The sequence below is a fragment of the Lygodium microphyllum genome, chromosome 22 (assembly GCF_053477565.2).
Source record: "Lygodium microphyllum isolate KBCC chromosome 22, Lygodium_microphyllum_v1.1.10, whole genome shotgun sequence".
Classification (NCBI taxonomy): Eukaryota; Viridiplantae; Streptophyta; class Polypodiopsida; order Schizaeales; family Lygodiaceae; genus Lygodium; species Lygodium microphyllum.
In genome coordinates, this window is record NC_141156.1 from 67,779,152 (window position 1) to 67,923,330 (window position 144,179).

The 144,179-nt window shown below is 40.6% G+C and overlaps 2 protein-coding genes, 1 long non-coding RNA gene and 1 pseudogene across 3 annotated transcripts; all 4 read right to left on the minus strand.

Moving 5' to 3' along the window:
- Window positions 1–2,068: 2,068 nt before the first annotated feature.
- On the minus strand, window positions 2,069–3,359 carry LOC148017253 (uncharacterized; annotated as a pseudogene).
- Window positions 3,360–9,100: 5,741 nt separating this feature from the next.
- Window positions 9,101–107,325, minus strand: LOC148017254 (uncharacterized). The gene is made up of 4 exons (XM_087662730.1): window positions 107,200–107,325; window positions 106,888–107,084; window positions 106,694–106,765; window positions 9,101–9,275 (listed from the first exon to the last, which is right to left on the minus strand). Exons 1-4 carry the CDS (start codon window positions 107,323–107,325, stop codon window positions 9,101–9,103), a joined length of 570 nt encoding a protein of 189 aa, XP_087518856.1.
- A 202-nt stretch (window positions 107,326–107,527) lies between these two features.
- Window positions 107,528–107,998, minus strand: LOC148017255 (uncharacterized). Its single transcript, XR_015687847.1, has 3 exons — window positions 107,895–107,998; window positions 107,748–107,820; window positions 107,528–107,643 (listed from the first exon to the last, which is right to left on the minus strand). It is a non-coding gene; the product is annotated as an uncharacterized LOC148017255 (long non-coding RNA).
- Window positions 107,999–110,172: 2,174 nt separating this feature from the next.
- LOC148017256 (uncharacterized) lies at window positions 110,173–110,670 on the minus strand. Its single transcript, XM_087662731.1, has 3 exons — window positions 110,454–110,670; window positions 110,227–110,334; window positions 110,173–110,186 (listed from the first exon to the last, which is right to left on the minus strand). Exons 1-3 carry the CDS (start codon window positions 110,635–110,637, stop codon window positions 110,173–110,175), a joined length of 306 nt encoding a protein of 101 aa, XP_087518857.1. The 5' UTR covers window positions 110,638–110,670.
- Window positions 110,671–144,179: the final 33,509 nt, after the last annotated feature.

Below are 144,179 nucleotides of genomic sequence, written 5' to 3' on the forward strand. Positions count from 1 at the left end.
CAATAAGCTCTAAATGACATCAAAAGCTAAGAAGCATAAATGTTCTTGCATCTTTAAAGTATTTACAAATATAGCATCATATTGAGGATGGGGGGTAATCTTTTAGAAATAGTTTCTTCTTACTAAAGGAGGTAGATGTGTATTGTATGATCAAAAGAGTGCAACAAGAAACCAATACAAACCATAATCTCATCATGTTCATTGTGATACATTGAGGCTTTGGTTTACAAGCATGGATTTTTGAAGCAATATTTTTACTGTGGCTTTGCAATCCCAAAATTTTGCAAGTGGATGAAACCAAGTTACAAATGCAAATCAAAGTGCTTTAAAACTCATAAAAACTCTAGGAAACCAACAATAAAACCTAAACAATATTTAAGCATGCAAATCCACTCATCAACCCAAGTAAGTATGGTGTCTAATGTGGTCTTCTAAGATTCTTCATGGCTAGGTGAATTGCATGCTCAACAAACGGGTTGCTCACGCAAGTCTAGGTCTCCCATGTAGCTCATTTTAAACTTGACTTAAACTTGACTTATGAGGAATTTTATGTGATGGGCCTTGCCAACCCTACATTGTAGAAGACCTTAAAACCTACCAACTTTGAAAATTTTTCAAACCTAGATGGAATAGTACCATGGGGCTTATTGAAGGACAAATCCATGGGTAGCAACTAGTAACTTCCAAGATCTCCTAGATCATAATAAGGAAGAGGCCTTGAGAAGCTATTCCTAGATATATTCAATTATACAAGCTCATATAGTCTCTTAAGCCCTATATTAGATATTTTCCTAGATACTTTATTATAGGAAAGATCAAGTGATGTCAAGTCCTCAATGCCATAGGAGATGTGTACTTATATGTTCTTTACAAAGTATATGGATAAAAGGTGGCTATATTCATCAAGGTTTCTCTTGTTTTGACATGATATATGAGGACCATTATCTTGTCGAATCTTGGATGAAAATGACATATTGGACAACAACCTTTTATAACATAACAATCCTAACAAAGGTAACATGCAAGGCCAAGAAGGCATAAATGTGTTTGTCCTCAATGAATGCTTAATCAGAGAATTATAATGGCAAGAGATGACCTTTCTCCTAGAAAATATCTTAAAATAGGTCCAAGTTAGTATTGAGTTCTTCCAAGATGATCTTGGGGATCATTTTCAATAATTCCTAAGTTGAGATTTACCAAAATGATCTTGATAATCACATTTAAGGATTTCTCAACTATATCCTAATTTGATTGCAATTTGAATGTATCAATCTCAAAAAATAATTGAACCATAATGATATATCTACATGTATTTGAGTGTCCCTCTTTCCCATTGAGGATTTTTTATAGAAAGAATACTTTCAATTATGTTAGGGAGAAAAGATACTAAGACATCATGAACCAAGCCATAAGCCACTAGTAGTAGGTTGGTGGTGGGATCATGCAGTAAATTTGACAAAAAGGAACCACTTTACTATCAAGAAATGGAACCAAGGTAAGAAGAAGAGGGGCATAATAAAAATAGTAGCTAAAAATAGACTTTACCTATTGAATTGTTTTTTGTTACCATTTGATGGAGGATAACCTTGAGGCAATCATTGTACTCTCCAATAGTAGCTCTAGCTCAGGACTTTGCTTTTGGATATAGAGTGTCTCATGTATAGATAGGCTGAGCTTAGTGTTTGAAATCTAAACTTGTGTGTTTGTTTGGTATGCTTTTTTATCCTAGTTATATCTTTCATTACTATACAATTAGTCTATCCGGCCTCAAGTTTGAGGTGGTTCCCATTACTAGTTTCTTATCTAGAATACACATTTAAGAAATTTGGAATCAATCAAGTCTCATTTTTAAAAAATGAACATGAAATTTTTTTTTTTGTTTGATTTGATCTATCAAATGTTGTGCCATACAAACATTTATCTCTACAAATACAAGCCTTACAGTCATGATCACACACACACACACACTCTCTCTCTCTCTCTTTGGGTAATATCTAGTGCAGTATATTTATGTGCTCACAAATTTACAAGCTGGGGACCCCCGAAAAAGGGGGGCTATCTCAAACTATCAGAAACATAAAAATAAAATCTCTATGCAGGAAGCGTCCATGTCACCCTCATAGCTGGCATCATATAGAGATTGCCGCAGTGAGGCTCGGAAGGATTCATATTGCTAGTGATTTTGGCGACCCAAGTATGCCAAATTATGATCACTCTAGATTGTCCAAAGAGCCCAATATCTCACCCAAAAAAGAAAGAGTGAATATTGAGACAAAGAATACATAAATCTGCCAAAGAGCCAGAAATGTTTCCCAAAGCTATGACTTGGGAAACAAAGCCGAAGCGAATTTGAAATTCTCCTAAGGAGGATCTTGGAACAAGGACAATGCCAAAATAAATGAGGAACCAGTCTTTGAGGGAGCCAAACATCTCAAACATGTGGATGATGCAATGTGATGTTTAGCAAGTGTGACCCCCACTAACAGAGTGCCTGTCAAACATCTCCAAAGAAAAAGCCTTTGTTTTAGTGGCATTTTACACTTCCAAAGCATCCTAAGATTCTTCCGCCACCATGCAAGAGACTTCGTTAAGTGCCACAGAGAATTAGCATGCTTCTGAATCCATGGGGCAGGCTGAAGAAGCTTGTCTACGTTGATGGAAGTTATAGTAGAAAGAGAGAAAAGATGAATGCATGTAGTAGATGGGTGTAATTGCCAATCCATAATCCTGTCTATATCAAGCATAGGTGGAATTGGGAGAAAGGGATGTAGTAAATCAGCAATTTTCTTCCATATAAACCTATGATGCATTCCCAATGCATAAGAGGTCATGGCCTGAGGAAAGGATAAAGTATATCCCCGATCATCCACCACATCCTGTATGTACCTAATTCCTAGTTTCATAATATTGTATGCCCAAACAGGTTCCTATAAAGCAAGAGGAATGTCAAAAATGGCACTCCAATGAATGCTTTCTTTTCGCATGGAGTTTGTCCCCAAATAACTATCAGAAGCCCATTTGACCTTAGATAGAACCTGTTTTCGATCAAGTATCAAAGCAGTAGAGAAAGGATAGCCAGGTATTCTTCCCACAAATCTGCCAATGACAATCTCCCAGAAATCCGTAATCCAATGACCATATGCAGAAGTGCTCATGCTGGCACACATGGATGCTAGCATACAAGTCCACGGCTCTTGCTGACGGAAGAAAGTATGCAACATGGTAGCCTTCCTTGCAAGGACATAATATCTTATATTGACGATATTTAGTCCACCATGCATCCTTAGAGAGCACACCATTTCCATCCTCATGAGTCTCAATGCTTTCACAGCAGCTTTTGTCTTCCATAGCATCTCCATAGCTTGAGACATAAAAGCGAAGATATCCCTGGATGACCAATGCAGCAAAGGCAAATAGAACTGGACATAAGACATCACAATGGATTGTACTATTCTGAGCCTGACATGAAGGGGCCAAGTAGAAATCTTCCAATAATCCAGTTTATGTTGCAATCTTTGGAAAATCCATTTCAGTTGCATTTTCCTGGTGATATGCCATCCTATGGGGTATCCCAGATGCCTAACAATATCTGTGGAAAGCACCACCTGACCAAGCCATAGAATAGAGTTCCAGTCACATTGTTTGAGGGGAAGCACTTTAGATTTGTCAAAATTAACATGTAATCCTGCTGCCAGACCATATAGTGAAAGAGTGGCCATAAGCATGCGAAGGTCTCTTGGAGAATTCTGTGGCATGAAAAAAGAATCATCAGCATACGCTTGTGCCAAAAATGATGTAGCCCCTGGGATTTGAAGACCAATCATCTGCCCTATGTTTGTTAAGTGATCAAGATACCAAAAGAGGATGAGTCACAATTGCATAGAAAAGAGCACTAAGAGGACAGCCCTACCTGACTGATTGACCCAATATCCATGAGTGAGACAAATGCCCCCCCAAAATGCACTGAGCAGTAGAGTCAAAGTAAAGCCAGTAAACAACATTTGCCATCTTGGGACCAAAGCCCAACTTAATCATGATCTGAAAAATAAAATCCCATTGGACATTATCAAAGGCCTTAGTAATATCCACCTGCAATATGAGTACTTCTTGATGCAAGTATTTAGCATATTCAATTGTAGTCAAGGCATTGGATATATTGTCATGGATTTGTCTTCTCGGCACAAACCCATACTGATGAGGATGAAATCTTGCATGCATTATCCCCTGTAGCCTATGCACAATCATTTTGGCAATAAGTTTATAAAGCACAGGCATCAAGGTAATGGGCCTCTAATCTGGTATATGATCACTGAGATGTTTTTTGGGCACAAGCTCACACACACACACACACACACACACACACACACACACACACACACACACACACACACACACACACACACACACACACACACACACACACACACACACACACACACACACACACACACACACACACACACACACACACACACACACACACACACACACACACACACACACACACACACACACACACACACACACACACACACACACACACACACACACACACACACACACACACACACACACACACACACACACACACACACACACAAAAGTAAAACTATGATACCATTGGAGCATGCCCTTCAACTTTAACCTAGCTCTATAAATTAACATTGTTATTTGATATGGAAAAGGAACTTTAGATGTCTAGTTCTCCTTTGTGATATTGGAGATATATCAAAGCCTCCCAAACCTTGAGGGGTTTAAATAAGAAGGTAGGAATTGGGATCTCAAAAGAGCCTGGTATTAAGAAACACCAGGATAACAATTAAAATGAGTATCATTAACAACACCACCTCTTGCCCTATGTAGGTGATTAAGCAAAGTTACTACACATTGTTCTGGCCAAAACAAGTTTATGTCCTTCTTCTCATTACAAATTGGCTGCAAAATGATATAGATGCAAAAATTCTTGATGTTTGCGAAGATCCCATGAAGATTCAAGATGCATGTTTAGCCCTCAATTATGGTTTTCTTCAACCTACAAAAACAAGGATTGCATATTAGAATGGAATTGGATCATATTATTATCCACTTTTTGCTAAAACTAGACATTGTCCTATCCATATGCTCAAATAATCCTTTTGTTGCCAATGGCTAGTTTTGTCAAAGATTATGATATAGTTATATCTAGAATAAAGGCTCATATGAGGTTTTGGGAGAGCAAAGGAAAGGATCATGACATCCCTTTGTACTTCAAGCATGTTATTGACTATTAGAACTATGTTACCAAAGAGATAGAGAGTCCTATTAGTGAAGCAAAGCAAAATTTGGCATCCTATGTAGACTTTTGACTAAGGACATGTCAAATAGATGATTTTAGTATCCTGTCAAAAAATGGAGACTCCAAAAAAGATGAAAAATGGTTAGGATTTGAGCAATGGAATGAACACTATTTTGGGCTACGCACTTTGAAACCAAATGAATATTTCAAGTCATGTTTTGATGTGTAGCATGGAGACTTCCTCCTACTACACCCAATTGATATCAACATCTATCCCATTTGGCTTGCAGTTGCTAAGTCAAATGTTGAGGTAGATAGGACATCACCAAGCTACCAAAAATTTTTCATCTAGTACTAGGCACCATGTGCAAAATGAAAGGGTATGGCTGATGTAGAGATTTGTTATGATTGTTGGAATAAACATTAGATGAAGAATAAGGCAAACCCAAATATATGGGAACATGTTGATTCAATTTTTTTGGCATGGAAACCAAATGGAAAAGTTCAAAATAAAAGAGTGAAGATACAAAAGGTTGCATATTCAGATGGCACAATCAAGCTTATGGACCATGCAGCTCTAGTCCACAAGCACATCAAAGGTGAGTAACAATGTAAAACCAAGGAGATTCTCTAGTATATATTCATATTGGGATATATTTTAACTAAATTTCAATATCACATTTTATTAAATTATATTTTATTAATTAACTTTTAACTACAATGACATTAAAATTTTATTAAATATAGTTTGTTTTTCATTTAAATTTATTGGTTTTTTTTTGCAAGCTCTATTTGATCTTTTGTCTCCTCGGGAAGAATTCGCAATGACATAATCTAGTAATTAGCCCAAAACCAATACTTGAGATTGATTGGAAGGATTTCAATAGTGTTTTAAAACATCACGTATTTTTCTTGAGATTTATTACTTAAAGACAAAGTAACCAAGTCTAACCGGTCCAACACACTTCTCATCATATGTATCGCCCCCCGGAGCCTTATAGAACATGTAAGATACAACGCAAGTTCAAAATAAAGGATATTATATTTAGTAAAATTTATAAGATTAAATTTATAAAATAGATTTTTAAATTACAATTTCAAAATAAACTGTAAGTTTAGTAAAGTAAAAGGGATCGTTTTAAGGCCTTATAGCATGTAAAGAAAGGCTATTTCTTAATATCCTTTGAACTCACGCTATATAGATGGTTTTTTATAGCTAGACTCCCGAAGGCTATCACCAATGACCTTGTCAATATCAATATTTTCCACAAATTAATAATATTAGCCATTAATAGTACTCAAGTAGGCTAACCATATTTAATGCATAGATTTAAGGCCTGGTTGCATGGCCAAGCTCAAAATCAAAGGAGAATAAACATACTAAAAATGTTACTTCTTAACCCTATTATCCCTTCCTAAACTCATGATACTAGACAAACTTATTACAACAAATATTGACCTTGGTAATTTCAATTTTCCAATAATATGGGATTTTCCCATTTTATCTAGAACACTCTTCTATTGCAAATATTTTTGCACTGGTACGAGACCCTCAACAAAGGCTTAAACATAGATTCAAAGTTAGGCTTATTTGGCCATTATCCTTTTTGGGGGTTATGAATGTCGCAATCTTCCTATCCCCAGACCATAAGGAAAGGGTATGATTTATGTGCATGCTTTTCAAGACTATTCACATAAGTCGAAACATTCATATGTAGCATGGTTAACCAAATGCCAACATAAAAGTACTTATAAATTTAATCCAAAAATTCAAAACACCCTGGTCAAACTACAACTTTGGTGTGACCAATGTCAATTTTAGCACAATCTATGCATGGATGTCTTTTGTCTTCTTTGTTGAGTAAAACTCCATTAAGATCGAGAATAAGTGCATGTTTCTTTATGATGATTTCCTAAGGAATATTTTTTTCATATGGTACACAAGGGTGATAATATTTTGATTTTTCTCTTCTTAAAAATTATTAGCAATGAATACAATCGAAAGTAGCACAAGTTATGGGGTTGTAGCCTAGTGGTTTGTGTGTGGGTCTAGCCTAGTCATAGCCTAGGTTCCACTTCGGCAAAGGCACAATCATTAAGCATTTAAAAGCATCATAAGTCTAACTATTTTTCTTTTTTTAAAAATAAAAAAATAAGTATCAATTTTGCAAAGTAGCCTTTAATAAGCTACTTGGAAAGGTTGAAAGGGTTTGTGGCTTTAGGCTGGCTTGTAAATATTCCAAAAATTTCTTGACTACTAATACAAATTTGCATTACCAAAAGTATCACAATATATTTTCATATTCATCTATAATAATTTCTCCTAAATTTAATTTAATATCTCTATTAAGTGGTGATGATTCAAAAACTAGTCTATCTACATCTCTCTCAAAAGAATATAAGCTTCCTAGAGGCCTACTTTTTCATGTGTATGAACGTAACTCTTTAACACATTGCTTTAATATTTGCATGCTTGACCCCTCATTCTCAATAGGAGCTACACGTGCAAACACAAATCTTACTCATAATTTTTACATTTGGCAAACAAAATTGTATAAAAAATGGATGATATTGCAAAAATGGATTATATTGGAAAAATATGTACCTTCATTTTCCTTGGAGCCTTTCACTACTTACTCCCTTCCTTGAGTTATTTTGTCTTCTTTTGTTGTCTCCTACGTAGCTTTTTCTGTCCCTTTTCCAATTACTTCTTGTGTCCTGTTGGTTGCACAAATTTATTGTTGAAGCTCTTCACTACCTTTATCCTTGTTCTCAATACCCTGTGCACCAACCCTCTTCAGAGGCATGTTCTCAATCTCTCTACTTAAATCAATTGAAGGTTTTGGAGATGCTTGTTGAACAAGTTCACCATTGTGTTTCACCTGTCCCACCTCTTCTTCATTAATTATTTCATCACTATCATGGCACTTAGCTTCTCCACTATAGGTGGCACTTATTTTTCTATTTGAAGGGTATCGCATCTCTCCCCTATTTTCTCATATTTTTCTGTGAGACAAAATAAAAGTCTATTAACTATAACTTTGAGTAATTATAAATTACATTGAGATCTCTCTTATGATTGTTCAATTAAAATGTATATTTGCATTATTCTAGATGTTATATCTACTTATTGATGGAGAAATCTAAGGAATATCTAACTTGAACTTTAGTTTCAATGGAGAACTAAAACAATGACTAGGGATTCTGGATCGGAGGATTAAGTTTAAGTTCAAGTCTCACTTGTTAGTGCTAACAATAGAATATAGATGTGAAGCTTGAGCCTCACATGCATGTATTAGGTTTATAGAGGCCTTAATTTTTCATTTCCAGATAGCTAAATTGTGGTGGGTGAAGTTCAAATGAACTAATGTTGGAGTGTTCAAACTCAAGTTTGAGCATTTTGCAAGCATTTGCTTAAGAAGGGTTCTAACTCAATATTGAGTCCCATATTGATTAACTTGGTGTTAGTTGTTAGGATGTATGGAACAAGAAGAATTCAATTAACATAACAAGAACCAAAATGAATGCAAGTAAGCCAACAAATCATAATTCAAAATACTATAGACTTAATTTGGCAATCTAAACTTTGAAGAAGATATATGATGATATTATCTAGCAAGCGTGTTTTGATAAAATCTTCTTCTACATACTAGCATGAGAGGGCACTTTGCAACCTTTCTCACTCTTGAATTTTGATGGGCCATGGGCCTAGAAAGAATCTTTGACCCTTATATCCCCAACAATCTCAACATCCCTAGCAACCTCGACACTCCCAACATCCATAGGTTCTATAGTATCCATAGCATCACCTCTAACAACTCCACCTTACTCAGCATTTGTATGTTCCCCAATAGCTCTAGTGTGGTTCCCACTATCCTCACATTTTTTTGCTACATTCTTATTATCCACATCATCTCTATTATCTTTAGCATCTCCAATTTCTCTCTCATCATGCATGTTACTTTCATTATCATCTACATCATCTGCATCTTCATCCTCTCTGCTTGGCTATTCATCAATCTCAAGATTGTCTAGATCTCCTTTTTTTGCATCATCTAGCTCTACTATGTGCTTTGCAAAAGCTCTACTTGCAGCACACCACTCTTGTAAGGAAGGGTAACTATCTAGAAGAATATAGCATTTTGATTCTAAAGCCATGGCTTCAAAATCATATTTGCAAAGAGCAATACACCATTGTTTCTTTTGTAGGCTTTTTTCCAACATAACTCCACCACAATACATCTCAAGAACATAGTTGTATTGTGGGTCAAAATCCTATAATGTGGCCATCAATGAAGCTTCTATCTAGTAAGTATTGATTTTGACTCCCAAAGCCTAATATAGACACATTTTATGTCACGACCTTATCAATGGCCTCAAACTTTTCAACCTTGTTTGCAAAAAACCCACAATTGCAATCTCAATTTTTCTAGATGTCCATGCATCATGTTTTTGTGTGTGTAGCATACCAAATTCATACTGCACCTTTGTTGATTAGCTAAGAACTCCTTCAACAAACATCCCAATGTTGATAAAATCGATAAAGCATACTAGAACATATTCATTTTGTGAATTGAGTGTGTTGAGGGAAAGTGCCAAGCTAGAGAAAAATTCCATGGAGTTCCTCTTCTGTACCATATACATCAAGCACTACTAATTGGAATGGTACATGTGCTTTAGTGCAAAAATCTTTACATTTTATGATATCACATCCTATCCTTGGATTGTCCAATGAATAAACTCCTGCTCGGATATAATGCCCATAGCTGCTCTATATACGTGATTGAGCAAGGTCAATACACTTTTTGGAAGGGAGGGATTATTTTTTGATTTGTTGAGAGAGTCCCTATCAAAGGACTAGGTATAGCTTATCGTTAGATTGTACTCACAATCCCCTAGCTTATAATTCTCGCACACCTATTCCTAATCTAGATTTTCCCTTGTTAGATAAGAAAAGAATGCAATTATTACATCTTTTTAGTACCCAATCTATCTTCAACTACCAAGCCATCTCCTCCATGTCGATTCTTTGAAGAGCATGTCTTTCCTTCTTAAGAAAGATTTCCTTGTTGAGGAGTGTTGCTTGTAGTTCTAGAACTTTACTCTTCTCAAGGCCTAAAATGCACTGGAACAACATGGACCCTAACGTTACTATTCTTGGTGCTTGTTAAATTTGCCCACCCTTTAGAGTTTGGGTTCTTGAACTTTCATTTGGACTTTCTAGTTGAGTTTCTTCTTTTTTATTTGGAAGTTGGTCTTCTGCATATAGCCTCATGATCTTTACCCAATTCTTCCATATGTCATCCTCACATAAAAGCAAATACAAATCATTTCTAACAAAAAATATTTACAATATGCGCTCTATGATCTCCACAAAGGCTTGCAAAATTGAAAAATACAAAATCACTTCCAAGTATAGATCAAATTAACAGTGATTAGCATTCATCTTTGTAGGGTTTCAAATTGGATATCTCATGTTACTAAATATAAAATGTAATAACATGTGTCTATGGTTTTTGTGATCAATTGTTAGTGCTACAATAAGATATGGAAGTGAGGCTCAAACTTTAGTTTGAGGCTCACTAGCTAATGTTACAACATCATATAGAAATGAGGCTCCTGAGCCTCGCTAGTATTAAACTAGCATATGGAGTTGAGTTTCAACACTTTCTTTACATTTAGGATTAGTTGTAGAGAGCCTTATATTTAAGTTTGCAAATATTACTTTATTGCACACATTAAGAAGAGTAAGGAAACAACATGTATACATGAATTCCTAAGCTTTAGCAAAGAGCCAAAAGAGTACTTTCCAAGATTCAAAGTCTCTCTGGGTTTGGTTCACATAAGGTGGAGGTATAGAAGGACAACCATTTGCATTCCATTGTGCTCATGATTGCATCATCTGATCGACAAAGGGCTCCTTTTGCATTGACTTTGAAATCTCCAAAGATGTAAACATATCTATTCCCTCACAATTTCCCTCACAATTTCTAAGGCTTGCTTGATTTCTAAGGAATTCATTGCCTTGTTATCTTGATTTGAAGTCTCCACTACTAGTAACTCCTCATCAAAAACCTCAACATCTTTTGACCCACTTGTACTCTTGGCTCTTTGTCTCTCTGATAACTTCTCTTTGACCTGATTTTTTGAATCACTTGCACTCTTGGCTTTTTTCCTACTTCATAACTTTTCTTGAACATGTTTAATACTAGAAGAACCCTTTTCCTTTCTCTTATTAATCGTGAGCACTTGCACCTCTTGCTGTAGGGAGCCTGCTTTTCCATCACCTTCAATTTCACTTGCATAAAGGGCTTTAGGCACCTTGTTTTGTTCACCTTCCTTCTCACCATGCTTTGAAGAGAGTGCAGTAGTTGCATTTGCTATGCCTTTCTTCTCCACATCCTTCTTAGCCTGAGTCTTTGTGGTCTTCTTGTTGGGAAGAGCATTCTTTTTTGAAAGATTTGAGGCTCACTTTGCTTGCTTCACTACTTTCACTATGTCTTCCAAACTATTGACCCTTGAATCTTCTTCATCGGAGATGTTACTGATTTTCAATCATAACTTTACTATAGAATATTTATTCCCTTGTCTACTACCACTCATGTCTGTTGGACTGAAAGTGTCCAATGATAAACAAAACTTGTTTTCTCTTGTGGTCTCTCTTACTCATAATACACAACATGTAAAGCATGGGATTGATTTCCCATCCACACCATCCTTGGCAGCAACAACAATCCCCATATCTCCATATATCATATCAGGTTGAGAAAGGTAGAGATGAAGGTCACCTTTGAAGTTTCCAATGACATCATAGCTATCCACAAACCACTTCATTGCTTCTTCTTTAGTCAGTTCATAATTTTTATCCACCTTGATTCTAGAAGTGGTGCTTTTGACTTAACACATTGTTTGAAGATCATCCAATGTAAAGACTTTTCCATAAGGTAGCCATTTTGTTGCTTCTCCGATCCATTATTGTGAAAAGAAATGAGTATTTACAAATAATATTGTCTATGAAAACTCTCTAATTGATTTGGAAATCTAAAAATAGACAACTTCAATGCACGCTACAACTCATGAGGAGCTTAAGCTTAGGCATGTTCTGTATGTGGTAGGTTTATCTAGTATTAAGATTTAGCCTCACTTTCTAGTTCTATCTTTGCACATGAAGATGAGGTTTGAACCTCACTTACTACATCTACACTAGCATGTAGAGGTAAGGCTCAAAATCACATTCGAGCCTCACTTGCAAGCTCTAGTGTAGCACACGGAGCTAAGGCTCAATCAGCCTCACTTCGAGAGGGAGATGAGGCCCAAACTCAAGTTCATGCCTTAGTTCCTAGAGTAACACAAGAACATAAAAAGAATGCTCTATGGAGGCTCACTTTCTAGCTCTACCCTCATGAATGTGAGGCTCAAGCTTAAGCTTGAGCCTCACTTGCTATTGCTACACTAGCATATGGATGTGAGACTTGATCTGAATTTGTTTGAGCCTCACTTGATAGCTTTATGATAGAACATGGAGGTGAGGCTCCATGTTCGAGGCTCACTTGCTAGCTCTATACTAGAATAGGAGGTGAGGCTTGAACTTAAGCTCTGAATATGACTTAATTTCTCTATACTAGTAGAGGGAATGGATGCCCAAACTTAAGTTCGTGCCTTAGTAGCTAGAGCTACACTAGCACATGAAGAAAAAAATATGCCAAGGATCACTTTCTGGCTCTACCCTTGACCATGAATGTGTTTGAGCCTCACTTGGTATGGCTACCCTAGCATATGGAGGTAAGTCTTTGAGCCTCACTTGTTGATTCTACACTTGCATATGAAGTTGAGGTTGGACAAGCCTCATTTACTAGTTTTACACTAACAATTGAAGGTGAGGCTTTAACTTAGGTGGCTCACTTAGTAGGGTTCCACCAGCATATGGAGTGAGGCTTGAACTTTGACTTGCAATTATAAACTAGTTAGATTGGTAGATTCAAAGTTAGGTTTTATATTTGGGCTAGTTTGATCCCTTAATACCTACAATTTGTTGTTGAGGCTCATACATAGACTCAAGCCACACTTGATATTGAGCCTCACTTTCCAATTTATGTTACCTTAATAGAGGACAACACATGAGTTTGAGCTAGTATAGAGATGCTAAAACTCCCGAACCTCACTCAAAAGTGTAAGGATACTGTTGTAATTTGCTAAAAGCTAGTTATATAGTGTGGAAGTGTCACAATATAAGCCCAATTCTATGTTATTATAAATACTGGAGGAGTTGAGGAGATAAAACATTGGAGACGAGCAATCGGCATCAAGCAAAAATAGCACACACTCTGTCCAATCAAGTAAGTTATTAGCTTGTTACTTTTGAATAGTTATTTGTTAAGTTACATAGTTGGTAAAACTCATTTTTATTAATACTATTAAATGAAAACTTAGATTTGAGATTAGTGACTTGTCATGTTCTGGCATGCTACTAGAGCAATAGTAGTAGGTTATTATATTGAACTTGGAAAAGGAGGCTAGAAAGTGACAACAAAGATTAGGGAGAGATGAGAGAGGAGGGAAAGTGATTAGGAATTATTAGTGATAGATTATTAATATATTAAAAAGTGCATAATGTGAATGGTTTAGTGCACAAACAACAAAAAATCAGCATTGTGCATTGTGCAAAACCAATCTTTTCATGATTTCCATACTAACATTTATGTATTAAAACGAGGAGAGACACCGAGCCTTACGCTCATGCTGACTTTTCCTTGATTTTAAAACAACAACCTATAGGCATGATGCAACACATAAATTAGGTTTAAGATTGTACTTTGACGCTTAACCTCCCCCCTCACCCTACCGTTTAATGTTTTGCAATCGTTGATAGGTATAAGAGTCGTTTTATGTGTATTTTTTTGTAGAGAAAGCGATAAACACGGACAAAAACATAGAAACAAGGGTAAACCAAGGCTAAACTCGTGCTCTACATTCATTATACATTACACAAATACTTATGTAATTTTCTTTTTATCATTTCCTAATTTTCTCCCCTTTAAAATCCATTTTCACCATTTTTTGGTATTTTTTTCTATTTTCTTCAATAAAAAATGACTAGAAATTAAGATTGATTGTGGCCTGTGGCCCTCAAGTTTCTTAACAGCAAAATTTCAGGTTTTATTGATATTAAATCTCATATTTCCACTTTATCTTGAAAAAAAATCCCCATTTTACCCCTTAAACGCGTGTTTTCTAATGATTTTCTAATTTTCTGAGCATATCACTTATGATTTTCTAATTTTCTGAGCATAAACTGATCAAACTCATAGCAAACAACAACATAATGTATATTTAGCCCATGGGAACAATATTTCATCAACCAAGTAGCATAAACACTCATTTTTTCTTCATAAAAATTGAATTACCGCTTAGGCTTCATGCCTCAAGATCTCGCTTTTGCTACGGGACTATGTGTCAGTCCTCATTCAATGTCCAAAACCTTCAAGATCAGCAACCTTCATATCTTCATCCATCCGGAAGCAATCTGGTCTCATCCGGACAAGCTTTCCTTCACCATTCTTCATTTTCCTCTTACACACAAGAACAGTCCCTTAAGGGAGAAAGAGGGAGGAGAGAGAAATACTAGATCTGGTTCTCTTTATTCCCACAGCCATTTCATAGGCAAAGACAGGCGATAAGATGAGCAAAGAGGGAGAAGATCGGGGGTATGATTGATTAGGTGGGTTATTTGCAGACTGCAATCATGATCTCCATCTTCACAAAGCGCATTTTTCGGCGTGAAGATGGTGCCTTCTTTCTCCATTCTCTCTCCACGTTTTTTGATGGCCCCCACACTCAAAAATTAAAGGGGGGTTAAAATTCCCCCAAAGGGTACCCCTTTTGGCCCTCTCAAATGTCCACCTTTTCATATCTTGCCCCTTTTGTGGCCATTTCCCCATCATGGCTCCGATTCAAGTGCTGTAAATTTTTGTGCGTTCGACTTTACATCCCGCATTGACTGGTAACTCCTGACAACCCGTACGATAGTCTGAAAAATTATCAAAAATCCACAAGTGTTTCTTGGGCGCCTTTTAAGAGTCGTATTTCACTTAGTGCTTAAAATTGTGCTAGCTGGAGCCGCCGCCTTTGATATTGAATATTTTTCCCCTAAATTTTGGATTTTTTGGCAAATTTTAGGCACATCCCGAGCTCAAAACTCCGCTCTCATTAGCAACCACTGGATAGGGCGACTCAGCCTGTCAAATCCCACAACAGATCTGCACAAAACAACCAAAGGAAGCATCAAGCTGATACAAAATAGATACATACTAAACACAACATAATGCTCACCCTACCCCCTGACAAAACCAAGGCATGACATCCACAAGGAGTAGGCCTAGCATTATCCGATAGAAGGTCCGAAGCTAGTCACTAACCAAACTAAAAAGAACTATCAAAGAGGTTGCCCTAAGTGGTGGTCTGAACTACCTACCTAACTAAGGACAACACAACCAGGAGCTCCTGCTAGGCAAGGACTCCTATAGCCTGATCAATAAGTATTTTCTTTTAGCACATTTCCTCTTCCAGGGTTCGGGCATGTAAAAAGGAGCGAGTTGAGCGTAGTGACCCAGGGAGAACAGGGCATCGGCCTCAGGTCCTGTCTCGGTACCTAAGAACCTACCAAGCCCTCCCAAGGCGACACTTAATCCTTTTCTAACGCTCACTTTTATTTTCGCTCCAACCTTCCTTACTTTCTTATTTTCTAGCAATAAGCCACCCTTAGGAAGACAAGGTATCGGCCCTAGGTTGGCTAACACGTCCCCAGGAACCTACCAGGCGGCGACGATCAACTACTTATAAATTTTCCTTTCTTTTATTTTCTACTTTGACAGGGGTTAGAACCCCTTTTTACACACCTTTGTATATATTTATTTCCTTTTAAGATATTTCAGGGTTTTTTTCCTTCTATCATTAGTATTATTCTTCGGCAGGCTTCTCTAACTGCCTCATAACTAACAAGAACTCCTAGAACGGCTGCCTAGCAGGCTAGCAGAACAGGGCACTAGAACTACCTTCTAAAACAGGCCTTTTGATGTTTGGCAATGTCTTTACAGGAGGCAACGACTACTCAAACCTCCCTTAGCCATACCTAACCTAAACCTAAGACTTCATGCCTTGGACGCCAGTCCCCAACAAGAAAAGAAAATCCCCTACAAGTACAAAGACACAAATAGCATAAAAACCACGGTACTCATAAAGGAGGGATATCAACTGGATAGGGCCACAAGAAGCTTCTACGCAACAAAGGCTCCTTCCAAGCTCTTCTTCGAACCTATCTAGCACAAAACTAAAACAAGAAACCATTAACCGCACCTATACTAAACAGACAACTGGCCCTCTTGGCCTAATGAAATAAATCACTTCACTACAAAAACAGATCGGTCCTCTTGGGCTAACGAAATCTGGACGTAATATCCAAAGCAACTAGCCTTCCTAGCTTAAACCTAGATAGATCATTTTAGTCCACGTAATACTGATGTCCTTGGCATATACATCACACCCTATCAGACTACCCAGGGTACCAAGGATAGCATATCATAGGTCGACTAACCCCATGCTACTCATTCCAGTTAGCTAAAAGCTTGATCTTGTATTTTTTTATCTTAGGTTTTTTTTTTTGTAGAGCTACAAGTCCAAGCCTTTCCACAAATAACTCATCAATAAGGCCGATCCCTTCTTGGTCACTATGAGCTGAATGAATGGCCTTAGTGGGCTCGCATGTCCCACATTTATTGTAATTCGAATAAATCGGTCGTTCAAGCGATTGAGCGGCTCCTTTGGGAGAAAGAATCATAGCTTTGTACTCATTCGAACCTCCCCTATTTGGGTTTTCACATAAATCAGTACTGCGACCCAAACTAGGTAGAGCTTCAAGCCTAGGCACATCACATGGGTGTATCCCAAGGCAGTGTATATTGTCAGATGTATATCCAGTCTTATCCTCTTGGGGGTTCAACAGAATATATCCAGATGGGATCCTTGGCCTTGCATCCGACACTCTTGCCATACTTTTGGAGATTTTGGGTCTCCAAACCCATCTCACATTTCCCTTAATATTCTTGCATTCCCTCAATTTGCTGCACTGGTCTAACGAACTCAATGCAAACTTATCCCTATGGCCAAATGGCCTCACATCCTTATGACCTTTGTGAAGCACAGGTGGACTTTTAGCATTTTGCATCCTCTTTACAAAAGATGTCTTTACTTGTTTACGTCCACATTGTAAATTTGTCCCCATAAGAACCATGCTTTCACTGAAGGGAACAACATCCACCCGGAAGCATGATTCCGACACCAAAGGTCTCTCAAGAGCCTTACTAAAAACAAAATTAGAACCACACACAGAATGCTTATCAACACTCTTAGGCCCATTGGTTCTATCCATGTTGCCATCACAACTACCTCTCGTGGAAGTGTTGCAAGCCCTAATGGGACTTACATGGCTTGGCACCTATTCACTGAGAGGCATGTCATTACTACTCATAGGATGGCTATTTTCTGCTTTGAGATTTTGGCCACCAAGGTTCCCCTCATAGGTTGTCTTTGTATCAACAAGTGAGCTGTCTTCTTGTAGAAATGATTGGAAGCTAGAATGCACTTGTACTAAGCGGGGAAAACTCCAAAATTTTTTCCAACGTCTCTGAATATGACCCTCATAATCAATGGCATACATCTTTGCTTCCCTTAAGGACTTAGGATTCCACAGTCCCACTTGGATTTGCGTATTAATCTCTAAGCCATTCAGAAAGAGCTCACATAGCACATCATCTGGTAGTGCACTGGCTCTTCTTGGACAAAGCCTAAGAGTACTATCAAAGGCTCTAGCATACTCTTTAACAGAAGGATAAGACTCCTATCTAAACTGCATAAGCTGCCCTAAGACCTGAATCATAGGGAGCTTCTTTTCATACTCATCTAGAAATCTATCACAAGACTCCTCAAATGATTTGATCGACCCTCTTGGGAGGCTCTAGTACTATTTCCTTGCGTCTCCCTTTAGGGTACTTGGGAATATGAGCATCTGGTGTATATCGTCGAACCCACTTGCAATGCAAGTTAGGTCATATTCTCTTAAATGAATCATCAGATCCTCATTTGGCAACCCATAAAACACTGGGAGATCCCTATAAAGAGGAGGACATTTAGTCCTCTCCTTTGCGATCAACACCGGGTCATTACAATCTTCATATTCATCATGATCTGGGTCTAGCCTCTTAGGATCTTTAACCTCTTCCATCCCCACCCTTTTCGGTGTAGGGAGGTTAATATCCTCATTGACATCCCTTTCTGCTAACTCACTGAGTGGTCTAGGGAGTCCTATAAGTTTCAACATGTCATTTTGATCCCCTCTTAGAGGGTCTTCCATACCTTTCCCTTTAAAAGGAAAGTCCATAACGGTTTTATATAAGAGCTTTTGGTCCTTATCCAAAGTTGCTTTATCATTACCACTTCTTAAAACTTGGGAACCGTGCCTTTTAAGCAACGGTTTCCCCTTGACAGCTAGGGCTTCTAACATCCTTGTGATGCCTACTATGTCATCATGGTGGCCCATTACACGGGATGTCTTAACCACAAGCATATTCCATCGTATATCAGAACTTTTCCATGGCATTTTGGCTTTAGCATGATGACCTGTTGATGCCATAACTACCCTAGTTTCCAACATGCTTATTTTATGCCCTCTAGGTTGATGGGTGTTTAAACATGATTTCTCTTGCGTAGAGACCACACCAAGGTGAACCTCGGCCCATGCCATCGTACTAGAGGATGGGGTAACCACTGATTGGCTACTCTTTTCATCACATAAATTATCTTCTGCAGAGGACTCATGCTCTACATAACTAACTAAGTCCATTAGTAATTTTTGTATAGGGAAAGCCAAGTTTTTCCATCCTTGAACAAACCCCATTTTATGGATAATTTAGGGTCCCTTGAAACCCTAGATTCAAAAACCGCCACTTATAGGCAGCTCCCGGCAGACGCACCACTGATGGGACCTAAAATAGGCCGGCACTGGCTGTAGCACTAGCCGGACCTCATACTCATGACACACAAACACCCTCACGGCCTCGAGGACCAGGAGCGTCAATCTAATGCTAAAGGACAAACTGCCCTAAAGCTTAATTCCTACGTTTATAGTTTAGATTCCAACGTTTCCCTTAAACTCCTCAAAGGGAGAACCCTTACACATTGGAAATGCCATGATCACACACATATGGAGGCACTCCACCGACTAATAGTCGGAGCCCCACTGCAGCTCTCCTACATCGCAAGGATTTGCCCCTTGATGCGTTGCTAAACATATAACACAAACGAACACCGACTCCTCTCTTTTACATTTCTCGAATCCAGGAGATATACCATGTGTCCTCACTTAGCAGTCCCTTCGAAAACCGACCCTCTATCCTACGACAAGGGATAACCTCACGCTCTCAATCATGGGTCAAAGTCCTAAAGAAAATAACTGCTATGTAGTCCAGAAGATTTTTCCTTTGATACCATGAACCATGCATAATGCATAATGTGAATGGTTTACTGCACAAACAACAGAAAATCAGCATTGTGCATTGAGTGAAACCAATCTTTTCATGATTTCCATACTAACGTTTATGTATTGAAACGAGGAGAGACACCGAGCCTTACGCTCATGCTGCCTTTTCCTTTATTTTAAAACAACGACCTATAGGCATGATGCAACACATAAATTAGGTTTAAGATTGTACTTTGATGCTTAACCTCCCCCCTCACCCTACCGTTCAATGTTTTGCAATCGTTGATAGGTGTAAGAGTCGTTTTATGTGTATTTTTTTGTAGAGAAAGCGATAAACACGGACAAAAACATAGAAACGAGGGTAAACCAAGGGAACCTCATGCTCTATCTTTATTATACATTGCACAAACACTTTATTTTTATCGTTTCCTAAATTTCTCCCCTTTAAAATCCATTTTTCACAATTTTTTGGTATTTTTTCCCTATTTTCTTCAATAAAAAATGACTAGAAATTAAGATTGATTGTGGCTTGTGGCCCTTAGGTTTCTTGACAGCAAAATTTCAGGTTTTATTGATATTAAATCTCATATTTCCCCTTTATCTTGCAAAAAACCCCCATTTTACCCCTTGAACGCGCATTTTACTGGTTTTATACCATTAGTTTCATCCATATCACTTATGATTTTCTAATTTTCTGAGCATAAACTGATCAAACTCATAGCAAAAAATAACATAATGCATATTCAGCCCATGGGAATAATATTTCATCAACCAAATAGCATAAAAACTCATTTTTTCTTCATAAAAATTGAATTACCACTTAGGCTTCATGCCTCAGGATCTCGGTTTTGCTACGGGACTGCGTGTCATCCCTCATTCAATTTCCAGCACCTTCAAGATCAGCAATCTTCATGTCTTCATCCACCTGGAAGCAATCTGGTCTCATCCGGACAAGCTTTCCTTCACCATTCTTCATTTTCCTCTTACACACAAGAACAGTCCCTTAAGGGAGAAAGAGGGAGGAGAGAGAAATACTAGATCTGGTTCTCTTTATTCCCACAACCATTTTATAGGTGAAGACAGGCGATAAGACTGGCAAAGAGGGAGAAGATCGGGGGTATGATTGATTAGGTGGGCTATTTGCAGGCTGCAATCATGATCTCCATCTCCACATGCCGCATTTTTCGGCGTGAAGATGGCGTCTTCTTCCTCCATTCTCTCTCCACGTTTTTTGATGGCCCCCAAACTCAAAAATTGAAGGGGGGTTAAAATTCCCCCAAAGGGCACCCCTTTTGGCCCTCTCAAATGTCCACATTTTCATATCTTGCCCCTTTTGTGGCCATTTCCCTATCATGGCTCCGATTCGAGTGCTGTAAATTTCTGCTCGTTCAGCTTTACATCCCGCATTGACTAGTAACTCTTGACAACCCGCATGGCAGTCTAAAAAATTATAAAAAATCCACAAGTGTTGCTTGGGTGCCTTTTAAGAGTCGTATTTCACTTGGTGCTTAAATCGTGCTAGCTGGAGCCGCTGCCTTCGATGTTGAATATTTTTTCCCTAAATTTTGGATTTTTTGGCAAATTTTAGACACATCGTGAGCTCAAAACTCTACTCTCAGAGTTATAAGAGGCATTGTCTTTTGTTCTGTTTTCGTGTGTGGCTTGTGGTGTATTATCGAATATTTGAATTTTTTAAGTTGTGTTGTGTATTCGACAAAGTCAATTACCCCAACCAGCACTTCTTAACATCTCATTATTGGGTTGTGAGAGAGGCTTGCTCTCGATCACTGCTCGCGTGTAACAGCGTCAATGGCGGCAGTTGAAACCTCTAACCTACGAGCCATGACAAGAGGCAAAAAGGCTAAAGAGGGCGATAAAGTTAATGTAAAACAGGTTTAGGAGAACCCTAAGCAAGGGGATAAGGGGACGCAAGTCCTGAATCCTGGCATGGAAGGGGGACCTCTAAGGCCTGTTGACACAAAAGTCGATCCTAAGAAGGATGAGGAAGTGCTAAGGAAGAAGGAAAGAGTTAAAAAAGAAGCACCAAAGCCGATTCCGAGACCAAAAGAAAGAATGGTTTGGCGAGAAAAGAGAGCTTTGGCTACCTATCATGATTTTGATTTGGCAAGTTCTCTTTGCGAAGTCAAACCAGATGTAAACCTCTTACAGTTGATTAAATTATCTCCAGGAGTACGCAAGGAATTCAAGAAGATCCTGCGTATTGGGTATATTATAGAGCCTTTGGGCATAGCACGAGTAGGGGAAGATTGGTTTGATCATGCTGAAAAGAATTGCCCTAGGGTTCCAACATACGTGGATGGAATATTAGTAGAGCATGCCATCGTAAACATTGGGTCCTCTGTCAATATCATGAGTTTAGATCTGATGGAGAGGTTGGGTCTAGGCATCCAAAAAGATAGCTCTACCCTTCTTCGAATGGCTGATGATAGTCTAAGGCAACCAAAAGGTTGCATTACTAAGGTCCATGTTACAGTTGCAAGTGTAGAATGCTTCTTGGACTTTAGGGTGATAAGATTTGTAGGACATCCTAGCTATCGAGTCTTGCTAGATAGGCCTTGGATCTTACGAGCAGACTGCCAAGTCGATATACCCGCCGGTCAAGTTGTTCTAGGTAGAGGTGCTAATCGAGTAATAGTTGATGCTTACCCTGAGTCTCCTCAGAGTGAGAGAGCTCCTTTATCCTCTACTGAATTAGAAACACTCGGGGGGTTCACTATATATATATTCTCTATATAACGTGCGTTCATGGCCTATTTATAAATATCCTAATTTGTGAATTTTTCTTGAATAAAACACAACCCTTTTCTATTCAATCTATAAGTGACCCCTTTATATGACACCCTTATGTACATACAAAATGTATAAAATTGGTATTTTAAAAACCCCTTATTTTGAACTCACATTATATATACATATATTCATGAGCGACCCCCCCGAGTAGAAACATCAGATGATCCATCTGGTAGTGAGACATCATCCAGTGATGAATCTAAAGAGGGATCCACTACAGAAGATATTTATTAGATAACTCTAAATGAGTCGATAGAGCCGCAAGATATGATAAGAGACGTGGATGTAATTGAGTTGGACCTTGGCACGCCGGAAGATTCACGGCCAATTAAATTAGGTTCCATGCTCAGTTCAGTAGAAAGGGAGGACTATGTGTCCTTGATTCAAGAATTCTGCAACATCTTTGCTTGGAGTTATGACGAGCTGAGAGGCATTCTTCCCAGCCTGGCTGTTCATACTATTCCCGTAAAAGAAGGCAGTCGTCCTCTACGTTAGAAAGTAAGGCGTATGCCTTTTGAATTGAGGGACGGGCTATTTGAGGAGTTACAGAAGTTACAAAAAGCTGGTTTAATCTTCCCTGTACAGCATACAGAATGGTGTTCACCAGTTGTCATCACGAAGAAGAAAAACAACCAGATCCCACTATATGTAGATTTTAGAGAGCTAAATAAGCAGACGGTTAAGGATTACTACTCGTTGCCATTTATTGACCAGATTTTGGTTCAATTAGCAGGTAGGGAAATATATTCGTTCATGGATTGCTTTGTAGGATACAACCAGATGGCAATTGCAGAAGAGGACAAGTTGAAAACGACTTTCATTCTGTCTTTGGTACTTTTGCGTACCATGTGATGGCCTTTGGATTGTGCAATGCACCTGGATCATGGCAAGGAACAACAGACAAGACCTTTGGTGACATCTCCCCAGATGAGTTGAAAGTATTTATCGATGACCTAGGGGCAGCCACTGTAAGAGAAAGGATGTTGATTATTTTAAGAAAGTGCTTTGAGCACTGCAGACAATTTTGTATCGCTCTTAACCCACGGAAGTGTGTCTTTGGAGTGCCTTATGGGCTATTGCTAGGCCATGTGGTCAGTTCAGTACGAATATCAATTGACCCTGAGAAGATCAAGGTTATAGTCGCTATGAGTCCATCATGCACTCCAAAAGAGGTACATAGCTTTCTGTCATCGATAGGGTACTATCAAAGGTTTATAAATGCCTTGGCAGAAAGGACGTTGCCATTAACGAACTTATTATCCTTTAGCTGTCTATTTGTATGGAGTGACCCTTGTAAGGTAGCTTTCAAGGATGTGAAACAGGAGCTAGTAAAAGCACTATTTTTAAAAGCACCTAAAAGAGGCGAGGTATTTTTTACATACTTTCAACAGCCACCATGCATAGTATCAGCTGCTGTTTAGCCCAAATCTGGGAGGAAAAGTAGCATCATCCGATAGCTTTTGCTATAGTCGAAAATTGGGCATATCAGAAATTAACTACACCTACATGGAGAAGTTGTGCCTTGCGATGGTCTTTGCGACTAAAAAATTCAGGCACTACATCCTCTATAAGAAGGTAGTGTTCTATATGAAGGCGGAAGGGCTTAGATTACTTATAAGCAAGCTGCAACCTCCTGATCATTTGGCAAAGTGATTGATCACTTTGCAGGAGTTCGATTATGAGATTAAGAGTAAGCCACCAAGGATGCAAGGGATTGTAGAATGCCTTGTGGATTTCGGGGAGTCGAAAGAGACTTTGGCTGAAGAAAGTGATATTGAAGAAATGTTTAAAATTGATACAGCTTCTATCCCATCTTGGAATGCTGCTATCAAGCATTATCTATCAACAAGAGAGACTAGAGCTCGTTTATCAAAATCAGAAAAGAGGAAAATCAGACAACAGGCTTTGAAGTTTTCTTTGATCGCATGAACACTATATCTGCAGGGTGTTGATGATATCTATTGTCGATGTGTGATACCTGACGAGGTTCCTTTCATTTTGGAAGAGTGCCATGACTCTGCATGTGGAGGGCACTTCGCTGGACGGAGCTTTAAGAGTTGGATATTGGTGGCCGTCCATCTTCCAAGATTCCTTTGAGTACGTTAAGAGATGTGATACCTGTCAAAGACATGACAGCAGAGAAAATAGGAAACGCCCACTTACGCCTGTTATGGTTGTCCTTCCATTTGAGAAGTGGGGCATTGACTTTGTGGGTCCTATCACCCCGTCGTCTATTACCCAAAAGAGATACATTATAGTAGCAACTGATTATTTCACAAAATGGTCAGAAGTGCGGGCGACGAGGCAGGACAATGCAAAAGAGATTGCAAGTTTTCTTTTAGAGCAGATTATCTGCCGTTTCAGTCCACCGAAGGAACTAGTGTCAGACTGTGGAACCCACTTTTTAACAACCCCCTATAATCCGCAAGCCAACGGGCAAGTCGAAAGTACTAATAAGAAGCTTGTGGGTATCTTTTCTAAAAGAGTCTCTGAGAAGAAACGAGACTGGGACAAGAAGTTGTATGTGGCAGTATGGGCATACAATAAAACGTTTAAGTGAGCTACCGGCCATACTCCATTTAAATTAGTGTATGGAAAAGAGTGTATGTTACCCCTCGAAATTGAGTTGCCAACCATATGGTTTGCAATTAACTACTCTTTGGGAGATGAGGATCCACTCTTTGAACGTTTCACCACCATAGCCCACCTGGATGAACTAAAGTCGCAGAGCTTATTACACCAGGAGATAGCTAAATGTCAAATGAAGAAGTTGCATGACCTTAAAGCAAAGAAGTATACCTTTAAAAAAGGGAAATTAGTTTTGTACTACGATGCGCATAGGGAGCTGTTTCCAGGGAAGCTGGAACCTAGATGGGATGGCACCTACAAGATTGTTAGACTAGGAAAAAATAGATCTACGGCTCTACTAGCTGATCTGCAGGGAGTAGAATTTAAAAATAAGGTTAATCTTAATAATATTAAACCTTATTATTTCTAAGTATGCTAACACGGAGAAATGCATTGCAGGTCCATGTTGGGGCTGATTTGAGACCTACAAAAGAGCTTAAAGCTGGTTGATGGGACGGTTAATTCCTTATTTGGAGCACCCATATCTGGAGTAAAGATACCATCAGGGGAAACTTATCTAGTGGAGCAAAGGATACAAAGTGATTGAGCAAGAAGACATAATCTTTGTGTGGGAGATCAACGTCTTCTGCCATCACTGCTTACGAATGTTGACAAGTATCCCTGTTCAGTTCAATGAAGAAGGTGGGATGGAGCCGTTAGTTCATCCTCTAAACATGTTAAATTTTGACTATCATAATTACGAATAGAGGTGTTCGTGATGGTAGGCTGTGTAAACCCATTATGGACGTACACATTATATTTTGACGGAGCATCCAGGGGCCCTAATAAAAAAAGGAGTATTGGAGTAGTAATCCAAGATCCCCGACGTAGAGTTACGATGAAGTTAGCTGCTTATCTCGGGGTAGGATTCACTAACAATATGGCAGAGTATAAAGCCTTGATTATGGGGTTGCATTTTGCCAAACAAGGTGGTATTCAACGGTTGTTAGTAAAAGGGGATTCCCAGTTGATTTTGAATCAGATAGATGGGACATACCAAGCATGGAATCCCATCCTTTGTATGTATCATCGAACTACGATGACCCTGCTTGAGGAGTTTGAGAGAGTGTCTCTTCAGCTGATTCCACATTACTGGAATCAGTTTGCAGATTCAGTGGCAAATCTTTCTTATGAAGAAGAACTTTTCTTGAACTGTGGTCCTAGTTTGGATATTGCTATCAATAATGAGACATGACCCGCTCGCTTGTGGGGGATGTTATCAGAGCATGCAATATATGGCAGGCGATGGTTGATATGGATGATGCAAAGAGTAGCCGAGACCAATCTACCGTTGTTATCCTGGACCCATAGGTTGATTAGACAACATGTTATGCATACGACTCTTGCTATATATGCAAGAGGGATGGGTCATAATCTTATGCATTTAGTTTAGGGCTGTGAGCCCTATTTTTCCTCCTTGGATAGGAGCATATTATTGTATATCTGTACTATTTCAAGAAGAGATATGTAAATGTTATTTTGTTTTATTTCGTTAGGCCAAGAGGGCCAGTTTTGTGAGGTTTTAAATGCTTTATTTCATTAGGCCAAGAGGACCGATCTGTTTTTTGTAGTGAAATGTTTTATTTTGTTTGGCCAAGAGGGACGATCAGTTTTTGTAGTGAAATGCTTTATTTCATTAGGCCAAGAGGGCCAGTTGTCTATTTAGTACAGATGTCGTTAATGGTTTCTTATTTTAGTCCTGTGCCAAACAGGTTCAAAGAAGAGCTTGGAAGGAGCCTATGTCGTGCGGAGACTTCTTGTGGCCCTATCCAAGTGATATCTCTCCTTTACGAGTAATGTGTTTTTATGCTATATGTGTCTGTGTACTTGTAAGGGATTTTCTTTTCTTGATTGGGGACAGGAGTCCAAAGCATGAAGTCCCAGGTTTAGGTTAGGTATGTTTGAGGGAGATTTGAGTAGTTGTTGCCTCTTGTAACGACATTACCAAGTATCAAAAGACCTATTTTGGAAGGCCCTTCTAGTGACCCTGTTTTGCTAGCCTACTAGGCAGCCATTCTAGGAGTTCTTGCTTAGTTGTGAGGCAGTTAGAGAAGCCTATCCCAGAAGGAAATATGATAATGATAAAATAACCCTGCCTATTTCAAAGAAAATAAATAGATACAAAGGTGTGTAAAAAGGGGTTCTAACCCCCGATAAAAATAGAAAAGAAACGAAAGGAAAATTTCGAAGTAGTTGATCATCGCCTTGCGAAGGCCTGGTAAGTTCCTAGGGACAAGTCAGACCTGGGGGCGATGCCTTGTCTTCCTAGGGGTGGCATCTTGTTGGAAAAGAGGAAAGTAAGGAAGGTTGGAGCGAAAATAAAAGTGAGCATCTGAAAAGGATTAAGTGTCGCCTTGCGAGGGCTTGGTAGGTTCTTGGGTACCAGGACAGGACCTGAGGCCGATGCCCTGTTTTGCTTGGGTCACTACGCTTAGCTCCCTCCTTTTTACATGCATGAGTATGGGGAAAATAAAAACCTAAAAGAAGAAATATGCTAAAAGAAAATACTTCTTGATCAGGCTAGAGGAGTCCTCGCCTAGTAGGAGCTCTTGGTTATGTTGTCCTTAGTTAGGTAGGTAGTTCAGACCACCACTTAGGGCAACCTCTTTGATAGTTCTTTTTAGTTTGGCCGTGTTGGAGCAGTCGGTTAGTGACTAGTTTTGGACCTTTTATCAGATTAGGCTAGGCCTACTCCTTATGGATGTCATGCCTTGGTTTTGTCAGGCGGTAGGGTGAGCAGTGTGCCGTGTTTTAATATGTATCTATTTTGTATCATCTTGATGCTTCCTTTGGTTGTTTTGTGTAGATCTGTTGTGGGATTCGACAGGCTGAGTCGCCCTATCCCACGGTCGCCAATGAGAGTGGAGTTTTGAGCCCGGGATGTGCCTAAAATTTGCTAAAAATTCCAGAATTTAGGGGAAAAATATTTAACATCGAAGGCGGGGGCTGCAGCTAGGACGATTTTAAGTACCAAGTGAAAGACGGCTTTTAAAAGGTGCTCAAGCGACACTTGTGGATTTTTGATAATTTTTTCGACTGCTGTGCGGCGTGCCAGGAGTTGTCAGTCAATGCAAGATGTCAAGCCAGACACCCAGGATTTTTCAGAGCTTGAATCGGAGTCCGGACGAGGAAGTGGCCACAAAATGGACAAGATTCGAAGAGGTGGACAACTTTGAGGACCAAAGGGGGGGTGCCCTTTGGGACCTTTGACCCCCCCAAAAAATTTCATGCAATTTTTCATGAAGCATGGAGTGATGGCATGAAGAAAACGTGAAGGAACAGGGCGCCGATTTTTTCGCTTCATCCTCCCACATGGAGATTCCTGGGTGTGAGCAACCCATCCAACCGACATTGGGGGCCATCTTCTCCCTCTTGGCTGATGCTATCACCGGTCTTCGCACGAGGAATGGCTGCCCAGATGAAGAGAACAGATTCTTGTCTTTCTCTCTTCTCCCTCTCTCTCTTCTCTATGGGTTGTTCATGTGTACCATCTTGATGAAGGAATCGGGGAAGGAGAATGAAGGAAATGGTGATGAAGATTGATGGAGATGCTGAAGATTGAAGTACAAAATTGGATTGAAAGCAATGGAGGCTCCGTTTGTTGCTGGTTATGAAGTCATTCAAGGCGTCTCGGGTTATGTAAAAACACGGTATGACCATTTTTATGAAGAAAATGAAGGATTTTTTATAGTTTATGATGATAATTATGTTCTTATTAGATAAAAATTTGTTTGTGTACTATTTGCAATATTATTAATTGCTGTGTATCAGAAAATTTTAGTTTTGCAATGATTTACATGCTTCATTTAATTTTCGAAAACCCAAAATGCGGTTTTTAAGTGGTAAAATGGTAGTTTTTCCGTTTCGGGTGGGTAAAAAGTGTTCCCACGGGGAGAATATGGAAGATCAATTGAATGATAGTATGTTGAAGTGATTGGAATAAGAAAAAATCAGAAAATAGCATATTTTATTGCTAAATAAATCAAGAAAATACGAAAAATAAGGAAAAAAATAGAAATATGTCTTGGAAAAATAAGAAAAAATATAATGATTATTTTTGGATGTGTGTTAGTGGCAAAGCACGAGCTTTGGTCTCAGTTTTCCCTATCTTCTTGTCAAAGTTTGTGATGTATTGCTTTTTATACATCAAAACATGACAAAATGAACCTCTACACCTATGCAACAAAAGCAATACCTAAACGTAGGGGGTTGGGAGGTTTGAATGGTATGATTTGCATGTTGATTGTTGCCAATTTTTTGATGCACATCATGACATAGAGTTCATGGTATGTTAATTAAGAGGATAGTAGCACGAGTGTGGTCTCGGTGTGCTATCCTTTACATTGCCGCAACGGGTTAGTAAATGCATTGGAAAGCCTGCTTGTGCACCACATGTTTCTTATTTAAAATTATGTTTGAGCACTTTAGAATCATTCACTTTGCATGTGCATGTCGATCATGGTATCGGAATATAAAAAACCTGGATACATAGCACCTATTTTCAATGACAATGACCCACGTTGAGTGTGAAAAGGCATCCTAAGCTGTAGGATAGACGTTCGTTTCTTGGGGAATTATTTGGAAAGGACACATGGTATATCTCTTGGATTCGAAATGAAAGAGTGGAGTTTGTTTGTTTGCTTATATGTTGAGAAGTGCATCAAGGGCTAATCCCTGCGATGTAGGAGAGCTGTAGTGGGGCCGCGGTGTTTCTACCAAGAGGTTGCCTCCCATGTATGTGATTATCGTGGTATTTATTGCCAATGTGTAAGGGTTCTCCCTCTGAGGAGTTGATAGAAAGGGAAACGTTGGACTACAAAACTATAAAACTATAAATGCATAGATTAGGCTTTAGGGCAGTTGGTCCTTTAGCATTAGATAGACGCTCCTGGTCCGCGAGGCCGTGAGGGTGTGTTTGTCGTTATGAGCATGAGGTCCGTCTAGTGCCATAGCCAGTGCTGGCCCATTTCAGGTCCCATCACCATGTAAACTGAAAATTAAAGGACAATAGGTTGGTCAACAGCAACGTTCTTTCTGCCAAGGCATTGATAAACCTCTGATAATACCCTACTGATGAGACAGAAAGCTATGCACTTCCTTTGGAGTACCTGGCGGACTCATGGCGACTATGACTTTGATATTTTCAGGATTAGTCGCAATCCCTACAGAACTGACCACATGACCTAACAAGAGCCCATAAGGGACTTTGAAGACGCTCTTCCGTGGGTTAAGAGCTATGCAAAATTGTCTGCAACACTCAAAACACTTGCGCAAAATGATCAACTGTCTATCCCTTACGATGGCTGCCCCCAGATTGTCAATGAATACTTTCAGCTCCTCTATGAGATGTCACCAAAGGTCTTGTCGGCTATTCTTTGCAAAAAATGAGGTGCATTACACAACCCAAATGCCATCACATGGTATGCAAAGGTACTAAAGACTGTAATAAATATCGTTTTTAGCTTGTCTTGCTCAGTGATCGCCATTTGGTTATACCCTGCAAAGCAATCCATGAACGAATATATTTCCCCATCCACTAGTTGATTCAAAACTTGGTCAATAAATGGCAACGGGTAGTAATCTTTAACAGTTTGCTTATTCAGCTCTCTAAAGTCTACACAAAGAGGAATTTTCTTGTTCTTCTTCTTCCTAATCATAACTGGTGAATACCATTCAGTATGCTGAATAAGGAAGATCAAACCCGCTTTTCACAACTTCTGTAGTTCCTCGTACACCCTGTCCCTTAATTTAAAAGGCATACGCCTTACTTTCTAATGTATAGGGCGGGTACCTTCCTTTACAGGAATAGTATGCACAGCCAGACTAGGAGGAATACCCCAAAGTTCATCATAGCTCCAAGCAAAGATATTACGAAACTCTCAAATTAAGGACACATAATCCTCTCTTTCTTCCAAACTGAGCATGGACCCTAATTTAATTTGGCCACGAATCATTTAGTGTACCAAGATCTAGCTCAATAACGTCCGCGTCTCTTATTGGATCATGAGGCTCTATCGGCTCATTCAAGGTTATCTGATAAATATCCTCAGTAGTGGACCCTTCCTTAGATCCATCGCTCGATGACGTCTCACTACCAGATGGATCATCTACTGTTTCTAGTTCAATGGAGGATAGTGGAGCTCTCTCACTTTGAGGAGACTCAGGGTAAGCATCCACTATTACACGATGGGCACCTCGACCTAGAATCACTTGACCTGAGAGTCTGTCCGTAGAATCCATGGCCTGCCTAGCAAAACTCGATAGGTAGGACATCCTGCAAACCTTATCACCCTAAAGCCTAGATAGCATTCCACGCTCGCAACTGTAACGTGGACCTTAGTAATGCAACCTTCTGGTTGTCTTAGACTATCATCAGCCATCCTAAGAAGTGTGGAGCCATCTTTTTGGGGTCGCTTGACTAGCCATAGGCATAGTCATGCTAGGAGGAGCTAGTAACATAGACAAATTCAACATAATACTCCCTCTACCACTCGTATTTAACATGGGGTCCCCTTGAATCCCATTGGTCAAAGCCGAATTATTACCATTCCAATTTATCCTTACTGCATAAGCCGCTTGCAAGCGCGACTCTACTCCTTCTTCTTGGGTAATGGCAGTGTCGATGTCGGCCAAAGCAACACTACTCAGCTGCACTTGGATATTAAAATCCAACCCATATAGGAAATATTGCAACTCTGCAGCCCGTTGGAATAGGAATATAAGCGTTAAGTTTGCGAAGAACTTGCTTTAGTTTCTTGGCATATGCATGGACATTCTCATTTGGCTCTTGGCGTGTTACATTCAGAACACACAACCAATATTGTCCACCCTTCTCACAGGCAAACTCCCTACGAAAAGTCGTAAAGAATTGGGCACTGCTAGTTATGGTTTTGGCTTCTAAGCCGTGATACCATACTACCGCTCTTCCTTTTAACGTCATGTTGAAGAATATCATTAGGTGTTCTTCGTCTTGGATTTGATAGTTGAACATGAGCGTTTGAGTTCTCCATCTTTTTTTGCTAACCCATGGAAAATGGGCAACGGTGCTCCTAATGCCGGTAAATCCAGTGTACCTACTAGAATTGTGATAGGTTGTGCCATGTGGCTACAACCGGATTGACAACAAGAGCATATGTAGGCAACACTACACCCCCACTTGTTGTGGGTTGATTAATTGGAAGTAGGGAAGTACCAAGACTTCCACTTGCACTCGAAGAGCTACTCGTAACACCTAGGTTACTAGAACCACTCCCACTTATGCGTAACGAGATGCTCCTTTGAGGAGAATAGCGTCATACAATCTCCAACCGCCGTCTAGCCCTCTCAACACGTTCTGCTTTTTGTATTTCGGCTTGACGGTCCTTGTCAAAGGACATAACTCAACTATTTGGTCCCTAAGAACCCTAGATTTGAGAAACACCACTTGTTGGCAGCTCCCGGTGGATGCACCAATGATGGGACCTAAAATGGGCTAGCATTGGCTATGGCACTAGCCAAACCTCATGCATATGACAAAAAACTCCACCACAAGGCCTCACAGGTCAGGAGTATCTAAAACTCACTTTGCACTATATGCTTATAATGATTTTGCATTTGTATCCAATATGTAGTCCAACGTTCACCTTCCCTTCTCCTCAGAGGGAGATCCCATAACATATAGGCATAATGCCTTGTAATACACACATAGGGAAGCACCTCTCGGCTGATTCCCGTGGCTCCACTGCGACTCTCCTACACCTCGGGGATTAGCCCCAAGATGCGTTGCTAACACATATAACATTCGCACAAACTCCACTCTTTCATAATTCAGCGTTCCAGGAGATTTTGATTTTCCTCACAAAACTTTCCCAAACGGAAACACCCGTCTAACCTACGGCTTGGGTTTCTTGTCCTCTTAGCATTGGTCAAAGTTTATCAAACAAGTGCAATGCATTCTAGGAGATACCACATGGCATGCTTAATGCAAGGTGTATGACAATTGTGCACAACCATTTTATGATTTAAAAAAACCACCCATGTGAGGTGCGGAAAACAGCCCTTTCATGAATTTTAACTAAGTGTTATGTGTTGCACTAGTTTAGGGACTAGCACCAGAACTTTCGTGCTACTAGTCTCTATATTTAATTATAAAACGATCCCTAAATGCTATGCACAAAGAGGGAAATCAAAATTTTTATCTTTCAGCAATTAGATCCTCGCACAAACTTCATCCCCTCCCCCCCCCCCCCCCCCCCCTTACCAATTTAGGTGATGCTGCGGTGCATAGGTCTAAATGGTTTTTTTGTATCATTTCTATATATAAAAGCAATAAACACATACTATAACACAAAAGAAGAGGAAAAAATGAGGCTTGACCTCATGCTTTAATGTCGCCAAACATTCATGCACATATATCTTATTTTTCCACATTTTTTGAGTGCACAAACCCCAATTTTTTTCATTTTTGCTATTTTTTCTATATATTATTCATGAAAAATAGGTATTTTCTAATTTATTTGTATTGGCTTATCCTTTTTATTGAAACTTAACATTTTCTCTGATTGTTTTCTATTTTCATCCCTTTTCTTCAACTCAAAATCGAAAAAAACCACTAATTTCCATTAAAAATGACATTTTATGAGTTTTAACAAATTAATAACAGCTCTAAATCATTACGAGTTCTATATTTCTATAGTTACAGCCCTCAATCATAATGTAAAAAAGGTTCAAACAAAATTTCGTCACATATGAACAACATTTGTACCATGAAACAACAAAAACAATTAAATTTCTTTGTAAAATTGAAGCATATTGCGTGTCTTGCGTGTTGCAGGTTTTTTAATAATTATTTTGGGCAGCCCACGGACTGACAACAACCATTCTTCAGTGCTAAACCTCTTTCCTCAGCCTACTCTCCATCTTGAAGTAATCTGATCACAGCCGGATAAGCATTCTTCAGCCCCTCTCCTTCTTGATTTCTTGCACACAAATTGCTTGTATGCAAGAGAGAGGGAGGAGAGAGAAAGATTGGTTTTTGTTCTCCACAACCAGGCAGCCAATTGAGGAGCATTCTGGAGCAATGGAGAGCAAAGGTTGAATGTAGATCAAGCATTCGGTCAGTTGGGGGTTGTTCACAGCCCCCATCCTCCATCTCTCCCTCAATTTGTGATGATGGCGCTCTCTTTTCTGATCAGTGAAAAAAATGCAAAACCCCCCCCCCCCCCATGTTTATCAAATTTTTGGGCTCCCAAGGGGGCCCCTAAAGGGTCACACCCTTTGGGCTCTCCTAAAGTCCATTTCCACCTTTGGTATTTTGGGCTTGGCCTCCCAGGCACTCCCTTTTCCATGTCTAGTGTCCGATCCTTAGTCTGAAAAATACTGGGTGTCCATCTTGAAGTCCTCCACTATCGGGCATCTCCCATGGTCTTGTCTTGCACGCCAAAAAATTATGAAAATTCTCTGACCGTCGTCAAGTGGCTCTTTTAAGCATTTCTGGGGCATTGCCGCTTAAATCATACTGATTGCCACCACTGCCTTCAACGAAGTCTATTTTTCCCTGAATATTCGTAATTTTTGGTTGTTTTCAAGCACTTCTTAGCATCAAAAATAATCTGTCAACATGCCAACAACAAACTATGTCCATACAAGTATCAATATTTGTACTATATGCAAGTAGCAGTACCAAATACAGCAAGTCCATTGCTATAACCAGTAGTATTTTCTCTATTAAAAGAAGAGTATTTAGACCTCAAAACAGCCCCAAAACATCTCATTTAGTTGCCACTCTATGCATGAGTTCAACCGGTCAAAATATTTTGCATGTATGTCAGTGAAGATGATAGATATCCTTCTTGCAGACAATAACCAGTCATTATCCTAGTATAACTAGCAACAAATTAGTCCAAACTTTGGACTTTCAGCACTCACAATATCCCAAAAAGCATCTACCACTCAAGTGGTATGATCCAAGCATTTGTCACTAGCAAATGAGTATCACAAATACTTCAACCCCGTAGGTATATTGTTTCCAAATTCAGGACAACAACCAGTTCAATATTTCCAACCTACAAATAAGCTCCAAAACCAAGCATTTAACACTCCAATATCATGCTCAAATTCATGATAATAAGGGCATATACATTGTTAGGATGAAAGCCACCAGTGCCCTGGAATCACCTGTTGTTTACTGCAGTAAACAGCTAATTTGCACAAGTATGTGCTGAATATCTCAAAATCTATGAGGAACTTGAAAAACTTTCTTCTGTAAAGTTGTAGACCACACCAAAATGGTCAAGATTAATGGGCCATTTCTCCAAAAACCATTTCTGTAGCAAGATATAGCTTCTGCAAAAAAACAGGTTGGAGGCACAGTCTCCTTTGATGACGTTTTCTTTAAATTTGATGTCTTGATGTCAAATGGCCACTACCAAGCCTTCAGGTTTCAGGCGTTCAGGCTCTGATACCATGTTGGAAGAGAGGGAGAGAGATAGAGTGAAGCAAAAGATGAGCCTTAGCTCATTGTTGTTATTCTTTCATTATTCTTCCATCATACTAGCTGAAAGAGACTTACACACATAGGTATGACTAACCAAGACTAATTGTGGTTAAGTCATTGACTACACTGAATTATTGAATGTCACACACGTGTACAATTGTATCCAACTAATGTTGGTCACACACATAAAGATAGATTGAATAAAGAGTAACGGGAGCTTGATATTCTAACATTGCCCATGATACACCACAGTTTCAGCATGAAAACATGTAGTTAGGACAACCTGAACTATCAGGATAGCATGCTAGAATTTCAGGACAACAACCTATACATGCTGAATTGCAGGCTCATATTTCATGCAACAATCTATACTTGCAAAACTACAGGCCCGTATTTCAAGACAACAACCTGTAAATGTAGATTTGCAGGCCCCAATGCTGAGCCTTCGCTGTGTAGGTTGACCCGACCATCGAGGCCACTTGACAGGTTTGTTCCTACTGTGTAGTATACTATAGATTATGTCATGGTTATTGATTGTGGGTGAGCCATCATGCTTCAAGGAAGCAATGACTAGACCGGGACAATAAGAAGTGGTTCAAGACTATGCTATCGGAAATGGAATCACTTGATAAGAATGGTACTTTGGACTTGGTGCAGCTGCCTAAAGGGTAGAAAACTCTTCCATGCAAGTGGGTTTACAAGATGAAGGTCACTTCTTATTCTTCATCAAAGTACAAAGCATGGTTAGTTGCAAAGGGGTACAAGCAAGAACATGGAATTGACTTTGATGAGATCTTCTCTCTCATAGTCAAGATGACTACTCTAGGAACCATTTTGGGCTTAGTTGCAATTGAAGATATGGAGCTCATACAAATGGATGTAAAGACTGCATTCTTACATGATGATTTTCATGAGAACATATATGTGCAATAGCTAGAAGGTTTTGTTGGTAAGGGGAAAGAGACGATGTTCTATAAATTGAAATGGAGTTTGTATGGGCTGAAATAGGCACAAAGGGAATGGTATCATAATTTTGATACTTTCATGTAGTCTCAGGGCTTTCAAAGAAGTCAAGTTGATCACTACTTGTGCACCAAGATGGCAGCTTGATTATCTTGGTTTTGTATGTTGAGGACATGCTTATTTGATGGTAGGGATACTCATGCCTTGGATTCATTGAATTAAAGTTTTTATGGAAGCTTTGACATGAAGGATCTTGGTGATGCCAATCACATTCTTGGGATGTGGATACTTAGAGATAGATCGAAGGGGTTACTCTATCTATCTCAGCAGGAGTATGTATCCAAGATTTTGCAGCGTTTCAATATGGAGGGGGAAAAGCAATTTCCGGTATGTTCTTCCAATGATCCAAGACATTGTACCGAAAAACTTGTTGGCACAACTCTCTCATAGGAGTCATCAGCCTCCTCTCCTCATCATTCATGATGATGGCTCCTGTCCTATCATCTATAAGGTAGGCATAACCCTCTAAGATATGCCTAAGATGGGTCCTCTCCCACCTGTGACCATGCTCCTGGGCATATCCAGGAGACCCCTGTACATCTGGTGTACCTACAAGGGTAGTATCTCTTGGAGTAGCACCCATAGGGGTGCCACCTGCCGCGGACGACTAAGAAAAAGCTTGAGTGGCTGGTATAGACGTCTCCATATATGTGACAAATCCCGAAGGTGACACAACTCCAATAGAACGACGAGACGGAGACACTACGTCGGTACCTCCACAGTAACCACCTAAGCCAGGCTCTCTCGAACTGCCACGAGAACGAGGAGTAGCACCTATATCCCAAGCCGACTGTGGGCTCACTACATCTAGATCTTCGCAGTATCCCCTTGAACCAATCCCTCCGTGTGGCCTAACTCTGGAGCGTCAACCTCGTCTACTAGAAATTGAAGCATCAGAGTGCATCGAAGTAGATCTAATAGAACAGTCTGATGGTGTCCGAGACAGCTCTTGGTCTGCCATATCTCTAAATCTCGCCATCTGATCTGGAGACATACGCATGAAGATCTCTCGTAGCTCCTCCTCGCTCATCCCTCGACTCATCATGATGATCTAAATATCCACAAAGGTGACTTGCACAAACAAAAATTGATGTTAGCATAATCAATATAAATCATAAAAATCATGGTAATATAAATCTTTTAAAAAAATCTTACTTAAAATGCATATCTTATGTACCCTTATAATCGATTCCTCAATGAATTGAGTAGGTGGATGCTCCAAGCATGAACTACCCTATGATCCCATATCAATCTCCTGATAAACCTCTGCATACACTAGAAAGTCGATAGACATGTCATCACAAAAGGATGAGTCCACTTCATTCTCAAAGAATTCTTGAACTCTTGTATTTCCATCATTGTCGCTCCTCTACATGCTCCAAACTTTCGGTGGCCTCCACCCCTTGCAATATCGACCCCTCTATTTGCATATTGTCCTCATCTATGCTCCAAACATTGCTTTGATCATATACCCTTGCACTTCGGGGAGTTGAAGGTATAACGTACCACCATTGAGGTTTTTAGGGGTTTGGATAGAAAATTACATGTTCACAATCACGTACAAGAGAGATTTAACTATTGTGACATGTACCATGTCGTAATACAATTAAAAAATACATGAGTTCATGCACCTATTCACAATGGGCCGGCAACACAAACGTGTTGCACAAATCCATCCATTTTTTTTCAGAATCTATTTCGAGAAATCCAAATGGACCTCATCAAACTATTGCTCCAGCTCCTTCAAGTACCACTTTGAACCACTGCACATCGAATAGGATCATGGAGAAGCTACGGTAATCCATCATGACAATACTTTGAAAGTTTCCAAAATACTCCATCTCATCTATAACCGTATTTGGATCCATTGCTCATCATCGACTCTCTTGCTCAAACCTTGCCATGATAGCACAATCTGTTGTGGAGCGCATTTTGTCAATACGCTCCACGTGAAAATGCCGCATCTGCGCGACCATAGTGCACTATATATTTTGTAATGTACATTGAAACACTCAATTATTTGTCGCATATAAAATATAGATATGACAAACCCTAAACACGTCATCACCTTTGGACTTTATCCCCTCAAGAATTCCCACTCCTCAGTTGAGACCTCCGCCCCTTTGCGAGATGCTGCAGTCAAAGCTCCATGCAACCATCACGTTGACATAAACTGCAACATCTTCTCCATGCCCTCGGAATATCAAATCATTTGATGGCGTATACTACGTCGAAATTCAAATCGCCCTTCCTCTCGATCTTTCCTAGCTTACTGGTACCTAGCAAGCTACGTCTCCATAGAGGTATGGTGCAACATATAAAAGGGATTCACTTTCTCTCCATTGTAGCATCCATTCCTTTTTCTACCCCATTTCCAACCACCACATCTCTGGTAAGTCTATCATCATCCTTCATCGACCATAGCATATTGTTGTCTGAATCCACCATTGGTAGCCATTGTGAAATATGCACTAACGCCTCATACACCAACCAACCTTTAGTCGTGCTACCTTGTGGCCGAGCTCATTGTCGCACAAAGACTTTCAGGGTTTTCATGAAGCACTCTAAGAAGAACATATGATTGCATATAGGCAAGTCTAGCAATCTCCACTTCATCTACAAGATGCACAAGAAGGTGGATGTGTATCATGAGCATGTTGGTAGGCAGGTATTTCTCAAAGAGACAGACCGTCTCCATTTCTCCCTGCCTTGTAGATTCAATACAAGACATCTTAATCTCCTTCAGTGAGATCCATTGCACTAAAGTTGATAGCCTATAAATCGCTCGGTGTATTTCTAGAGTAAGGCATCCTGCAATCACAATCGGTAGTACAAACTGCCACAAACAAGGAAGCATTATGAACAACGACTACAATCCAAATAGAAAAATGCACATGCCACTTACAATCCATTCGTAGTACAAACCTCACATATCTTATGCCAATCATGGGATTTTAGCCCTGATAATTGGTCATCTTTAGAAAACATGAACCTGAGAGAACGCATCATACCCATCAAGACTTGACTATTTGTTTCACAATGCGCTCTTATTTAGTGGAAAAAACCCAAGGAGCGTGAGGTAGCTGCAAGCGACCATCAGCACTCGAGTGTGGCCAAAGCGCCTCCATCTTGCCTACCTCCTTCAAATCCATGCGTGCCCCTACAGTATCTCTCTTTCATGTGATGTGGTCCCATAACAAGCTGCCCACGTTCTTGAAAATATGCATGGGATCCAACAAGTGGTTGATCTGTAAGTGGGTTCAATATGGCAACTCGTAGAAAACTAAGAACCATTGCATTCCCTTTGGATGTGACTTCGTGTGGACCATTTTCAGCTCATACCAGCTTTGGGCATTCATATGTGCTGGAGGTTGTCCAAGAAAACCTTCCCTGAGTTCATGACCCTCTAGGAAGAAAGCAGTGTGTCCTTGATATACCATCTTCTTCATGGTTCATGACCTTCGGGGGGAGTCTAACTGTGGGCCACACAATGGACATGCATGATAACCTGAGGTAACCAAACATGTCCCAACACCTCTATCGAGTGAATACAAACTTGAACAAGCTATAATAGATATTACCAACGAGAACAGAATCCTAATTGCATGAACACTCTCTGAATCCCGGAAAGTCATGCATGGTCCACATGAGAATGGCTCGAATATTGGCGGATTGTCGACTATCACGCTTGCTCATATCTTGCATGGTGACCCCCTCCTCCCACAAAATCTTAATCTTGTTGACTAATGGACAAAGATACATGTCCATATTTTTTACTTTGTAGTGCTCGGGAACGAGCAAGCTAAGGATGAGATGTCCTTTCTTCGTAGAAAGCCATGGAGGGATATTGTAGTTGACAAGGACTATAGGCCACACATTGTAAGAAGTTGAGCGCAAACCGAATGGGTTCACGCCATCGATAGCAAGACTGAGCCGAATTTTCCTTGGCTCTCGGGTAAAGCCTAGGAAGGTAGAGTCAATGTGGCTCCATGTGTGTGAATCCACTGATATTCATTGAATTCCATATGTGGACCTATTCTGTGCATGCCACATTGTCAAGATCGCCATGCCAGACATAGGAAACATATGGTTTAAGCGGGGGATAAGCAGAAAGTGTCTAAGAAATTTTTGAGGGATGGTTTTCCCTTCCAAGTTTTATCAATACCTGTGAGAACCACACTTTGGACATGTCTCCTTAGTCTTGTGTTCTCCTCGACACAGTATGCAATCGTTGATACATGCATGGATGCTGTTGTAGTCCATGCGAAGCTTTCGTAAAACATGTCGCGCATCATCACAAGACTCAGGCATGGTATTTGCAAGTGGTCATATATGACACTTTAGTAACTAAAAATAAATCATAAAACACCTTGAAAAAACATAAATTTTAAGGAAGTAAACAGCTAGGCCTAATCAACCATCGAGTGCAAGGGAATAATCTCCAGCAAGATGAGGGATTGAAAAAAATATTGCAAAGAGGAAAAGATACCATAGAGGAGTTGCCCAGTGGTAGCGGAGTCAGCCTTATTGAAGTTATACATGTCAATGGCACTAAAGATTCTAATCTATGGGTCATTACAAGAGGAAAAAAGGCTAAAGAAGGTGATAGGGATAATGTAAAACCTCTTGAGATAAATCCTAAGAAAGATGATAAGGGGACGCAAGTCCTTAACTTTGATATGGAGGGCACACCCCTAAAAGCTGTTAAAGCTGACCCCAAGAAGGATAATGAATTTCCAAAGAAGAAGGAAAAGTCAAGAAAGAGGTACGAAAGCCTATTCAAAAACCAAGAGAAAGAATGGTTTGGCAGGAGAAGAGAACCATTGCTAGCTATCATGAATTTGATTTAGCAAGTTCTCTTTGTAAGGTTAAGCCTGATTTGAATCTCTTGCTGTTAATTAAGTTATCTCCAAGAGTGCATAAAGAGTTTAAGAAGATTCTTCACACTGGGTATATCATGGAGCCCTTGGGCGTAATGTGTGTAAGAGATGATTGGTTTGAGCATGCTAAAAAGCATTTTTCAAGGATGGTAGCATATTTTGATGGCATATTAGTGGATCATGCTATTGTAGATACAGGATCCTTTATCAACATCATGAGTTTAGAATTGATGGAAAGACTAAGGTTAGAAATCCAAAAAGATACCTCCACGATTCTCTGAATGGCTGATGATAGTTTAAGACAACTAGAAGGTTGCATCACTAAAGTCCACATGACTATTGCTAATGTGGAATGCATTTTTAACTTTAGGGTTATGAGGTTTGAAGGGCAGCCTAGCTATCAAGTATTGCTAGGTAGGCTATGGATCTTACAAGCAGATTGTGAGGTTGAGATACTTGCTAGTCGATTGATCTTTGGTAGAGGTGCTAGACGTGTAGTAGTAGATGCCTACCTAGAGTGTCCTCAAAGTGAGAGAGTCCCTTTATCCTCTATAGAGTTAGAAATATTAGAGGATCCATCTGCTAGTGAGACGTCATCAAGTGACAAATCCAAAGAGGGGTCCACTACTATAGAGGATATCTGTCAGGTATCTTTGAATGAACTGATAGAGGCTCAAATTAGGATAGAGGCTCAAATTAGGCCCAAGGGACGATGAATGATTCATGACCAATTAAATTAGGGTTCACACTTAGTTTGGAAGAAAGGGAGGACTATGTGTCCTTGATTCACGAATTCTGTGACATCTTTGCTTGGAGTTATGATGATTTGAGAGGTATTCCGCCCAGCCTTGGTTGTTCATACCATTCCCCTAAAGGAAGGTAGCCATCATGTGTGTCAAAAAGTAATGCGCATGCCTTTTGAACTAAGGGATGGGATATTCAAGGAATTGACAAAATTACAAAATGTTGAGTTAGCTGCAATGGAGCTTCTATGTAGAGATGTAGGTTGAGAGAGAGAAGAGATAGAGACACACGATTTGTGGTACTGAAGAGTGTTCCTCAATAATGATTTTAGATAGGTATACGTACTATGTACAACCTGACTCTTACGGGTGTACACGGGCACTACCCTTTATCCCAACAGCCTCCCCCCTAAAGGCAAGGTGCCCAAAGGTTAAGGAAAATAATCAGCCAAGTTTAAGTTTGTACAAAGCTGAAAAAACTATACCTATCCAATACCCATCATTTGTTGGCAATAGGAAAACCTATCTCTGTTGGAAGACCCTTTGTGAGAAGGTCTACAGGGTTATCATTAGTGTGCACCTTGACCAGCTCAATGCTACTGCTTTCAAGTACCTCTCTGATGAAATCATACTTCACATGTATATGTTTTGTCTTTGCATGAAAGACAGGGTTCTGATGAAGGAAATTTGATATGGCAACCTCTATACTATGCCAAACTCCCTTCTGCCACAAAGTGAATGAGGTAAGGGCACCACCTAGTCATGGAAGAGCGGACTAGGACGCTATGCAAGAGGGAGAAGAGATTGTGAGGGAGAAGAGAGGAAAACTAAGAGAGGGAGAGAGAGAGAGAGAACTACAAAAAAATAGATGAATCAATAAACTTAAGAGATGGAGAACCCTCGGGACATAACCAATATACACAATATGGACACCAATATCATGGGCTTATCACATTGTAGAGCATACATAAGCTATAGTAAGGGAAGGAATTGCATAAGATGATGAGGGAGAATGGGGAAGGCTCAATAGGACTGAAGAAGGCCTCTTGGCTCTCTCTCTTCTTGCAAATTACAAAGAAGAAGGCCTCTTTATATAGGCCTTGAGGGTGTTTAGGGAGGAGGTTAAGATATGATAGGAATTATCACCACCAAAGCTACATTAAGGCGGTTCCACCAATGTGGAAGCTCCATCTAGATGTTTTGTTGACTAATTTGTACTTAATCAAGCTCCATCATAGGTGAGTTGTCTCCATTCTTCCCCCCATAGCTTGAGTCCAAAAGCTCTCCTATAAAAAAATATCGAGAATCTTCATAAAATAAGATCATATCTAGCAATAATGGAGAGAGAGTAGTGAGAATTCATACATTACTACTACAATTAAGGATGATTTGAGGGTGATTTAGGAGGATAATTCTAATGGTTTATTAGATTGAGAGATAGGAGAAGAGAGGGGAAAGGGTTGGGAGTCTAATGAATGATGTTTTATGGAAGTGTTAAGTGTGGGGAAGAAAGTGTGGGTGTGTATAAAATTGGGAGGTGGTCTCCATCGCAGTTGGAAAAAGTTGGCATCCACCATTTTGGCCATTCTCTCGACTCGTAGCTCCAAAAAATTATAAAAAAATACTAGCCGAAACTTCAACTCACGCGCTACAACTTTCATGTCGAAAAGTTTTTTTTGGATTGGAGTGGAAGTATTTTTAAAAAATCTTACAAAATCATGTGCCTGATTTTTCTTCCACTAATGCTTCCAAGAAGGGTCCCATTTGGTTGAATTATCATAAGGCTCCAAAGTCATGACATTATGAACCTCACATGCCCTTTGGATGGCTCCAAATCCATTTCATATCTTTTCTTTTCACATTATATATTTTTCTTTCACCTTCCTCCATTGATCTTTACTCTTCACCCCCCCTTGGTAAACCGGTCCATGAAATATTTTCATCTAGTGATTTCTTAGATTTCCCAAGAGGTTATTCTCACCCTCTTCTTTATTTCAAAGCTTCGAATGTACAAAAAATCAACAAAGTGTTAGATACATTTTTTTGTGATTTCCTCAGATCATATAGCCCCCCCAACCTGGCTAGAGGTATTTATGCCTCTAGACACTCTTTGGTATCTTGAGCTGACCCCACCCTGATGTGATAGGGTTTTAAGCGCCATCCATTTACCCTGGTCTTGTGAACTTTTCCCTCAATGTCTTGAAGTTTGTAGGAGCCATTGTTGAATTTTTTTGTGACCCAAAACAGTCCCTCCCACCGGTAGAGAAACTTGCCATCCTTTCTTTTATCAAAGCGATTGTCATATCGAAGCACTAAAGATCCCTCCTTGATGTTTTTATTTATTAACTTCTTGTTGAACTTTTCTCTATGCTTCTCAGCTTCCTGGGAGTAGTGGTTGATGGCTTCTTCACGATCCAATTGTAGCCTCTCTAGGTCCAGTAATCTTTGATGTAACTTCTCCTTTTGAGAGCCTACTGTGCCACCTAATACCCGAAGGCTAGCTAATTTCACCTCAATAGGCAAAAGAGCCTCTTGTCCATAAACTAGATGAAAAGGTGTGAACCCTACATGGTTTTGAAGGAGGTTCTGTAAGCCCATAGAGCTCCACTAAGGTGCTTGTCCCAATCCCGGGGCCTTGAATGTACCTGTTTGTCTGATGATTTTACAAATCATTCCATTTATCTTTTCCACCAATCCATTGCATTGAGGGTAGTAAGGGGTAGAGTGTTGTCGTTGAATATTTAGCTTTTGTATGAGTTCACCCACCACATTAGCTCTAAACCCTGGTCCTCTATCTGATAGTATTTCAAGAGGGATACCAAACCTACAACAAATGTGGCCAAAGATGAATTTACTCACTTCCTTAGCAGTGATTCTTCTAGTTGGCATAGCGTCGGCCCATCTAGTCATGTAATCTACCCCCATGATAATATATTCTTTTCCTAATGGAGTGCGTGGTAGAGGCCCTATGGCATCAATTCCCCACTTCTCAAAGGGTCCATAGACCTTGATTGGGGTTTGGGGTTCTGCTATGAGCCATCGTGGTCCTGATTTCTGACATTCTTCACATGTTTGACACCAATATTTGACATCTCGGTGTAGACTGGGCAAAGTAGAGCTGGCTTGTAGAACCTTTTTACTTGTGATGTCATGTGCAAAGTGGCCTCCACACACATCATCATGGCAAGCTTTTAAGATTTCTTCAATTTCCCACTTTGAAGGCACTTTCCTAAGCACACCATCCTTACCAAGACAATACAAACTATCATTTACCATGCGATATCTTGTAGCCTTCTGAGCTAGCCACTCTCTTTCTCCCTTAGTCAGGTGTTTGGGAGCTTCTCCTTGCTCTAAGAGATGTAGAATATCTTCTAAGTCTTCCTTGCCTTGTCGAAGTGGGGGTTTGATAGCCACTGCTCCCACCATTGACTCATTCAGCTTTGATGATGCTAGATGGTCGGCATCTTTGTTCTAGTCTCTTGGCACATGATGTAATTGTGCCTCCCTAAATCTTCTCATAAGAGATTTGGCCTCTCTCATTTTACTAGAGTCGTTTGTATTTTTGCATGCCCATGTACCTTGCATTTGGCTTACCAATAGCATGGAGTCTCCAAAAGCATTCAATCTCTCAATTGAATTACTAAGACACCAATAAAGACCATGAATTAAAGCTTGATATTCTGCCTCATTGTTAGAGTGGATACCTTCTAAGATGATTCCTTCACCATATATTTTCTCTCCTAAAGGAGAGAAAACAACGATGCCTTTGGCTGCCTTATCCTTAGTTCTCTTATATGCACCATCAAAGTAGAGGCTATAAGCATCTACAAGAGTTTTTATGGATGGGGGTGGTGGAAGGTACTTTCTTTTCACCATGAGATTTTTCTCATAGCACCTATTTGTCAAAATATCAGCCAAGCATGCCCGAGTTGTTTTTTCAACCTGCAATGTATAATCAAACTCTTGAAGTCGGACCACTCACTTTGCTATTTTGTCAGAGATTTCCATATGTTGTAGTGCATAGAGAAAAATATCCTCCACAGTGATGATCACAAACCTCTTTGGAAGTAAATATGGCCGAAATTTGGCTACTGCAAACATGAGGGCCAACATTAGTTGTTCCATGGAGGTGTAAGCCTTCTCTGAGGCTTTCATGAGGCGGCTGGCAAAATACACAGGCCTCATGAAGGATGTTTTTGGATCTTTTTGTAGGAGAGAAGCACCAATGGCCTCTTCTCCCAAACTAGGGTTTATAAAGAATGTTTCTTCCCAACAAGGATAGAGGATTATAGGAAGTGACCCCAACATTTTCTTTATCTCCTTAAAATGTCCTTCACTTTGTTCACTCCATACAAGTGTTTCTTGGCATGTTAGTTGCTGCAGGGAATATATGGCCTAAGAGAGTAAGTGTATAAATCTACCCAAATATCTTAGCTTTTGTAAGAAGGAGACCAATTGTTTGATGGAGGTTGGGGAAGGTAGAGCTAGCAATGTTTCTACCTTATTTGGATCTACCTCAATTCCTTCAATTGACACTACATGCCCTAGTAGTGTAACCTTGCTTTCCCCAATGTGACATTTATCCTTATTTAGTTGTCCACCCAACCTAGCTAAGCAAGTAAATCCTTCATCAATCTTGCATAGATGTATGCTCCTTGAGCTGTAAATACAAAAGTCGTCTATGAAAACCCTTATGGACTTACCAAAATAAGGTTGGAAAACCATATTCATGAATCGTTGAAAGGTTGCTGGGGCATTTGTGAGACCAAAGGGCATGACCCGAAAGACAAAACAGCCCCATGGTGTGATGAAAGTGGTCTTCTTTTGATCCTCCTCCGCAATGCGAATTTGGAAGTAGCCAGAGTAGCCATCACACACCGTATACCGCTCATGTCTCGCTACTTCATTCAAGATTTCATCATGAAATGGGAGAGGGAAGTGGTCCCTCTTTGTTGAAGCATTTAGTGGCTTGTAATCTATGCATACTTGCCACTTACCATTTTTCTTTGGCCTCACTACTACTGGGGAGACCCATTCTGAATCTTCCACTGGGTATATGAATCATGCATTCAAGAGTCTCTTCACCTCCGTCAACAGTGCATCCTGTTGCACAACTCCTAGTCTTCTCAATCTTTGTACTACATGTTTGCTTCCTTCTTTCAGTTGGATGTGATGCTTCACTACAGTGACACATGTAATGTGAGTATAATCAGAAATAAACAATGATGCATGCTTCTTGAGAACATTCACATAACCCTCCCTTTCTTCATCCTTTATATCCTTGGATATCATCTTCTCTAGGCTATCATCCCACACATTTTCTCATTGGATTCTTGGGTTGTCTTCTGATGAGGTAGGTTCCTTTAAGGTGACGCCCATAACTTTGAGAGTGCTATCACTCTCTCCACTTGAACTCTCTTCCTCTTCTACCGATGAGGAACATCCACTTGAGCTCCACTCATCAACAGATGTTTCTAGTTCAAGGTTCTCTTGACGCCCACTCTTCAAGTTGTAAAACAGCTTTTGATTGTGGCCACCCACCTTACGTGGCCTCAACTCCAGATCTCCTATTGCCCAATCTTGCCTAGTTGCGATGCTTTCACTACACCCACACATGTGACCGCATCATTGTTGGCCATCTTTGCCCTAAAGGTTGAGGGTTCCATTACTTCTAAACCTAATTGATGCAAAAGATTTTCTGTCATGACACAAACCTCTGCTCCACTATTGATGTATGTTTTCGAATCCATTGACCTTTGATTTGAGGCTCCACTAAAGGCACTATATCTTTGAGGCCATATGCCTTGATTGCACTAACCATTTTACCTTGCCTCACCATTGTGCTTACCATTTTTTACCATTGTCGTCATAGCTTTGGAGAGGGTTGAAGTAGTTGTGGCCAAGTAATTTTTGGCCCTTGAGAGCTCACGTATGCTACCAAATCATACCCAAAGGGAAGTCGGAGATATCAATTTTAGACCTAGCTCGAGTCTTTCTCTTCTTCCCTTCATCTCTAGGTGGCCGTGATGTACTTGCCTCATTGATTGCTTCCTTGCTTGCCTCAGTTTGGACACGTACCTACTTGATAAGCATGGTCTCTACTACATCTACCTTCATCTTACCTCTCGCTATTTCTTCTTGGAGCCTTCTATCCCTGACCACCTCCTCTATTTTTATGACATTAACATTTGGTTGAACAACAGGGGTTTCAGCTTGAACATAAGGTGGTTGTAAAATTGCAAGTCATGACTGCTCTTGCTCTTGAGTCCTAGCACGAGGAGGGCTTACTTGTTGTCGAGAACCTCTGGCAGGGTGATCATATCTTCTAGGGTGAGGACAATTGTACATGCCATGTCCATTTTCTCCACAGTTGCCACACAACATCTCCCTTGCTTGTCGTCACATTTGTGGTCGATTCCCACCATTCCCCTCGATAAGTCTTCTTGCACCTTACATAAGATTCACTCTCAAACCCTCTAGTTGATTAGTAAGATTGTTTATTTGTTGGATCATGTCTTCTTGACCTCTAACAAGGCCTGGTGCATTAGATACATTTGGGGGAACTTGAGAGGCCTCCATAGTTGTAATGTTATTTCCCAAAACTGCTTGGCTAGCATGGGCTTGGTAGAGAATCTTTTGATTCTTTTTCCTTGTGATTCTCAAAGCATCTTCAAAAGTGTTTTGAAATTTCACCTTTACCTTCTCCCTGAGCAAGGGGTACAAACCTGAAATAAATCAATCCTTTTTGAAGGCACTTTGGAGCTCTCTCTCCAGGGTTCTGTGAGTCTAACCACTGCCCCAAAGCTTCAAAAACCCTTCCTCATAAGTTTCATAACCATAAGGATCACTTTGATGGAGGGCCAAAAGTCGTTGCCATAACTCTTCAGCTGAGTTAGTTTGTTGAAATCTCTGCAAGAAAGCTGCCTTCAATCCCTCCCATTCAGCTCTTTGGGCCGGATTTAGAGTTTCTTTATTTCAAAGCTCCGAATGTACAAAAAATCAACAAAGTGTTAGACAAATATTTTTTTGTGATTTCCTCGGATCAGGTTCCGTGCCAACATGATAGCACTCTGACTATCACAGTGGAGGACAAGAATCTCAGTAATCCCAAGCTCAGCAACCAAATGTGATAGCCATAAGGCCACTTTGCATGCCTCAGTGGTAGCCACATACTTTGCCTCCATAGTAGACAGTGCAACACACTTTTATAGCCTAGATATCCAAGAGAAGATCCCCCTGTGAAGTTAAACACATACCTTGTAGTGAGCTTCTTGGAGTCCACATGTCCAGCATAGTCTGCATCTATAAATCGAATGACATATGTCTTCTGTTTACCAAATCAGATGCACAAATCATTTGTCCCTTGAGGTATCTCATAATACCTTTCATTGCTTCCCAATGCTTCTTGCTAGGGTTTTCCATGTACCTGCTAACCACTCACACTACAAAGGTAATGTCAAGACAAGTAGCAACCATAACATACATTAAACTATGAACATCTAAAGCATATGGAATCTTGGCTATTTCATCCTACTCATCATCAGATGTAGGATTGTCCTGTGCATTGAGTTTCACATATGGAGGCAATGGAACTCCAATTGCTTTTCCCCCTCCATATTGAAACGCTGCAAAATCTTGGATACATACTCCTGCTGAGATAGATAGAGTAACCCCTTCGATCTATCTCTAAGTATCCACATACCAAGAATGTGATTGGCATCACCAAGATCCTTCATGTCAAAGGCTCCATAAAAACTTTAATTCAATGAATCCAAGGCATGAGTATCCCTACCAGCAATTAGCATGTCCTCAACATACAAAACCAAGATAATCAAGCTGCCATCTTGGTGTACAAGTAGTGATCAACTTGACTTCTTTGAAATCCTTGAGACTACATGAAAGTATCAAAATTATGATACCATTCCCTTGGTGCCTATTTCAGCCCATACAAACTCCATTTCAATTTATAGAACATCGTCTCTTTCCCCTTACCAACAAAACCTTTTAGCTATTGCACATATATGTTCTCATGAAAATCATCATGTAAGAATGCATTCTTTACATCCATTTGTATGAGCTCCATATCTTCAATTGCAACTAAGCCCAAAATGGTTCTTAGAGTAGTCACCTTGACCATGAGAGAGAAGATCTCATCAAAGTCAATTCCATGTTCTTGCTTGTACCCCTTTGCAACTAACCATGCTTTGTACTTTGATGAAGAATAAGAAGTGGCCTTCATCTTGTAAACCCACTTGCATGGAAGAGTTTTCTACCCTTTAGGCAGCTGCACCAAGTCCAAAGTACCATTCTTATCAAGTGATTCCATTTCCGATAGCACGGTCTTGAACCACTTCTTATTGTCTCGGTCTAGTCATTGCTTCCTTGAAGCATGATGGCTCACCCACAATCAGTAACCATGACATAATCTATAGTATACTACACACTAGGAACAAAACTGTCAAGTGGCCTCGATGGTCGAGTCGACCTACACAGTGAAGGCTCAGCATTGGGGCCTGCAAATCTACATTTACAGGTTGCTGTCTTGAAATACGGGCCTATAATATTGCAAGTATAGATTGTTGCATGAAATATGAGCCTGCAATTCAGCATGTATAGGTTGCTGTCCTGAAATTCTAGCATGCTATCCTGATAGTTCAGGTTGTCCTAACTACATGTTTTCATGCTAAAACTGTGGTGTATCATGGGCAATGTTAGAATATCAAGCTCCCATTACTCTTTATTCAATCTATCTTTATGCATGTGACCAACATTAGTTGGATACAATTGTACATGTGTGTGACATTCAATAAGTCAGTGTAGTCAATGACTTAACCACAATTAGTCTTGGTTAGTCATACCTATGTGTGTAAGTCTCTTTCAGCTAGTATGATGGAAGAATAATGAAAGAATAACAACAATGAGCTAAGGCTCATCTTTCGCTCCACTCTATCTCTCTCCCTCTCTTCCAACATGGTATCAGAGCCTGAACGCCTGAAACCTGAAGGCTTGGCAATGGCCATTTGACATCAAGACATCAAATTTAAAGAAAACGTCATCAAAGGAGACTGTGCCTCCAAGCTGTTTTTTTGCAGAAGCTATATCTTGCTACAGAAATGGTTTTTGGAGAAATGGCCCATTAATCTTGACCATTTTGGTGTGGCCTACAACTTTACAGAAGAAAGTTTTTTCAAGTTTCTCATAGATTTTGAGATATTCAGCACATACTTGTTCAAACTAGCTGTTTACTACAGTAAACAACAGGTGATTCTAGGGCACTGGTGGCTTTCATCCTAACAATGTATATGCCCTTATTATCATGAATTTGAGCATGATATTGGAGTGTTAAATGCTTGGTTTTGGAGCTTATTTGTAGGCTGGAAATATTGAACTGGTTGTTGTCCTGAATTTGGAAACAATATACCTACGGGGTTGAAGTATCTGTGATACTCATTTGCTAGTGACAAATGCTTGGATCATACCACTTGAGTGGTAGATGCTTTTTGGGATATTGTGAGTGCTGAAAGTCCAAAGTTTGGACTGATTTGTTGCTAGTTATACTAGGATAATGACTGGTTATTGTCTGCAAGAAGGATATCTATCATCTTCACCGACATACATGCAAAATATTTTGACCGGTTGAACTCATGCATAGAGTGGCAACTAAATGAGATGTTTTGGGGCTGTTTTGAGGTCTAAATACTCTTCTTTTAATAGAGAAAATACTACTGGTTATAGCACTGGACTTGCTGCACTTGGTACTGCTACTTGCATATAGTACAAACATTGATACTTGTATGGACATAGTTTGTTACTGGCATGTTGATAAATGATTTTTTATGCTAAGAAGTGCTTAAAAATAGCCAAAAATTACGAATATTTAGGCAAAAATAGACTTCGTCGAAGGCAGTGGTGGCAATCAGTACGATTTTAAGCGGCAATGCCCCAGAAATGCTTAAAAGAGCCACTTGACGATGGTCAGAGAATTTTCATAATTTTTTGGCGTGTAAGACAAGACCATGGGAGATGCCCAATTGTGGAGGACTTCAAGATGGACACCCAATATTTTTCAAACTAAGGATCGGACACTAGACGTGGAAAAGGGAGTGCCTGGGAGGCCAAGCCCAAAATACCAAAGGTGGATATGGACTTTAGGAGAGCCCAAAGGGTGTGACCCTTTAGGGGCCCTGTTGGGAGCCCAAAAATTTGATAAACATGGGAGGGGGGGGGGGGGGGGGGTTTGGCATTTTTTTCACTTATCAAAAAAGAGAGCGCCATCATCAAGAATTGAGGGAGAGATAGAGGATGGGGGCTGTGAACAACCCCCCCAACTGACCGCATGCTTGATCTACATTCAACCTTCGCTCTCCATCGCTCCAGAATGCTCCTCAATTGGCTGCCTGGTTGTGGAGAACAAAAACCAATCTTTCTCTCTCCTCCCTCTCTCTTGCATACAAGCAATTTGTGTGCAAGAAATCAAGAAGGAGAGGGGCTGAAGAATGCTTATCCGGCTGTGATCAGATTACTTCAAGATGGAGAGTAGGCCAAGAAAAGAGGTTCAGCACTGAAGAATGGTTGTTGTTCAGTCCGTGGGCTGCCCAAAATAATTATTAAAAAACCTGCAACACGCAAGACACGCGGTATGCTTCAATTTTACAAAGAAATTTAATTGTTTTTGTTGTTTCATGGTACAAATGTTGTTCATATGTGACAAAATTTTGTTTGAACCTTGTTTACATTATGATTGAGGGCTATAATTACAGAGAAATAGAACTCGTAATGATTTAGAGCTATTATTAATTTGTTAAAACTCGTAAAATGTCATTTTTAATGAAAATTAGTGGTTTTTTTCGATTTTGAGTTGGAGAAAAGGGATGAAAATAGGAAACAATTAGAGAAAATGTTAAGTTTTAATAAAAAGGATAAGCCAATACAAAAAAAATTAGAAAATACCTATTTTCCATGAATAATAAATAGGAAAAATAGCAAAAATGAAGAAAATTGGGGTTTGCGCACTCAAAAAATGTGGAAAAATAAGATATATGTGCATGAATGTTTGGTGACGTTAAAGCATGAGGTCAAGCCTCATTTTTTCCTCTTCCTTTGTGTTATAGTATGTGTTTATTGCTTTTATATATAGAAACGATACAAAAAAACCATTTACACCTATGCACCGTAGCATCACCTAAACGGTAGGGGGGGGGGAGGGGATGAAGTTTGTGCGAGGATCTACTTGCTGAAAGATAAAAATTTTGATTTCCCTCTTTGTGCATAGCATTTAGGGATCGTTTTATAATTAAATATAGGGACTAGTAGCAGGGAAGTTCTGGTGCTAGTCCCTAAACCAGTGCAACACATAACGCTTAGTTGAAATTCATGAAAGGGTTGTTTTCTGCACCTCACATGGGTGGTTTTTTTAAATCATAAAATGGTTGTGCACAATTGTCATACACCTTGCATCAAGCATGCCATGTGGTATCTCCTGGAATGCATTACACTTGTTTGATAAACTTTGACGAATGCTAAGAGGACAAGAAACCCAAGCCCTAGGTTAGACGGGTGTTTCCGTTCGGGAAAGTTTTGTGAGGGAAATCAAAATCTCCTCGAACGCTGAATTATGAAAGAGTGGAGTTTGTGCGAATATTATATGTGTTAGCAACGCATCTTGGGGCTAATCCCCGAGGTATAGGAGAGTCGCAGTGGAGTCGCGGGAATCAGCCGAGAGGTGCTTCCCTATGTGTGTATTACAAGGCATTATGCCTATATGTTATGGGATCTCCCTCTGAGGAGAAGGGAAGGTGAACGTTGGACTATATATTGGATACAAATGCAAAATCATCATAAGGATATAGTGCAAAGTGAGTTTTAGATGCTCTTGACCTGTGAGGCCTTCTGGTGGAGTTTTTTGTCATATGCATGAGGTTTGGCTAGTGTCATAGCCAATGCTAGCCCATTTTAGGTCCCATCATTGGTGCATCCACCGGGAGCTGCCAACAAGTGGTGTTTCTCAAATCTAGGGTTTTTAGGGACCAAATAGTTGATTTATGTCCTCTGACAAGGACTGTCAAGCCGAAATACAAAAAGCAGAACGTGTTGAGAGGGCTAGACGGCGGTTGGAGATTGTATGACGCTATTCTCCTCAAAGGAGCATCTCGTTACGCATAAGTGGCAGTGGTTCTAGTAACCTAGGTGTTACAAGTAGCTCTTCGAGTGCAAGTGGAAGTCTTGGTACTTCCCTACTTCCAGTTAATCAACCCATAACAAGTGGGGGTGTAGTGTTGCCTACATATGCTCTTGTTGTCAATCCGGTTGTAGCCACATGGCACAACCTATTGCAATTCCAGTAGGTACACTAGATTTACCGGCATTAGGAGCACCGTTACCCATTTTCCATGGGTTAGCAAAAAAAGATGGAGAACTCCACATTAAGGAGTTTCAAACGCTCATGTTCAACTATCAAATCCAAGACGAAGAACACCTAATGATGTTCTTCAACATGGCATTAAAAGGAAGAGCGGTAGTGTGGTATCACGGCTTAGAAGCCGAAACCATAACTAGCAGTGCCCAATTCTTTACGACTTTCCATAGGGAGTTTGCCTGTGAGAAGGGTGGACAATATTGGTTGCATGTTCTGAATGTAACACGCCAAGAGCCAAATGATAATGTCCATGCATATGCCAAGAAACTAAAGCAAGTTCTTCGCAAACTTAACGCTTATATTCCTATTCCAGCGGGCTGCAGAGTTGCAATATTTCCTACATGCATTGGATTTTAATATCCAAGTGTAGCTGAGTAGTGTTGCTTTGGCCGACATTGACACGGCCATTACCCAAGAAGAAGGAGTAGAGTCGCGCTTGCAAGCGGCTTATGCAGTAAGGATAAATTGGAATGGTAATAATTCGACCTTGACCAATGGGATTCAAGGGGACCCCATGTTAAATACGAGTGGTAGAGGGAGTATTATGTCGAATTTGTCTATGTTACCAGCTCCTCCTAGCATGACTATGCCTATGGCTAGTCATGCGACCCCAAAAAGATGGCTCCACACTTCTTAGGATGGCTGATGATAGTCTAAGACAACTAGAAGGTTGCATTACTAAGGTCCACATTACAGTTGCGAGCGTGGAATGCTATCTAGGCTTTAGGGTGATAAGGTTTGCAGGATGTCCTAGCCATCGAGTTTTGCTAGGCAGGCCATGGATTCTACGGACAGACTCTCAGGTCAAGTGATTCTAGGTCGAGGTGCCCATCGTGTAATAGTGGATGCTTACCCTGAGTCTCCTCAAAGTGAGAGAGCTCCACTATCCTCCATTGAACTAGAAACAGTAGATGATCCATCTGGTAGTGAGACGTCATCGAGCGATGGATCTAAGGAAGGGTCCACTACTGAGGATATTTATCAGATAACCTTGAATGAGCCGATAGAGCCTCATGATCGAATAAGAGATGCGTACGTTATTGAGCTAGATCTTGGTACACTAAATGATTCGCAGCCAATTAAATTAGGGTCCATGCTCAGTTTGGAAGAAAGAGAGGATTATGTGTCCTTAATTCAAGAGTTTTGCAATATCTTTGCTTGGAGCTATGATGAACTTTGGGGTATTCCTCCTAGTCTGGCTGTGCATACTATTCCTGTAAAGGAAGGTACCCACCCTATACGTTAGAAAGTAAGGCGTATGCCTTTTAAATTAAGGGATGGGGTGTACGAGGAACTACAGAAGTTGTGAAAAGCGGGTTTGATCTTCCCTATTCAGCATACTGAATGGTATTCACCAGTTATGATCAGGAAGAAGAAGAACAAGCAAATTCCTCTTTGGGTAGACTTTAGAGAGCTGAATAAGCAAACTGTTAAAGATTACTACCCGTTGCCATTTATTGACCAAATTTTGAATCAACTAGTGGATAGGGAAATATATTTTTTCATGGATTGCTGCAGGGTATAACCAAATGGCGATCACTGAGCAAAACAAGCTAAAAACGATGTTTATTACAGTCTTTGGTACCTTTATATACCATGTGATGGCATTTGGGTTGTGTAATGCACCTCATTTTTGGCAAAGAACAGCCAACAAGACCTTTGGTGACATCTCCTAGAGGAGCTAAAAGTATTCATTGACGATATGGGGGCAGCCATCGTAAGGGATAGACAGTTGATCATTTTGCGCAAGTGTTTTGAGTGTTGCAGACAATTTTTCATAGCTCTTAACCCACGGAAGTGCGTCTTCGAAGTCCCTTATGGGCTATTGTTAGGTCATGTGGTCAGTTCCATAGGGATTGCGACTAATCCTGAAAAGATCAAAGTCATAGTCGCCATGAGTCCGCCAGGTACTCCAAAGGAAGTGCATAGATTTCTGTCATCAGTAGGGTATTATCAGAGGTTTATCAATGCCTTGGCAGAAAGAACGTTTCCGCTGACCAACCTATTGTCCTTTAATTGTCAGTTTACATGGTGATGGGACCTGAAATGGGCCAGCACTGGCTATGGCACTAGACGGACCTCATGCTCATAACGACAAACACACCCTCACGGCCTCGCGGACTAGGAGAATCTATCTAATGCTAAAGGACCAACTGCCCTAAAGCCTAATCTATGCATTTATAGTTTTATAGTTTTGTAGTCCAATGTTTCCCTTTCTATCAACTCCTCAGAGGGATAACCCTTACACATTGGCAATAAATACCACGATAATCACATACATGGGAGGCAACCTCTCGATAGAAACACCGCGGCCCCACTGCAGCTCTCCTACATCGCAGGGATTAGCCCTTGATGAATTGCTCAACATATAAGCAAACGAACAAACTCCACTCTTTCATTTTGAATCCAAGAGATATACCATGTGTCCTTTCCAAATAATTCCCCAAGAAACGAACGTCTATCCTACGGCTTAGGATGCCTTTCCACACTCAACGTGGGTCATTGTCATTGAAAATAGGTGCTATGTATCTAGGTTTTTTATATTCCGATACCATGATCGACATGCACATGAAAAGTGAATGATTCTAAAGTGCTCAAACATAATTTTAAATAAGAAACATGTGGTGCACAAGCAGGCTTTCCAATGCATTTACTAACCCGTTGCGGCAATGTAAAGGATAGCACACCGAGACCACACTCGTGCTACTATCCTCTTAATTAACATACCATGAACTCTATGTCATGATGTGCATTAGAAAATTGGCAACAATCAGCATGCAAATCACACCATTCAAGCCTCCCAACCCCCTACGTTTAGGTATTGCTTTTGTTGCATAGGTGTAGAGGTTCATTTTGTCATGTTTTGATGTATAAAAAGCAATAAATCACAAACTTTAACAAGAAGATAGGGCAAACTGAGACCAAAGCTCATGCTTTGCCACTAACACACATCCACAAATAATCATTATATTTTTTCTTATTTTTCCAAGACGTATTTCTATTTTTTCCCTTATTTTTCACATTTTCTTGATTTATTTAGCAATAAAATATGCTATTTTCTGATTTCTCTTATTCCAATCACTTCAACATACTATCATTCAATTAATCTTCCATATTCTCCCCATGGGAACACTTTTTACCCACCCGAAACAGAAAAACTACCATTTTACCACTTAAAAACCGCATTTTGGGTTTTCAAAAATTAAATGAAGCATGTAAATCATTGTAGAACTAAAATTTTCTGATACACAGCAATTAATCATATTGCAAACAGTACACAAACAAATTTTTATCTAATAAGAACATAATTATCATCATAAACTATAAAAAATCCTTCATTTTCTTCATAAAAATGGTCATACCGTGTTTTTACATAACCCGAGACGCCTTGAATGACTTCATAAGCAGCAAATGGAGCCTCCATTTCTTTCAATCCAATTTTTTACTTCAATCTTCAGCATCTCCATCAATCTTCATCGCCATTTCCTTCATTCTCCTTCCCCGATTCCTTCATCAAGATGGTACACATGAACAACCCATAGAGAAGAGAGAGAGGGAGAAGAGAGAAAGACAAGAATCTGTTCTCTTCATCCGGGCAGCCATTCCTCGTGCGAAGACCGGTGATAGCATCAGCCAAGAGGGAGAATATGGCCCCCAATGCCGGTTGGATGGGTTGCTCACAGCCAGGAATCTCCATGTGGGAGGATGAAGCGAAAAAATCGGCGCCCTGTTCCTTCACGTTTTCTTCACGCCATCACGCCATGCTTCATGAAAAATTGCATGAAATTTTAGGGGGGGGATCAAAGGTCCCAAAGGGCACCCCCCCTTTGGTCCTCAAAGTTGTCCACCTCTTTGAATCTTGTTCATTTTGTGGCCACTTCCTCGTCTAGACTCTGATTCAAGCTCTGAAAAATCCTGGGCGTTTGGCTTGACATCTTGCATTGACTGGCAACTCCTGGCATGCCGCATAGCAGTCAAAAAAATTATCAAAAATCCACAAGTGCCGCTCGGGCGCCTTTTAAAAGCCGTCTTTCACTTGGTACTTAATATCATCCTAGCTGCAGCCGCTGCCTTCGATGTTGAATATTTTTTCCCTAAATTTTGGATTTTTAAAGAAAATTTTAGGCACATCCCGGGCTCAAAACTCCACTCTCATTGGCGACCACGAGATAGGGCGACTCAGCCTGTCGAATCCCACAACAGATCAGCACAAAACAACCAAAGGAAGAATGAAGATGATACAAAATAGATACATATTAAAACACAGCACACTGCTCACCCTACCGCCTGACAAAACCAAGGCATGACATCCATAAGGAGTAGGCTTAGCCTAATCTGATAAAAGGTCCAAAGCTAGTCACTAACCGACTGCTCCAACATGGCCAAACTAAAAATAACTATCAAAGAGGTTGCCCTAAGTGGTGGTCTGAACTACCTACCTAACTAAGGAAAACATAACCATGAGCTTCTACTAGGCGAGGACTCCTCTAGCCTGATCAAGAAGTATTTTCTTTTAGCACATTTCTTCTTTTAGGTTTTTATTTTCCCCATACTCAGGCGTGTAAAAAGGAGGGAGCTAAGCGTAGTGACCCAAGCAGAATAGGGCATGGGCCTCAGGTCTTGTCCCGGTACCCAAGAACCTACCAAGCCCTCACAAGTCGACACTTAATCCTTTTCAGATGCTCACTTTTATTTTCGCTCCAACCTTCCTTACTTTCCTCTTTTCCAACAAGATGCCACCCCTAGGAAGACAAGGCATCGCCCCTAGGTCTGACTTGTCCCTAGGAACCTACCAGGCCTTCGCAAGGTGATGATCAACTGCTTCGAAATTTCCCTTTCATTTCTTTTCTATTTTTATAGGGGGTTAGAACCCCTTTTTACACACCTTTGTATCTATTTATTTTCTTTGAAATAGGAAGGGTTATTCTATCATTATCATTTTTCCTTCTGGGACAGGCTTCTCTAACTGCCTCACAACTAAGCAAGAACTCCTAGAATGGCTGCCTAGTAGGCTAGCAAAACAGGGTCACTAGAATGGCCTTCCAAAACAGGTCTTTCGATGCCTGGTAATGTCGTTACAAGAGGCAACAACTACTCAAATCTCCCTCAGACATACCTAACCTAAACCTGGGACTTCATGCCTTGGACTCCGGTCCCCAATCAAGAAAAGAAAATCCCTTACAAGTACACAGACACATATAGCATAAAAACACATTACTCGTAAAGGAGAGATATCACCTGGATAGGGCCACAAGAAGTCTCCGCACGACATAGGCTCCTTCCAAGCTCTTCTTTGAACCTGTTTGGCACAGGACTAAAATAAGAAACCATTAACGGCATTTGTACTAAACAGACAACTGGCCCTCTTGGCCTAATGAAATAAAGCATTTCACTACAAAAACTGATCGTCCCTCTTGGCCAAACAAAATAAAACATTTCACTACAAAAAACTGATCGGTCCTCTTGGCCTAATGAAATAAAGCATTTAAAACCTCACAAAACTGGCCCTCTTGGCCTAACGAAATAAAACAAAATAACATCTACATATCTCTTCCTGAAATAGTACAGATATACAATAGTATGCTCCTGTCCAAGGAGGAAAAATAGGGCTCACAGCCCTAAACTAAATGCATAAGATTATGACCCATCCCTCTTGCATATATAGCAAGAGTCATATGCATAACATGTTGTCTAATCAGCCTATGGGTCCAGGATAACAACGGTAGATTGGTCTCGGCTACTCTTTGCATCATCCATATCAACCATTGCCTGCCATATATTGCATGCTCTGATAGCATCCCCCACAAGCGAGCAGGTCCTATCTCATTATTGATAGCAATATCCAAACTAGGATCACAGTTCAAGAAAAGTTCTTCTTCATAAGCAAGATTTGCCACTGAATCTGCAAACTGATTCCAGTAATGTGGAATCAGCTGAAGAGACACTCTCTCAAACTCCTCAAGCAGGGTCATCGCAGTTCGATGATACATACAAAGGATGGGATTCAGCGCTTGGTATGTCCCATCTATCTGATTCAAAATCAATTGGGAATCCCCTTTTACTAACAACCGCTGAATACCACCTTGTTTGGCAATATGCAACCCCATAATCAAGGCTTTATACTCCGCCATATTGTTAGTGAATCCTACCCCGAGATAAGCAGCTAACTTCATCGTAACTCTACGTTGGGGATCTCGGATTACTACTCCAACACTCCCTTTTTTATTAGGGCCCCTGGACGTTCCGTCAAAATATAATGTGTACATCCATAATGGGTTTACATAGCCTGCCATCACGAACACCTCTATTCATCATTATGATAGTCAAAATTTAACATGTTTAGAGGATGAACTGACGGCTCCATCCCACCTTCTTCATTGAACTCAACAGGGATACTTGTCAACATTCGTAAACAGTGACGGCAGAATACGTTGATCTCCCACACAAAGGTTATGTCTTCTTGCTCAATCACTTTGTATCCTTTGCTCCACTAGATAATTTTTCCCTGATGGTATCTCTGCTCCAGATATGGGTGCTCCAAATAAGGAATTAACCGCCCCATCAACTATCTTTAAGCTCTTTTGTAGGTCTCAAATTAGCCCCAACATGGACCTGCAATGTATTTCTCCGTGTTAGCATACTTAGAAATAATGAGGTTTAATCTTATTAAGATTAACCTTATTTTTAAATTCTACTCCCTGCAGATAAGCTAGTAGAGCCGTAGACCTATTTTTTCCTAGTCTAACAATTGTAGGGGCCATCCCATCTAGGTTCCAGCTTCCCTGGAAATAGCTCCCTACGCGCATCGTAGTATAAAACTAATTTCCCTTTTTTAAAGGTATACTTCTTTGCTTTAAGGTTGTGCAACTTCTTCATTTGACGTTTAGCTATCTCCTGGTGTAATAAGCTCTGCAACTTTAGTTCATCCAGGTGGGCTATGGTGGTGAAACGTTCAAAGAGTGGATCCTCATCTCCCAAAGAGTAGTTAATTGCAAACCGTATGGTTGGCAACTCAATTTCGAGGGGTAACACACACTCTTTCCCATACACTAATTTAAATGGAGTATGGTCGGTATCTCGCTTAAACGTTTTATTGTATGCCCATACTGCCACATACAACTTCCTGTCCCAGTCTCGTTTCTTCTTAGAGACTATTTTAGACAAGATACCCACAAGCTGCTTATTAGTACTTTCGACTTGCCTATTGGCTTGTGGATTATAGGGGGTCGTTTAAATGTGCTTGATTTGCCAAGCTTCAGTCAAGCTTTTGATCACTTTATTCAAAAAGTGGGTTCCACGGTCTGACACTAGTTCCTTCGGTGGACCGAAACAGCAGATAATCTACTCTAAAAGAAAACTTGCAGTCTCTTTTGCATTGTCCTGCCTCGTCACCCGCACTTCTAACCATTTTGTGAAATAATCAGTTGCTACTATAATGTATCTCTTTTGGGTAATAGACGACGGGGTGATAGGACCCACAAAGTCAATGCCCCACTTCTCAAATGGAAGGAGAGCCATAACATGCGTAAGTGGGTGTTTCCTATTCTCTCTGCTGTCATGTCTTTGACAGGTATCACATCTCTTAACGTACTCAAAAGAATCTTGGAAGATGGACGGCCACCAATATCCAACTCTTAAAGCTCGGTCCAACGAAGTGCCCTCCACATGCAGAGTCATGGCACTCTTCCAAAATGAAAGGAACCTCGTCAGGTATCACACATCGACAATAGATATCATCAACACCCTGGCGATATAGTGTTCATGCGATCAAGGAAAACTTCAAAGCCTGTTGTCTGATTTTCCTCTTTTCTGATTTTGATAAACTAGCTCTAGTCTCTCTTGTTGATAGATAATGCGTGATAGCAGCATTCCAAGATGGGATAGAAGCTGTATCAATTTTAAACATTTCTTCAATATCACTTTCTTCAGCCAAAGTCTCTTTCGACTCCCCGAAATCCACAAGGCATTCTACAACCCCCTGCATCCTCGGTGGCTTACTCTTAATCTCATAATCAAACTCCTACAAAGTGATCAATCACTTTGCAAAATGATCAGGCGGTTGCAGCTTGTTCATAAGCAATCTAAGCCCTTCCGCCTTCATATAGAACACTACCTTCTCATAAAGAATGTAGTGCCTAAATTTTTTAGTCGCAAAGACCATCGCAAGGCACAACTTCTCCATGTAGGTGTAGTTAATTTCTGATATGCCCAATTTTCGACTAGCAAAAGCTATCAGATGATGCTACTTTTCCTCCCATATTTGGGCTAAACAGCAACTGATACTATGCATGGTGGCTGTTGAAAGTATGTAAAAAATACCTCACCTCTTTTAGGTGCTTTTAAAAATGGTGCTTTTACTAGCTACTGTTTCACATCCTCGAAAGCTACCTTACAAGGGTCACTCCATACAAATAGACAGCTAAAGGATAATAAGTTCGTTAATGGCAACGTCCTTTCTGCCAAGGCATTTATAGATCTCTGATAGTACCCTATCGATGACAGAAAGCTATGTACCTATTTTGGAGTGCGTGGTGGACTCATAGTGACTATAACCTTGATCTTCTCAGGGTCAATTGATATTTGTACTGAACTGACCACATGGCCTAGCAATAGCCCATAAGGCACTCCAAAGACACACTTCCGTGTGTTAAGAGCGATACAAAATTGTCTGCAGTCTCAAAGCACTTTCTTAAAATAATCAACATCCTTTCCCTTATAGTGGCTGCCCCCAGGTCATCGATAAATACTTTCAACTCATCTGGGGAGATGTCACCAAAGGTCTTGTCTGCTGTTCCTTGCCATGATCCAGGTGCATTGCACAATCCAAAGGCCATCACATGATACGCAAAAGTACCAAAGATAGAATGAAAGTCGTTTTCAACTTGTCCTCTTCTGCAATTGCCATCTGGTTGTATCCTGCAAAGCAATCCATGAACTAATATATTTCCCTACCCGCTAATTGATCCAAAATCTGGTCAATAAATGGCAATGGGTAGTAATCCTTAACTGTCTGCTTATTCAGCTCTTTAAAATCTACACATAGTGGGATCTGGTTGTTTTTCTTCTTCCTGATGACAACTGGTGAACACCATTCTGTATGCTGTACAGGGAAGATTAAACCAGCTTTTTGTAACTTTTGTAACTCCTCAAATAGCCCGTCCCTCAATTCAAAAGGCATACGTCTTACTTTCTAACGCAAAGGACGACTGCCTTCTTTTACGGGAATAGTATGAACAGCCAAGCTGGGAGGAATGCCTCTCAGCTCGCAAGCAAAGATGTCGCGGAATTCTTGAATCAAGGACACATAGTCCTCCCTTTTTGCTAAACTGAGCATGGAACCTAATTTAATTGGCCGCGAATCTTCTGGCATGCCAAGGTCCAACTCAATCACATCCGCGTCTCTTATCATATCTTGCGGCTCTATCGACTCATTTAGAGTTATCTGATAAATATCCTCTGTAGTGGATCCCTCTTTAGATTCATCACTGGATGATGTCTCACTACCAGATGGATCATCTGTTGTTTCTACTCGGGGGGGTCACTCATGAATATATGTATATATAATGTGAGTTCAAAATAAGGGGTTTTTAAAATACAAATTTTATACATTTTGTATGTACATAAGGGTGTGATATAAAGGGGTCACTTATAGATTGAATAGAAAAGGGTTGTGTTTTATTCAAGAAAAATTCACAAATTAGGATATTTATAAATAGTCCATGAACGCACATTATATAGAGAATATATATATAGTGAACCCCCCGAGTGTTTCTAATTCAGTAGAGGATAAAGGAGCTCTCTCACTCTAAGGAGACTCAAGGTAAGCATCAACTATTACTCGATTAGCACCTCTACCTAGAACAACTTGACCAACGGGTATATCGACTTGGCAGTCTGCTCGTAAGATCCAAGGCCTATCTAGCAAGACTCGATAGCTAGGATGTCCTACAAATCTTATCACCCTAAAGTCCAAGAAGCATTCTACACTTGCAACTGTAACATGGACCTTAGTAATGCAACCTTTTGGTTGCCTTAGACTATCATCAGCCATTCGAAGAAGGGTAGAGCTATCTTTTTGGATGCCTAGACCCAACCTCTCCATCAAATCTAAACTCATAATATTGACGGAGGACCTTGTGTCTACGATGGCATGCTCTACTAATATTCCATCCACGTATGTTGGAACCCTAGGGCAATTCTTTTCAGCATGATCAAACCAATCTTCTCCTATTCGTGCTATGCCCAAAGATTCTATAATATACCCAATACGCAGGATCTTCTTGAATTCCTTGCGTACTCCTGGAGATAATTTAATCAACTGTAAGAGGTTTACATCTGGTTTGACTTCGCAAAGAGAACTTGCCAAATCAAAATCATGATAGGTAGCCAAAGCTCTCTTTTCTCGCCAAACCATTCTTTCTTTTGGTCTCGGAATCGGCTTTGGTGCTTCTTTTTTAACTCTTGCCTTCTTCCTTAGCACTTCCTCATCCTTCTTAGGATCGACTTTTCTGTCAGGCCTTAGAGGTCCCCCTTCCATGCCAGGATTCAGGACTTGCGTCCCCTTATCCCCTTGCTTAGGGTTCTCCTCAACCTGTTTTACATTAAATTTATCGCCCTCTTTAGCCTTTTTGCCTCTTGTCACGGCTCGTAGGTTAGAGGTTTCAATCGCCATTGACGCTGTTACACGCGAGCGGTGATCGAGAGCAAGCCTCTCTCACAACCCAATAACGAGATGTTAAGAAGTGCCAGTTGGGGTAAATGACTTTGTCGAATACACAACACAACTTAAAAAATTCAAATATTCGACAATACACCACAAGCCACACATGAAAACAGAACAAAAGAAAATGCCTCTTATAACTCTGAGAGTAGATTTTTGAGCTCGTGTTGTGTCTAAAATTTGCCAAAAAATCCAGAATTTAGGGAAAAAATATTCAACATCGAAGGCAGCGGCTCCAGCTAGCACGATTTTAAGCACCAAGTGAAATACGACTCTTAAAAGGCGCCCGAGCAACACTTGTGGATTTTTTATAATTTTTCAAACTATCGTGTAGGTTGTCAGGAGTTACCAATCAATGCGGGATGTAAAGCCGAACGAGCAGAAATTTACAGCACTCGAATCGGAGCCATGATGGGGAAATGGCCACAAAAGGGGCAAGATACGAAAAGGTGGACATTTGAGAGGGCCAAAAGGGGTGCCCTTTGGGGGAATTTTAACCCCCCTTCAATTTTTGAGTTTGGGGGCCATCAAAAAACGTGGAGAGAGAATGGAGGAAGAAGGCGCCATCTTCACGCCAAAAAATGCACCATGTGGAGATGGAGATCATGATTGCAGCTTGCAAATAGCCCACCTAATCAATCATACCCCCGATCTTCTCCCTCTTTGCTAGTCTTATCGCCTGTCTTCACCTGTAAAATGGCTGTGGGAATAAAGAGAACCAGATCTAGTCTTTCTCTCTCCTCCCTCTCTCTCCATTAAGGGACTGTTCTTGTGTGTAAGAGGAAAATGAAGACAGTGAAGGAAAGCTTGTCCGGATGAGACCAGATTGCTTCCAGGTGGATGAAGACATGAAGATTGCTGATCTTGAAGGTGCTGAAAATTGAATGAGGGATGACACGCAGTCCCGTAGCAAAACCGAGATCCTGAGGCATGAAGCCTAAGCGGTAATTCAATTTTTATGAAGAAAAAATGAGTTTTTATGCTACTTGGTTGATGAAATATTGTTCCCATGGGCTGAATATCCATTATGTTATTGTTTGCTATGAGTTTGATCAGTTTATGCTCAGAAAATTAGAAAATCATAAGTGATATGGATGAAACTAATGATATAAAACCCGTAAAACACGCGTTCAAGGGGTAAAATGGGGGTTTTTTGCAAGATAAAGGGGAAATATGAGATTTAATATCAATAAAACCTGAAATTTTGCTATCAAGAAACCTAAGGGCCATAGGCCACAATCAATCTTAATTTCTAGTCATTTTTTATTGAAGAAAATAGGGAAAAAATACCAAAAAATGGTGAAAAATAGATTTTAAAGGGGAGAAATTAATTAGGAAACGATAAAAAGAAAATTCCAAAAAATTACATAAGTGTTTATGCAATGTATAATAAAGGTAGAGGATGAGATTAGCCTCGGTTTACCCTCGTTTCTATATTTTTGTCCATGTTTATCGCTTTCTCTACAAAAAAATACACATAAAACGACTCTTACACCTATCAACGATTGCAAAACATTAAATGGTAGGGTGAGGGGGGATGTTAAGCATCAAAGTACAATCTTAAACCTAATTTATGTGTTGCATCATGCCTATAGGTCGTTGTTTTAAAATAAAGGAAAAGGCAGCATGAGCGTAAGGCTCGGTGTCTCTCCTCGTTTCAATACATAAACGTTAGTATGGAAATCATGAAAAGATTGGTTTCACACAATGCACAATGCTGATTTTCTGTTGTTTGTGCACTAAACCATTCACATTATGCACTATGCATGGTTCATGGTATCAAAGGAAAAATCTCCTGGACTACATAGCAGTTGTTTTCTTTAGGACTTTGACCCATGATTGAGAGTGTGAGGTTATCCCTTGCCGTAGGATAGAGGGTCAGTTTCCGAAGGGACTGCTAAGTGAGGACACATGGTATATCTCCTGGATTCAAGAAATGTAAAAGAGAGAGTTGGTGTTCGTTTGTGTTATATGTTTAGTAGCGCATCAAGGGGCCAATCCTTGCGATGTAGGAGAGCTGCAGTGAGGCTCCGACTATTAGTCAGTGGAGTGCCTCCATATGTGTGTGATCATGGCATTTCCAATGTGTAAGGGTTCTCCCTCTGAGGAGTTTAAGGGAAACGTTGGACTCTAAACTATAAACGTAGGAATTTAGCTTAAGGGCAGTTTGTCCTTTAGCATTAGATTGACGCTCCCGGTCCTCGAGGCCGTGAGGGTGTTTGTGTGTCATGAGCATGAGGTCCGGCTAGTGCTACAGCTAGTGCCGGCCTATTTTAGGTCCCATCAGTGGTGCGTCTGTTCGGAGCTGCCTATAAGTGGCGGTTTTTGAATCTAGGGTTTCAAGGGACCCTAAATTATCCATAAAATGGGGTTTGTTCAAGGATGGAAAAACTTGGCTTTTCCTATACAAAACTTACGAATGGACTTAGTTAGTTATGTAGAGCATGAGTCCTCTGCAGAAGATAATTTATGTGATGAAAAGAGTAGCCAATCAGTGGTTAGCCCATCCTCTAGTACGATGGCATGGGCCGAGGTTCGCCTTGGTGTGGTCTCTACCCAAGAGAAATCATGTTTAAACGTCCATCAACCTAGAGGGCATAAAATAAGCATGTTGGAAACTAGGGTAGTTATGGCATAAACAGGTCATCATGCTAAAGCCATAATGCCATGGGAAAGTTCTGATATACGATGGAATATGCTTGTGGTTAAGACATCCCATGTAATGGGCCACCATGATGACATAGTAGGCATCACAGGGATGTTAGAAGCCCTAGCTGTCAAGGGGAAACCATTGCTTAAAAGGCACGGTTCCCAAGTTTTAAGAAGTGATAATGATAAATCTACTTTGGATAAGGACCAAAAGCTCTTATATAAAACCGTTATGGACTTTCCTTTTAAAGGGAAAGGTATGGAAGACCCTCTAAGAGGGGATCAAAATGACATGTTGAAACTTAGAGGACTCCCTAGACCACTCAGTGAGTTAGCAGAAAAGGATGTCAATGAGGATATCAACCTCCCTACACCGAAAAGGGTGGGGATGGAAGAGGTTAAAGATCCTAAGAGGCTAGACCCAGATCATGATATATGAAGATTGTAATGACCCGGTGTTGATCACAAAGGAGAGGACTAAATGTCCTCCTCTTTATAGGGATCTCCCAGTGTTTTATGGGTTGCCAAATGAGGATCCGATGATTCATTTAAGAGAATATGACCTAACTTGCATTGCAAGTGGGTTTGACGATATACACCAGATGCTCGTATTCCCAAGTACCCTAAAGGGAGAGGCAAGGAAATGGTACTAGAGCCTCCCAAGAGGGTCGATCAAATCATTTGAGGAGTCTTGTGATAGATTTCTAGATGAGTATGAAAAGAAGCTCCCTATGATTCAGGTCTTAGGGCAGCTTATGCAGTTTAGATAGGAGTCTTATCCTTGTGTTAAAGAGTATGCTAGAGCCTTTGATAGTACTCTTAGGCTTTGTCCAAGAAGAGCCAGTGCACTATCAGATGATGTGCTATGTGAGCTCTTTCTGAATGGCTTAGAGATTAATACGCAAATCCAAGTGGGACTGTGGAATCCTAAGTCCTTAAGGGAAGCAAAGATGTATGCCATTGATTATGAGGGTCATATTTAGAGATGTTGGAGAAACTTTTGGAGTTTTCCCCGCTCAGTACAAGTGCATCCTAGCTTCCAATCATTTCTGCAAGAAGACAGCTCACTTATTGATACAAAGACAGCCTATGAGGGGAACCTTGGTGGCCAAAATCTCAAAGTAGAAAATAGCCATCCTATGAGTAGTAATGACATGCCTCTCAGTGAATAGGTGCCAATCCATGTAAGTCCCATTAGGGCTTGCAACACTTCCACGAGAGGTAGTTGTGATGGCAACATGGATAGAACCAATGGGCCTATGAGTGTTGATAAGCATTCTGTGTGTGGTTCTAATTTTGTTTCTAGTAAGGCTCTTGAGAGACCTTTGGTATCGGAATCATGCTTCCGGGTGGATGTTGTTCCCTTCAGTGAAAGCATGGTTCTTATGGGGAAAAATTTACAGTGTGGACGTAAACAAGTAAAGACATCTTTTGTAAAGAGGATGTAAAATGCTAAAAGTCCACTTGTGCTTCACAAAGGTCATAAGGATGTGAGGCCATTTGGCCATAGGGATAAGTTTGCATTGAGTTCGTTAGACCAGTGCAGCAAATTGAGGGAATGCAAGAATATTAAGGGAAATGGGAGATGGGTTTGAAGACCCAAAATCTCCAAAAGTATGGCCAGAGTGTCAGATGCAAGGCCAAGGATCCCATCTGGATATATTCTGTTGAACCCCCCAGAGGATAAGACTGGGTATACATCTGACAATATACACTGCCTTGGGATACACCCATTTGATGTGCCTAGGCTTGAAGCTCTACCTAGTTTGGGTCGCAATACTGATTTATGTGAAAACCCAAATAGGGGAGGTTCGAATGAGTACAAAGCTATGATTGTTTCTCCCAAAGGAGCCACTTAGTCGCTTGAATGACCGATTTATTCGAATTACAATAAATGTGGGACATGCGAGCCCAGTGAGGCCGTTCATTCAGCTCATAGTGCCCAAGAAGGGATCGACCTTATTGATGAGTTATTTGTGGAAAGTCTTGGACTTGTAGCTCTACAAAAAAAAAAACCTAAGATCAAAAAATACAAGATCAAGCTGTTAGCTAACTGGCATGAGTAGCATGGGGTTACTCGACCTATGATATGCTATCCTTGGCACCCTGGGTAGTTTGATAGGGTGTGATGTATATGCCAAGGACATCAGTATTATGTGGACTAAAATGAACTATCTAGGTTTAAGCTAGGAAGGCTAGTTGCTTTGGATATTACGTCCAGATTTCGTTAGCCCAAGAGGGCCGATCTGTTTTTGTAGTGAAGTGATTTATTTCATTAGGCCAAGAGGGTCAGTTGTCTGTTTAGTATAGGTGCGGTTAATGGTTTCTTGTTTTAGTTTTGTGCTAGATAGGTTCAAAGAAGAGCTTGGAAGGAGCCTTTGTTGCGTGGAAGCTTCTTGTGGCCCTATCCAGTTGATATCCCTCCTTTATGAGTACCGTGGTTTTTATGCTATTTGTGTCTGTGTACTTGTAGGGGATTTTGTTTTCTTGTTGGGGACCAGCGTCCAAGGCATGAAGTCTCAGGTTTAGGTTAGGTATGGCTGAGGGAGGTTTGAGTAGTCGTTGCCTCCTGTAAAGACATTGCCAAACATCAAAAAGCCTGTTTTAGAAGGTAGTTCTAGTGCCCTATTCTGCTAGCCTGCTAGGCAGCAGTTCTCAGAGTTCTTGTTAGTTGTGAGGCAGTTAGAGAAGCCTGTCAAAGAATAATACTAATGATAGAAGGAAAAAACCCTGAAATATCTTAAAAGGAAATAAATATATACAAAGGTGTGTAAAAAGGGGTTCTAACCCTAGTCAAAGTAGAAAATAAAAGAAAGGAAAATTTATAATCAGTTGATCATCACCTAGCAAAGGCCTGGTAGGTTCCTGGGGACGAGTTAGCCGACCTGGGGCCGATACCTTGTCTTCCTAAGGGTGGCTTCTTGCTAGAAAAGAAGAAAGTAAGGAAGGTTGGAGCGAAAATAAAAGTGAGCATCAGAAAAGGATTAAGTGTCGCCTTGCGAGAGCTTGGTAGGTTCTTAGGTACCGAGACATGACCTGAGGCCGATGCTCTGTTCTCCCTAGGTCACTACGCTCAACTCCCTCCTTTTTACATGCTCGAGTATGGGAAAATAAAACCCTAGAAGAGGAAATGTGCTAAAAGAAAGTACTTCTGGATCAGGCTATAGGAGTCCTCGCCCAGTAGGAGCTCCTAGTTGTGTTGTCCTTAGTTAGGTAGGTAGTTCAGACCACCACTTAGGGCAACCTCTTTGATAGTTCTTTGTAGTTTGGCCGTGTTGGAACAGTCGCTTAGTGACTAGCTTCGGACCTTCTATCGGATAATGCTAGGCCTACTCCTTGTGGATGTCATGCCTTGGTTTTGTCAGGGGGTAGGGTGAGTATTATGTTGTATTTAGTATGTCTCTATTTTGTATCAGCTTGATGCTTCCTTTGGTTGTTTTGTGTAGAACTGTTGTGGGATTTGACGGGCTGAGTCGCCCTATCCCGTGGTCGCCAATGAGAGCGGAGTTTTGAGCTCAGGATGTGCCTAAAATTTTTCAAAAAATCTAAAATTTAGGGGAAAAATATTGAATATCAAAGGCGACGGCTCCAACTAGCACGATTTTAAGCACCAAGTGAAATACGACTCTTAAAAGGGGCCCAAGCAACACTTGTGGATTTTTCATTATTTTTCAGACTGTCGTACGGGTTGTCAGGAGTTACCAGTCAATGCGAGATGTAAAGTCGAACATGCAGAAATTTACAGCACTTGAATCGGAGCCATGATGGGAAAATGGCCACAAAAGGGGCAAGATATGAAAAGGTGGACATTTGAGAGGGCCAAAAGGGGTGCCCTTTGGGGGAGTTTTAACCCCCCTTTAATTTTTGAGTTTGGGGGCAATAAAAAAACGTGGGGAGAGAATGGAGAAAGAAAGCACCATCTTCACGCCGAAAAATGTGCCATGTGGAGATGGAGATCATTATTGCAGCTTGCAAATAACCCACCTAATCGATCATACCCCCGATCTTCTCCCTCTTTGCTGGTCTTATCGCCTGTCTTTTCTCGTGAAATGGCTGTGGGAATGAAGAGAACCAGATCTGGTCTTTCTCTCTCCTCCCTCTCTCTCCCTTAAGGGGTTGTTCTTGTGTGTAAGAGGAAAATGAAAAATGGTGAAGGAAAGCTTATTCGGATGAGACCAGATTGCTTCTGGATGGATGAAGACATGAAGATTGCTGATCTTGAAGGTTCTGGACATTGAATGAGGGCTGACACGTAGTCCCGTAGCAAAACCGAGATCCTGAGGCATGAAGCCTAAGCGATAATTCAATTTTTATGAAGAAAAAATGAGTGTTTATGCTACTTGGTTGATGAAATATTGTTCCCATGGGCTGAATATGCATTATGTTATTGTTTGCTATGAGTTTGATCAGTTTATGCTCAGAAAATTAGAAAATCATAAGTGATATGGATGAAACTAATGGTATAAAACCCGTAAAACACACGTTTAAGGGGTAAAATGGGGTTTTTTTTTCAAGATAAAGGAGAAATATGAGATTTAATATCAATAAAACCTGAAATTTTGCTGTCAAAAAACTTGAGGGCCACAGGCCACAATCAATCTTAATTTCTAGTCATTTTTTATTGAAGAAAATAGAAAAAAATACAAAAAATGGTGAAAAATGGATTTTAAAGGGGAAAAAATTAGGAAACGATAAAAAGAAAATTACATAAGTATTTGTGTAATGTATAATGAAGGTAGAGCACGAGGTTAGCCTCGGTTTACCCTCGTTTCTATGTTTTTGTCCGTGTTTATCGCTTTCTCTACAAAAAAATACACATAAAATGACTCTTATACCTATCAACGATTGCAAAACATTAAATGGTAGGGTGAGGGGGGAGGTTAAGCGTCAAAGTACAATCTTAAACCTAATTTATGTGTTGCATCATGCCTATAGGTCGTTGTTTTAAAATCAAGGAAAAGTCAGCATGAGCGTAAGGCTCGGTGTCTCTCCTCGTTTCAATACATAAAAGTTAGTATGGAAATCATGAAAAGATTGGTTTCGCACGATGCACAATGCTGATTTTTTGTTGTTTGTGCACTAAACCATTCACATTATGCAATATGCATGGTTCATGGTATCAAAGGAAAAATCTCTTGGACTGCATAGCAATTGTTTTCTTAGGACTTTGACCCACGATTGAGAGTGTGAGGTTATCTCTTGCCGTAGGATAGAGGGTTGGTTTCCTAAGGGTCTGCTAAGTGAGGACACATGGTATATCTCCTTGATTCAAGAAATGTAAAAGAGAGGAGTTGGTGCTCGTTTGTGTTATATGTTTAGCAATGCATCAAGGGGCCAATCCTTGCGATGTAGGAGAGCTGCAGTGAGGCTCCGACTATTAGTCGTTGGAGTGCCTCCATATATGTGTGATCGTGGCATTGCCAATGTGTAAGGGTTCTCCCTCTGAGGAGTTTAAGGGAAACGTTGGACTATAAACTATAAACGTAGGAATTAAGCTTTAGGGCAGTTTGTCCTTTAGCATTAGATTGATGCTCCTGGTCCGCGAGGCCGTGAGGGTGTTTGTGTGTCATGAGCATGAGGTCCGGCTAATGCTACAGGCAGTGCCGGCCCATTTTAGGTCCCATCAAACTCAAAAATCAAAAACCTGTATGTGGGTAGAGCATCACATAACCACTTAACGAAAATACCAAAAATTAAAAAACAAACCAAGTAAGATATATTTTCATACCTTAACAACCTTGAACCGATGCTCAGCGCTTTGACATCCAAAAGCTCCAACTTCCAAATTGGCATGATAAGAGCTCACTCTAACATGCGACCCTCCACTCTCCTCTCTCACAAAATACAATTCTTATCAAGGGGGAAGGCCCTTAACTCTTCAATCTCCTCTCTTTATATAGTTTTCTATCCACACTCATATGCTTTTTGCTTTCAGCTTTTGGTTTTTACTTTTCTACTGCTTTTTACTATTTTTGTTTTTTCTACTTTGTGCATGTTTGCAACTTGTTTGGATCATAACTTCATCATTTGAACTCCGAATATAGTTGTCGGGTACTCAAAATGATTGGAACGCATTTGGTCGACAAGCCATCGTGGGCAAAATTAGGAAAATCTATCAAATATGAGCAAAAATATTGATTTTCGTAAATCGCATTAGTTTTCTCCATATTTTATCTTGGACAACTTATTCCCTTCCTTGGCCTATTGTTGTTGTCATTGTAGACACTTTCACCACACATGTCCTCTTTTCTTTAAGAAATACTCGTTGACGATATAAAATGTACGATCTTTTCCTTTGATCCTCGAGTCTTCAAAATAAGCATTCTCTGGATATGAACCTATTTTTTATGCAATGTGCCCTAGCAAGAATATGCTCTTTTAAATGAACTTCGTGTCCAATCATTCATGATTTGAGAAAACATGCAATTGATCGAGTCCATGACATGCTACAATTCAAACAATGCTCACACAAAAAAATATGGATGCATTGGAAGAATTGTGCCTAGCCTATCTAGATGTGATCGTGCGTCATGCATAATGCATACATAATTCCTTGATTAATTTAAAAATTCCTTATCCTCACCTCTTAACTCTCATAAAAAAGATATGATATATTCCGCTCCACCCATCCAAAATCTCACAATCACTCTAAAAAATGATGATCCTCAAGATGTTGACCAAATATGAACAACCCTTCTTATAATTGATGGCGTTCTTCACGACCCTCTAACCTACCCAACCACCTTACACTCTCAACCAGAAGTTCCTAACTTTGTGATGAACATCCCAAATGGTACGTGCAAGAAATGTGCGTGCTCAATGACATGTGCTCTCTCATGTACACATGCATCTAAAATTTACTGCATATAGTTGCAGCAGACCTCATGCCGTGCTAATGCTCAATGATGGTGCAAGAGTGCATAATCCCAACCCATGGCATGGAAATATTTGATAGGAACAGGAGATGACCCCCGAGTGCAGTGCATTAACAAGTGCAACATGAAGTGCTCGTGAACCTATAATCCCTGTGATGTGCAAAAGTCTTGACAAGAAAGCATACCTAGCTCCTCAATGTTCGATAGCTAATAGCAAAATCCAACTTCAACCTGTCCAAAAAAATACCAAGCTCGACCAAGGCTATCAAGTTTCACACTAACAAATCAAACAAAATGATAGAAACAAATCCTATGCTAGACAAACATAAGAAATCCAATTACAAAATAACAAAACAAAACTGTCACGCAAACAACTAAGCTAGCAGAAATCAAACCTAACTACAGTTTAACTAGGGCTTTTCAGTTTTCAGAAAAACACTTGACAATGCATACAGCCTCAATAAGGCTAACTCCATTGCCTTGTGGCAACTCCTCTATAGTGGTCTTTCCCCTTTGCAATATTTGTCTTAGTCCATCATCTTGCTGGCGTCGACTCCCTATCAGATTCTGCTACTTCTTCAAGAAATTGACGTCAACCGCTATTTGCTGATATTGTTTAGAAATCATGTCAGTGTAGTGCTTCATCATATCCTTAACTTCGCCAAGGACATTAGATGCACTTGACTCATAGCCTTGATCGTCTATCCGTCATTCCATTGGTCTAACAATTTGATTGGCCATTTGTTGTTGACTCAGAGAAACAACATTAGGGTTCAAAACTTGGCCTCCAACATTTGGTGGAGCCAATTGACTAGCCATAGGCATAGTCACACTGGGAGGAGTTGGCAACAAGGGTACATTTTGAACCATGCTTCCTCTCCCATTAGGGTTATTCATAAGCATCCCTTAACTTCCATTTATCAATGGTAAATTGCCTCCAGGTACTAAACCTACATTAAGATTTATTTGAGAGGAGTAGGCCATTTGTAATCGTGACTCTACTCTTTCTGCTTGCGTATTGGCGGTGTCTATATTAGCCAAAGCCACACTGCTCAATTGTACCTGAATATTGAAGTCCAATCCATGCAAAAAGTATTGCAATTGGGCAGCAGGCAGAATAGGAATGTAAGTTTATAACTTACAAAATACTTCCTTAAGCTTATTGGCATAGGCTTTCACATTCTCATGGGGGTCTTGGCGTGTTACATTCAAAACACGCAACCAGTATTGGCCACCTCTTTCAGGGGCATATTCTCCTTGGAAAGCTGCATAAAATTGGTCAATTGTGGTGATGGTTCCCTCTCTATGCTATGATACCATACCATAGCCCTTCCTTTTAATGTCATGCTAAAGAACATCATGAGATGTCCCTAATCTTGGATGCAGTAATTAAACATTAGTCTTTGGAATTCACAAATGTAAAACTCTGCATCTTCTTCCGCTAACCCATTAAAAATGGGCAAAGGCACTCCTAAAGCTGGCAGATTCGGCGTCCCTGCAAGAATTGCAATGGGTTGTGCCATGACGACAATCGAATTTTGGACTGACGGGATCACAACCCCCCTTAAAGTGGGTTGACTTGGTGGAAGAGAGGAAGAACTTGCGCTTCCTCCTGCACCTAAAGGACTATGTGCAGTAGTTGGGTTACTAAGACCACTCCCTTTTATGCGTATCGGGCTACTCCTTTGAGGAGAATAGCGAATTACAATCTCCAACCACCGTCTAGCCCTCTCAGAACATTCTGCTTTTTGTATTTCGACTTGACAGTCCTTGTCAAAGGACATAAACCAACTTTTTGGTCCCTAAAAACCCTAGATTCAAGAACTACCACTTATTGGCAGCTCCCGGCAGACGCACCACTGATGGGACCTGAAATGGGTGGGCACTGGCTATGGCACTACTCGGACCTCATGCTCATAACATACAAACACACCCTCACGGCCTCTTGGACTAGGAGCGTCTATCTAATGCTAAAGGACCAACTGCCCTAAAGCCTAATCTATGCGTTTATAGTTTTATAGTTTTGTAGTCCAATGTTTCCCTTTCTATCAACTCCTCAGAGGGATAACCCTTACACATTGGCAATAAATACCACGATAATCACATACATGGGAGGCAACCTCTCGGTAGAAACACCGCGGCCCCACTGCAGCTCTCCTACATCGCAGGGATTAGCCCTTGATGAATTGCTCAACATATAAGCAAACGAACAAACTCCACTCTTTCATTTTGAATCCAAGAGATATACCATGTGTCCTTTCCAAATAATTCCCCAAGAAACGAACGTCTATCCTACGGCTTAGGATGCCTTTCCACACTCAACGTGGGTCATTGTCATTGAAAATAGGTGCTATGTATCTAGGTTTTTTATATTCCGATACCATGATCGACATGCACATGCAAAGTGAATGATTCTAAAGTGCTCAAACATAATTTTAAATAAGAAACATGTGGTGCACAAGCAGTCTTTCCAATGCATTTACTAACCCGTTGCGGCGATGTAAAGGATAGCACATTGAGACCACACTCGTGCTACTATCCTCTTAATTAACATACCACAAACTCTATGTCATGATGTGTATCAGAAAATCAGCAACAATCAGCATGCAAATCACACCATTCAAACCTCCCAACCCCCTACATTTAGGTATTGCTTTCGTTGCATAGGTGTAGAGGTTTATTTTGTCATGTTCTGATGTATAAAGAGCAATAAATCACAAAATTTGACAAGGAGATAGGGCAAACTGAGGCCAAACCTCACGCTTTGCCACTACCACACATCCACAAACAATCATTATATTGTTCCTTATTTTTACAAGACGTATTTCTATTTTTCCCTTTATTTTTTCCATTTTCTTGATTTATTTAGCAATAAAATATTCTTTTTCCCAATTTTTCTTATTCCAATCACTTCAGCATACTATCATTCAATTAATCTTCCACATTCCCCCCATGGGAACACTTTTTACCCACCTAAAATGGAAAAACTACCATTTTACCACTTAAAAACCGCATTTCGGGTTTTTGGGTATTAAATAAAGCATGTAAATCATTGCAAAACCAGAATTTTTTGATACTTAGCAATTACTCATAATGAAAATAGCACAGAAATAAATTTATATCCAATAAGAACATAATTATCATCATAAACTATAAAAAATCCTTATTTTTTTAAATAAAAATGAACATACCGTGCTTTTACGTAACCCAAGACGCCTTGAATGACTTCATAACTAGCAAATGGAGACTCCATTGCTCTCTATCCAATGTTGTACTTTAATCTTCAGCATCTCCATCAATCTTCATCACCATTTCCTTCATTCTCCTTCCCCGATTCCTTCATCAAGATGGTACACATGAATGACCCATAGAGAAGAGAGAGAGAGAGGAGAGAGAAAGACTAGAATCTATTCTCTTCATCCGGGCAGCCATTCCTCGTGCAAAGACCAGTGATAGCATCAGCCAAGAGGGAGAAGATGGCCCCCAATGTCGGTTGGATGGGTTGCTCACAGCCAGGAATCTCCATGTGGGAGGATGAAGCGAAAAAATCGGCGCCCTGTTCCTTCACGTTTTCTTCACGCCATGCTTCATGAAAAATTGCATGAAATTTTGGGGGGGGGGGGGGGGGGGGGGGTCAAAGGTCCGAAAAGGGCACCCCCCCCTTTGGTCCTCAAAGTTGTCCACCTCTTCGAATCTTGCCCATTTTGTGGCCACTTCCTTGTCCGGACTCCGATTCAAGCTCTGAAAAATCCTGGGCGTCTGGCTTGACATCCCGCATTGACTGGCAACTCCTGGCATCCCGCATGGCAGTCAAAAAATTTATAAAAAATCCACAGGTGTCGCTCGGGCGCCTTTTAAAAGCTGTCTTTTACTTGGGGCTTAAATTCGTCCTAGCTATAGCCGCTGCCTTCGATGTTAATTATTTTTCCCCTAAATTTTGGATTTTTTATCAAATTTTAGACACATCCTGGGCTCAAAACTCCACTCTCACATGGAGTGATTCTTGCAAAGTATCTTTTGACGATGTGAAGCAGGAGCTTGCCAAAGCACCTATTTTAAAAGCATAAAAAAGGGGTATATATTTTCAGCAGCAACCATGTATAGTATCAGCTGCTGTTTGGCCCAAATTTGGGAGGAAAAGTGGTACCATCCGATAGCTTTTGCTAGTCGAAAGTTTGGCATATCAAAAATTAACTACACCTATATGGAGAAGTTATGCCTTGCAATGGTATTTGCGACCAAAAAGTTTAGGCACTACATTCTTTATGAGAGGGTGGTTTTTTATACTAAGACGGAAGGGTTTCGATTGTTGTTGAATAAGTTACAGCTGCCTGACCATTTAGCAAAGTGGTTAATCACTTTGCAGGAATTTGATTATGAGATTAAGAGCAAGCCGCCGAAGCTTCAGGGCATTGTAGAGTGTCTTGTGGACTTCAGAGAACCAAAAAAGGTCTTGGCTAAAGGAAGTGACATGGAAACTTTGTTCAAGATTGATACGATATCTATTCCTTCTTGGTATGCTACTATAACGCATTATCTTTCTATGGGAGAGATTGGAGTTCCTTTATCAAAATCGGAGAAGAGGAAGATTAAACAGCGGGCATTGAAAATTTCCTTGATCGCATGCACATTATATCAACAGGGTATTGATGATATTTATCGCCGATGTGTGATGTCTGACGAGGTTCCATTTATTTTGGAAGAGTGCCATGACTCCGCTTGTGGAGAGCACTTTGTTTGGCGGTTAACGGCACAGAAAGCTTTAAGAGCTGGATATTGGTGGCCGTCCATCTTCCAAGATTTCTTTGATTATGTGAAGAGATGTGATACATGTCAAAGGCATGACAACAAAGAGAATATGAAGCATCCACTTACGCCTATATCCTTCCATTTGAGAAGTGGGGCATTGACTTTGTGGGTCCTATCACCCCATCGTCTACTACGCAGAAGAGGTATATTATAGTAGCAGCTGATTATTTTAAAAAATGGTCAGAAGCACGGGTGACGAGGCATGACAATGCAAAAGAGACAACAGTTTCCTACTTGTCTGCCATTTTGGTCCGCCAAAGGAAATAGTATCGGACCGTGGAACTCACTTTTTAAATAAAGTGATTAAAAGTCTGACCGAATCTTGGCAAATCAAGCATTACAAGATGACTCCCTATAATCCACAAGAAAATGGACAAGTCGAAAGTACCAATAGGCAACTTGTGGCTATCCTATCCAAGATAGTCTCCGAAAAGAAGCAGGACTGGGATACAAAATTATATGTGGCGGTTTGGGCATATACTACGACGTTTAAACGAGCCACTGGCCACACCCCATTCAAATTATTTTACGGGGAGGAGTGTGTCTTGCCTTTAGAAATTGAGTTTCCAACCATTAGATTCGCAATCAATCATTCTTTGGGTGATGAAGATGCCCTATTTGAGCGGTTTATGACTATAGCCCAATTGGACAAGCTCAAATTGCAGAGTTTGTTGCACTAGGAGGTAGCTAAATGTCGGATGAAATGATTGCATGATCTCAAAGCGAAGAAACATACTTTTAAAAAGGGACAATTAGTTCTCTATTATGATGCACATAGGGAGACATTTCCAGGAAAGTTGAAAACTCGATGGGATGGCCCTTATAAGATAGTTTGGATAGGTAAAAGTAAGTCCACATTTCTATTAGCTAATCTACAAGGGATGGAATTTAAGAATAAGGTTAATCTTAATAATATTAAACCTTATTATTTCTAAATATGCTAACATGCTAAATGCATTGCAGGTTTATGTTGGGGTTGATTTGAGACTTGCAAGCGAGCTTAAATTGGTTGATGGGGCAGTTAATCTCTTATTTGGAGCACCCATATCTCGAGCAAAGATAACATGAGGGGAGGCTTATCTGGTGGAGCAAGGGGTATAAGGTGATTAAGCAAGAAGATAGTATCTTTGTGTGGAAAGTTTTGTTTTCTACTATCACTGCCTACAAATCTTGACAAGCATCCCTGTTGAGTTTAATGAAGAAGGTGCGATGGAGCCATCAGTTCATCCTTTAAATATGTTGAACTTTGACTATCATAATTATAAATAGGGGAGTTCTTGATGGCTGGTTGTGTAAACCCATTATGGACGTATATATTATATTTTGATGGAGCATCCAGGGGCCCTAATAGAAAAGGGAGTGTTGGAGTAGTTATCCGAGACCCTTGACGTAGAGTTACAATGAAATTAGCTGCTTATCTCGGGGTAGGATTTACTAACAACATGGCCGAGTATAAAGCTCTAATTATGGGATTGAATATTGCTAAGAAAGGTGGTATTAGGCAGTTGTTAATAAAAGGGGATTCCCGACTGATCTTAAATCAACTCAATGGGACATATACAACCCGGAATCCTCTCCTTCGTATGTATCATCAAACTGCTATAACCCTAATTGATGAATTTGAGAGCATATCTCTTCAGCTGATTTCACGTTATTGGAATCAGTTTGCAGATTCCTTAGCTAATTTTGCTTATGAAGAGGACCTCTTTTCAATTGTGGTCCTAGTCAGGATATTGCTATTGATAATGAGACAGGACCTGGTCGCTTGTGGGGGATGTTATCGGACCACGCATTTTATGGCAGGTGATGGTTGATATGGGTGATGCATGTCAAGATTGTGGGAGAGAAGGAAGGAGTCTCACTTGTAGCTTTTTTGCTTGCACAATGGGGGAATACACACAAGGGTGGAGGCTGAAAACAATTTTCCTCTTCTTAGTTGTGTAAGCCAAAAGAACTCTCATACAAAGAAATAGACCTATATATGGGCCTCAAACCAAACTCAACTAACTAAGGTGGCATACTAACTGAGCCACGAACTAGAGTAGATAAGGATAGCTATCATGTAGCTATTATTCATGGGCGGTGTACCAACCGCGTCTGCAACAACTGACAAGTCGATGACATAAATACACAACGGTCACCCTGGCGTATCACGAGTGGAGCTCGATATCTCAACGCTCCCCCTCGAGCTCAATCCCAATTCTTGCACACCAAGCAGGTCTCTGAACTTGCGCAGCTTCTCTGCGCCCAATGCCTTCGTAAATATGTCAGCTACCTGATCCTCTGTGCTGACATAAACTAGATCAATAAGACCTAGTAAAACCCTCTCCCGCACATAGTGATAATGCACCTCAATGTGTTTTGTTCTAGCATGATAGACTGGGTTATTTGCCAAGTGTATACTACTCATGGTAAAACCCTCACCCACACATAGTGATAATGCACCTCAATGTGCTTTGTTCTAGCATGATAGACTGGGTTATTTGCCAAGTGTATACTACTCATGTTATCACAATAAATGACAATTGGCCCATCTGTAGGCTGATGCATATCATAAAGTAGCTTATGCAACCAAGCTATCTCACATGCAGCCATTGCTGCACCCCTGTACTCAGCCTCTGTGCTGGACAAGGAAACTGTAGGCTGTTTCTTGCTGCTCCAAGTGACTGCAACACTCCCAAAAGAGAACACATATCCACTGGTAGATCGTCTATCAGAAATGCTACCAGCCCAATCAGCATCAGTGTATCCATGCAACTATATCTGAACCCCAGTCTCATAAAATAGTCCATATTGCAATGTGGACTTCACATACCTGAGTATGCGTCTAGCCGCATCCAAATGCGGTTTCCTTGGAGCCTGCATAAACTGACTTACCAATCCAACAGCATAGCTCAAATCTGGCCTGGTAATGGTCATATAAATCAAGCTTCCTACTATGCGTCTGTACATAGTAGGGTCTTCCAGAAGCTCACCTGCATCTACGCTCAGCTTCACATTCTACTCCAAAGGAACTGAAATAGGCTTACAGCCTGTCATCCCATATTTGGACAGCATGTCCAATCCATACTGCCTCTGCAAGAGCTGTATCCCACTTGGTGATCTAATCACCTCAATGCCCAAGAAATAACACAGCTCTCCCAAATCCTTCATCTCAAACTTCTGCTTCAATAGCATTTTCACATGAAGGATATCTTCATCACTGTCACCTGTCATAATCAAATCATCAACATAAATGACAACTAGCATAATACCTTTCTCTGTTTTTCTCACATAAAGTGAGAAATCTGCCTTGAAAATCTGAAAGCCAATAGTGACAAGATACTGTCCTATCTTGTCAGACCATGCTCTAGGTGGTTGCTTCAAGCCATACAAGGCTTTCTTCAACCTGCAAACAAACTCAGGATGAACAGCATGCACATAACCTGGTGGCTGCTCCATATAAACCTCTTCTTGCAAATCACTATGCAAGAAGGCATTCTTTACATCCATCTGATGTAAAGACAATCCCTTTGATGCAGCCATAGCAATGACTGCTCTTACGGTTGCCATCCTTGCAACCGGACTGAATGTTTCTTCATAGTCAATGCCATATGTTTGTGCATACCCCTTGACTACTAATCTTGCCTTGTATCTGTTCACAGAACCATCTGCATTGTGCTTCACCTTATAAACCCACTTACAGCCAATTGCATTCTTACCTTTAGGCAAATGTACTAACTCCCATGTAGCATTTGCTTCCAAGGCATCCATTTCTTCATCCATGGCTTTCTCTCATTTTTCTTTTCCCATGGCTTCCTCAAAAGAAGTGGGTTCTGGTTCCTGTATCACTTTAACCATATATGCATAGTGAATGGCTGTAAATCCATCATATTTCAGCATATCCACAGGATACCTAGCTCTCGTAGACCTGCGCAAAGTAGGTTCACTCCCAGGTGCTCTCAAAACATCCTTGGTCTTCCTTACTCCAGGTGTAACAATAGAAGGAATACCCAACTCATCATCAATGCTCTATTCTGAGCCACTGGATTCACCATCCACATAAGAGTGACCTGCATTCACATCAAACATGGGCTGATCAACCTTCTCTTTTCCTTTTCATGATACCTGCATACCACTATCTGCATTGCTTTGAGAAGATTCTCCTGATCTCAATCTGCCTGTCCATGGCGAAGAATGTGAACCACTGTTAGAGGACGCTCCAGGTCCACTAATATTTTGTGACTGCTGCTGTGAATTCTGTGCAGCATTACCATTTTGTGCATCTACATCATCAATCACATTTACTGGTTTATACCAGCTACTCATCTCATCAAAAACAACATCTCTGCTCACTGTAAACTTACGAGTAGAAGGGTTATAGCATCTATACCCTTTTTGCTGCAGAGAGTAACCAATAAAGATGCACTTCTCAGCTTTTGGATCCAAATTGGATCTCAACTCATCTGGCACATGTACATAGGCAATGCAACAAAAAATTTTCAAATGAGAAATATCTGGTTTCCTACCAGTATACCTCTCCTCTGGAGTCATTCCATGTATTGCTACAGTGGGAGTCCTGTTCATTATGTAGACTGCTGTAGCAACTGCTTCAACCCAATAAAAATCTGGCAAGTCTTTTTCATTGAGCATGGCACGAGATACCTCTCCAATATGCCTATTTTTCCTTTCTGCAATTCCATTTTGTTGTGGGGTATGACTGCATGAATATTGTTGCTTTATGCCATGCTCCTGCAGGAACCTTGCAAACTCATTTGAGAGGTACTCTCCCCCTCCATCTGACCTTAGGCATTTTATCTGCAGGCCTGTTTCTTTTTCAACCATAGCTTTAAGAGTTTTGAAATGCCCAAAAACTTCACTTTTCTTTTTCATTAAATACACCCAAACTTTTCTGCTATAGTCATCAATAAAAGTGACAAAATAATGACAGCCTCCAAGAGATGCAGCTCTAGTAGTCCACACATTAGAGTGGATTAATTCCAATGGTTTCTCACTCTCTTGAACATGTCTAGGAAATGGTTTCCTTGCCTGTTTTCCAAACTGACAAGCTTCACATACCTTATGCATTTCTGCAACCTTGAATTTAGGCAAACTTGCAACAATATTTTGGACCTGCATTGATTTAAGTCGCTGTACATTAACATGACCAATGCGTTTATGCTAGATATCAATATCTGCAACTACACCGGTCCCATGTGCAAACATTGCTGCACTCAATTCAGACATGTCTGCATCCAATGTAAACATTCTGCCCTTCTTCTTTCCTTTTGCTATCAAGCGACCTTTATTTTTCATATCCTCAACAAAGCATCCATGAGGATTAAATCTGACCTGCAAGCCCTGCTCAACCATTTGACCAACAGAAACCAGATTCTTGGTGATATTCGGGACATGAAATACATCAGACAGGTATTTCTTTTTCCCATCCTGCATAGATAAAGGAATTTTTCCAATCTGCACAATAGGATGTGTAGTATCATCGCCAGTCTCCACAAGTCCTGGTTTTTCTATTTTCCTTGCATCCTCCATCCATTCTGCATGACCTGTCATGTGGTTTGACGCACCTGAGTCAACATACCATACATCCTTGCTTTCTTCTGCACTTGTCACAGAATTGTTCATGTGCTGCACCATAAACAAATGCTCATTTCTGTCATCACCCTGTCTACTAGAAGATGCATAATTTCCTTGTCGTAGTTTTCCATTCATGATGTCATTCTGCTTTTTATAGCAGTCCTTAGCCATATGACCCATTTTACCACATTAGTAGCATTCAATATTATTGTTTGCATTTTGGCCTCTTTGCCATCCACCACGACCTCTTTGGCTCCCCCTACCTCTAGAGTTACCACGTCCTCCTCCATAGGATTGGTTTTCTTGAGTTTGTTGCATATTCTGATTTCTACCACGGCCTCCAAATCGGCCTCCTCTACCTCTGCCTCTACCTCTTCCAGCATTTGAGTAGAAGACAGCTTCCTTTGAAGTTCCTCCTGAAGAAGATGCACCACCATTTCTCTGCTCCTCAGAAATTAGAAGAGCAATCAACTCCTCAAAATCAGGAAATCTTTCACAAACTGAAATGGATGTCCGAAACTGTGCATAATCCTTTCCTAGACCATTCAAGGTCACAGAAACTAAATCATCATCTTCCACTGGCGATCCAATGGAAGCAAGTGCATCTGCAATCTTCTTCACCTTCATATGGTAGTCATTGATGCTCATATTTTCTCTTTGCACATTATGCAACTCTTGCTTGAGCTGCATTTTCCTGGCTTGCATATTTGTGCTATACATTTTTGACAAAGTATTCCATGCCTCCTTTGGCATACTTGCATCTTGAATATGCACAATCATAGAGTCTGAAATGCTGATAGATAGCCAGTACATAACTTTCCTGGCTCTCTCATGCCATGCTTTAAATGCCTGCATTTACTGTTGATTGGGAACATCAGGAAGAACTGGTTCTTCTTCATTTCCTACAACAAATTTCCAATATCCTTTTCCCATAAGGAAATTCATCATTCTAAACTTCCATGCTTGGAAGTTGTTCTTGTCAAGCTTTTCGGTGACAATCTGTGAGAGAGAATCAGACGCCATTACAGAACACTGCAAAAAATTATGTCACTGCAAAGAACACAGCTTCAGCCTCACAAAGGCAAATCTGCAAAACTGACGAAAGTGGTATTTGATCACACAGTCACTTCCTAGTGACGATTTTGCATCAACATGCAACAGGGATGATTCTGTAACTCCCAATGTCTCTGTGCACAAGCATACAATGCAATTTCTACAGTAACTTTTCACCGACCTGTAGAACAGTGGTTGCACAGCATAAAACTGGGCCTTTTCATAAGTGCGTGCAGAAAACTTCCGCCTCCAAAACAGGCCCCGAAATGGCCTCAAATCAAAAAAACAAGGTCGCCAAGGGCTAAAGCCCCGTCCCGCAGCATATACTGCCCTCTTGCTTCACCACGAAGAGCGTCTCAACCTGAGACAATGCACTCCTGCACTTTCCGGCTGTGCTACCTGCAAAGATCTGCTCCCAAAACAGAAAATGAAAGCAACACTGCTCCTCTTACCAGAACACCACGAGCTTGGCTTGCTTTCTTGAGCTCCTTACCACGAACAAGGCTCTGATACCATGTCAAGATTGTGGGAGAGAAGGAAGGAGTCTCACTTGTAGCTTTCTTGCTTGCACAATGGGGGAATACATACAAGGGTGGAGGCTGAAAACAGTTTTCCTCTTCTTAGTTGTGTAAGCCAAAAGAACTCTCATACAAAGAAATAGACCTATATATGGGCCTCAAACCAAACTCAACTAACTAAGGTGGCATACTAACTGAGCCACGAACTAGAGTAGATAAGGATAGCTATCATGTAGCTATTATTCATGGGCGGTGTACCAACCGCGTCTGCAACAACTGACAAGTCCGTGACATAAATACACAACGGTCACCCTGGCGTATCACGAGTGGAGCTCGATATCTCAACAATGCAAAGAGTAGACGAGACCCATCTACCACTATTATCTTGGACCCATAGGTTGATTAGACGACATGTTATGTGTACGTCTCTTGCTATATATGCAGGAGGTATGGGCCATAATTTAATGCATTTAGTTTAGGGCTGTGAGCCCTATTTTTCCCCTTGGAATGGAGTGTAGTTGCGCATTTTTGCATTTTTCCAAGGAGGGATTTCTATGAGCTAGTTGTTTATTTCATTAGGCCGAGAGGGCTAGTTACTTTAAGTAGTTAATGTGTGATTTCTTCAGGCCAAGAGGGCCAGTTGTTTTCAGGTTTTAATAATCTATCTCTTTAGGCTAAGAGGGCCCTATCTCTATTTGGTGCAGGTATATTTAATGTTTTGTTGTTTTAGTGATTGCACTATACAGGTTGGCGAAGTCACTAGAGGAAGCCTTTGCTGCAAAGAGGCTTCTTGTGGCCATTCCAAGTGGTTTTGTTCCCTTTTCCAGTTTTTTCCCTTAAGCAATTAATGATATATGTGCAAGTGAGGGTTTTCTTTCTTGTTGGGGACTGGCAATCAAGGCATGAAGTCCCAGGTTTAGGTTTTGTATATTTGGGGGATATACGAGTAGTCATTGCCTCGTGCAAGGCATTGTCAGGCATTGAAAGACATGTTTTAGATGGGAGTTCTAGTGACACTGTTCTACGGACCTACTAGGCGGCCGTTCTAGGAGTTCCTACTAGTTGTGAGATAGTTAGAGAATCCTACTAAAATAATGATGGGCAGAGACCAACAAACCATAAAGATCTAGAAGACAATATATGAATATATGGAGGTGTGTAAAAAGGGGTTTGACCCCTATAAAAATAGAAAAGGAAAGAAAGAAAAATCCTTGAGCCATTGTTTATCGCCTTGCAAGGGCTTGGTAGGTTCTTGGGTACCGAGACAGGACCTGAGGCCGATGCCTTGTTTTCCTTGGGTCACTATGCTCAGCTCCCTCCTTTTTACATGCCCGAGTATGGAAAAATAAAAACCTAAAAGAAGAAATTATGCTAGCAGAAACTATTTTTCTATCAGGCTATAGGAGTCCTTGCCTAGTAGGAGCTCATGGTTGAGTTGTCCTTAGTTAGGTAGGTAGTTCAAGCCGCCACTTAGGATGACCTCTTTTATAGTTCTTTTTAGTTTGGTCATGTTGCAGCAGTCAGTTAGTGACTGGATTCGGGCCTTCTATCAGATTATGCTAGGCCTACTCCTTGTGGATTTCATGCCTTGGTTTTATCAAGGGGTCGGGTATGAACTATGATGTGTTGTGTTGTGTACTTTTTGGATCAACTTGATATTCCTTTTGGTTGTTTATGTGCAGATCTAATCGTGGGGTCCGATGGGCTGAGTCACCCTATCCCGTGGGGTGGTCGCTAATGATAGATGAATTTTGATGCCAAGAAGTACTTAAAAATAGCCAAAAATTACAAATATTTGGGGAAAAACAGACTTCGTCAAAGGCAGCGGTGGCAATCAGTATGATTTTAAGCGGCAATGCCCCAAAAATACTTAAAAGAGCCACTTGACGACGGTCGAAGAATTTTCATGTTTTTTTGGAGTGCGAGAAAAGACCATGGAGATGCCCAGCAAAGGAGGACTTCAAGATGAACGCCCAGGATTTTTCAAACCAAGAATCAGACACCGGACGTGGAAAAGGGAATGCTTGGGAGGCCAATCCCGAAACGCCAAAGGTGGAAATGGACTTTAGGAGAGCCCAAAGGGTGTGACCCTTTGGGTCTCTCCTTGGGAGCCCAAAAATTTGAAAAACGTGGGGGGGGAGGGGGGGTTGCATTTTTTTCACTGATAAAAAAAGAGGGCGCCATCATCATGAATTCAGGGAGAGATGGAGGATGGGGGCTGTGAACAAACCCCCCAACTGGCCAAATGCTTGATCTACATTCAACCATCGCCCTCCATCGCTCCAGACTGCTTCTCAATGGGCTGCCTAGTTGTGGAGAACAAAAACCAGTATTTCTCTCTCCTCCCTCTCTCTCCTGCATAGAGGCAATTCGTGTGCAAGAAATCAAGAAGGAGAGGGGTTGAAGAATTCTTGCCGGCTATGATCGGATTGCTTCAAGATGGAGAGGAGGCTGAGGAAAGAGGTTCAGCATTGAAGAATGGTTGTTGGTCAGCCCGTGGGTTGTCTAAAATAATTATTAAAAAATCTGCAACACGCAAAACACACGGTATGCTTCAATTTTACAAAGAAACTTGATTGTTTTTGTTGTTTCATGGTCCAAATGTTGTTCATATGCGATGAAATTTTGTTTGAACCTTGTTTACATCATGATTGAGGGCTGTGACTATAGAAATATACAACTTGTAATGATTTAGAGCCGTTATTAATTTGTTAAAACCCGCAAAATGTCATTTTTAATGAAAATTAGTGATTTTTTAAATTTGAGTTGGAGAAAAGGGGTGGAAATGGGAAAAAATCAAAGCAAATGTTAAGTTTCAGTCAAAAGGATAAGCTAATACAAATAAATAAAAAAAATACCTATTTTTCATGAATAATAAAGAAAAAATAGCAAAAAATGAAGAAAATATGGAAAAATAAGATTTATGTGTGTGAATGTTTGGCGAGGTTAAAGCATGAGATCAAATCTCATTTTTTCCTCGTCCTTTGTGTTTTAATACGTGTTTATTGCTTTTTACATACAGAAATGATACAAAACAACCATTTATCCCTATGCACAGTAGCAACACCTAAACGATAGGGGGGGATGAAGTTTGTGCGAGGATCTAATTGCTAAAAGATACAAATTCCAATTTTCCTCTTTGTGCATAGCATTTAGGGATCATTCCATAATTAAATATAAGGACTAGTAGCACGAAAGTTTCGGTGCTAGTCCCTAAACCAGTTTAGCACATAATGCTTAGTTAAAATTCATGAAAGGGTTGTTTCCCGCACCTCACATGGCTGGTTTTTTTAAATCATAAAATGGTTGTGCACAATTGTCATACACCTTGCATCAAGCATGCCATGTGGTATCTCTTGGAATGCATTGCACTTGTTTAATAAACCTTGACCAGCGCTGAGAGGACAGGAAACCCAAGCCGCAGGTTAGACAGGTGTTTCCGTCGGGGAAAGTTTTGTGAGGAAAATCAAAATCTCTTGAAACGCTGAATTATGAAAGAGTGGAGTTTGTGCAAATGTTATAGATGTTAGCGACACATCTTGGGGCTAATCCCCGAGGTGTAGGAGAGTCGCAGTGGAGCCACGGCAATCAGCCAAGAGGTGCTTCCCTATGTGTGTATTACGAGGCATTATGCCTATATGTTATGGGATCTCCCTCTTAGGAGAAGGGAAGGTGAACGTTGAACTACATATTGGATACAAACGCAAAATCCTCATAAGCATTTAGTGCAAAGTGAGTTTTAGATGCTCCTGGCCCGGGAGGCTGTGTGGTGGGGTTTTCTGTCATATGCATGAGGTCTGGCTAGTGCCATAGCCAGTGTCGGCCCATTTTAGGTCCCATTAGATTTTTTGCCACTACCATAGAATGTTTTGAACTAATTTGAGCTTGGTTTATGCTCAATTGACTATGTTTTTTCATTAAACACCATATTGGGGAATATGGGAAATTTCCATAAGTTTGGGACACGTGGTCAAAACTTTGGATTTGTCATATCTTAAACACTATAACTCCAAATTGAGCGCTCTATAGCTCAATAGATTCCATTTTTCAAGTGCGTTCCAATGATAGGTCACATCATATGGTTTTGAGAAACTTATGGGCATGTTATCCGAGAGGCACCTTTTTAATATTCAAAAAATGGAAATTGGGAGATTTCCAAACTCACTAATATTGTGTTATTGTTGGAATACAATTTATAGCAAGCAGGTTGTCAGAAAAACTATCATGGATTGCAGGAAACTGTCCCAAATAGCAAGAAGCTGGTTCTGAACTATAAGAAAAGGAGTCAGATACTTACATGTTGTATACATCACTGAATACCTAAGTTGCAACTATGGAAAATGCTCAAGGCACTGACAACATCACTCAAATTGTGGGAGAAAAGCTAGAGAACAACAATTTTTCTTTATGGAAGTTCCGTATGAAGAATTTTTTGGTTGGTAGAGGTTATTGGGACTTATGTAAAGGTGATGAAGCTAAACCTGAAATACATGAAAGGAATCCAATAAATGATCAGAAAAGGGCTCATAAGCTATGGACTAAGAGAGCATGCAAGGTGTTACATTGGTTTTCCTTATGTATATCAAATGTTATGGTTATATAGATTACTAGATGGAGTTTCCCAAAGGATGCATGGGACATACTCATGAAGAATTATGGAAACGTAACACATGCAAGAAAGATTTAGCTAAAGCAACAGTTCAATAACATGTCTAGGAATGGCAAAAGCATTCAGGCCTACACTACAAAGATCAAGAACATAGCGGATCAGCTTGCCACCATTGGATCTTCAGTGTTTGAGGATGATATGATTGTAGTGACATTGAATGGACTTGGCAAAGAGTATAAAGCATTTGATACGTCTATTTCTGTGAGAGCTCAATCCCTTGATTGGGATGAGCTAATTAATTTGCTGCTGCATGAGGAAGTTAAGCTTGGGCTGAATACATATTCTAGTACGTCTCAAAGCAAAGACATTATTCTTTACTCTAGCCAACGTGGTAGAGGCAATAGAGGCCGTGGCTCTTTTTGAGGTCGAGGAGACACTCAAAATGCTTATGGACAACATCGAGACATAATGCTTGGCATGGCACAAATATACAAGGCCAGCGTGGATCTTGTTGCTATGCATCCATAGATCTGATACCATGTTAAGAGAAAGAGAGAGTATGAGAGAGATACACAAGACATGCTCCCAAAGAATGATTCATATTGATGTAGAGTTAGTATATATAGGTGAGACCCAAGTCAAGTGAGAGATGATATATATACCAAATCTTGCTGAAAATATAACCCCAGATCAAGAGAGGGAAGATGTGCCACAAACAAAGAAGATCGAAGGAAAGAAGAAAGGCAAGCACCTAGGCTACAAATTTCAGTCTGACATAGAATCTGCAACCGATCTCAAACGAGTCCTAGAAGAACGAATTCTGGGAAGAAAAATTGAATTTACCTTAGGTGAAATTTTCAAAATTGCCAAACATAAATTTCATGATGTAATTGTTAATGTAATCAAAAGAAAAAGACAATATGTTGTTGATGATGCTGAAGAAATAGTGCATGCTTTTTTGCAAGCTCTTCGAGTCTTTGTGTAGGATCAAGAGAAACTGACTACACAAGGAATTCAACTTGAAGCAATTAAAGAGTTAATTGCAACAATTGAATTTGAAGATAAAGAAAGCATGGATGCAAAAATTAAAGAAGTGAAGGCTGAAAATGTAATGGTCGACTGGCCCAAACCAGTTGGGCAGCCCACCTCTCAAAAAGAAGGTCATCTACAGCACATGCATGATGAGGAAGAAGCCCGATTCATTACAAGCAGTCACTACTCTCGTACACATTGGGAAAGAGCAACAATGGAGACATCGTCAAAATTGGAGAAAAAGAAACACCATGTATTGCACTCTTAGACCATGGTTCTGAGATAAACGTCATGGCAAGGAGTCTCTATGAAAGCGGTGGATGGCCCATATATGTTGATCCAAGTTGGCAAATGAGAGAAGCAAAAAACTCTTCTGGAGAGTTACATGCTGCATGTCCTAATGTGCAAGTAACTATTGGAGACATAAAAGATAAATTTCACTTTTTTGTTCAAGACTCTTGTAGTTACCCTATCATTCTTGGGTAACCTTATATTTCTAAAGCCCGCTTGGAAACAAAAGCTCTTGAGGATGGTTCTTCCTATGATCGAATCCGAAGCAAGGATAATGAACGAGCTTTCCAATTTCTTACTGTGTGTGTTAACCATCATCGAAACTGGTATCGACTGCATCATATAGATTACTACTTACACATTGACTGAAATATATGCAGTTGCTCATACAGAAAATCAATCCGTAGAGGTATGTACATTGGATTTTTATCAAACAATTCAAGAATTTGTTGAGCAGGAAGACATTGGTTTACTCAACAAGGCTGAAGTGCAAGTGGAGACAAAATGCAAGACGGTGGATAAGAAAGTCAAGCATGTCCCACTGCTTCCTCCTGAAAGTGAAGGGCTGGTTGATAGGGCAGCAAATCAGCCAAGTCTTCGTAATCCTTCCAATATTGGTCATAAGTTCACATCTAAAAGTATAAAAGAGCTCAAAATATGTGAAAATTCTTTCCTTTCACCGGCTGAAAAAACACTCTTTTATGCAAATGCTAATGAAACATGGAAAAGCTTTTGCATTTCAACCAAGTGAAATAGGCTGTGTGAATCCAAACATTGTGGCTCCTATGGTCATTTTTACGGTCCCACATGTGCCTTGGAACCTCAAGCCTATTCATGTTCCAAGGGTGCATTTGCCCAAATTACTGGAACTTCTAAATGAAAAGATCAAAATGAAGATTTTAAAACCTTGTTCAACACCTTACTTGAACCGATGGTTTACCATGCCCAAGAAAAATGGATATTTACGATTCATTCAAGATCTATAGCCTTTAATCGTGTCACAATCCGAAATGTGGTTCGGGTCCAATTATTGACCTGTTTGTTGAAGCTTTTGCAGGTAGAGCAATTTATTCTATGGGTGACCTATATTCTGGTTATGACTAATTTCACCTTTCATTAGAGAGCCAAGACATTACCAGAATGAAGACTTCTCTTGGATTGGTCCGCATGTGCACTCTACCAAAAGTACAACAAACTCTGTAGCCCATATGATGAATGCCATGCACAAAGTCTTAAGGGACTTTATTCCACAACTTACTCTTCCATTTCTTGATGATGTACCTATCAAAGGGATGTGAAGTCAATGAAAAGAATGAGGAGCTTGACGAAGGTGGTTGTAGGACATTTCTAATCAACCATATTCATGATTGTGACAGGATTTTGACAAAGCTAGAAAAAGTTCACCTTACTTTTTCTGGAGCTAAATCGATCCTTGGAGTTGAAGAACTCCTAGTGGTCGGACATCTGTGTGGCCTGTATGGACGCAAATCTTCACCAATCAAGATAGATGCCATCAGTAAAATGCAAGAAAAATGCACAAATATTTCAGAGGTGAGAAGATTTCTTAGCACATGTGTATTCTATCTCATATGGATACCACAATTTGCTCATGTAGCCGAAAATCTTTATCAATTATTAAGAAAATGACAAAGATTCTCATGGAATAAAGAGCATACTCTTACTATGCGTAAATTAAAGAAGCTGTTAATTTCAGCCCTCACTCTCAAAAGCACTGATTATTCAAATGTCAACCCATCATCCTGGTTGTGGATACAAGTCCCATTGGGATAGGATGGGTTGTTGGCCAAGAGGATCTTGAAGGTAACATGTATGCAATTCATTTTGTAGCAAAGGTTCTCAATGAACGTCAAAGAAGGTATGCACAAGTAAAAAGGGAATTGTGGGGAGTTGTAACATCATTAAAGTGTGATTGTGAATACTTTATAAGTGATTCCGTAGTGCTAGAAACTGGTTGTCTTCCACTCGGGCATGATTGCCAATTGCTCTACACCTAACATTGCTATGCTAAGATGGATTGCATATATTAACTCTCTCAACCCTGAATTAAAGCATATTGCAGGAAAGGCGAATCTAGTTGCTAACATGCTATCACGTGCAAGATATGACAATGAAGAAGAGCTGATGGAAGAAGATGAAGCTGAAGAATCTATACTTGTTGAATTTCATTCCATGGCTACTAAAAGTACATTTTCAGTTGCTGCATATACAAACCCAAAGCTGAATCTTGCAGGTGAAGCTGATCTTTTTAATGGTATATCATTAAGTACAGTAAGAACAAGAAAAGGTACTGTTGTAAATTAGCATACATAAACAAAGATCAAAGATTTATCTATGGAAGAAGGGTGGTCAACTAGAAGCCAACATGCTCATTGCATTGCTCAAGTTCTAGTTTATTTCCTTGACGAAGATTATGAAGAAGATTAGCTGAAAATTGGCCAATATTTGAGCACAATGAAGAAGGAGGAGTCTTGGACCGATGAAGCGTTCAAGCATATTAAGAAGAAATCTTATGGATTTTTTCTTAAAGAAGGGCATCTATGGAAGCACGCAAAGAAGAAGAAAGGAGCACCTATCCGAGTTTTAGGTAACAAAAGATTGCAACAATAGGTAATGAAGGAATTTCATGAAAGCATGTGGGCTGGCCATAGAGGCATATGAGGAACCTTTAGTAAAGTCAAAGAAAAATATTGGTGGAAAAACATGTATTGGGACATAGCACATTTTGTTGAAACCTGTTATGTGTGTCAGATGTATTCGATGGTCAAGCATCGAGATAGGTTACAACCAACTTATCCTTTTTCTATACATTATATATGGGTTATTGATCTTATAAGTATGCCTACAGGAATATGAAATATGCGATATTTAGTGCTTGCAAGAGAGGATCTAACCAATCAAGTTGAAGGCAAAGCCTTAACAACCAAGAGCACTCAAGCTATTTGTCATTTTTTGCTTGAAGAAGTGTTTTGTAGATATGGTTGTGTGGGTTAAAGCAACTGCATATAGAGGAGAGTTGGATGTTGATGAGGCATGCATCTTCTTTGCTCAATTGGGTATTAAGTTGGCTTTAACATCAGCCTACAACCCTGAAGGCAATGGGAAAAGTGAGAGAGGGCATCAGCCTATTCTCAAAGCTCTAGCAAATTCTTGCAGAGGAAAGATCAAAGAATGGCCTAAAATGCTACCTTTTGCATTATGGGCTGATCGAACTACTCAAAGTACAATGACTGGCTATATGCCAGCTGAACTTATGCATGGACAACAACCAATTATGCCAATTGAATAATCTATTCTCACATGGAGTCTTCTACCTTGGGAGGAAGGCATTAGTAGAGTAGAGTTGCTGACTTTGCACATATGGCAGCTAGAAAGAAGGCCTGAAGATGTTCAAGCAGCTATTAAGAAGGTAAAGACAGCAAGACTAAAGAACAAAATAAGATTTGATAAGTGACATCGACTTCGGCCAAGAGCTATCCAAGAAAATGATTAGGTGCTTATCTATGATAGCAGCCTAGATAATCAATACAGTGCTTCTAGTAGGAAGATAGTCAAGTGTGGCCATAGCTGGAAAAAGAATCAAGCTCTTCAAATGAAGAGAAAGTTCAACATACGAGTTATAAGACTTTGATATAATTCAAGTGCATGAAGACATAGAGGAAGAAGAAGAGGTAGAAGATGAAGACATCGACATGGTAGAAGATACTTCTTTTGACACTGCAAATATGTAAGGCTTTGGCACATGCCAGAGGATGTGCAGGTTAGAAGGGGGTGGATGTCCTACCTCTACGTGCACATCGTGTGAAAAACTCTAGAGTACGGCTTTCTTATTGATTTAGAGAGCCAATCCCATTTTAGACATTAGTGTTAGTGTCCATGATTCAAAATATTAGATTTTTGGATAAGTTTTAGCCAATTTATGATATTTAGATATTATCTCTTTTAAAAGTCCATAAAGTTGTAGATAGCTTCTAGAATAGGATGACATGTAAAAGAAAGCAAGTAGCTTTTAGCTATTTTGGAAGGATTTTATGTAAAAAGAGAGATGGATGAAATTGCACACGTCACGATCGTTGTTTTCAGGCAATGAGCAACACTCCGAAGTGGGAGATGAAGAAGAACTGATCTGGCTAAATTTTGGCCAAGTGTCCTGGTATTTAACCTCCCTTTTGGAGCTAATGGAAGCATCAGATTGGCGATCTGAGCAGCATAGAGGAATGTATTATTCTCTACACGTTTTTGCCTATTAGAGTTTTATCTTCTCATAATGCTGAAATAAACTGACAGGCTTCATATCTGTTAGTATTCTTCTTCATTTTTTATTTCTTTCTGGGAGTATTCTTCTACGTCTTCTATTTCTTCAAACCCCTTCTCTTCCATCTACTCCTCTCCTTGAATCTCCCTTCACCCTACTGTCTCTTACCCCTGTGGTGGACTTTCGACACCAAACACTCTGACCTGCTATCATCATAGGTGGATTCTTGAAGATATTTGGGCTAATTTGGGGCTGAATTTTTCAGCCATATTCAGAGAATTAGCTACACCATTGTTCCTTTAATTCATTTCTTACTCTATAGAAGACATCTTGTCAAAATATGCAAGTATTATGTGCCCTTATGGTAGGGAAATGTTTGTAGATCATTCATAGATGCTTTGATTTGAAAAGAGGAGCGTTTTCTCTTATTTCTTGGCTGTGGTACCTTATCTTTTTAGGAACTCAATTTGAAGCTCTCTTGAAGCAAGTCTCTTTGCCCTACAAGCCTTGTAATTGACTCATAAGCTTTTATCCCTAACAGTCTACATTGAATGTAATCCTACAAAGTTGATTCATGCTATGGCATCATCTATGAATGATGGGATGCAGAGTTTTTTATGATACATGACAGCATATTGTACTTGATTTTATACTTGGTGATTGCTCTTACAATCAATAAAACAAGCTTGATTTGAGTTAGAACTTATGAGATAATACTCTTGTGATCTTTGCTAAGAACATGCAGTTGGAAGCTCTATTAAAGTTCTTCAAGAACGTGGCTTGAAACCCCTTTCATTGACCGTGAAGTACCTCTTGAGCCTTTAAACATTCACTATAATCTACTTATCTATTGAAGACACATCTCCATCTATCTTGTCTAGTTTTCTTGCCAAACCCATGTGGTTACCTTCAACCCTACATGCTGCGACAGTGTGGATGCGGAGAATGGGGGGGCTTTGTAGGTATTAGAGCACTCTACCCTATTTTGGGGCCAAAAAGGGGGGGTAGTCCCCCATCATTCATGCAAATGTGGATGCCATGTAGGCTCCATTTGGAGCATTAGGCATCATTAAAACCCTTTGTCATATTTCAAGGGCAAAAAAAATGGGGGACAGAGACCCCCCATCGTCTACGTGGACATGGATGATGGGGGGGATCTTTCTCCCCTTTTTCGCCCTTGAAATAGATAGAATGTGGCACAGGTGGAGCTTGATCATAGTAATAAACCTCAAATTGAAAGTCAATAGAGTGGGATTGGTGGAACCAAAGAGTATGATAGGGAGAACGAGATTAAATCTGTAGTGATCAATTAGTAGTGCCGATGGCACAATATGTGGAACACAACGATCATTACTGCGGTGGCCTTAAACCAAGCCTTTTTGGTTGATAAATAGTGGATGAGTTCCTCAAAAGCGTTAACAACATGTAGCAGCCATGCAATGCCAAAATTAGAGCATAGATTTGGTTTGTTGAGATGAGCTGGACAATCATGTGAGCAAGATAGATGGTTGAGATTCACTAACCCATTAAACAATCAAGAGAAGGTGACAGAAGCAATAGTTCCCCAAAATATGTAAGAAACTTTAGCTTAAGAATAGGGTTATATTTTGGAAACTGTGGGCTAACTTAGAACACTAGCCAAAAAAATCCCATGGGCTTCACCTTGATGGAAGCCATTGGAGGTACAGGACATTAACCACTATACATAGCGGAATATTTAGCAGGCATGCTACTACAATAGGTATTACTACTCACAATTAGGAATGGGGGTGAAGAGGGTATAAGAGAGAGGGGAAAGGAGTGAAGGGTCAAAGTGGCCATTACTCTAGGAGAAGGTGAAAAGCCTGGTGATGGGGTTGGAGGCCACCATGAGGAATTATATGTAAACCATAGTTTTAAAGAAGCTTGATCTCTTAGGCATCATTCAGGGATTTGTAGTAGTGATGCCACACTCAATGATTGGCTTTCAAAAGATCTATATTCCCACCCTGAAATAGTGCTATGTTTGGGAGATAGGCAAACCCAACATATAAAAAACCTTACTTCTACTAAAGCAATGTGGGATTGACTATAGTCGACTGTAGCCAACTTACAAATTCAGATACATATATATGCAAGTTGCAACCCTAAAAAATCTTATGCAACTGACCCTTCCTAAAAATACTGATGTTTTGGCCTTCATAAATAATTGGCAATTAGAAATTTGTATTTGACAAGTTATCATCGTAATTTCCATTGTCTTCATCTTTTGACATGCGGGAAACAAACAAAGAAAAAGGAAGCATGCATGTGGACTGCCACCCTTCTTCTTGTTCACATGGAACACAAGAAAAGCTTGCCTTATATGCAAGAGCATTACTATCTTTAAAATTGAGCAAAGAAGTAATGCAACTCATGCAAGCCCACGTGACCAAAAACTTGGTAGTTCACGTATACTAGTCTTGAAATATACACGATCCCCAGCATGCGTCATGTACACACACAAAAGCACAAAGTATAAGTGTGCATGAACCAAATGGGGACCATACATTGTTCAACATTTAGGCATGAGTTCTTTGTAGTAGACACTTGAACAAATCATCGTGGAGAATTTAAGCATATACATTTAAGTCCACAAGCCTAGACAGAACCATTGTAAAGGATCCAACAAGGAGAGGCCCTCTCTTATTGCAATAAGAGTATGAGCATATCTTCTTTGGTTGAATGTGAATAGAAGGAAAGTCTAATATACTAGAAAGAAGTGTCAAGTCTTGATGGTGGTCGCACAAACATTAGCAAAGGAGTTTGAGGATGAACATACTCAGCAATTGGAAGCAACCTTCTTGTGGAGAAATAGCCTTTCAACCCCTTTGATAATAAACCTATTATGACTTGATTAGAGACATTCTTATCAACTGGATTGCTATAAACCTTGAACATGAAATGATAAAAATTTTATGATAGTGGAACTACTATAATGAGGAACACTTCTTTTTTAGCTAAATAACATCCATAAAAAAACTCACTACTGGTTTTGTTCTACGATAACCTTGTGATCTTCTTAGAAATGCATGAAAATTATCCATGTTTGCAATTACTAGCATGCCAATTGATGAAAAATGCATCGAAACTTTAATACTTTTATTGATTCAATATGCACCGAGACTAGGTAAATTTTAAGCAATTCAATATGTAGGTTTTAGTATGGTGATCTAGTATGCCCCAAAAAGTATCACGAAAGCCATATGTACATAAGTTCTTGAGGTTTATGAACTAAACCCAACCCAAGGCATGTAGCTATATGGCCCACTTCTATAAATTCAACAAAACCAATACCAAAGTTAAGATGTTGAATGAGCGGTGGATTTTTGCCCCAGGAAAGTGCTCAAAATTTACCAAAAAATCCGAATTTCAAGGGAAATTTGGATTCTATCGAAGGCGGTAGAGGCAATTGGGTTGATTTTTTGGAGTGTCAGGTGGGACTTTTGGAAGTGGTTGGTAGTGGGGGACTTTGAGTCGGTCAGGCAAAAATTTATGGGAGTCAAATTGGAGGTCAGGAAGACGAAGTGCGGGAGGTTGGACATGTCAAAACCAAAAAGGGCAAACATTGGAATTAAATGGGCAAGAGTTTTGAGCATGCCCTTTAGGGGACTTTTAAGGGGCCCTTAATTAAAAAACGATTTTGGGGGGGGGGGGGGGGGCACCGTTTCAAAATGGCGGCCTGCAGTACATGCCGCCCCCCACCTTTTTGGTAACGTATGGTGGAGAAGGGGCTATAGGGCTAAAGAACAATGGGCATGGTAGACCACATCAGTGAATTTTGGGGTTTCTTCACTCTCAATCCCTGCCTCGGGCTTGTGCAATGACTACTTGGTTGCTGAGATTCAAACTCAATCTTTCTCTCTCCTCCCTCTCTCTCTTCCAAATGGCAATTCATGTGGGGAAAATCAAGAAGAAGAGGGGCTGAAGGATGCTTGTTCGGCGGTGATCGGATTGCTCCAAGATCAAGAGGAGGTTGAGGCAAGGTGTTTAGCATTGAAGAACGATCACTGGGTGGTCCATTGGTAGTCTGCATTAATTATCAAAAAACCCGCAACACACGCATAAGCGGCATGCCTCATTTTTACAAAGAAATTTTGCTTCTTTTCGATGCTTGATGGTCTAAATGAAATTTATCTGGAACAAAAGTTTGTTTGGATCTTTTTTGCATCAAATTGAGGCCTGCACATAAAAGAAATGCAAAATCATAATGATAAATAGTCGTAATAATTAAATTCCAACCCAAAAAGCGCATTTTTAGAGTAAAAATGAAGATTTTGTTGGTTTTAGGTGGGAAAAAGAGATGTGCATGGAATAAAATTCTGATAAAAAACATCTTTTAGCTATCATAATCAGTTAGTAATCATAGATTTAAAAAAACCTATTTTTATGAATAAATAAATAGTAAAAATAGCAAAAAATGAGAAAAAATAGGTTTTCGTGCTTTGAAAATTAATAAAAAATATGAGTAATGTCCATGAATGTTTGGCAAGGTTGAGGCATGAGGTATAGCCTTAGCTCACCCTTTTTTTGTATGTTTTAGTGCGTTTTTATTACTTTATACATTGAAAATGATTAAAAAAAAACCCTACACCTTTGCAACGATGCAACACATAAGCAGTAGGGGGAAAGAAGGGTTGTGGAAGTGTTTAAGTGTAGAAAATAAAGTAAAGTATGATCTTTTGTTTGTGCACATCATATACCCTGGCTCGACACATAGTCCATTAGGGGGAGCAAGCTCTAGTTCTTTCCCCCCTCCAATCAGTTCCTCCACTTCGAGTAGACCTCTAGTTCCAGTTATTCAAATCCCTGTAGTAGCACCGAATCTGATTGTTATCATGGCAGCACAACCCATTTCCATACCTGATGGAATGCTAGATTTGCTAGCTCTAGGTCTCCCCCTACCCATCCTCAATGGGTTAGTGGAGGAAGATGTGGAACTGCACATTAATGAGTTCCAAAAGTTGATGTTTAATTGTCGCATCCAAGATGAGGGACATCTAATGATGTTCTTTAATATGACTCTCAAATGAAGAGCTACCATATGGTATAACATCCTAGAGACCGGAACCATAACCACCATTGATCTTTTTTTCGAAGCTTTTCAAAGGGAGTTTACCCCTGAAAGGGGTGGTCAATATTGGCTGCGTGTATTAAACGTGACATGTCAAGAGCCACATGAGGATATTTGAGCATATGCCAATAAGTTAAAAGAGGTCTTTCACAAATTCCAAGCCTCTATCCCTATTCGAGAAACTGCCCAACTGCAATATTTCTTGCATGGTCTAGATTTCAATATTCAGGTGCAGTTGAGTAGTGTCACTTTGCTGGATGTAGACACTGCCATTAGATGAGCACAAGAAGTAGAATCCCGACTACAAGCGGCTTATGCCTCTTGAACCAATCTTAATATGGTTTGGTTCCAGGAAATAATTTGGCATTGGCCAATGGCAATGGAAATCAAGGGATAGCTACGACTAACCTGAATGGGAGAGGAAGCATGGTCCAAAATGTACCTTTATTATTGCTTGCTCCTCCCACTATGACTACGCATGGCTAGTCAGATGGCTCCACCGAATGCTAGAGGCCAAGTATTGAACTCCAATGTTGCTCATATGAGTCAGCAATAGCCAATGCCCAATTAAATTGTTAAGCCAATGGATTGACGGATAGACGATCAAGGCTATCAGTCAAGTGCCTCAAATGTTATTGTGCCACTATGCACACATCATGTGAAAAATCCTAGAGTGCGGCTTTCTTATTGATTTAGAGAGCCAATGCCATTTTAGAAATTAGTCTTAGTGTCCACGGCTCAGAAATATTAAATTTTTGGACAAGTTTTAGCCAATTTATATTATTTTAGATATTATTTCTTGTAAAAATCCATAAAATTGTAGACAACTTCTAGAGTAGGATAATATGTAAAAGAAAGCATGTAGCTTTCAGCTATTTTGAGAGGATTTTATGTAAAAAGAGAGATGGATGAAATCACGTGCATCCCAATCGCTGTTTTCAGGCAATGAATAACACTCCGAAGAGGGAGATGAAGAAGGAGTGATCGGACAGAATTTTGGCAAGGTGTCTTGGTATTTAACCCCCCTTTTCAGAGCCAATGGAAGCATCAGATTGGCGATCTGAGAAGCATAGATGAAGGTATTATTTTATACTTTTTTTAATCTATTAGAGTTTTATCTTCTCATAATGTTGAAATAAACTGACATGCTTCATCTTTGTTAGTAGTCTTCTTCATTTTCTATTCATTTTTGGGAGTATTCTTCTATTTCTTCAAACCCCTTCTCTTCCATCTACTCCTCTCCCTGAATCTCCCTTCAAACTGCTGTCTCTTACCCCCATGGTGGACTTTTGAAACCAAACACTCTGACACCAAGTTAGGGAAGTTTATGCTATCATCAGAGGTGAATTTTGGAAGATATTTGGGCTGATTTGGGGCTAATATCTTCAGCCATATTCATAGAATTAGCTACAACAGTGTTCTTTTAATTAATTTCTTACTCTACAAAAGATATCCTGTAAAACTATGCAAGCATTATGTGCCCCTATGGCAGGGCAATGTTTGTAGATCATTCATAGATGCTTAGAGTTGAGTTAAGAGGAGTTTTTTTTCTCTTATTTCTTGGTTGTGGTAACTTATCCTTTTAGGAGCTCAATTTGAAGCTTTCTTGAAGCAAGTCCCTTTGCCCTACGAGCCTTGTAATTGACTTATTAGCTTTTATCCCTAACAGTCTACATTGAATGTAATCATGCAAAGTTGATTCATGCTATGGTATCATGTATGAATGATGTGATGTAGAGTTGTTTATGATACATGACAGCATATTGTACTTGATTTTATAAATAGTGATTGCTCTTATAGTCAAGAAAACAAGCTTGATTTGAGTTAGATCTTATGAGATAATACTCTTGTGATCTTTGCTAAGAATATGTAGTTGGAAGCTCTATTAATAGCTTCAAGCTTGGCTTGAGACCTTCAACCCTTCTCTTATCTCTACTATCTCTCGAGTCTAAGCTTTTCTCTCAAACCCCTATGATTGACCATGAAATACCTCTTAATACTTTGAGCATTCACTATAATATACTTATCTCTTGAAGACACATCTCCATCTATCTTGTCCATTTTTCTTGTCAAACTCCTGTGGTGACCTTCAACCCTACGTGTTGCTACAACATCCTTAGCGATGTTAAGGACATGATGCAACACTACGCTGATATGATTTCTAAGAAATTTATACAAATAGCCGTTGATGTTAATTTTCTTAAAAAACAACAAAATTTGATAGGGAGTCGACGCCCTAAAGAGGATGGCCCATCAAGATTTAGTTGTAAATGTTGTGGTGGCTAGCATTACCCTCAAAATTTTCCCAACATCAAATGTCATATTTGTGGGAAGTCCGGCCATTTGGAAGCCACCACTACAAGGGAATGGGACAATAGCGACGCCAATTAGCGACGGTGGATATCGGCGTCGCTATTGGCGTCGCTATATGCGTCGCATTTGCGACGCAAATAGCGACGCCAATAGCGACGCCACAGGGAAAAAAAGCGCGGCCGAAACCAGAGCGCCGTTTTCATTTTCTTTTCTTCGCCTTTTGAGAGAGAGAGCGAGGGAGAGAGCGAGGGAGAGAGCCAAGGCTTTGTGAGAGAAGAGGAGGAAGAGACTTGCTGCCACCGCCGCCGCCACCGTCGTTGTTCGCGAAGGAGAGGAGGAGCCCTCGTTGCAAAGAGAAGCCGCCCACGCTCGCCATATCTCATTGGTGAGTCTCCCTCTCTCTTTCTTTTACTTGTTGAAGGTTTAAATCGTTCTCTTTTGTTTGTTTAGGAGAGGAAAAGAAAGAGAAGGAGAGGGAGAGGGAGAGAGAGGGAGAGAAAGAGAAAGAGAGTGAGAGTGCATTCTCTCTCTCTCTCTCCCTTTTGCTTGTTTAATGTTTAAATTACTTTCTTCTTTGCTTGTTTAGGAGAGGAAATGAGAGAGTAAGAGAGAAAGAGAGGGAGAGGGAGAGGGAGAGGGAAAGAAAGAGAAAGAGAAATAGAGGGAGAGGGAGAGGGAGGGGGAGGAAATAGGAGAGGGAGAGAAAGAGAAAGAGAGGGAGAAGGAGGGAGAGTGCATTCTCTCTCCCTCCCTCTCCCTTTTGCTTGTTTAATGTTTGAATCACTTTATTTTTTGCTTGTTTACGAGAGGAAATGAGAGAGAAAGAGAGTGAGAGGGAGAGGAAGGGGAAGGAAATGAAAGAGGGATAGAAAGAGAAAGAGAGGGAGAGTGCATTGTATCTCTCCCTCTCCCTTTTTCTTGGAGGATGTTTAAATCACTTTATTTTTTGCTTGTTTAGGAAATGAGAGAGAAAGAGAGATAGAGAGGGAGAGGGAGAAAAAGAGAAAGAGAGGGAGAGGGAGAGGGAGAGGGAGAGGGAGAGGGAGGGGGAGGGGAAGGAAATGAGAGAGGGAGAGAAAGAGGGAGGGGGAGGGAGAGGGAGCGAGGGAGAGGGAGAGGGAGAGGGAGAGGGAGAGGGAGAGGGAGAAAGAGGGAGGGAGAGGGAGAGGAAGGAGGAGGGAGGAAATGAGAGAGGGAGAGAAAGAGAACGAGAGGGTGAGGGAGAGGGTGAGAGAAAGAGAGGAAGAGAGGGAGAGGGAGAGAAAGAGAGGGAGAGGGAAGGGAAGGAAATTTAAGATAATATACGTATTGATAATGGTATGCAATATGCTTTGCATACAGCCACGTACTTCATCAAAATGAACCCAAAATTATTGTTATAGAAGAAGAAACCCTTAAATTGAGTATAGGATAATTTCTCTCAGGTCTTATGACTATGAGTAGAATTGATTGAAATAAATTTTATTACTATAGTTATAAAATTTCATAGATGGCGCGCATTAATTTTAAAATGGATTACTTATACTCAAAGCCGAGATATAACAAAAAATTATCTACCGGGACAAACAAATCGTTGAGCATGATACAAGGTCGAGATATAACATCGGAAAATCTCTCGACTACTATATACAATGCGGGGATTTTATTTTTGCGGGCGTTCATTTTCGTTCTTTTCTAATCAATCTCTTTTTTTCGAGCTTTTTCGTGCAACATATCCATTCTGCATATAGATAGTCTTACTTAAGGAGTACGACACATTGCATTTACATGAACACACACACATCAAAAAAACAAAACCAACGGAAAACTAGTAAAATATATTCGTGTCAAATAGTTGCAAGGTACACTCTTCCTAAAAACAAATCAAAGATCCCAATGCATGTAATCTCTTAGACAAAATCGGGCATAGTCACATGACGAAGTGTATAATAAACATATATATAAAAGTAGTAACAAAATGAAATGTCTAGAGTCTCTCGAAAAAAAAAACACACTCTCTCTCAGCATGGTACCGGTCCACACACTATGGTGGACAAACACTCCCCATAGAGCACATCATCTATTTCTAGACACATGCAATGTCTCATCTCCTCTGCACTGGCCCACGCCAAACCACCACACCCCGCAAACACATCCAAAACATAGTCGTAGCGTTTCGTAAATGTAGCTAGTAACCACCTAACCATATCACCAATCACATATCACCAATCAAGATACAGAATCTTTGCGGCCATGCAAGTAGAAACAATGAAAATACCATACAAGGTAACCTGAGAGCAAAAACATGCAAGACTACTTACCGAAAGAAAAGATGAGACCTCTCTGCTCCGCCTCTGACAATGACACCATCAACGTCCATGGGAAAGACACAATCATCCATCATGTAGCTACGATACGCTGGAAACAATCTCTCTGAAATCTTCTCCCCAGCCTCTCTGTCGTAGCAAGGCACAACATGACCAGCACGATGCCAAAGACACACAGTAAGATCAAGTACCTATTCACGAGTGGAATTAGAATAAGTGATCCATGTTTTTATTTAAAGCATGTAACATAAACTTTATTTAGAACATACAACCGTACGTTCAACGTATCCAACTTTGTTATCTTACCGCCTCTCTAGTAACGGGATGTCGATAAGCCTTGGAGTCACACATGAGTGTCCAAGTGCGGTGAAGCACAAACCCCACCCTTGCTGCATCCGTAATAAACTCACCTATATGCTCTGCTAAGCACATAGTGACTAAGAATCCCTGGTCGGCCAAATACTCGCGAGCAAGGTCCATACAACCCATAACTAGACCCTTTGAGAACGTGTTCCACTTGGGAATAGTCATGCCCTCTACAAACAACATTGGTATTATGATATATGAGAAGTGAGTTTGATGTAAACCTTGTGTGATAGAAAGCATAACTTACCCAAAGGGATGGGACCTAGAGCATCCACAAGCAAGCTCGTAGGAAAATCCGCAAATATCAATCGAGCCACCTCTTGACATGGAACTCCATCTTTGCTATAAAGATGCATCTTTTGTGTTGCCAAAAACTTGTTGATGCTATACACAAAACAACATAGTCATTAATGCAAAGTAACCGATGATGCAATGCTATATGCAACATGTAAATTGATGTTCTTGCAATATGTAGTTGTCATGTCTACCTATCAAGGGCAAATCTATCAATTTGGGTCACATCCACTAATAGAGCATCGACATATGTTTGATACTGGAACCCTGCAACAATTATCTCAAAGTAATTTATTTTTAATAATCATACACGAATTTCAAGTTAATATAAGACTTCTCACCTACTAAACGGGTCATAGGTCGCCTCTCCCAATTCTCTCGACCAAGAGATGAATCTGCAACAAAGGAGGTGGTGGGTGCCATAGAGGACTCTGGCACATTTTTTCTCCCTGGATTACCTTGAGTACCCTGGGTGGCACCTTTGGTAGCCTTGGTTGCTTGCTTCTCTACAGTGGTGGGTGCGATAAGCGGTTCATGAGTATCAACTCCCTCCTTGAATCCTACATAGTATCATTCACCCTTAGACTCCCATGCATGAGCACAAAAACTATTGCTACAAAAGCGACAAGATGTTTACATAGATTGAAGTACTTACTGTCATGCAGATCTTTCTCTTGCTTAGGGATAACCCCCACAGGGTAATCTAGCCACCAAGGGCAAACACTTGCCTCCCATGCCGTCAATTTTCTATCACGTAATGATGGAGAATACATAGTGTTCTCGTCACGAACATCAATCCACTCTCTTGTGAATTGCGGAGCTACATCTAGCCTCTTCTCTTCTACACATTGTAGTATCCACCTGCAACATTCTTGCCAATTACGCAAGCAAATGCATGCAATCTAATATGAAAATCAGACACACAATCTAATATGAAAATGCATGCTAACCTATAAATCACACGTTTGGCTGAAAACGTAAGCTCCGGCATCTTCTCTGCAACATCTGAAGATTTCACTCCATCCAAGAGGTGTACAAAAGCCTACACAAGTTTCACAAGCGCTTAACATTAGCACATATACATTTTAAGAAAGAACTTAAGAAAGCAATATGTTGGCACTGCATTGAGTCAACCTGCATGACATGATTCTTCATGTTAAGCTTAAAGAACTCCTCAAATGAATCTGGTAGCTGTGGACCTTCTACTTGTATCCTATCAATCTGAAGTAGTGCCTCCGAATGCAAGTGAGCCCAATATGTCTCTTTCTTCATGTAAACCCGAAAGAGCTTATAATCACCAAAATGCGGGTATTGGGGGTCTTTGGCCTTTGTGAGACTCATAAGATGCAACAATATTTTTTTCCTGTGATGCACAACAATATACACAAATAGAAAGCATTGAAGAAAAAAGCATCACATACACACACCTTGCGTTATATATACAAATTACCTTTCCGCAGGGATTTTTGAGCTTGTGAGACAATACAGCTTGTCTCTTGTGATCTTGAGCATGCTTGCATCATCCCACTTCAGCCCAAATAACAACTTAAAGAACTCATCACCATTTTGGGGATTAGCAATGGATAGGTATTTGTAACCCCTATCCTTAAGGCGCTCCTCTTCCACCCTTGTAGCCTTCTCCAAACGTTTCTTCCTCTCTACCTCATCTAGACCAAGAGCCTCAAGCTTAGCAGTTTCTTTTGAGATGAAGACATGAAATTCATCCTATCATTCCAAAAAAAAACTAAATTAGAGATAGAAAAGCACATCTCATACAAGTGAGCCATAGAAAGAAAATCACCTTCCATACAAGCTGAGATATCAAACCGCAAGGAGAGTTATACCATGGAGCAACACCATGATAATACCTTGCCTCTATACTCATCTCAACCTCAGCCCACTTCCTCATGGCCGGACTCAATCTATCTAGAATGGAGTCTTTGTTTACAATACCAAACTTTTGAAACATATACACCTCATGCGCAATATTTGGAGTAACATGAGCTCTGGCAATACTATTGAAAACGAACAAAAGCATAATATGAGAATGTAAGTGTAACATATTACAAAGAGGAGCATAGTTAAAGGAAGAAGACTTACGCGTTGGTGGTGTCTAGTGCAAGTAGTAGCTCTGCTTCCTTTGCCTTGGGCACCTCAATGAATTGGCACCGTACACTAACATGGTAGTGAGCACAGTCGGAGTACTCTGTAATTGAAAACCAACAAACATAAGAATGGGATACGAACATTCAATACTTGCATGTATAGTGGACAACTTACTTTCCTTGATGCGTTTCCACCACGTTTTAAGCCTGTGGTTTCCATCCCAAACCAAGAACTTTTTACCCTTAAGGTCTTGCCACTCTCTTCCAAGAGCCCTCTCAAAATCCTCATTTCTTTGACGCCATATTGGACCCCATTCATCTAGATTGCTAGCTGTCACAGACATGGTCTCCCCTCTCGGACCTTCAACTGACACAAGGAAGTGTCCCATAGTCTCAAGATAACCAGTGGAATCAAAGGAAGGAATCAACCACTGGGCATCATCCGTAGCAAATCTGACTGCCTCATGAGCCACTAATCTGCAAAGAGGCACAAGAGGAGGTAGCGTCCTCTTTTTTATATAAAATTGACTCAGCACATCCTTCATCAGTCCTAGAGAGACTTTCTTGCCTAAGTTCCTTGAGTGCTTCTTTTCTTTTTCATCATCATTCTCCCTTTGATCACTATCACCACTCACCTCTTCTTTGTCATCTAGACTATCATGCTGCACATTAGTCTCTGTAGGAGCAGATATTAATAAGTAAAAATTAACAAAAGTAGCATTAAACCAATCATATTTAATACATAACACTGAACAAAGCGTCATATGTAAATGAAATGGACACATAAGTGACTACCTGTGTGCTCCGCAACCCCGTCAATTGTATTGGAGTCCCCATCCACTTGTGCTTCGTCATCAATGTAGACACATCTTTTTGGACCACGTCCTTTCTTTGTTGAAGGAGTGTCCACTGATCTCAAACGTGATGATGCTTCTTGCTCTAAGATCCGCCCAGGAACACATCCTGAACGTAGCTTCATACAGACTTCACGGCTACTATGAGGTGACACACATTTCTTTCTCTTTCTAAGCACTCTTTTAGGTGCCATAACTTTCTCTACACACTTACAAATAGATACACAATCAACCTCTTTAAGATTAACAACACAATCAATCTATTTAAGGTTAGCAACACAATCAATCTCTTTAAGGTCACGGGACAAAGCCACGGACGAAGCCACATGCTTGTGCATAAGCCCACGGATCGTCCGCGCGGACGCGGACGATTGGGGGGTTCAATCTCTTACCTTATTCTCACGAAGCATATGGGACGAAGCCACACGCTTGTATCCATGGGGGGTTCAATCTCTTACCTTGGAGGCTCGTCAGACGGCATACGGGACAGTTGCCATGGGGCATAAGCCCACCCATTGTCCGCGTGGACGCGGACGATTGGGGGGCTTCAAGGTGTTACCTTGGAGGCCCACACGACGGGACGGCATAACCAAATGATGGGACGACATACGGGACAGTTGCCATGGGGCATGAGCCCACCCATCGTCCGCGTGGACGCGGACGATTGGGGGGCTTCAAGGTGTTACCTTGGAGGCCCACACGACGGGACGGCATAACCAAATGATGGGACGACATACGAGACAGTTGCCATGGGGCATGAGCCCACCCATCGTCCGCGTGGACACGGACGATTGGGGGGCTTCAAGGTGTTACCTTGGAGGCCCACGCGACGGCTTAGCCCACACGAAGCATGACCAAATTAACACAACGGCTTAGCCCACACGAAGCAAGACGAAGCTTAAGCCCACCCATCGTCTGCGTGGACGCAGACGATTGGGGGGCTCAAGATAATACCTGGGACGGACGAAGCGTCACGGACGAGGATACGAACAGTCGCGGATTGGGAGGCCACCGTCGTGAGGCACTGTCATTAGTCGCTAGTTGTGGGGCTTTCCCTCCAGCCCTGTTGGTTTCTACATACACAAACACAGCTTGGTGCACTTCTAGTAGGTCATCATATTACTCTTTAACCCGGCAGGCTCTTATTGATGTACATAGACAATATTGAAACAACTTGTGAGCACATCTTACTAACGTTGCAAAAGAACTTGTGAGCACATCTTACTAAACCCTAACCGAAGCGACACAAAGATTAGACTGTTTACCTTCATGTCACCATGCATTCAACCTACCAACTAGGATATGCATTGTTCGACCCCTCAAAAGAAAAGAAGAATCAGATTTGAACGCAAAAATGTCACATGCCAAAACTTCATGCAAAAATATCATGCAAATTTATAAAGAGGCTCAGCACATGCCAAAATTTCATGCAAAAATATCATGCAAATTTATAAAGAGGCTCAGCACATGCCAAAACTTCATGCAAAAATATCCCGAGATGACCTGGGGCTCAAAAATATCCCGAGATGACCCATCGTCTGCGTGGACGCAGACGATTGGGAGGCTCAAGATAATACCTGGGACGGACGAAGCGTCACGGACGAGGAGTTACGAACAGTCGCGGATTGGGAGGCCACCGTCGTGAGGCACTGTCGTTAGTCGCTAGTTGTGGGGCTTTCCCTCCAGCCCTGTTGGTTTCTACATACACAAACACAGCTTGGTGCACTTCTAGTAGGTCATCATATTACTCTTTAACCCGGCAGGCTCTTATTGATGTACATAGACAATATTGAAACAACTTGTCATCATATTACCTTCATGTCACCATGCATTCAACCTACCAACTAGGATATGCATTGTTCGACCTACGAATCAAGAAATATTGAAATAAACAAGGGAAAGGGCCACGAAGTGCCCCCCTTCTCTCTCTCTCTCTCGGTGTTGCCCCCCCCCCCCAAGAGAAAAGAAGAATCAGATTTGAACGCAAAACTGTCACATGCCAAAACTTCATGCAAAAATATCATGCAAATTTATAAAGAGGCTCAGCACATGCCAAAACTTCATGCAAAAATATCCCGAGATGACCTGGGGCTCAAAAATATCCCGAGATGACCCATCGTCTGCATGGACGCAGACGATTGGGAGGCTCAAGATAATACCTGGGACGGACGAAGCGTCACGGACGAGGTTGCGAACAGTCGCCACGGGGCATGAACAGTCGCGGATGCAGGAGTTACGAACAGTCGCGGATTGGGAGGCCACCGTCGTGAGGCACTGTCGTTAGTCGCTAGTTGTGGGGCTTTCCCTCCAGCCCTGTTGGTTTCTACATACACAAACACATCTTGGTGCACTTCTAGTAGGTCATCATATTACTCTTTAACCCGGCAGGCTCTTATTGATGTGCATAGACAATATTGAAACAACTTGTCATCATATTACCTTCATGTCACCATGCATTCAACCTACCAACTAGGATATGCATTGTTCGACCTACGAATCAAGAAATATTGAAATAAACAAGGGAAAGGGCCACGAAGCGCCCCCCTTCTCTCTCTCTCTCGGTGTTGCCCCCCCCCCCCCCCTCAAAAGAAAAGAAGAATCAGATTTGAATGCAAAACTGTCACATGCCAAAACTTCATGCAAAAATATCATGCAAATTTATAAAGAGGCTTAGCACATGCCAAAACTTCATGCAAAAATATCCCGAGATGACCTGGGGCTCAAAAATATCCCGAGATGACCCATCGTCTGCATGGACGCAGACGATTGGGAGGCTCAAGATAATACCTGGGACGGATGAAGCGTCACGGACGAGGTTACGAACAGTCGCCACGGGGCATGAACAGACGTGGATGCAGGAGTTACAAACAGTCGCGGATTGGGAGGTCACCGTCGTGAGGCACTGTCGTTAGTCGCTAGTGCTGCACCGTCTTGAGTTGTGGGGCACCGTTGTGAGAGAGAGACGGAGAGAGGGAGAGAAGGCAGGACAGAGAAAGAGAAGAGAAAGAGAAGGGAGAAGGGAGAACGAGAGAAGGGAGAGAGAGAGAGAAAGAGAAGGGAGAAGGGAGAAAGAGAAGGGAGAAGGGAGAAGGGAGAAAGAACGGAGAAAGAGAAAGAGAAGGGAGAAAGAGAAGGGAGAAGGGGGAGAGGGAGAAGGGAGAGAGAGAGAGAGAGAGGGAGAAGGGAGAAAGAACGGAGAAGGGAGAAGGGAGAAGGGAGAAAGAACGGAGAAAGAGAAAGAGAAGGGAGAAGGGAGAAAGAGAAGGGAGAAGGGAGAGAGGGAGAAGGGAGAGAGAGAGAGAGAGAGGGAGAAGGGAGAAGGGAGAGAGAGAGAAAGAGAAGGGAGAAAGAACGGAGAAAGAGAAAGAGAAGGGAGAAGGGAGAAAGAGAGAAGGGAGAGAGAGAGAAAGAGAAGGGAGAAGGGAGAGAAGGGAGAGAGAGAGAGGGAGAGGAGAGAGAGTGAGAGCAAAGAGAGGAGAGAGTTGAGGAGAGACTTAATAACCCTAATAAAGAAGTTAGCCGTTGATTGCGTAATTAGGTAACTAGTTGGCCGTTAAATAATTAATACAACATAAATAAATTATGAGTGCATAAAGGTGAAGGATGGTGGGTGGTTGAGTCGTAAATTTTTCTATTGATTTCTCTCCGCTTGTAGTGACGGTGAACTGTTGCCTTCTCTTCATCAAATACACACTATGAGCTATATTCAGAGTTTTCTTCTCTTCATCAAATACTAACCCACCAGAGGGCACGACATGTCGAGTTTTGCTATTTTGACATGGAGACTAGCCAGTGATTGCTTAGAGCACAGGGTTTCATTAAGAAATGGGGAGATTCTTTTGAGTGAGTACTACCTACAGAATCTATTGCCTCCAACACAAAAATTCCAGGGGTTGCAAGCCGTCATAGAGAATGATGGTGGAGCAAACAATGTCACCGTGTCTCCAAGATGGGATCATCAAGGGCATGCACACTATTTGATTGATAGTACATTATCATCCACCTACTCTATCAGGCACTCAAGTAACTATGTGTGCATCTCTAACAGTATTGAGTCAATAGAAGATGAGATTGACAACTACATTGATTGTACTCCAGGTTGTAGCAAATCAACTCCAGTGTGTCTTGACGTACACTCAAATAACAAGAAGGAAGTTGATGACACAAATGTCGGGGAGGACCTATGTGTGGGCAGCCAAAGCGAGGACTTATCTTCCTATGATAACTCGATTGTAGCCTTCATTAAGGAGAAAGCTAGAACAGGTAGATTGAAAAAATTACTAGCGCTCTGTGGACCTCCACGAAGGGTGGATGAGCTCCCAATCGAGTATAATGGCACAATTGCTTTTGAGCTTCCAGCCACAGATAGCAAGAAACGAATGATGGGTATGGAACAAAAATATGATGGTCACCTGTGGTCGCGGCCCTCACAGACAAATATGGCAATTGAGTGCACTGTGCGCTTGAGCTATTGTCTTGGAAGTCTTCAATGTCTTAGGATCACTTGTCCTTACTACATAACAGAGGGAAAGTACAATGATGTTTTTTTCCATGGTCACTTGGATAGAACCGTGAGCATGGGTTATCCTGCAAGTGAGGGAAACTCCAAGATAACATGTCACTATTGTCTTAATGTTGCTACTTGTGTAGCCATTTGCAAATGCATGATCTATTATGTGTTGCCGCTGGATCCTACAATGACACGTTTGGTGATCCATGTTGGGGAGCATGCTCACAGTGTTCAACATGGCACTAAGAGGGCAACCCTTGACAAGGTGCGGAGGCTTGTGAGCACGGTCCTAAAGATCGAAAAGGGAGGCCCACGAAAAATACAGATGCTAGTCGCTCGGCAGATGTTGTTTGAATCTTTAACAAAAGAAGACAAGTCGGAGGCGACAGAGGTGGATCTTAATCATTTTCTAGAAGAAATGATGCCACTTGTGCAGAATAAAGGGTAGGCTTGTGCATTATTATTTTCTGCTTACAATGTATGTCTTGCATTTGAAATAACCCTCTAATAAACACATAGGTTCAAAGGCATTGTTTCACAAGAAAGAGCCAAACAAGGTCAGGTGGTTGGTGATGGGTATGACAACATACTTCTTTTGCAAAAACGTTGTGTCTTCCCATTTTTCCATGGAAGTAGATTTCCAGGACAAGGTGATGCCAAGGAGAAGTGCTACTTGTTTAAAATGTCCACCAAGGGACCAGCATCAGGGGTGGACTTAGTGAATCGTATGAGGCGAATTGGGACTGGAGATTTACGACGTGCATGGGTGCACTTTGATCATACCCATAGGATTGATGGGTGGGCAACTATGTCTTGTTCAGTTTATGATCACGGGTATGTGGCAACATAATGAAAGCTTTTATTGAAATTAAATTGTTGTTGATGAACACTATACTAATGTATCAATCATGAACTAGCATGAGAGCATTGCAGGTAATTGCAATATGTGAATTTAAAGAGGAGGATGAAGAGTCTCAAATCCTGTTTTGGAGAAATTTGAATTCTGTCATGGTTCAATGTGGCCATGATCCACTTGACTTTGCTGGATTTATGTCCGATGAGGCAAGTGCGAATTGGATGGCAATAAGGGCTGTGTACAATGGAGGGCCTCATAACATAATGGAAGGGAGGGAGCATTCTTGTCTTTTTCATTGGGAGCAAAGTTTGCAAAAGCATACTAAGAAATTAGTCCCTGTGGATAAACAAATGCACCACATTGAATTGTGTGAAGCATGGAGGCTAGCAACGACAACTCAACTAGCCTCACTTCAGGCCTCTGCTATCCGAGATTGGTGGGCACGAAATGTCAACGAGGAACACATCAAGGCTTTGGATAGGTGGTTGAAATGGTGGGAGCAAAGAATTGCCCACTGGGGAGGAATTGAATCTCATGTAAGTGTGACATTTTTTCCAGGTCCTTAATATTTGTTGCACAATGTAGCAATGGGGAGAGCTACTAATTCTATTTTTGGATTTGACTCCACAGGCTAACAAAAGTCCTTGGGAACATGCTCAAATTCCAAGCATAAACTTATCAGAAAGTGTCCATGCTAGTTGGTTAGCAGGTGAGGGTGGAAAACGAAAGATATCACTTTATGATGCATGTGTTAGTGATGTTTTGAATGCATATATTCAATGTGCAAAGAGGTTGGGCTATACCACGGGGAGGTTTATTGGATCTGGGCCTTCTATGGAGTCTTTGTTGGCTAGTGCCAGCAAAAGGGAATCCCCAAATCCCTCCTCTGTTGCACGGGCGTTGCAAGGTGTTGTAGCTGGAAGTCCTTTGTACGAGGAGCCTATAATGCAAGGTGATAGGGAGACTGTGCAAAGAAAAAAGAAGGGAGGTGGAGCAACTGTAAGTTCTCATAGACCGGGATACGTGATGGAGTCAAGGCAAAGGAAAATTAGGGGCAGGCCGCGGAGTATACAGTTTGACGATGGAAAGATGGAAGAGATATGTATCCAAGAGGATGAGGAGATACCAATCAAGCCCTTTGCAAGTGGAGTAAGTGCACCAAATGCGGAAACGTCAACTCACGTAGAAGAGGTAGAAGTGGCACAGGAGGAGTGGGCTTTACAAAGGACACCACCTAACTGTGTGAGAAGGTGTTTTGGTATGGAGGGTAGAAAGAATTGCAGTAGCAAATTACAGAGTCGGCAAGTGGGGTTAGTCGCCCCATGCTTTTGGTCTGAGAGAGCCTATAAGAACAAGGCCATTGCACAATGGATATGGTTTTGTAATCATGATGTCAAGCATACAAACGCTGTGCAGAAACAAGTGATAGCATCACCAATCGTTCCATCTTTGTGGCCAGTTGATATAGGAACAAATATATCGAAGGAAGAGTGTAGCAGCCTAAGACAGGCTGGTTTCAAGTTTGCCTGCTTTAGCTTTACAGCACCACCAAGGAACGAGAAGAGCAAACCTCCTATTTCTACAGAATGTGGTTCAAGCGGGAGAAGACGCAAGTGGAGACATGGAATTTCCAAAGATGCACAAAAGAGAATAGAGGCAGCTGGTTGCATGGTTGTGACATTCTTGGAGGAGGTAGTGCAACTTGAGAGACAACATTCAGTATTTCGAGTCTTGACAGAGAGTGGTTATGATGTGCACATCAAAGAAGAGCCTAGGTGCACTTGTCCTGATTTTCAAAAAAGAGAATCTAACCAAAAGGCATTTCTTGCTTGCAAACATATGTATTATGTGTACATGCACATACTTGGCCTTCAACCCAAGGAGCACATGGTCATACATCAGCCTGCACTAACCCCCACAGACCTTGCCTTTGTGTTAGGGCAAACACGTAAGATATGCCCTGTTATGTAGGAAGCCCAACGTAAGCATGGCTCATTCATTGTTCTAGAGGACTCATCATCATGCACTTCATTAGGGTGTGACATGTCCTTTTTGTTACATGAAGATCTTGGAACCTTTCTAGATATTGTACTCCTTTTGGGTAATGCAAAACTTTGGAATGTTATTATTTGTTGTGATCAGATATTGTACTCCTTTCAACACCATTGCTCCCTTTATTGTGAATGGGTTAGTAATGCATGATGCGCAATATATTTTTGACATGTCATTTGTACAAAGCATCCAAGGTTGTTTCAAAAAGCTCTAAAAATCAATTTCAATTGCAAAAGCACGAAATCAAAAGCTTGCAAAAATAACACACCCATACAATGCAAGGTTTATGGTCAACTTGCAACTTGACGTACATCTCCATAAAGCTATCCATTTAAGCCTCATTTGTTGTAATGTAGATAAGATGGCAAACGAAGAAGGTCCTATTGTTCAAGACCACGAGTCGTATCTTAATCAGCGTGTCCCATGTCCTTGCTCTCAATGCAAGTTGGCAATTAGACGAAAACGCCGATTGTCTATAGAACACATACGATGATTTGGCGAGTTTCAATCTGAGATCATTGATCAGGCGATTGCAAATTTTTAGCAAACGGTAATTTGAAGTTAGCATTTTTCATGCATTGTACTCTCAAGCTAATTGAAAACCATACACAATAAGATTGGGTCTTGTTGGCAAATTTTGTATCCAGGGGGGTGATGTCTCGACCCAAGGGGGAGTGCACCCTTTGTGGCCAATTAGAAGAGTTCGTGGACGTGCAATGGATGGATGGCAGGAGCCAATCGACCACTCGCAAGGCCCATCTATATCGTCAATGCCAGAGGAGACAGACAACCTTCCCGACTTGCCTACAATCTTGGAGCCTGAGAGGGAGGCAATGATCGATGCATTGATTCCCATGGATGTTGAGACATCTGACCCGCTTAGAGAGGAAGCATCCATACCATTATATGATGGGTGCCGAGTATCTCGGTTGAAGACATTGCTTGCACTCTTAAGTGTGCAAGCAAAATACGGTTGGAGCGATACGAGTGTGACTGAGTTATTCAGGTACCTTGCACACAGACTTCATTGTTTTTTTTAAAAACAGTATTATTGCAAACATGGATGGATTTTTCAAGGTGTTTTATGATTTTTTCAGGTTATTGAAATATCATATATTGCCACCTGCAAACACCATGCCTGAGTCTCGTGATGATGCGCAACATGTTTTATGGAAGCTTGGCATGGACTACAATAACATCCATGCATGTATCAACGACTGCATATTGTTTCGAGATGAATACGAGACTATGGAGACATGTCCAAAGTGTGGTGCTCACAGGTATCGACAGGACTTGCAAGGGCAGACCATCCCTCAAAAAGTCCTCAGACACTTTCCGCTCATCCCCCGCATAAACCACATGTTTCGCACGTCTGCCATGGCAAGCTTGACAACGTGGCATGTGCAAAATAGGTCTACGGATGGAGTGCAAAGAATATCACCAGATTCGCGCGCATGGAGCCACATTGACTCTACCTTCCCAGGCTTTGCGTGAGAGCCAAGGAATCTTCGGCTCGGTCTCGCCATGGATGGTGTGAACCCATTCGGTCTGCACTCAACTTCTTACAGTGTGTGGCCTATAGTGCTTGTCAACTACAACATTCCTCCATGGCTTTCTACGAAGAAAGGATATCTCATCCTTAGCTTGCTCGTCCCGGGCCACTACAAAGTAAAAAATATGGACATGTATCTTCGTCCATTAGTCGATGAGCTTAAGATTTTGTGGGATGAGGGGGTCACGGTGCAAGATATGAGCAGGCGCGATGGTCGGCGGTCAGCCAACATTCGAGCCATTCTCATGTAGATGATGCATGACTTTCCGAGATTGGGAGAGTGCTCAGGTGAGCAGACCTTTGTTCACGCCGGTAATATCTATATTTTATTTCATTCAATCAAGCATTCACTAGGTCGTGGATCGCCTTGCAAGTCTCGTTACCTCAGGTTATCATGCATGTCCATTGTGTGGGCCACAGTTAAACTCCCGAAGGTCAAGAACCATGAAGAAGATGGTATATCAAGGACACGCTGCTTTCTTGCCGAAGGATCATGAACTCAGGGAAGGTTTTCTTGGACGACCTCCAGCACGTATGAACGTTGCAAGCTGGTACGAGCTGAAAATGGTAAACTCGGAATCACATCCAAATGGAATGCGACGGTTCTCAGTTTTCTACGAGTTGCCATATTGGACCCACTTACAGGTCAACCACTTGTTGGATCCCATGCATATTTTCAAAAATGTGGGCAGCTTGCTATGGGACCACATCACAGGAAAGAGAGACACTATAGGGTCACGAATGGATTTAAAGGAGGTAGGTAAGATGGAGGCGCTTTGGCCGCATTCGAGTGCTGAAGGGGGAGTGTAGCTTCCTCGCGCTCCCTGGGTTTTGTCTACCAAAGAAGAGCGCATTGTGAAGCAAGTAATCAAGTCTATCCGCACTCCGACGGGTATGATGCGTTCTCTCAAGTCCGCATTTTCTAAAGATGACCAAATGTCTGGGCTAAAATCCCATGATTGGCATAAGATATGTCAGGTTTGTGAACAGAATGGATTTTAATTAGCGTGGACATTTTGAAATTTGAAAAGTGACCATTATTCTTAATGCTTTCTCATTTGTGGCAGTTTGTCCTACCGATCGCGATCGCGGGATGCCTAACTCCAGAAATTCGCGGGGCCATTTACAAGCTGTAGACTTTGGTGCAATGGATCTCACAGAAAGAGATTAAGACGTCCTCTATTGAATCCGCAAGGCGGGGAGCAGTTGAGACGGTCTGTCTCTTTGAGAAATACCTGCCCACTAGCATGCTCACGATACAAGTTCACCTTCTTGTGCATCTTGTGGACGAAGTGGAGATTGCTGGACCTATCCATACGCGATGGATGTTCTTCCTGGAGCGCTTCATGAAAACCTTGAAAGGCTTTGTGGACAACGAGCTCGTCCGGAAGGTAGCATGGCGGAAGGTTGGTTGGTGTCAAAGGCGTTAGTGCATATCTCACAATGGCTACCAATGGTGGAACCAGACAATGAAATGCTATGAACGCTGAAGGACGATGACAGGCTGACTGGAGATGTGGTGGTTGGAAATGGGGTAGAAAAAAGAATGGATGCCTCAATGGAAGAGAAGGTGAATTGCTTTTGTATGTTGCACCATGCCTCCATGGAAACGTGGCTCGCCAAGTACCAGATTGCAAGGCAAGATCGAGAGGAAGCGCGAGCTAAATTCCGACGCAATATGCGTCACCGACCGATTCGATATCCCGAAGGCATGGAGGAGATGCCGCGGTTTATGTCAACACGATGGTTGCATGGAGCTTTGATCGCAGCATCCAGCGAAGGGACAGAGGTCTCAATGGAGGAGTGGGAGTTCTCGAGGGGATGTAGTCCAAAGGTAATGAGGGGTTTAGAATGTGTCGTATCTGAATTTGTTTGCTACATCTAATTTGAGAGTTTCAATGTGCAGTACAAAATATATAATGTAGCGTGGTCGCGCGGACGGCATTTTCGGGTGGAGCGTATTGACAAAATGCGCTCCACAATGGACTGTGGTGTCATGGCAAGGTTTGAGCAAGAGAGCCGGCGACGAGCAACGGATCCGAACACGGTTGTGGATGAGATGGAGTATTTTGGGAATTTGCAAAGTATTATTACGGTGGATTACCGTAGCTTCTCCATAATAATATTCGATGTGCAGTGGTTCAAAGTGGTACTTGGAGGAGCTGGCGCAATAGTTCGACGAGGTCCATCGGGATTTCTCGAAATAGATTCCGAAAAAAAATGGATGGATTTGCGCGACACCTTTGTGTTGCCGGCACATTGTGAACAGGTACAACTAGTCATTTGCTTGCTAATTGTAATATGACATGGTTTGTCACAATGGTTTGACGACGGTTTGTAAGTGTTTCTGAACAGGTAATCTTCTATCCAAATCCCTGACAACCTCGATGGTGGTATGTTATACCTTTAACTCCTCGAGGTGCGAGAGTATACGATCAAAGCGATGTTCCAGGCATAGATGAAGAAAATATGCAAATAGAGGGATCGAAATTACAAGGGGTGGAGGCCACCGCAAGCTTGGAGCTCGCATCGGCTAACAATGATGGAAATAAAGAAGTCGTAGAATTTTTTGAGAACGAGGCAGACTCGTTCTTTTGTGGTGACATGTCTATCGACCTTCCAGTGTATGCAGAGTTGTGTCAGGAGATTAACATGGGACCATAGAATACTTCATTCTTGGAGAATTGTATTACTCAATTCGTTGTTTAGATCTTCCATAAAGGTAGATAAGATATGCATTTTAAGAGGGATTTTTCAAAAATGATTTATATTAATGTGCTTTGTATAGTTTAAATTGATTATTCTAACATTATTTTTTATCTGTGCAGGTATCGATATTTTCAGGATGAGTCGAGGGATGAGCGATGAGGAGTTTCAGGAGATGATGGCACGCATGTCTCCAGATCAGCTCGTGAGATTCAGAGAGATAGCAGATCAGGAGCTGTCTCGTTCTTCGTCAGGGCGCTCTGCTAGATCAGCTTCAGTGCGATCAGATGCTTCAGCTTCGAGTAGACGATCTCGACGCTCGCGACTTGGGCTAGAGGGAGGGACTGCGACTGCAGGAGGATCAGGGGGGTGCTGCTATGGAGACACGGACGTGGTGTCTCTGTCTCATCGTTCAGCTGGAGCTCGGTCACCTCCAGGATTTGTCACACCTGTGGGGACGTCCACTCTAGTTACTCCGGCTTTTGCGCAGCCATCGGCAGATGTCACGCCTTTTGGTGGCACCCCTTTGAGTGGCACTCCGGGAGAGGGTACCCCCGTCGGTACACCAGATGTTCAGGGGTCTCCTGGATATGCCCAGGAGCATGGACGGAGATGGGAGAGGGCCCATACGAGGCACACTCCTAGGGATTATGGATACCTAGTGGATGGCAGGTCAGGAGCCATCATCATGAATGATGAGGGGAGGAGGGTGATGGCTCGCATGAGGGAGTTGTGCCAACAAGTTTTTTGGCACAACGTCCTGGATCATTGGAGGAACATACCGGAGGGGAGCAAGGAGTACATAGTAGCATCCTTGCACGAGGAGTTCCCGGTGCCAGCCGCAGTGGATAGATTCTCTACGGGCTGGATGATGGATTGCATGCGTGCATACATGTCACATAGACGATCCGACGCACGCAAGGCAATCAAGAGTGGGGCTCCAAAGCCCGAGTGGTTAGATGTAGACGACTGGCGCCGACTGAGGGAGGAGGCTACAAATTCGCCAGGACATTGGAGTCAGCAGCGGGAGGCGGCGAGGGCACGAATCGAGGCCGGATCGGTACATCATCTTGGGAGTGGCGGCCACAGGACATATTTGGAGGACTTTGTAAGTTTCTCTTTTGTTTTGCTTATTTATTTTTTTGAGATATTATTTGTACTGACAATCGTGTTTCTAACAGTTAGCATTTTGTTTTCTTTGCAGCACTCCATTACAAATCGCGATCCGCAAGACCTTGAGACTCGATATGCAGAGAGGCACGGTCTCAGATCATTGATCGACCGATTGTACAGACGCGGCGGCCCAGTAAGTCACTCATCTTTCTTGTCCGTAGTTACCATGAGATATTTGAATGCATTATTGTATGGTGGATTGATATGTTGTTTCTTTTTCTGCAGAATCCGTTTGATGCTCCTTTACAGCGGGAAGAGCTTTCGGGGGACAACGATTTGTAGCTCGCCCTTGGATCCTTAGCACTCACATACCTTTAGTTTTTAGTCGCCCGATCTATGTAGACATTTTCTATGTATTAGTGATATTGTTTTATGATTGTACTAATCGCATTTTATGCGATATCATGTATTTATTTCATCTATCAGTTTTATGATTTCAGTATACATTCTTTTTGTTTGCAAACACTTTGTATGCAGCAGTGCAGAAACTACTTTGTATGGCTCTCGTACAGCACACAGTGCTATATGTGGCAGGGCAGCTTACTGCCCTGCCACAAAAAAAAATTTCTCTGTTACCGTCGATATTTGCGTCGCAAATTTACTGCACGCGTCGCTATTGTCGTCGCTATCAGCGTCGCAAAATCTCTGCAACCGTCGCTATATGCGTCGTTATTTACGTCGCAAATGCGACGCATATAGCGACGATTCTATGGCGTCATCAATAACGACGCTTTTTTCGACGACGGGGGCAAATTTTGTTGTTTGTATTTTCGTCGCTTTAAATGTCGCTATAAGGTCTATATCTTGTAGTGCACTTGTTGGAGTAAGATTAGCTCTCTCCAAGAAGGTAGTAGAAAACCATGTCCTGTTAACCATCGCGTGCAAGGGAACAATCTTTAGCGAGATGATGGGCCAAAGCAAATACTCCAAAGAGGCAAGGCTACTATAGAGGAGCTACCTGGTGGTAGTGGAGTCAGCCTTATTGAGGCTGTGTGGGTCAATGGAACGGAAGCCTCTAGTCTATGAGCTATTACAAGGGGTCAAAAGGCTAGAGAAGTTGACAAGGACAATGTAAAACATGTCGATGAAAACCCTAAACAAGACGATAAAGGGATGCAAGTCCTTAATCCTAATAGGGAGGGCAGACCTCTAAAGCCCGTAGAAAGTAAAGATGATGCCAAGAAGGATAAAGATTTGCCAAGGAGGAAGGGAAAAACCAAGAAGGAAGCGCCAAAGCTGATTCAACAGACCAAAGGAAAGAATGGTCTGGCGTGAGAAGAGAGCTCTAGCCAATTATCATGAATTTGATTTGGCAAGCTCTCTTTGTGAAGTTAGACCCGATGTGAATCTCTTGCAACTGATCAAGCTGTCTCTTGGAGTATGCAAAGAATTTAAAAAGATCCTACATACTGGGTATATCGTAGAACCTTTGGATATAGCACGAGTAGGAGATGATTGTTTTGAACATGCTAAAAAGCATTGCCCAAGGGTTGCAGCCTACATTGATGGAATACTAGTGGATCATGCTATCATAGATACGGGATCCTCAGTAAACATCATGAGTTCAGAATTGATGGAGAGGTTGGGTCTCATGATTCAAAAGGACGCCTCCACGATTCTTAGAATGGTTGACTATAGTCTAAGTTAGCCTAAAGGTTGCATCACTAAAGTCCATGTCACCATTGCAAATGTAGAATTCCTTCTGGACTTTAGGGTAATTAGATTTGTAGGGTGTCCTAGCTATCAAGTGTTTCTAGGTAAACCCTGGATCTTACAAGCAGATTGTCAAAAGTATATATACCTATTGGTTGATTGATATTTGGTAGAGGTGCCGGATGCATCGTAATTGATGCTTATCCTGAGTCTCCTCAAAGCAAGAGAGCTCCTCTATCCTCTACAGAATTAGAGACATTAGAAGATGTATCTGCTAATGAGATGTCATTGAGTGATGAATCCAAAGAAAGATCCACTATAGAAGACAACTACTAGATAACATTGAATGAGCTGATAGAGCCTCAAGATCGTATAAGAGATGTGGACGTTATTGAGTTGGACCTTGGTACACTAAATGATTCGCGGCCAATCAAATTAGGATCCATTGTTAGTTTAGAAGAATGAGAGGACTATGTGTTCTTGATTCATGAGTTTTGTGATATCTTCACTTGGAGCTATGATGAACTTAGAGGCATTCCTCCCAACCTGGCTATGCATACCATTCCTCTAAAGAAAGGAAGTGGGCCCGTACGTCAACAAGTGAAAGGGAGCAACGGATCGAAGGTTGGATTCGAGAGCTATGGCGGGAGAGCAAGAGCAAGAAAGGGAGAGACTAGAAATGGGAACTCCAACAGTCACAATGTGTGACCGAACCTTCCTTTATTCAAACTGTCACTAAAAGAATAAAGTGACGGTGACGGCTGCCCACCACCTGCAGTATGTAGTGGCGGTGACTGTCAGTGTAGTAATACACGAGCGGCTAGGCAGAGGCACCTTTACCTCCAACAACCTCCCACTTAAAGGTGAATCTACCCTAGTGAGGAATGAAAAGAAAAAGAAAAAGAAAAGACAGTACAACATGTACACATGTACAATAGGATGAGGAAAGATACCTCACCTCAATACCTCACCTCAATACGTATGAAGTGATACCTCACCTCAATGTGCCTTGTCTTCGCATGGAAGACCGGATTCTTGGCTAGATTCTTGGCTAACTGAATAGCACTCATAGAATCCGAATGCAGTGTAGGGATAGCATCAATACCAAGGTCAGCAACTAAACGACCCAACCAAATGGCCTCCTTGCAAGCCTCAGTGGCTGCAATATACTCGGCCTCTGTAGTAGAAAGGGCCATGCATTTCTGCACCCTGGACATCCAAGAAATAGCACCTCCAGCATAGGTGAATACATAGCCGGAAGTGGACTTCCTACCATCTGCATGTCCTGCATAATTAGAGTCAGTGTATCCCACGACCCCTGTATCCTGGCTAAAAAAAATCGTGGTCTGATCAGCATAAATAATACCTGGAAATTCTTTATGAATGGCCGCATGGAATGTTCCGTTGAGGCTCTGCACAAGTTGCCACTCAAAACTTGTTGATGGAAAGATATCTACAACCAACAATCCATTATTTAGCATATGCTTCAAATAAAACCATATACTCACGTATATTTTATAACTGAAACTTACAGTGTGCTTGCTGGGAAAAACATTCACATGGATCCAAGTGCATATCGCTAGCCATGTAAATATGTTGCCCCAAATCAAACCAGCCTTGAGGCGTGGTTTTGAAGGCAAAGATACGTCCCTTCTAATGATATTTGATATCCCCTTATTTTGTTTTTTTCACTTTGTGAGAGCCTCTGCAAGATGATAGCATTGTAACGCAATCGTTTATAGTAAATGTTTTGGGATCCCATTCTCCATTTGTGCTCTTGCTATATATGGTGCAAGAGTTTATGGAATGAGAAGGACGCCTTGTGGACTCCATGTAAAAGAAAACGAGTATGTAGACAATGTGTAGAGAAAGAAAACTAAAGAAAGAGGTCAAGGAGACAAATTAGAAATACTAAGAGCACCAAAAACTTTGAAAATTCTCCCGATTTTCAAAACGTTCTTAATTAACTTAACTTTGTCATGTCTTTGTTAGAGGTTTTGTTAGCTTTTATTAGTTAATAGGGGCCGTTGGGACTACCAAAACTTGTTAGGGTTTGAAGATTTCCACTACATAGGAGGGGACAACCACAAAATGAACTCTACTATCTCAAAAGCAGAGGAGATAAGAATACCATATTTTTGTCCACGTGGCAAAATCTATTTGGCCCTTTCCTTAATCCACGGATTAACAAAAATGTCATTTTTAACGTTTTTCGACCCTAATAATACATCGCCAAAATGGAGGGGGTGGCATGTACTGCAGGCCGCCATTTTGAAACGGTGCCCCCCCTCCCACAAATCGTTTTTTTTATTAAGGGCCCCTTAAAAATCCCCTAAAGGGCATGCCCAAAACTCTTGCCCATTTAATTCCAATGTTGGCATTTTTTGGTTTTGACATGTCCGGCCTCCCATAATTCGTCTTCCCAACCTCCCATTTGACTCTCGAAAATTTCTGCCTGACCGACTCGAAGTCCCCCACTGTCAACCACTTCCAAAAGTCCCCTTTGACACTCTAAAAAATCAACCAAATTGCCTCTGCTGCCTTCGATGGAATCCAATTTTCCCTTGAAATTCAAATTTTTGGGAAAATTTTGAGTACTTTCTTGGGGCAAAAATCCACTGCTCATTGGCGACCATGGGATAGGGCAACTCAACCCGTCAAATCCCACGAGCAAAGCTGCACATCAACACAACCACAAAAAGCATCAAGCTGATACAGAAAATACTCAACAAAATATATCACAGCTCTCACCGTACCCCCTGTCAAAACCAAGGCATGAAATCCACGAGGAGTAGGTCTAGCATAATCTGACAGAAAGCCTAAAGCTAGTCACTAACCAATCGCTCTAACATGGCTAAGCTAAAAAGAACTATCAGAGAGGTCATCCTAAGTGGTGGTCTGAACTACCTATATAACTAAGGAAAACTCAACCAGGAGCTCCTAGAACTGGTTCTTCTCTTAATTCTTAAGTGCAGGCTTCTCTAGCTACCTCACACTAACAGAAACTCCTAGAATGATCGCCTAGTAGGTCAGCAAAACAGGGTCACTAGAACTACCTTCTAAAACAAGTCTTTTATGCCTGACAATGCCTTTGCAGGAGGCAACAACTGCTCAAAACTCCCATAGACATACCTAACCTAAACCTCGGACTTCATGCCTTGATTGCTAGTCCCCAACAACTGAAACAAAAGTAACCCTTACATACACATATCCCATTATCTACTTAAGGGGAAAAGACTTGGAAATGGGACAAAACCACCTAGAATAGCCAGAAGAAGCTCCTCCGTAGCAAAGGCTCTCTCCAATGACGTTGGCAACATGTATGATGCAATCAATAAAACAGAAAACCATTAAACATACCTACACCAAACACACATATGGCCCTCTTGCCCTAAAGAAATAGCACATTTCAATGCAAACTAACTGACCCTTTTGGCCTAAAGAAATAAGCCATGTAGACTTGACAAAACCGACCCTCTTGGACTAATGGAAATCAAGCATTAAAAACCCTTAAAGTAATCAGCCCTCTTGGCCTAAGGAAATAAAACAAACTAGCTCATATACATCCCCCCTTGGAAAATCTTATTAATAGACAACAAGATGCTCCATCCCAAGGAGGACATAGGGCTCTTGCCCTAAACCAAATGCATCAAATTGTGGCCCATACCTCCTACATAAATAGCAAGAAGTGTATGCATAACATGTCGTCTAACCAACCTATGGGTCCACGATAACAAAGGCAAAAGGGTCTCGGCCACCCTTTGCATCACCCATACTAACCATCACCTGCCATATATAGGGCATGTTTTGATAAAAGGTCCCATAATCGACCGAGTCCTATCTATCATCCATAGAGATATCCAAACTAGGACCACTATTAAAGAAAATGTATTCTTCATAAACGAAGTTTGCTAAAGAGTCTGAAAATTGATTCCAATAACATGGAACTAGCTGAAGAGACACTCTCTCAAACTCGTTGATCAGGGTCATAGCAGTGCGATAATACATAGAAAGAATAGGATTCTGAACTGTATATGTCCCATTTTGTTGGTTCAATACCAACTAGGAATCCCCCTTGACTAACAACTAATGGATACCACCTTTCTTAGCAATATTTAACCCCATGATTAAGGTTTTGTATTCTGCCAAGTTATTGGTAAATTCAACCCTGAGATAAACTGCTAATTTCATTATGACTCTATGTCGAGGATCTTTAATGACTACCCCTATACTCCCCTTCTTGTTGGGACCCCTTGACGCTCCATCAAAGTACATTGTGTATGTCCACAATGGGTTCACATAGCCAGCCATCATCAACTCTACTTATAATTATGATAATCAAAATTTAGCATGTTGAGAGGATGTACTGAAGGCTCCATCCCACCCTCTTCATTGAATGTAATAGGGATGCTTGTCAGAATTCGTAAGCAGTGATGAAAAAAGATTTGATTTCCCAAACAAATGATCCTTCCTCTTGCTCAATCACCTTATATCCTTTACTCCACCAGATCAGCTTCCCTTGATGATATCTCTGCACCAAGTATGGGTATTCCAAATAAGAAATCATCCGCCCCATCAATCTCTTTCATATCTTGCAGGTTCTTGATCAACCTAGCATTGACCTACAAGGTATTTATTTTGTTAGTGCATTTGAATATAATTAGATTTAATCTTATTAATATTAACCTTATTTTTGAATTCCACTTCCTCAAGATCAGCTAGTAATGCCATGGATTTATTCTTCCCTATTCTTACAATCTTGTAGGGACCGTCCCATTTGGGCTCCAGTTTTCTTGGAAACAGTTCTCTCCGTACATCATAATAAAGAACTAATTGCCCATTATTAAAGGTATATTTCTTTGCTTTTAGATCATGCAATTGTTTCATTTGACACTTAGCCACTTCCTGGTGCAACAAACTCAGCAATTTGAGCTCATCCAAGTGGGCCAGAGTCGTAAAATGCTTGGAGAGGGCATCCTTATCACCCAAAGAATGATTGATCGTGAATCTTATGGTCGGCAAATAAATATCCAAGGGCAAGACACACTCCTCCCCATAAACTAATTTGAACGGGGTGTGGCCAGTGGCTCGTTTAAACATCGTGTTATACGCCCACATTGCCATATATAATTTTTTATCCCAATCACGTTTCTTCTCAAATACTATTTTTGATAGAACACCCACAAGCTACTTGTTAGTACTTTCAAATTTCCCATTTTCCTAAGGCTTATAAGGAGTCGTCGTATTATACTTAATTTTCCACACCTCAGTCAAGATTTTAATCATGTTTTTTAGGAAATGGGTTCCATAGTTTGATACTAATTCTTTTGGTGGACCAAATTGGCATATAATCTGCTCTAATAGGAAACTAGCAGTCTCTTTTGCATCATCCTTCCTTGTCGCTAGAGCATGGCTATGGCGGCTTGTAAGCATAGACTAAACTCATGATGACATTGACTAAAGACCACAACTGTTACACAAGTGAATTAGGATCCAAGACGGAAGCTTGGACTCATAAACACAATCTTGTGTAGGCCTGACAAGTACAAGACTAACACTAAGTGATAAAGAAAAACACCATCATGTATTCATTAATTGATATAAAAGTGGTAGTCAAGTACAATAATTTATAGTTGTTGGATGGGTATAGTTTTCCCTTTCTGTGCATGTGGGATTCCTGCAGCTTGAATGTCTTCAGCCCAAACTGCCTCATACAAAGAGGCTACATTATTAGGTATGATTGCTAATATCTCAACAGCTTGTGCTTCTGAAGACTTTGTAAAGTAGTCAGTCGCCACGATAATATATCACTTTTGCGCAGTGGACGACAGAGTAATAGGACCCACAAAGTCGATGCCCCACTTTTCAAATGGGAGTATACCCATAATCGGATTGAGTGGTCACTTCCTATTCTCCCTATTGTCATGTCGTTGACAAGTAACGCATCTCTTAACATACTCGAATGAATCTTGGAAAATGGACGGACACCAATATCTAGCTCTTAAGGCCTTCTATGTCGTCAACCACCTAGTAAAGTGCCCTCTAGAAGCGGAGTCATGGCACTCCTCCAAGATAAATGGAACCTCATCAGGCATCACACATCGGCAATAGATATCATCAACACCCTTTCGATATAGTGTTCCTGCGATTAACAAGAATTTTAAAGACTACTATTTAATTTTCCTCTTCTCGAATTTTAATAGAGTAGCTTCAATCTCTCCTGTAGATAGATAGTGCATTATAGCTTCATACCAGGAGGGAATAGAAGCTATATCAATCTTAAATAGTGTTTCCATGTTGCTCCCTTCAGCCAAGACCTCTTTTGGCTCTCTGAAATCCACAAGACATTCTACAATGCCTTGTAGCTTTGGTGGCTTGCTCTTAATCTCATAATCAAATTCCTACAAAGTGATTAACCACTCAGGCGATTGTAACTTGTTCAGCAACAGTCTAAGTCCTTCAGACTTTGTATAAAAACCACCTTCTCATAAAGAATGTAGTGCCTGAATTTTTTGGTCGCAAACACCATTGCAAGAAGGCATAACTTCTCCATATAGGTATAGTTGATTTCCGATATGCCCAACTTCCGACTAGCAAAGGGTATCGAATGGTACCACTTTTCTTCCTACATTTGGGATAAGCAGCAGCAGCTGATACTATACATAGTGGCTGCTAAAAATATATAGAATACTTTGTCCCTTTTAGGTACTTTTAAAACTGGTTCTTTTACTAGCTCCTGCTTCACATAATCAAAAGATACTTTGCAAGCATCACTCCATGCAAACAAATAGTTAAAGGAGAATAGGTTCATTAGTGGCAACCTTCTTTCTGCCAGGGCATTGATATACCTACAAAACAATCCATGAACGAATATATTTCCCTACCCGCTAATTGATCCAAAATTTGGTCAATAAAGGGCAATGGGTAGTAGTCCTTAATTGTTTGCTTATTTAGCTCTCTAAAGTCCACGCAAAGCTAGATTTGGTTATTTTTCTTCTTCTTGATCACAAATGGGGAACACCATTCTGTATGCTTAATAGGAAAGATCAAACCCGCTTTCTGTAGCTTCTGTAGCTCCTCAAACAGCCCATCCCTTTGTTCAAAAGGCATGCGCCTTACTTGTTGTTGGGGGTAAAGGCGCCTTTGCCTAGCCACCCGTGTATTACTACACTGACAGTCACCACCACTACACACTGCAGGTGGCGGGCACCCATCACCGTCACTTTGCTCTTTATTTTTTTTAGTGACAGTTTGAATAAAGGAAGGCCTGGTCACACATTGTGACTGTTGGAGTTCCTATTTCTAGTCTCTGCCTTTCTTGCTCTTGCTCTCCCGCCATAGCTCTCGAGTCCAACCTTTGATCTGTCGCTCCCTTTAACTAGTATCAGATCTTTGCTTTCTGACTCTTGAGCTTGGTTCGTGGCATTCTCAGCATCCCATCGACTCCCTACTTGCATTGGGTCTCCTTCCCGGCAGCCATATCCGACTCCTTCGAGCTCCCGTCACTCCCCGGCTTCCTAAGCACCTTCCTGGCATTGTTGGGCACCTTCAAGGCATTACATTAGAGGTATTTGATCATTTTGTTCAAGGTTTACTTCAGTTCTCAGGTCTCACATGCTGTAAACAAGATTGGGGCAGCCACCATTGAAGCTCCCTTGCTTCATATCTCACTTGCCTTTGAACAAGACTTACTGGAGCTTGTTTGAGGCCTTCCTTGGCTTTAACCGGACCCCTCCGAAGCTTGGCCACCATTTTTTGCAGCCCCAGGACCAGCATTTATAGTTGGCGGAATCATGCAGCCCTCCCATATGTGTCTTCAGCATTGATAATCACAACAGTAGCTCTCCCCCTCCATTGGCACTTGGAAAGGCTCCATTTCGAGCATATGACTTATGCTTAAGTCTACTACATTCATTGTATTTGCCCTTGTGAAATACTCTCTAAAATCTGATGAAAAAAAGCATAAAGAAACCTCAATATTATCTAGCTATTGCCTTCTTAAAGAGATTGTAGATGAAGTTGATGTTGAGGAGCAACTAGACACCCAGATGGAAGCATTAGTTGCAAAGGACCTGGATGTTGCTGAGTTCAAAGCAGAGACAGTAATTGAAGGGACCACTATAGAGGTTGATGAGCCATTTGACACTTCTTCAAGCTTTATCGTTCCATCTTTGCCTACTTTCCCAATTAAAGACAAGGAGTACATATTATTGTGTGATCTCCAAATTCTTTTCAATTTGAGAGAAGATTATTACTTCAGTTATTGCAGAGGCATCTATAGATGCAAAAGGTATAGTGGACGTTGAAAATGAGTCCAAGGAGGACTTCGGCCTCAAGTCTTGTCTCAGTACCCTAGAACCTACTAAGCCCTTGCAAGGAAACACAATCATTTTCTAATACTCACTTTTATTTTCACTCCAACCTTCCTTAGTTTTCTCTACTTTTCATCTAGTTGCCACCCCAAGGAAGACAAGGCATCGAGGCCTTCACAAGGTGATAAACAACTGCTAAAGGATGTTTCTTTCTTTCCTTTTCTATTTTTATAAGGGTTAGAACCCCTTTTTACACACCTCTGTATATTTATTTTTAGATAGATTCAGAACTTGCTTGTCTCTTGATATTTAAATGCAAGCTTCTCTAACTACCTCACACTAATAGGAACTTCTAGAATGGCCGCCTAGTAGGTTAGCAGAATAGGGTCACTAGGACTGCCTTCTAAAATAGGTATTTTAGTGCCCGACAATGCCTTTGCGGGAAGCAAAAACTACTCATGGTTCCCAAGGCATACCGAGCCTAAACCTAGGACTTCATGCCTTGATCACCGGTCTCCAACAAACAAAGAGAAAGTAACCCTTACACACACATATATCATTGTCTACTTAAGCGAAAAGACTCAAAAAAAGGGACAAAACCACATGGAATGGCCACAAAAAGCTCCTCCACAGCAAAGGCTCCCTCCAATGGCTTTGCCAACCTATATGATGCAATCACTAAAATAGAAAACCATTAAACATACCTACACCAAACAGACATATGGCCCTCTTGGCCTAAAGAAATAAAATAGTCAGACTTGACAAAACTTGCCCTCTTAGCCTAATGGAAATCAAGCCTTAAAACCCTTAAAGCAACCGGCCCTCTTGTCCTATTAAAGAAATACACCAAAGCAGCTCATATACATCCCCCCTTGGAAAATCTTATTAATGAGAACAAGATGCTCCATCCCAAGGAGAAAATAGGGCTCCTGCCCTAAACTAAATGCATCAAATTATGACCCATGCCTCGTGCATAAATAGCAAGATATATATGCATAACATGCCATCTAACCAACCTATGGGTCCAAGATAACAGAGGCAAATAGGTCTCAGCCACCCTTTGCATCATCCATACTAACCATCGCCTGCCATATAGGGCATGTTCTGATAAAAGCCCCCATAATCGATTGGGTCCTATCTCATCATCCATAGAGATATCCAAACTAGGACCACATTTAAAGAAAATTTATTCTTCATAAGTGAAATTTGCTAACGAGTCTGCAAATTGATTCCAATAATGTGGAACTAGCTGAAGAGACACTCTCTCAAACTCGTCGAGCAGGGTCATAACGATGCGATAATACATAGAAATAATAGGATTTCAAACTATGTATGTCCCATTTAGTTTGTTCAATACCAACTACGAATCCCCCTTGACTAACAACTGGCAGATACCACCTTTCTTAGCAATATTCAATCCCATGATTAAGGCTTTGTATTCTGCCATTTTATTGGTAAATCCAACCTCGAGATAAACTGCTAATTTTGTTATAACTGTATGTTGGGGGTCTTTAATGACTACCCCTATACTCCGCTTCTTGTTGGGACCCTTGGACGCTCCATCAAAGTACATTGTGTATGTCCACAATGGGTTCACATAGCCAACCATCATCACCTCTACTCATAATTATGATAGTCAAAATTTAGCATGTTTCAGAGGATGTACAAAAGGCTCCATCCCACCCTCTTCATTGAATGTAACAAGGATGCTTGTCAAGATCCATAAGCAGTGATGACACACGACTTTGATTTCCCAAATGAATGATCTGTCCTCTTGCTCAATCACTTTATATCTTTTACTCCACCAGATAAGCTTCCCCTAATGGTATCTCTGCTCCAAGTATGGGTGTTCCAAAATAAGGGACTAGCTACCCCATCAATCTCTTACATCTCTTGCAGGTTCTTGATCAGTCTAATATTGACCTGCAAGGCATTTATTTTGTTTTTAGTGCATTTAGATATAATAGGGTTTAATCTTATTAAGATTAACCTTATTTTTGAATTCCACTCCCTCAAGATCAGCAAGTAATGCCATGGATTTATTCTTCCCTATTCTTACGATCTTATAGGGACCGTCCCATTTAGGCTTAAGCTTTCCTAGAAACATTTCTCTCCATGCATCATAATAAAGAACTAATTTCCCCTTCTTAAAGGTATATTTCTTCACTTTTAGATCATGCAGCCGCTTTATCCAATGCTTGGACACTTCCTAGTGCAATAGACTCTGCAATTTAAGATCATCCAAGTGGGCTAGAGTTGTAAAATGCTCAAAGAGGGCATCCTCATCACCCAAAGAATGATTGATTGCAAATCTTATGGTCGGCAACTCAAAAGGGCAAGTCACACTCCTCCCCATAAATTAATTTGAATGGGGTGTGGCTAGTGGCTTGTTTAAATGTCGTGTTATATGCCCACACTACCACATATAGTTTTTTATCCTAGTCTCGTTTCTTCTTAGACACTATTTTTGATAGAATACCCACAAGCTGCTTGTTAGTACTTTCAACTTGCCCGTTTGCCTATGGGTTATAAGGAACCATCTTTTTGTGCTTAATTTACCACACCTCAATCAAGATTTTAGTTACATTGTTTAAGAAATGGATTCCATGGTCCGATACTAATTCTCTTGGCGGACCAAATTGACATATAATCTATTGTAATAGGAAAGTGACAGTCTCTTTTGCATCGTCCTTTCTTGTCACTCATGCTTTTGACCACTTTGTAAAGTAGTCAGTCTCACCATGATAATATATTGATTTTGTACAGTGGAAGATGGAGTAATAGGACCCACAAAGTCAATGCTCCACTTTTCAAATGGGAGTATAGCCATAATCAGAGTAAGTGGTCGCTTCCTAATCTCCCTATTGCCATGCTGTTGACAAGTATCACATTTCTTAACATACTCAAATGCATCTTGGAAAACGGACGGCCACCAATATCTAGCTCTTAAGGCCTTCTATGCCGTCAAACGCCCAACAATGTGCCCTCCATAAGCGAAGTCATGGCACTCTTCCAAGATAAATGGAACCTCCTTAGGCATCAAACATCAGCGCTAGATAGCATTGACACCCTGCCGATATAGGGTTCCTGCGATTAACACAAGTTTTAAAGCCTGTTGTTTGATTTTTCTCTTCTCGGATTTTGATAGAGTAGTTCTAGTCTCTCCTATAGATAAATAGTCCAGGGGGGAATAGAAGGTGTATCAATTTTAAACAGTGTTTCCATGTCGCTTCCTTCAACTAAGACCTCTTTTGGCCCTTTGAAATCCACAAGACATTCTACAATGCCCTCTAGCTTCGGTGGCTTGCTCTTAATCTCGTAATCAAACTCTTGCAAAGTGATTAACCACTTTGCTTAATGATCAGACGGTTATAACTTATTCAGCAATAGTCTAAGTCCTTCTGCCTTCGTATAAAATACAAGTTCATGATATAAAAGCAAAGAAGTACACCTTTTAAAAAGGGCAATTGGTCTTATATTATGATGTGTGTAGGTTGCTTTTCCCTAGGAAATTAGAGCCTAAATGGGATTGTTCCTAGAAGATAGTTAGAATAGGTAAAGATAAGTCCATTGTATGATTAGCAAATCTACTCTGGTAGAATTTAAGAATAAGGTTAAACTTAACAAGATTAAACCTTATTATTTATAAGCATACTAATGGGACAAATGCTTTGCAGGTCTATGCCACTTTGATTTGTGATCTGGGTTTTTTACAAACTAGATTTCTACCACAAAATTTGGCCCAAACCCCTATCAAGATCCTTACCATATCACTTTGGGTTTACTCTTTAAGCACTAGGTATGCTACGTTGCTTCTCGATTATGATAACTCTAGCAAATGGAGGGAACAAGTTCTTAGGAGGGATGTCAATGTAAAGGGTAAAAGGGATGGTTATCTTAGTGAAGATGGAAACGGATTACACCTAGGAGTTGAGTGACTGCATAGATTTTTTAAAGGACTAGCCTCCAACTACACATGGATTCTGTCTGCATCACAAAGATTTGGAATCTATCACCATCATTAGAGGACACCTCACACTAGTACACAAGTCAATATCCACATCATGGTGTTATTTGAATCTTACTCAAATTAGTGATCAGCCCTATTTAGAGAGCTACAGGTGGTTGAAATTCCATAGGTATAATATTAGAATAGGTGCATGGCATCTCATGTTCTCTGGATACCTACAGGTGGTCACAATTTTCACGAGTCTATACAGCAAGTACCCACCATTTTGCAGGTCATTCTTGAGCCCTATAGGGGTCCCATAACCTCTCTAGGTTTCTATAGGGGTTACAGTGGGTTACTGTCACACAGCAAACTCCCACAGGGTCAAACAAGGCACTTACAGGTTGTGGATAGGGTGTAGAGAACTTCTATTCAACACTAAAGATCCTATTATAAAAAATTTTGTTCTAATCCATATTTAAAGATTGATAGGTGTTTAAAAAGATGGGATTGTAAGCTTTTATTTAAATTAAAAATGTTTGCAATCTGATATCGAGAGATCAAGTTATTGCTGATTTACTGATAGTAGGTATATTGAGATAGCACCGAACAACATATAGGGTGATAATGCTTATCATTGTTTTACCTAAAGTCTTCAACCTAGGTTGAAATATTTTCAAATATATTATATTTCCACTGAGCTATTAGGCATTTGGATTTGAGTTATATTCTAAGAGAAACAAGGGATTTGTTGACAAATAGTCTACTACTACATCATTGTTTTCTAATGGCTAGGAATAAGAAGGACGACCTTATTGCAGAAGCACTCAATGAGGGTGTTAGAAACTTCCAAGAGGATAAAAACTACACAAATAAAGCCAATAATTTTGACCAAATAGATGAAGACTAAGCATTGGAGTTGCTTATAGCACACACCAAGAAATGGAGGATACACATGAACTACATGCAAGGAATGATTACGTGGTACCATCTAAAGAGCTGGGACATATGAATGATGGAATTTCCAAGGATTTGAATACATTGAATGAATTCTTAATGCATACAAATCAAGGTTTGTTGCAAGGGATGACACAAGTAAATAAGAGTATCACTAATCTACTGCAAAGCAACAAATCCTTATTTCAAGAACTCATTTTAGTCATAAAAGAAATTGGTAGTAAGCCACAAAGGGAACCTCAAACTATTGAAGATCTACATGTGATTCCTCTTGTTGACAATTTATTCTATAAAAACAAATAAAGTTCTTAGCCAGTTATGTACACCTGAGGGGTAACCACTACTCTTCACAAATTCATGGCAATCATACCACAAGGTCTCAGTTCAACATCCCAAAAGATAGTCTTAGACATGAAGGGAAACAAGACATCAATCAATGGGATGATGATTATCATGGCTGTGACCCCTTCTACAAGTCCTTTTGTCATCATCCCTCTATTGGGCAAAAAGGAAATGCATTTGACAATCAAGTACGTGAAGGTGGAACGAATGATGGGAGAATATTATCCCATGATCTTTCAAATAAAGAGCATGTTTCAAATGGTCAACCCTCATCGCATGGTTTTGGGCAACCTATTTTTAGGAAATGCTCTTGGAACAAAGATTCATGGAAGCAACATTCTTATGTACAGCCATCTTACAATGAAAATGAGTATAAGGACAAGATCAAAATCACTAATTTAAATAGGGATAACACTTTACCTTTGGAATGGGAGGAATGGATTAACAAGCTTGAATTATACTTCATCCTTTATCCTCTAAGTGAAAAAACAAGGATTTATTTTACAGCTCTTCATCTTGTAAATTATGCCCATACTTGGTGGTGATAGATGCACAAGATTGGGCAAGACTTTCTCACTAGGGAGGAGTTCAAGAAAGCAATGATTGATGTTTTTATTTTCCCTTTGGAAAAAGAACGGCTTCAAAGAATATGGTATGCATGTGCTCAAAGATGGATGTCCATTAGAGAGTACTCCAATACCTACTTGAATCTCTCCATGTATGTGGAAGGCATTTCAAATTTTGCTAAGCTGAATAAATATATTTTTTTAATTGACCCTACCCTATCATCGGAGGTGGGAGCTCAATAACCAAAAATTTTGCATGATGCCATATAGTTGATTAAAAGGTATTCTTTGAAGTACAAGAGAGATGTAATAAATTTCCAGCAAAGGAGTCTTGAAATATAGAGAGAGAAGAGACACACCATATACACTCCCAAAGACTATATCATATTGATCAAAATATACATATATATAGGTGAGACCTAGTCTAGATAGGGTGAGGTATATATAGCTCCAATACCCCCACTCAAACAAAAGGTCTCTAGCTGTGGATGAAAAAACCTTGGGGGAGCACAAGGGAAAACCCCGAGCTTGTATATACAAATATATAAACATGATCAAGAAGAACTATTGTGTCCATGTAAAGTGAATCCATGAATGTGAAGTGAAATTGAATATGTATATACAAAGATGACCAAGAGGTATGAGGTGTATGTGCACATGTGATGTGTATGGTGCCTACAAGGAGTATGTACAATCGCACTACAATGTCATGGTAGATTAATTCCCAAATATTTAAGTTGAGACAACTCCAAGTTCCAAGAGCACTAGAGTGAAGCGTGCTTCATTCAATCCTTTGGTATATATATATGAAGTCATTTGATCACTTGGATAATGTTCAATTATGATCATGCCTTTCTTTACTTCATATCAAACATAATGATAATGCATTGCAATATATTTAGACTTGTTATGTTGAACATAGTCTTTAGCAAGACTAATAGCACTTTTGTTATCATATTGAAGTGGTGTGTTGGAGAGAGAAAGACGGCCAATATCTGATAGAAATTTTCGAAGCCATACTAACTCTCGTGCCACTCAAGATGTAGCTATATATTCAACCTTTGTAGTGGAAATAACAACACAACATTGTTTCTTTCTAGTTTAAGAAACAAGTCAACCATTGATAAAGAAACAATTTCTACTTGTAGAACGCATAGATAAGTGAGAGCTTGCTCAATCTACATATGTATAATCCAAAAGTTGAAGTTAATGTAGAGAATCAGAGTTTTGTTGACACCAATAAACCAATCCAAAATCTTTAGTGCCTGTCCAATACTTCAAAACTTGTTTAGTTGCAATCCAATGTTTGAGGCATGGAGAACTAAGATGTTGTCCAAGAACATTTGTAGAAAAAAGAATGTTAGGGTAAGAATTTAAGAAAAAAATTTGAAGACATCCAACAAGAATAGCATAAGGTTGATGTAATGCTAATTGTCTATCACTCTACAGAAAGTAAGAGTTTTTGGTAGAGCTCACTAGGCAAGGAGTACTAGCAAGATGTGCAGAACCCAAACCAAACTTCTCAATAATATCTTCATGGAGCCCCAAGAGGAACACCAAGTAAAAGGGAATTCTCTTGCAAGAAAATCTATCTTGTAACACCAACAAGCTTTCATTTCATTATTTTGATAATCAAAACAAAGAAAATAGCAAATCTTCACGTAGCATGATAGTAGATATCTCCCACGGATTTGATAAAATTAACCATATTCTTCAACACCTTCATAGAATCCATCAATAGAAAAAATAACATAGAAGAATACACCATCTTTGAATGGAAATCAATCACATAGTATTCATCTTCAATGTCTTCATAGTTCTCTCTCTCAATCTCTCATATACAATTACATTGTTTTGATAGATTTGACTATCTCTCTCTCTCTCTCTCTCTCTCTCTCTCTCTCTCTCTCTCTCTCAATAGTACATCATCTCCTCACTACAATGCCCTTATAATAACTCTCAATAATCCTTCTTAGGTCATGGATGCACCTCCCAAGAGGTATGTTTGATATGAAGAGGCACCAGAGCCACTACAGTGTCTTTTCACAGCTCACTATTGTCACTGTCACTTAGTCTTCAGCAGTTGCTTCTTCCACTTGTTTTAGCTCTTTTAAACTTAGATTCATCCTTTCCAAAGATTAGAAAACTTTCCCAAAGCCACACATACATTCTACAGAACACTTACAGAAGGTCTACATAACAGCTACAGTACAGTACCAGACCAGCTATAGTACAGTTACAGTACAGAGATAGAGCAGAGACACAAGGTCTACAGAGGGTTACAAAAGGTCATCAGAACCTCAAAACTCATACTCAAATCATTCCACACTATCAAAAACTATTCAATAGGCTTCCAAAAGATCTCAATCTTCATCAATCATCAATCCATGCTTCATACAGAAGAAAATCAAAACAAAACAGAAGCTATACAGAACCAATCAGAACCTCACAGAACATCATAGAGCTTCATATCTCCACTGAGAATCATCATGATTTTCCAAAACATAATCAATATCATCCAAAACACTCTCAAACACTTCCTTCATCAACCATACATCACTCTAAATCCATAAAAAATCAATCATTGAGCCCTCAAAAACAACAAAAATCAGTCAAAAATTCAGTCTTTTTCCACTCTCAACATATCCCCACACTTAGAAAGGAAGCGTCCTCGTGACCTAAGGAAAATAAGAATATAAGTTCATTAAAGAGCTCAATTTGGATCTTTTGTAGGATCTTCAATAGTCTTTCCAAACCACGACCCCAACTTATTACCTGCATCTAATAGAAAAATACTACTAAAGGAAAACTTCCATTATTCATTAACTCATCTAATTAATCATTTAAAAAACCATAACAAATTTGTAAAGGATATAAGAGGTTCTCTTCAACTTTTCACCATAGGCTTTCCATCCACCATCAATCGTTTGAAAAGAGCTCTCGAATAAATTATTCTCAATCAGCACGAACTCATCACATACAATTATTACAACCCACACATAAACACTAACACAACCATCTGAATGATACCTCCAAAAATAGAGATATATATAATTAACAATCATCCAAAATACATTGCAAAGGCATCAATGAAGATGATCCCTTTTGAAGGCTTGGTGGTTTTGAAAATGATCCATAGAGAAGGATTCATCTACAAATGTCTTTGGAGGATTTTGAAAGAACTGCAGGGAGCACATCCTTTCTAGCAAAACTAGGTATCTGCTAGGTAGACATAGGGCATGAAAATACAGGACATCCAACTGGTGGGAATCAATGTTCACATTGTCATTCATACAAAGATTTGGAATGGCCTTTTGATCATTATGGGAATGCCTATGCATGTATGCTAGATACCAAGCAAAATGAGCTGTCAATCTCACAGAAGGATCTAGAGATTGTGAATATTGGTGAGCAAAATGAAGGTAGTTCTGGTGTGCTTGACTGTCAGTTGTCCAATCTCCTAGAATTATTGGCCAATTTATTTGAGGTCCCATAAGAGAATCAGTCGAGCTCCATCCTCTTCTTCTTGGAATCTGCTAATCAAACCCTTCGTATTCACTAACCAACTCAGGGGGTTGAGAAATAGAAGTGGCAGGAGATGGAAGTAGAATAAGTAAAAGTGGATGAAGAGATGGGTAGGAAAAATCATAAAATGAGGAATAAGTTAAAGAAGGAGTGGCTGAAAATTTTAGGGAATCAGTTAGGAAGGGTGTTAATTGATAAATAGGAAAAGTAGAAGGTATATGGATGGATGGAGAAGGGCATAGTGGAGAAGGGGAAAATACTCTATCTTCGATAAAAGAGCAATAGGTAAATATGGGAATTTGAGGAAAAGATTGAGGTTGGGAAAGAAGGGGTAAGATTGCTATTGAATTGGTTTGATAAAGGGAAAAATAGGTATCATAACGATGAGCCATTTGTTGGTAGTACAGTAGGCTAGGAACATAGGGACCTAAGATAGATCTTCTCTGATAGGCATTAAAAAAAATTGAATCAAATGGATGGTTTTTGGAAAGGTGAGCTAAGAGATCCACCCTCAGTTGGTTAATGCTCTGTACATAGGTAGAAGCTGTGTTCTGACGTTGATATAGGACCACAGAATCAATCATTGTGTGCCAAGAATTGTCAGGGCAAGTAGCCACTTTTGAAAAGTAACTCTGGAATATGTCATCTATTTGCAACTCCAAATAGTTGACATATAAAACAGCTTGCAAAACTACATCACCCACATACCAGGCCATATCTACTTCATCTGGAATCAATAGATCTCCCCGTAGATACATATAAGATAGCAACATGGTATCCGTCGTCACAGAATCTTCAAACACCATACGGACCACTTTTGTCAATAACTCAGGAGACCAAGCCCCACTCCAACCATCCTTTGGAAGAGGAAGATCCATCATTGAAAGCTTTATGTAAAAGGCCAACTTTTGCAATTGATAGTGGACAAAGAAAGAATGGTCCGGAGGAATATACTCGCTCAAATGTAGACCATAGCAAATCCATGCTGGACTACAATCTTTCCACTTTATCTTGGAATAAAGGACACAATGTAGCTTGTCTCTAGAGAACTACCAAGTCCTGCTTAGAGATAGAAGCAATAATAGGAACATTGGGGCTTGGAGGAATAGATCGTGACTGCATCAGTTGGTCTTGCAACTGCTTGATTTGGGAAGCTTGTGATTCCACTGTGTCATGAGCAGTCTGTAAAGCTAACAGTTTTGCATCTAAAAGAGTCTAGAACTCTTGAGCTTCTTTGGACATTCTCTCCTTCTCCTCTGAGACTTTAGTGACCTCTGACTGAGCTTCTGTTAACTGAATCTTCAAAGAAGATATTTCTTCTCTTTAGGTCTCAATCATTTGGATTTGCTGCTCTATCTGCTTAAATAGATCTATAAGTGTGTCTTTAGTAGAGGCTAACTCTAAGGTTGCCTTATGCAACTGGTCTTTGGAACTGCATCAGTTCTTCACAAAAAGAAGCATACAGCTGTTGAGCACAGGCTGTCACTGAAAGTTCAATCGAACTTTGGATGTCT

Excerpts from the sequence above, each read along its gene's own strand:
- LOC148017256 (XM_087662731.1), bottom strand. The coding sequence starts at position 110,637 with ATGAAGCTACGTTCAGGATGTGTTCCTGGGCGGATCTTAGAGCAAGAA. Across the intron at positions 110,335-110,453 it reads CGGGGTTGCGGAGCACACAG|AGACTAATGTGCAGCATGAT; the intron begins GTAGTCACTTAT and ends CTGCTCCTACAG.
- LOC148017254 (XM_087662730.1), bottom strand. The coding sequence starts at position 107,325 with ATGTGCTTAGCAGAGCATATAGGTGAGTTTATTACGGATGCAGCAAGG. Across the intron at positions 107,085-107,199 it reads ATCCCGTTACTAGAGAGGCG|GTACTTGATCTTACTGTGTG; the intron begins GTAAGATAACAA and ends ACTCGTGAATAG. Across the intron at positions 106,766-106,887 it reads AGGTCTCATCTTTTCTTTCG|GTGGTTACTAGCTACATTTA; the intron begins GTAAGTAGTCTT and ends TGATATGGTTAG.